This window comes from Chanodichthys erythropterus, chromosome 19 (assembly GCF_024489055.1).
Source record: "Chanodichthys erythropterus isolate Z2021 chromosome 19, ASM2448905v1, whole genome shotgun sequence".
Taxonomy (NCBI): domain Eukaryota; kingdom Metazoa; phylum Chordata; class Actinopteri; order Cypriniformes; family Xenocyprididae; genus Chanodichthys; species Chanodichthys erythropterus.
This window is the reverse complement of record NC_090239.1, coordinates 16,935,426-17,071,962: the sequence shown is the minus strand read 5'-3', so window position 1 is coordinate 17,071,962 and position 136,537 is coordinate 16,935,426. Positions and strand designations below refer to the sequence as shown.

At 37.9% G+C, this 136,537-nt stretch overlaps 2 protein-coding genes across 2 annotated transcripts; both read right to left on the bottom strand.

Annotated features, from left to right (window-relative positions):
• Positions 1-11,725: 11,725 nt before the first annotated feature.
• mkxa (mohawk homeobox a) lies at positions 11,726-49,229 on the bottom strand. Its single transcript, XM_067368968.1, has 7 exons — positions 49,139-49,229; positions 48,224-48,500; positions 45,719-45,878; positions 44,399-44,552; positions 38,286-38,615; positions 15,008-15,041; positions 11,726-13,827 (listed from the first exon to the last, which is right to left on the bottom strand). Exons 2-7 carry the CDS (start codon positions 48,397-48,399, stop codon positions 13,635-13,637), a joined length of 1,047 nt encoding a protein of 348 aa, XP_067225069.1. The 5' UTR covers positions 48,400-48,500; positions 49,139-49,229; the 3' UTR covers positions 11,726-13,634.
• Positions 49,230-64,017: 14,788 nt separating this feature from the next.
• On the bottom strand, positions 64,018-131,778 carry odad2 (outer dynein arm docking complex subunit 2). The gene is made up of 19 exons (XM_067369807.1): positions 131,561-131,778; positions 131,148-131,305; positions 129,790-129,916; positions 129,412-129,518; positions 126,749-126,888; positions 125,491-125,607; positions 113,102-113,322; positions 107,019-107,159; positions 105,496-105,640; positions 92,790-92,936; positions 91,126-91,335; positions 90,037-90,270; positions 88,089-88,199; positions 87,759-87,913; positions 81,991-82,233; positions 79,004-79,118; positions 74,373-74,561; positions 73,861-74,082; positions 64,018-64,153 (listed from the first exon to the last, which is right to left on the bottom strand). The coding sequence occupies exons 1-19, from the start codon at positions 131,776-131,778 to the stop codon at positions 64,040-64,042; spliced, it is 3,114 nt and encodes a 1,037-aa protein (XP_067225908.1). The 3' UTR covers positions 64,018-64,039.
• Positions 131,779-136,537: the final 4,759 nt, after the last annotated feature.

Genomic DNA, 136,537 nt, shown 5'->3' with positions numbered 1-136,537 from the left:
ACATGCACCCTTATTGCACATTGTTTCCTACAATGTTGCTGCTGCTGACCAAACAGCTGATTAGCTGCAACTATGCCAGTTAAGGCTAAATTTCATTAACACACAGTTGAGAGACTTAAGCAGATATATAATGATAAGAATGAACATTTAGAGAGCTATTTTAAACTGGCATGTACTGTATATGAAGCAGCTCACGATCTGTTCCCTGACTTCAATCTTTAAAACAAACTTTTGAATTCCAATTTTCTGTTCTGGACAGATGACGTTCCTGGCTGTAAAACCTGTTGCACACAATTTAGACTTGGCTGGGCTGTCCACGCTCTCAGATCTGTCCAGTTTCCAATCTCTATATTTGACAGAGCTCTGACATCCAGAAACCCAATTCTGCTTTCTTCTCTTTCTTCACCTTTTGTTTTCCAGACAAATGGGCAGCAGTGCTTTCCTCATCAATAAAAAGGAAATTAATAACGCTGTCTAAATTCCATAATGCAAATGTCTACCACATGAATTCTGACGTGACCATGACCATCCGTCTTCTGCCCCTCACGTATTGACTTAGTGGTGATGGAAAATAAAAGACCCTATGTTGAAAGGAAAAAAGGTCCTTTTCTCTCAAAGTCAGTTTTTAGCACAAAGCTAAGTGGGCACATGGGAGGCCAGAGTATGAATTAGTGGCTTCATTCATCTTTAGCAGATCTGCGGTTTTCAGTGTGCTCCCATATGACATCCCATTGGCCTTATGTCCGCTTAGTGGGATTCCTGTAGCATTCTGTCATTCACTCCACACGTACATGCACACATAAAGACTACCAGATTGACTACTACAGTATAGAACGCTGTAGCCACAGGCTTCTATAATAAACTAATCACATTGTATCAACACATGGAGGGTGTAAGCTTTCCTCAAGCAGAAGAGGCAATGCCATGGAAAAACCGCATGTTTCACTGAGACAGTCCCTTTTCTGTGTTCCTGAGGAATGAGGATGAAAACAGTCTGGTGGTCCTACGGGTCATATGATTGGCACACACGGTAACAGACTCTTTATTTTGTGTAAATAATCTTGCCTTGTGAAATAATTGTAGTATTTATTTCTCTTTGACTGTCTGATCTGGTGCAGTTGGACACGTCGGTGAGTTGAAGGCTCAAAATTGCCTGAAATTTCATGGATGGATGTTACAATAGCCAGTCTCTGTTCCTCTGCTGGAATATAATGTGGAACCAGTCATATTGTGTAATACTGGTGGGCTTAAAAGTAGCAGTAAATCACTACTATGTTTTTACTTGTCTGTCCCAGGTTGTAGATAACCTGTCTGTTTTTACAGAACAGGCCAGTCTGATTTAACTGCATCAGATTTAAACACGTTCACTTTAGTGCACTTGTTAATACGCAAACTATGATTTGTTGGCTCGTTTTAATTTTTTACCCTGTACGGTACAAAAAAACACAGCTAATGATTAATGCTTTTCTGAGCGTGTTGTGAGTGCCAGTAATTCTTTCTTACACTTCTGGCTTTAAAAGTGCAAAAGCAGCCCTACTTTGAGGTGCTTTTGACTACACTGCTGGAGGTCTCAAGTCTGATTTCACCTTTGGCAAAGTTCAGTGCTAAAATGTTTACATTTGGCCAATCAAGCTCCAGACAGTAGCGCCTACACTAGAGTGAGGTCATGCGTACTCTGAGCTCACAGTCCTGCCACCAGCGGCATTATTATAAGGCTACAGCACATAACAGACCAGGTGGGCCATCATATCCCGCCTTCACATCCCTGCAAAGTTACTCAGCAGCCCTTTCAACACCTGATATTAACATTTCAAGTGTCTCCTGTGAGCAGAAAGTCTCTAACTACATCATTATATGTATGTAGCCTTATTATGTAAGTGTAATGCTGCATTTTGATAAAGGATAAAAAGTCACATTTAAAAAATCAGCGCACTATTGCTCTCAGATATACTCAATTTTAGTTATATTAACTACGTTTAAAAACTGTTTTAGGTCAAGGCTTGATTGACAGGTGAGTAGGCAGTTCAGTTATCTGAAACACATTAAAGTATTAGTCCACTTTCAAATAAAATGTTCCTGTTAATTTTCTCACCCCCATGTCATCCAAGATGTTCATGTCTTTCTCTCTTCAGTTGAAAAGAAATTAAGTTTTTGATAAAAACATTCCAGGATTATTCTCCTTATAGTGGACTTCAATGGCCTCCAGACAGTTGAAGGTCAAAATTACAGTTTCAGTGCAGCTTCAAAGGGCTTTAAACGATACCAGACGAGGAATAAGGGTCTTATCTAGCAAAACGATTGGTCATTTTCGAAAAAAATACAACTGTATATGCTTTATATAAACAGATGATCGCCTTGCATGTGCTTCTGTATTCTTCAAAAAGCTTACGCTGTATGTCCTACGCCTTCCCTATTCTACCCAAGGAAAAAAATGAAACTGGCACCGCGTTCGTTCCAGTATTAAGCACCCGGTATTAAGATGCGTTTTGGTCGATTGGATCACAAGTGGATGAGGGAGACACATACCCGTTTACACCTGGTATTTTAATCCGTCTCTTTTGTCCACTTCTGTCCTGATTTCTTCAAGGGAAGGGTCTATGGGTGGGATTTTTTTTTTTTTTTCAGATCTTTCGATCTAATGGAGAAAATAAGTTTGTGCAATGTACATATGAATACGCATAGAGATGATGGAAAAACATACGGAGAGCAACAGCTCTGACAGCCGCAAAACCATTCCGAACACTGTGAGTGTGTGTTAGAAATCATGCATGGTAAGAAAACATTGTGCTTAGTAAGTTTTTCGTCTTCAAACCTGGGTCTTGAGTCTTCAGCCAACAAAGTTTAAATCCTGTCTGACTAGTGCGCTTCCCATAATGGTTACTCAATAGGTCAGCAGGCGGAGTGTAGGCAGTCTTTTGTGTCTGTTCAGAGACATTCGACCACATGAGCGTTTACACTACGAAAGCAATTCGGTCTAATGCGTTTTCTCTGAAAGTGGTTGAAAGTGGACAAGCTCAAAACGTTTTACACCCCAATTACACTTTAATTAAGCATCACCCACTTGTGATCGGATCGACCAATACGCATCTTAAACGGGTCCCTAATGTTCACACTACAAATGTGATGTGGCCATATGTTTCACTAATTGTTTTGTAGACTTTTTACACCTACATTTAGCACTGACCACTTGCGATTGGATCACTCAAGATGGATGTTGATACCAGGAGTAAACTGGGTCAAAGAAGTGGTTCTCAGCCTTTTTGACTCAAAAGCCCCTACCCCCCAATTGTCCAACACAATATTCAAAGCCCCATATATATAGATGGGGGGGATTAAAATATGGTTTCAGTTTACGTCTTGATTTAATGTTTAAAGTTTTTAGATTAATAATAATTTATTAATAGAAATACTATCCTGCGGTGGCCTTAAAAGTTGGTTGAGGCCCCCTAGTTGGTCCCAGCCCCCTGGTTAAGAACCAATTTTTTGCTCATGCTGACTTGTTTAATTTCATATACCCTGGTAAATGTAAGCCCAATACTTTAATCAAAAGTCTGTACCTCTCAAATTCTACAATCTCAAATGTCAAAATCAAAGTATCTAGAATATTAGTAAAAGAGCTCCTAGACGTGTGCTCCAAAAAGGAAAAACTCACGTTACGCTGTCAGTTTTTATAAATCCAGTAGTTTGTCTAATCTTCAGACCTGGATTAAGCGTCTGTTACGGTGGAGACCTCATAGGACCTTTGATGGTTAGCAATTGTTTGACTGGAAAGTGGAGTGTTTCAGTGAACTACAGTAGACGTCAGAGGATCTAGAGAGACATATATTACCATCATAGAGCGATTCCCAGGCACATCTCTCTGTTTTATTGTCTTTTTATTGCTTTGGATAGACGACAGAGAGCAAGAGCCCTATTTGTAATGTGATGTGCATGTGCACAAAGATTCAATGTTGATTCAATTATGTTGGCCAATCAATCATTTTCCAGGAGCAAAACAATGAAGGAAGCGGAAAAGTTGCAGTCTGGCCCAACTTTCCTTTTTTCCCTGGAGAACTAACCTCTTTTGTTTGATGACTGAATGTGTAATTGAAAAAATTGTTTTGCTGTCAGAAAGATAAGGGATAAGGCCTCTTTTAAACTCTAGCTCTCGTCTTTGGACCTGTTATGCTGCTGACACCCTGTGTGTTCAATTTCTCCTTGCTTAATGAGTACTTCACTCTCTTAATGTGTTGTAAAGTGACTCCTGCTCACCACAAGTCTCCCGCCATGGAGTTTAAATCCAGACATCAGGGTTATATCAAAACTACAAACACACAAAGACATGTTTAGAAATGAGTGAGTTAGGGAGCAAATCGGCATATGAAGGGCCCGGGGCCTGCCTGTGGAAAGTGTCTGTCAGCGTTCGGATTTATGAAGCCGTCATAGTGCTCTTGTATGAGTGCTGTCCCAAAATACCCATTGGCAAAGTGATGCCACATTGCCTGCCAAGTTTACATGTGTAATTGTGGATTCCCTAAGAGAAAATATGTCACGTTAAGGGTAAGAATGTTTGTGAGTACAACAATTATTAAACCTGTCATTTGGCTGTAGGCACGAGGCCGCAGGTAATCACAGCCATATGCTGATATTCAGACCAACAGCACAATTGCAAGTGTATTGCTTTTATACAACAAACAATAAGTTAATATTGAGTAACTTACTTTTAAACACTTGTTGATTGATTTTTGCGCTGCCCACAAAAACATTTCTAAATGAAGACCAAGCAGAATTAAGCACTACCAGTCTCAGGCAATACAGAGTACTGGTGTTTTGTTCCTGAATTATTTTTTTTGAATGAATCGTTTGAGTGAATAATTCAATGACTCACTTATAAAAGCACTAAGGCTGCGTCCAAAATCACATTCTGTCTGAATAAGTAGTTATTTTATGACTCTGAAAGCATGTATGTTCTAAATAGTATGTATAATATGATTCCAGACATACCACATTGTCATTGTCATGTGACTCACCAGTGTGAGTTGCATCACTGTACTGCTATACACAAATACCATTACCATAACCTCATTAGATAATAAATTGGATGCACACTTCAGAATCTAACTATGTAATAAGTCATCTGTTTTTTGACTATTGTGTAGTAGGGAAGTTTGCATATTCAGATTCAATCATCTTCTTGGTTCTTTCCAGGATGAATCTGCATTTTTTGAACACTTTTTTTTTTTAATGATTCAATGAGTGAGTGATTCAATGACTCACTCATCAAGGCAGGAAACTGTTTCAGAATCTTGCTGTCCAAATACCCACACTTGCGGTCTTTGCACTTGACTACTTACATGTCGTATTTCCTGTATTTGGCCCAAGTGTTCAAGTGGGTGACTGCAAGTGTCTATAGAACTTTTTACTAACCGATGGGATGCACTTATAGTCTTGCAAAAATGCTTTTTTTATTTTCAGTACTTTGCATTTTACAATAAACTTCTAAATGTCTGTTTTAATAGTTGCTTTGTAACTAACAGAAGACACAATTTTCAAAAAAGCAGTTACAAATGTTGTACAAAATACACATAGCCTACTTTTCACCACTTTTTATCTTTCCACTAATAAAAAGTGCAACACTTTTTGTTTTACTACCAAATTATATGTAATATCTGATTAATTTAACTTACAGTGGAATGTTTTCATCCTCATCTCACTATTTCGAGACACAGGAATTCCGGAAACGTAAGGCATCTGCTCTGAAGCAGTATTCGAGATAGTGTGGGTTTAGTGTGCATTAAGGGAACTACACTTTGGCATTTTTAAGACATGGACAATCTTGCGCACTTACTTCCTGTCGCATACACACGCTCTCAAGTGGCCAAGATTGCAATAATGGGTATTTGGACAGGGCATTTGTGTTTTTGAACAAATCAGTTGAGTAAATGATTCAATGAATCACTCATAAAGACAGTAAACTGTATTGTTCCTGATTGAATCCTTGTTTTGAACAAAGTTTCAGTGACTCACTCATTGTCACCACCATTGCCACTAACTACTGTTGTAACTATGTAACCAGCAGAGAGAGTAATTAAAAAATCCTGAGTGATACAATCAGTGAAAATGCCAGTGCTGTTGCACTGTTACATCAGCATACTTTTAGCCGGTATCGAAATCTGACTCCCGTTTTACCCTACTGTGGTTACGATTCGGATTAGGTGTGAGAGGAACTGAGATTGAAGCATTCGCTAGTGATATATCACAGACACGGAGATGTTGAACTAACAGCAGCCCAGGAAAGAAAAAGGGAGACACTGAGCAAAGTGAGTTGAGGTTTTGTGTTACAGATGGTAATTTGTAAATCATAAGCCCCATTCAGAGGTCAATTTTAAAACACTGTGACACTAGGCGGATGGAAACTTTTGTCTATAATTTTTCATCATGATATGATGCACTAATATGCGTTACTGTCAGTTTAGTTGTAAATATTGTCTGCCTGAAAACATTTGGCAAGCGGACATAGGCATCTAATATGATTTCTGTGTATTTATCATTGTATAGTCTAGAATACATCAGAAAACGTACCCAGAGACCAATATTTTGAGATGGAGTCTAGACGGTTTGTTTATTGACAACAGTAGGTTTATCCAAAGTGGAGTCCTCGCTGTTACCTTAAAATTTTTAAGTGCTTTCTTTTGACTCCAAGCCACACACACACACAAATGCCGAACACTTCATCAGCAGCAGTGTATCGGAGAATATGAACGGTTCGAGCGCGTGAGGACGTTGCTTTCTTTCTCTCACTGTCCCTCTCAGCCAAACCGCATTCCAGCTGCAGCTGCCATCCCTTCCATCTGCTCTACTGACGCGGTTCCACTTCGCTGTACTGAGGAATTTATTTAACTTTCGGTTTAGAAATATTAGACAGAGAAACATGGGCCCTGAGGTTTCGCCCCCTCCCCTTCTGTGTCTTTTATGTTTGATCTTGTCATTATGTGCTGTGTGGTTCAAGCTCCTTTGTAATATATTTCTGCTGTCATAACCATTCGTGGCATGGCACTTCTGACCTGGCAACAACTGATCCGGTTTAGACATGAAAGTCAGTTATTCTAAACAAAACACAGGGCAGCGAATACACTTGATTTAAGAAAAGAGAAGTTTAGACAGAAGAGGACACTAGGTGAAAGTCAGATTGTTTCTCTTTGTTGCTTCACAGCAAACAGGGGAACAGAATGTAAAGTCAAAACTGGAGTAAAATAATCATCTGAAGTAATGTTTCTCAAATGTTTATGTCTCATTTACCACCACAACTTAATCAATAAGGCTAAATTTCTGACAGCCAGAAATGTACCTTTAACTACTGGATTACATTTAGCATTATCATTATTATCATTATTAAATACTACTACTACTACTACTAAATAATAATAATAATAATAATAATAATTTTTAATTAATTTAGTTAAATTATATATATATATATATATATATATATATATATATATATATATTTTGAATTATATATATATTTTTTTAAAAATCTAAGATTTAATTCTTTTTTTTTTTTAAATTTTGTTGCTATTTTCCAACATTAGGACAATTTAAACATTGTAAACAGGTCATTTTCCTATATATATTTCTAAGAAATTAATCACTCAATCAAAAAATAAACATTTTTAGGAACTGAATTTTTTTGTTTTGTTTTTCTGTTAATTGGTTTAAAGTGAAATCTTTTCTTATGACGTGGCTCAGTTTTAAAGTGATGTTCTTTTCCTTTTTTTGGGGCATAACACATTCAGTCCGAGTGGAAATTCCAGCAATGTCTCTGATTAATCCCTTTTCCGTAAACACCTCAAACACAAAGCAGCATATTGTGCATTTGTGATTTAATAACACCTTTAAAACCACTGATTTTCTCTGTTGATGTTTCTGGTGGTTTCTTGGAGGTTCACTGAATTAAAGACAGGAAATGTTTTTGAGCACCTCAGGCTAGCGCACTGAAGTACGGCTACAGAAACACGCTTGCCTCCGTTCTGCTCTGAAGAGGGAAGTGTAACCTAGAATAAAGGAAGGAGTGAGATTCCTTGAAACATCTGTGAATCTGGAAGAAAAAAAAAAATTACAGGAAAACAATGCCAACTACCACCTTCTGCTCTGAAATGAAAAAAAAAAAGAGAAAGATTTAAATCCATTAGGAAACAATGCAATAGATTAAACTTATTATCTGTGACTCAGACTATATGCACCATTTATAAGATATTAAAGAAAACTTATTAAATGTCTAAACTCTATCAAGCTCTGGTTAAGGGGAAAAAAATCTATTCTGCATTTGAAAAATTATCCTAGAAATCCTATTAATTGCTGTTGGTAAGTTTTTTTTTATGTTTTGGAAAGAAGTCTCTTCTGCTCACCAAGGCTGCATTTATTTGATCAAAAATACAGTAAAACAGTAATATTGTGAAACACTGTTCTCCTCATTTGTAAGTCGTCTGCTGTAAAAATTATTACAATTTAAAATAACTGTTTTCTATTTTAATATATTTTAAAATAATTTATTCCTTTGATGTCAAAGCTGAATTTTCAGCGTCATTACTGCAGTCTTCAGTGTCACATGATCCTTCAGAAATCATTCTGATATGCTGATTTGGTGCTCAAGAAACATTTTTTATTATTATCAATGTTGAAAACGGTTAATATTTTTGCGGAAACTGTGATTTTCAGTATTCTTTGATTAATAGAACATTCAAAAGAACAGCATTTAATGAAATAGAAATCATAATTTGCAACATTATAATGGCACAATCAATTTAATGCATCCTTGGTGAATAAATACATTGATTTCTTTCAAAAATAAATCCTACTGAGTACAGACTTTTGAATATTTAGCAATAGCATTTTAACAATCTATTTTCATTATATGTAATAAATATGACAATAAATGTAATGTCACATAAACATAATACATTTATAATCATTATGGGCTTCAAATAGTATCTGACCCAGTGGCTAATCAGTGCTCAGATTCTGGACTGTGTGTCCAGCATATGTCCATACAGGCAAATGATAATTAATGGACCAACAGACCATATAGGCAAGGTAACTAATTATTCCAATATGGGGCATGGGTCAGATTTCTTCTTCTGACTGAAGCGCTTTTCCCTGTTCAAATGATTTTGGAAATTCTTTGTGCTCAGTTTGTGTGTGTGTAGTTTTTTGACAGTATCTTGGACCCTGTGTCTGATGAGAAGGGTGGAGGGACGTCTGGAGTGTGTCACACGGCTGGCCAGCCCAGCATCCCAACCTGTTCGGCTAGATAATGGGTGAGATCCACAAAACCTGCTCAAACATTTCAACAAATGGCCTCGATGGAAATTTCTGCTCAGAGCGCGATCTTTGCCAGTCTGCTTCGAGAGAAACAGGAGAAGAGAGGAGAGACAATAGTAGGACAGAGAGAGCTGAAGAGAGACAAGGGGACTTGATTTATGCTAGTGCCCTTTTGGAGCTCTGAATAAGATGATGATATGATCTGAAAGCACAGAACCAAATTTCTCTCTCATAATACTGCATGACTGGCATGTTTAACCATGGATTCCACATTATTTTTAAACCAGGCCAAGCAGCATGCTACCAATAAATGTGAAAGAGGGATGCTGGAGAAAGATGAGGCGTAGATGAGTGAGATAAGATTAGAGTCTAAACAGTTAGGAAATTCATGTTTCATTCATTGTTTTGATATTCTTTCTCTTCTGTTGATGTTGTTTTGTAAGTCTTTTCAAACTGCTCATTGGCAGCCGAGTTACTTTTTGTGGCCACATACAATCCCTGCACACAAATACTATTTCGACACTAAATTCCCACTTTGTATTAAGATGTATGAATGTCTGTGCGTTGTATATATGTCCTCTATAGAACAAAATATTAAGCTAAATGACGTTTTCTTTTAGAAATTACACTTTTAATGCAAAATATCCTGCAAAAGATTATTAGGTTTTGGATTATAAAACTATATAGACTACAGATATAATTCAAGCAATGACATTTTTGGTGACTTCAGTGTCCAAATAAGTTTTGGGGCCACTGTATATGTGTTTGAGAGAGTATATTTTGATAGATGCAGAGAAAATGCAGAAAAGAGGCTTTCATATTTTCTGCCTGATGCTGTTGTCAGGGTTCATGGAAATGCACATTAAGCTTCAGTTTGGTGTCTTAGATTAATATGGCAGAGGTCTTAAAGGTGCCCTAGAACTTTTTTTTTAAAAGATGTAATATAAGTCTAAGGTGTTCCCTGAATGTGTCTGTGAAGTTTCAGCTCAAAATACCCCATAGATTTTTTTTTTAATTCATTTTTTTAACTGCCTATTTTGGGGCATCATTAGAAATGAGCCGATTCAGGGTGTGTGGCCCCTTTAAATCTCGTGCTCCACGCCCCAAGAGCTCACGCTTGCCTTAAACAACATAAAAAAAAGTTCACACAGCTAATATAACCCTCAAAATGGATCTTTACAAAGTGTTCGTCATGCAGCATGTCTAATCGCGTAAGTACAGTGTTTATTTTGATGTTTACATTTGATTCTGAATGAGTTTGAGGCTGTGCTCCGTGGCTAAAGCTAATGCTACACTGTTGGAGAGATTAATGAAGAATGAAGTTGTGTTTATGAATTATACAGACTGCAAGTGTTTAATAATGAAAATAACAACAGTCTTGTCTCAGTGAATACAGTAAGAAACAATGGTAACTTTAACCACATTTAACAGTACATTAGCAACATGCTAACAAAACATTTAGAAATAGAATTTACAAATATCACTAAAATATCATGTTATCATGAATCATGACAGTTATTATTGCTCCATCTGCCATTTTTCTCTATTGTCCTTGCTTGCTTACCTAGTCTGATGATTCAGCTGTGCACAGATCCAGACGTTAATACTGGCTGCCCTCGTCTAATGCTTTGAACATGAGCTGGCATATGCAAATATTGGGGGCGTACACCCCGACTGTTACGTAACAGTCTGTGTTATGTTGAGATTCCCCTGTTCTTCGGAGGTCTTTTAAACAAATGAGATTTATATAAGAAGGAGGAAACAATGGAGTTTGAGACTCACTGTATGTCTTTTCCATGTACTGAACTCTTGTTATTTATTGAATTTTTGAATCTAGGGCACCTTTAACTTACGATTTGTTTAGCTAAATGCGCAACTCTTTGTGCTGTACACAGTCAATACCACAGTGAGCACCAATGTGTCCGTTCCCAGCATTTGTTCAGGATTAAACCCTTAAGGAAAGACAAGATCACAGAGAACTCCATTCTCATCATCCATTTCCAGCTCTGTTTGTGCGGTGCGGTGTCTTTGTATTTACTGGGCTGAAACCAGCGTGAAGGCAAACAAGGTCTCTGCCTCTGGCAAAGTTAACATGACCGCATTCAAAAAGACGCTAAGGCTAAAAAAGAAAAGAGGAGCTTGTCATCTGAACTCAGGTCAAACCGCAGAGACAAATTAGTGAAATTTCATTTGTCTGTCTCAATGCTGTGTGAATTATTCATAGTAAGTTGGCCCTAAAACATTTCTGTTTGGAATTTAATTTTAAACTCAAGAAAAACTCATGTTTATTCATAAAGTAACTGAAGTTAAAATGCAAATGGATACCCTGTATCAAAATGTTAGCAATTAAATCTCTGATCGGTTTTATCTAAAGAAAGGTTTGTGCAGAACTTTAATGATGAAACGCCAAGCAACAGCATATCGTCAAAAAATGTTTTATTTAATGTTCCTTTGAAGTAAACAAGGTTCCTGGTGTAAAACTGAACATTAAAAGAAAATCAGAGAATAAATGAGATATTATGCATTCCTTCATTGGACAAACATCCAGTCTCTATAAAATAAAAAAAGAATATAACTTAACAATAAAAAATCAGACTATTATTACAAGTTTTTTACAGTCTTTAATCATTTCAAATGTTCTAAAGTGTGCACAAAATAACTGTTTGTCTGTCAGCATCCTTTTGAGCAGAGTGTGCAAGGGAAAAAAAACACAAAAACAGGTTGATACTTTCTCTTCTCTTTGTTCACTGCAAAAGCCAAAAGAGATTCACATGAGATTTGAATGGATTAGAGAAAAAAAAATGAAGGGAATGAGATTTCAAAAGCAGATCAGATCATACATTTTTCCCAGTTTTGTTAGAAAATTTACTAAAAATGTGCTACTCTGTAGAGCAGGAAAACAGGACATAGTACCTATGAATTATAGTCTCAGTGGGTGTTTGTGAATATTATTTTTAATAATATTAACAATAAAAAAGGAGGAGGGGGGGAGGGGTAGTCAGATAAGTGCATGCAGCCTTTTGAATAAGTTTCTTTGGCCTGTCTCACCACAAGCAGGTGGAGACTTTCCTCAAAAAACAACACATAGAAAATCAACACAAGTATTACTGCGCTCACTTTAAAAGTGGCGTTTTAATTTTCTAAATTGTGTACTTGGCATCCATAACTCTAATGTAAATAACATTTGCATTGAACATAGTTTCTTTCCATTCAGTCAATATAAGACTAACACAACTTAGTTTCACCAAAGGCAAAAACACTAACAAAGAGTAAAAACCGCAGGACAAACATGGAGAATGCAAAAAAGTTTGAACGTTCACTGAATCAGAGATGTGGTAATACTGCAATGGTTTGTGGGCTTTTTTTTTTTTAATGGAAGTGTCTCTCGGACTTCTTGTAAACAGTGATTTGAGAGTAATTCTAACCAGCTGAGAGAGAAAAGGGGGTAAAAAACGACTGGCCAAATCATTTTCTGCTTGTTCTGAGCAGAAACGTGAGAGGGCAACCCGTGTGCGGTTTAGCTCTGATAATGGATATCCCTTTGGGTCACAGTCCTCATCTCAAACAGATACAGATGAAACCTTGAAGTCTGTCTCTCTCTCTTTCTCATTGTGTATCTGAGAAATGTGCATAACTGTGAGTTTATGAGAGGAAGCAGAGACTGCAAGAAAGAGTTCGAGTTTGATGACTGAACTTATCTCTCGGCTCACGGCTATTGTTGGCAGGTGACAGTTTAAGTTTTTAAATGTAGAGACAAAACAATGTTGTAGTCACAGCCACATGAGATATTAAGACAAAACATGCAGAAATGGCCTTAGGTGCATGTGCATGACTTTGTGACTTGTGCTGATTTCATTTTAAGGTCAGCAGCTCTCGTCGGCTGTGAGAAGCAGAGAGAAGAGTGCGCTACACACTCCTCCTGTCATTTCAACCGTTTATTTCATTCAGAGAGGACACGAACTGTACATTCTCACTAATCTCTCCTTTGAGATGCTTGAAGGCACTTTGGTGCGATACAATACAAATTTCTGATTAATATCAAAATAAGTTAACATTGCAAAAGTGTCTCGTTCAGAAATTCTGTCGCACTGACAGTTCATCAACACTTATCAAAAAAGTCTGTGCGAGCCAAAGGAAATGCACAAATCGGTGAACTAAACAAGTGCTGCATTTCAGGGCACTTCATCGCACTCATAATAACAATAAAAACAGACGTACCAAAAAAAAAAAAAAAGTCATTCTTTATCAGTACAACAAAGTAATAAACAATATTCAAAACAACAAGTGAATTCCAAAGGTAGAAGAGCGGGATCTTCTGCGTATGTGTGTGTGCATTAGTATTTGTGCAGGATAGGCACTTTAACAGTCTTGATTTCAGCTATGTGTGAGGATTTCTGGATGATGCAGCTGGTGGTGGCGGCGGTGGCCGCGTCCTTGGGCTGAGCCAGGTTAGTTAGGGCCATGGCCGCGTTGATCTCCCTCCAGTATGTCTCGTCTTTCCTCTGTCCCTTCTCCTTTTGCATGCTTCTGTTAACATGTAAAAAACTGTTATTGAAAGATGCTCACTGGCTGTATATGAATCATTCGTACATACTAAAGTTGAAAAGTTTCGACACGCTAGACTAATGCTGCGTTCACAGCACGTTGTAATTACCGTAATTTTGAGATGATAACACGTGACTTTCTACTTGGAGCTGTTCACATCCTCGGATTGGGAATTAAAGGATTAGTTCACCCAAAAATGAATATTCTGTCATCAATTACTCGCCTTAATTTGTGTTCCGAAGGTTGGAACGACATGAAGATATTTTTGATGAAATCCGAGAGATATATGACTTGTCCAGAGATAGCAATTTAACCACCACTTTCAAGGTCCAGAAATGTACTAAAGACATTGTTAAAACTGTCGAAGTGACTGCAGTGCTTCAACCTTAATTTTATGAAGCGACAAGACATTTTGTGTGCAAAAACAAAAACAAAAGACTTTATTTAACAATTATTTCTCTTCTACGTCATTCTCATGTTTTTTTTACATCCAGCGCTTTCAGGTTCTGCATCAGAACGCCAGTTCATTACTGGCCAGTTCCTGTGTCAGCATCACACACACGTCGTGCTGCTCACATGATCAGCTTTGGCCAATAATGAGCTGTTATTCTGACGTAAACTGTCAACTGCGTAAGGATAATGACAGGGAAGAGATTGTTGAATAAAGTCTTTATTTTTGTTTTGTTTTTGCGCACAAAAAGTATTCTCGTCGCTTCATAAAATTAAGGTTGAACCACTGCAGTCACGTCGACGGTTTTAACGATGTCTTTAGTACCTTTCTGGAACTTGAAAGTGGTGGTTAAATTGCTGTCTGTGGACAAGTCATATACCTCTCGGATTTCATCAAAAATATCTTAAGTTGTGTTCCGAAGATGAACGAAGGTCTTACGGGTGTGGAACGTCATGAGGTTGAGTAATTGATGACAGAATTTTAATTTTCACCCTTTAAGCATTTCTATGGCAACACCATCAACACCTAAATTAATCTGCAGCAGTCAGGTGGTACAGCGGACACGTGGTACAAGTAGGAGCTTGGAGCTCTACGAGCAGGTGAACGCTTTTTACAAATTGAAATCTCATAATTACGGTAATTACCACATGGCGTGAATGATTGGCTCTTGTTGATTTTTTTTCATGTGATGTCAGTTCCAGTCATACGCACCTGTCACATTTATTTGATCCATGCTCCACAGTCTCTGTAAATACAAGCACAGGACAAAGCCAGCGTCAATAACAAAACCATAACTTACTAACCAAAGGCATAGTAAGATGGCAAGTAAACATTCAGAGGACTTGTTTATGTGTAGATCTGTGCTGCTTGTGTTAATGGAGAGAGATGCTTCACTAACTGAGACCGTAGAGGCTTGTTTCCATTTACTCTGTGAATGGTGGAATCTTCCATATCCAGATGCTTGGCACAATAATAATGTGTTATTTGTTAAATGCAGAGGTCAGCAACACACTTAAGGCTAATTACTTAATGGTAATCTCCAGTTCCTCTACCATAAACACACACACACACGTGTTTATACTGACAAATTACACATTTATGTATCTAACCAAAAACATATTGAACTGATTTATTTTAAAATTTTATGTTTGTGAATATAAAAATTAAATAATTGGCTTTTATGTTATCATTATACGAAAACCACAATATTATATGGAAAATATTTATTATATACGTATATTTTGCTGCCTGTTTTTTATGCTTTTCTCTATAATTTTCAATATATGTATGGAAGCCCTTTTGTGCCACGTAATAGAAAAATAAAAAAGTGGAATTGCAACATTTATCTTGAAATTCTGACTTTATTTCTCACAATTGTGACCATTTTTTTCTCTCAGAATTGTAAGTTTATATCTCGCAATTTGGACTTTCTCAAAATTGCGAGTTTATAGCACACAAATTTGACTTTGTCTTGCACTTCCGAATTTTGCAATTTATAAATTTCTCTAAATTGCAAGTTTATATCATTTTAAGGGGTGTCTCATTTTGTGTGTCACAAATGCATATTTCATACAAGAACATTTTATATTAATAGTTTTATATTAATACATTTTAATAGTTGCATTCCATTATATACAACTTGGTTTATTACATTCATATTAATTCACAGAATAAATATTTAATTTACTAAATGGATTTTGTGATCCATTCTGATCCTTTCGTCCACAAAATTAGGCAGGTCATCGGGCCTGAATTGGCCATCGAAGGCACGTTTTATTGAAAATTCAATTCAATAAAATAATCAATTCAACATTCAATATTAAATCAATAATACATCATAAGGCTGTTAGTCTTGCAAGTAGAAACTGCTGAAAATAATAAGTATAGGGACCCACTTTATATTAAGTGGCCTTAACTACTATGTACTTACATTTAAATTAATCATTTGATACAATGCACTTATTGTGTACATACATTGTTTTTACATTGTACTTATATTTTAAAAACACATGCATGTAATTACATTTATAATTACACTGTTGACCCATCCCTTAACCCTTACCCCTACCCTTAAACCTACCCATACCACCAAAGCTTTCCCTAACCTTACCCGTATCCACCTCAATAGCTGCAAAAGTGTTTTGCAATTCAATATAAACCCAATAAGTACATTGTACTTACTTTTTGATGTAAGTACATAGTAGTTAAGGCCACTTAATATAAAGTGGGACCAAGTATAGTAATGAAGTTCTTTACACCTCTACACTCTTGCATGTCCCTCTTAATGCGCTTACCTAACCCTGCAATCTTGTAAAGAGATTGCAAAGAGATGTATGATATTATGCCAGGCTGATCTGTTACTGCACATGACAGTTATGGTTTAACATGTCTCACACGTTCATCTAGGATGACTTTTACAGGCACTGAATCATTCTCTAAATCCAGATTCATGCTGTCGTTTGTCCAGTGAATTAAACCTCATGGCTTTAGTCCGGATGTCTCGGTTCTCTCCCCTGAGGCAGCGCTTCTTATGCGTTCACCTCATCCCATCACAAACCTTGTGCTCACACACACCCCTTGGATCCGGAACGGACATTGGAGCGCTGCCCGGACACCTGCAGGGCCAAACAGCACCTAATCATCCCCAACGGCTCGTCTGAGCCTGTGTTAAACTTGTTTTTCCTTAAAAACCATTCACATGTGCGCTGAATGGCAACTGGGTGTTGAGGAATGGCCAGCAGTGGGCCAGTACTGCCTGAGGCTGGTGTGAGGCTGATTGAGAAATATCCTGTTGTGCTCAGCGTGTTCAGTAATAGTTTTACACGGCTGAGAATGAGCGTGTTAGTCACAATAACAGTGAGCCTCCCTTCTCGATACTCACAGATGTGTTTGGGGTTCAATTAACCGAACCGGAGTGTGTGATTGCGAAACAAGTAGTTCATGCGAAGATGGAAAGATTAGAGATCCTCCGCTGGGAAATCTTGCCTAATTCGTCCAGTCTGAGTTAGATTTCTGGTAATATTTTTCTGGATATTCCCATAATGTTCCTGTCACAATATTTAATGTCCTAGTGTCATCAGGTTTACTCAGCTGATGTCTTGTCAGGCACATGTGGCACATGCTGTCCTCGTATCAGTTTTCTCTTTCTGTATCTCTTTGTATTTACAGGATATGGTTGTTGTGGTTGTCTGTTCTCTGTTCTAGATAAGCTCTTGCTCTCAGAGGGTTTGTGATTTGCTGTTCTCAGCGCACTTGATACAAACAACAAATCTAGATCTGTTTTTTGTCAGATGCAGGTATTCAGTTCTTAGCTACACATGCCATTAAACCTTGAAAGTATTACACTGTTTTTCCCTCCAGTATTCAGCTCTTCCAACTTTGCTCTTTCCTCAGTCTCGTAACTGTCATTTCTGTCTTGGACAAGTTCATTTATCTACGCTATAATAATAAATACAAACAATACAGACTGCTTAGAAACTGCTACTGTGAAAATTTGGGTTTGGTTTCCTAAAAATACCAGCTTCAGGACTGAATATGAATTTGATTTGGACACCATTCAGATAGTGAGATATAAAGCTGCTGCTTTTGTCTGACATTATTACCGCAGTGATAGTAGCTCAGTTTACTCTCTTGGCAGTTGGCGAATGGTTTCTACTGACAACCACTAGCCTAACAAATAAAGACAACAACGTTCTCCCATTCCTCACTCCTAAATCATGGCTGGTAATGGCATCTAATCTTCTAAATAACATGAATCTCCTGATGGCCAGGAATAGAGAAAATGAAAGAGAGAGAGGGAGGGAGGGAACGATACAAAGCCACTAGAATATAAGAGATAGAATCAGAAGAAAAAAATAAATATGAGAGTGAAGAAAAAAGGCAATTATATCATTATAGAAATGCATTATGTATGCTATGTTAAAACAGTCGACATGACTGCAGTGGTTCAACCTTAAGTAAATGAAGCAAGGAAACTTTTTGTGCACAAATACAAAACAAAAATGACGACTTTATTCCGCAATTTTTCCTCTTCCCTGACAGTCTGTTATGCAGTTGCCGCAGTGAATGCATTGCAGAGCTTCCGTGTTTACGTCCGAACGCATGCTCAGTATTCTCATCACTTCATAACATTAAGGTTGAACCACTGCAGTCACGTCGGCTTTTTTAACAATGTCTTTAGTATGTTTCTGGACCTTGAAAGCGTTGGTTAAATTGCTGTCTATGGAAGAGTCATATACAGTGCTCAGCGTAAATGAGTACACCCCCTTTGAAAATAAACATTTTAAACAATATCTCAATGAACACAAAAACAATTTCCAAAATGCTGACAAGATTAAGTTTTATATAGCATCTGTTGAACTTATAACATGAAAGGAAGGTTAATAATATAACTTAGAGAACGAATTTTCAGTTTTACTCAAATTAGGGTGATGCAAAAATGAGTACACCCCAATGAAAGTCTCTGGAGCAAAGCTAAATTTTAGACTGAAAAAATCTAATTTAACAAGAATTCAACCACAGGTGATTTATTATTCATTACACAGGTGTCCAGCAAGCAGTTGACTATAAAAGGGTGTTAAAACCCCTTCCCATTTCATGCTGTCAGCAAGGGCACCTCATGGAAGAGAAATGTCACAAGACCTGAGAAAGAAAATAATTTCTTTACACCAGGAAGGTGAAGGCTACAAGATCAGCAAAGCTTTACTTATCAGTCAGAATACTGTAGCAAAAGTGGTACAAAATTTTTAAAAAAGATGGAACTGCAACCATCTCACAGAGACATCCAGGTCATCCAGGTAAGTTAACACCACGACAGGAGCGTCTTCTGATGAGAAGGGCTGAAGAAAATCGGCATGCAAGTTCACGGCAGTTATCTAAAGAAGTACAAAGCCAAACTGGGGTGACTATTTCCCGTGACACAATACGGCGTACACTGCAGAGGAATGGCATGCATGGGTGCCGTCCACGAAAGAAGCCTCTCCTAAAGCCCAGGCACAAAAAAGCCCACCTAGAGTTTGCCAGGGCCCAGGCTGACAAAGATGAAGACTACTGGGACTCTATACTCTGTCTCTCATGAGACCAAGATAAATGTTTTTGGAACTGATGGCTTCAAAACTATATGGCGTTGGAAAGGTGAGGAATACAATGAAAAATGTATGGTGCCTACAGTGAAACATGGTGTTGGCAGTGTCTTTATGTGGGGCTGCATGAGTGCTGCTGGTGTCGGGGAGCTGCATTTCATTGATGGCATCATGAATTCACAGATGTACTGCTCTATACTGAAAGAGAAGATGCTACCATCACTCTTTGCCCTTGGTCGTCGTGCACTTTTCCAACATGACAATGATCCTAAACACACATCTAAGGCCACTGTTGGATTTCTAAAGAAGAACAGGGTAAAATGATTCAGTGGCTCCTGATCTGAACCCAATCGAACATCTATAGGGAATTCTGAAGAGACAAGTTGAGCATCACTCTCCATCCAGCATCCAGTCTCTAAAAGAGGTTATTCTTGAAGAATGGAAAAAGACAGTTGTTGCAAAATGTCGCTAACTTGTTCATTTCATACCTAGAAGACTTGGTGCTGTCATTAAAAATCAAGGAGGCCACACAAAGTACTAGATGTAGTAGTTTTTGTAGTGGGGTGTACACACTTTTGCATCACCCTAATTTGAGTAAAACTGAAAAATATGTAATCTATGTTATATTATTAACCTTACTTTCATGTTATAAGTTAAACAGATGTTATATTAAACTTAGTCTTGTCAACATTTTGTTCATTGAGATTTTGTTTAAAATGTTACTTTTCAAAGGGGGTGTACTCATTTTCACTGAGCACTGTACCTCTCAAATTTCATCAGAAGTATCTTAATTTGTGTTCCGGAGAAAGGTCAGGTGAGTAATTACTGACAAAATTTTCTTTTTTTGTTTGAACTAATCCTTTAATAAGGAAATAACTTGTGAAACTAACCCCTTACCCTACCAATTGTAAAGACCTTTCGACTATTACTTTGATCACAGCAACAGCAAACCACAATGATCCAACGATCAATTCCCGATGGACAAAATCAAGTCCTGCCATATATTTTTTCTTGTTTGAGAGGCCGAATTACTCAGATATATGTCACAATAGGTAAGAAAAGGTTTTCACAACTTTTTTTTCTTTTTTTATGTTGACTAAAGCCCGGGATACACGGCACGATTTTTGGCTGTCCTAGACGAAAGATTCGTGCCGATTTCTGTGATCGTGGCTCTTAATCGGTGGTCCATACAGTGAGAGAGGTTCAAAGACGGCCGTTTTCCCGGTCTTGCGATCAAAGATAGCCTACGATAATTTTCTGACAGTGTCAGAAATTCAGCATGATCATCGCACAGTGTGTTTGCTGCTAGGCCTACTGACCAGCCAATAAAAATGCGACATGAAATCAAAGCGACGTGGCGCTAAAACTTAAAACTGCTTACCAAGCTCTTTTCCTTTCTTTCGCCGCTTCCTTTTTATTTTCAGCACACATAAAAACTACGACTGTAAAAGTGTGATTCAACATGGTGTTTTGTTTACCACTAGCACATGTTGATGACGTTTTATTCTTCTATAGAAACTTGCATCGTAGCCTACGATTCAATAGGTGTCATCATCGTACAGTCTACATGCATGTCGTACCCAAGTTTAGTAGATCCATCTGATATGATCTTATAGGATTGCTAAAATCCTGCAGTGTATCCAGGGCTTAAAGCTGAAACCCTTAAAAAAAAATACCTTGAAAAAATTTGCCTGGTCAACATTCAAAATAGTCTGGATCAGTGTTCACTGTAAGCACATTATCAGAGTTCCTCTGAAACCCTCCACCTCCCCCAGCTCCACCTGTCTAAATCTGCTACAGGATTTATGTATGTCTGCTTATGCAGCAGCAATATATCTTACATTCACCCTGCAGCATGTCTGTGTATCTGTTGGCTGTCACAGGTCCATACTTCGTCTGCATCAGCAGCAGCATGTGTAGCAGATCTATCCCACTATGACCAATGCAACTACAACCTAACTCTCATGGTTAGATTTTTTCTTCAGACATCCTTATTTGTCATTGACCTAAACAGAGAGAATGCTCACTGCTTTCTGCTGTCTGTCACTCATGCTGATATGATGTCTCCAGCAGTGCTAAGGGGGCTTGTCTGCACGCAGCATTAAGTCACCCTCTTTAGAAAGCAGACTGTGACTCCACTCTCTCTCCCCCAGGAAAACACTGCTGAAAATTGGATGCAGACCTGCTGCAATTTCCAAATACTGCTGCCTAAAACATCTAAAACTTAGATTTTTAAAAACAATGTCTTTGCCAAAAAAATTATAAATCCTCTATAAATCAAACTGTGCTAGTTGTTACTATTTTTCTGGTGTTTTTTTTTTTTTATCCTTTTTTGCAGCATCTGCTACTGAACGAAATTTTGACATGGCTCTGTTAGCTGTGAGTTGGGGGACTTATGATGCTCAATAAAACTGCGGCTAAAGAGGCCTGATGGGTTGAAAATACCCCAGTATACTTACTATCACCAAAGGAAACAGGAAGAGAAAGAAAGAAGTGCTAAAAAGAAGACTTCTATATCTCTGTCAGGTACAGATAGATCAGACCAGCAACACCTGCCACAGATGCATGGTCTCTGTCATTACCCACTGCTGCACAAACCAACAATTGCTATTAATTAGCCAGACAGATAAATACACACATAGTACTGCATAATATACATATTACACACAGCTAAATCAATGATGAATAACTGATGAAAAAGAAATATAAAACTGCTTAAAGGGATAGTTCACCCAAAAATAAAAATTCAGTTCAGTCATGGCAACTCTCTCTGAATAGTTTTAGAATGTTAATGAATAACTCAAGGCTGTAACCATTTCTTGAACATTGGGGGTGACCATGATTTTTTTGTTTTATTATGTAATTTATTATTATTTTTTTCATTAAAAGGACTTAAATAATGAAAACATTAGAAGAGAATAAGGGATTTTTAAGGGACCATTTAAGGGAATAACGAAAAAGAAATAAGAATGGTAAACGTTCCAGGTTATAAAGTAATGAGTTTAAACCATTTGCAAATAATTATTTTTTTTAAAATATATTCACTCTTATGTGTATGTCTAATATGTCAAAAACGATTCTCGTCTCGTCACATTCAAATTACATTAATCATTTAATATTAATCAAATAATAGCATGCATCAATTCAAAATTTCAGAAAAATTTTGAGTAGTTTGCATTACTGGGTATTACTGTCGGTCGCTGAATATTTCAATCATAAAACATTCATCAAATATTAAATGTTTAGCTCTTTACTCACCACATACTCTTGCTAAATCGAAAGCATTGCTTGTCTTGGCAGACTAATGATCTGCTGGGCACACTACTGCCAATACACAGACATGCTACAGTGAGCATGTAAGATATGCTGCTGCTGCATGAATAGCCATAAATAAACCAAACACTGAACCAGACAGTTGAAATATTGAACAAGTAAGCTATTGGCTGCAGAATCAGCAGAGGCAATCAGCATGTGCCATGTAGTCATGATATGATTCCTTGCTGTTTGCATGTAATCAGCCTGTGCCCTCTAGAGTTTCATGACTGATCTATATATTTATTTACTCACCCTCACCCACAAAAGAAGTGTGTTTCTATTGTTTTTATCCATATAATGAAAGTCATTGTGGTCCAAAACAACATTGGTCCCATTTGACTCTCAATGTACAGACAAAAAAAAAAATATATATATATTTTTTCAAAATGTCTACTCTTGTGTTCCACAGAGGAAATAAAGTCATACATATTTAAAACAGATTGAACAACACACACAAAACTCCCAAAAAATTATCTCAAAATCTGCTCATTCTTCATGCAGAAATAATACTAGACCTTGCAGCCATCATATTAAAGCGTTATCAGAACAGTGCTCTCACCCTGACCTGGGGTCAGTACCAAAATCAAGAGAATCTGGTAGATATTACTCAGAGAGAGGAAACGGCCTTCTCATTGTCTAACACAGACAACACATTGATCTTTCTGTCCCTGGATTGCAAAGGTTTGCCAGAAAAACAACACTTTAAATCAAGGGTAGCTTTTGAATCGTATATTATAGAATATGCTATGAAAACTCTATAGGCAGGTTTGAATGGACATTGGCTGCATGGACGATTGGGTAAACTATTGCAGACAGGTCTGTTTCTGTGCAAACTCTCAATGAGTGATCACAACTGAGACAGAATGGCATCATGGTTGGCATGTCAAAGTAGACTGGGGCTGGAAATATACCTCCATCCATCCGTTCATTTGTTCTTTTGATCATCCATCTATCAGCTGCGTGAAGAGAAGTGACAAATGGAATCTGGGCAAGATGTCATGGCTTTTTGGCTCTGGAGCCACGCAGACGAGAATGGAAAAGACGTCAATGTCACTCTGTGGTGACTGAGTGTGGCACGTACTGCTTTAAAGCCATTGAGAAACATCCTGGCATGTAAAACAAAGAAAAGCGGTTACGAATTCAATAAGATAACTTGCTAAAATTAGTGAACATCAGAATATGGCAGGCGTTGAATTTCTCACATTTATGCCGCAACAACCGGATAAATCAGAAAAGTCTGCTCTGTCTTCTCAACTATAATCTTTGCCTGTTTTTACTGGTTTATAAAATAGCAGTCACATCTTTCACAGCCTTTCAAATAAGAGAGAGGAAAATTGGTTTTGCCCAAAGCAGACAGACATCATCAGTTCTTGGTGTCTCATTTTTACTACAGGCGTCCAATGTGTGCTTGAGAAAAATGAACGTTGTTCTTTAATAATGTCATAGAAGGCCTGTGAATGATGTTAAGATGAAGCTGGCGTGTGTCGTCTCAAGCTCTGCCAGCTCTACCCTCACTAGCCATCCAGGATGGCAACAATCAACATCCACACCATCTCTCCGTCTCGCTCTCTCTCTTTTGAGCGAGTCTCTTCTGGTCACTCTCTAGATAAATCCATCTCAAACTGTCTGAGTTTGTCTTTTGGTTTGCTTCCATTTTTCTGAATGTATCCTGTGATCATCATTTCTGTTCTGTTTCTCTCTTCAACTCGTCTCTGACGTTCACAGTTTTTTCTTTTTTAAACCTAATGTCTTGCTTCTTGTTTTCCCATTGCCTTCCCAGATCATACTTTTGGTTGAGGTTTCATTCACTGTAATGACCGTCTTTAAACAGCAGCCCCATTACTGACTCCGTTCTTCCATTCTCTCCATTCCATTCACGTTTATCAGTAATCGCTGCACTATAAATATCCATGATTTCTGGGTCAGGGTGGTTGGAAGAGGCATGAGGCCCAAAAGAAGAGTGAAGAATGATAGTGATTCTTTGCACATGACATGTTCTCGTATTATTAAAAAACTCTCCCTGGTGAAAAACACAACAGTCTGGACGCTGTTGGACTTCCTTTTCTCTGAGCCTTTGAATCACAGCACATTAATCTGTGATGGATCAAACTGAGTTGAGGGTGCTGACATGTTCTGGGCTGTGAATTTGACTGGTGGGCAGAAAGAACGACCAAACAGTGGCAATACTGTATGGGGGTAAACAGGGTGAGAGAGAGACCAAAAAAAGCCTAATTCAGCATCATAGACACATGGCCACTCATAAACAGTTAAAGCTCATCTCAAGACAGACTTTATTTCATAATTTTAGGATTTCTTTGGGTCTGCACAGCAGATGACAAACAATGACAGTCCAACCACAGCCAAAATAAAGCATCTGCCACCAATGGCACTTGCAGCTTCAGCATCGGTGTGTGAAATGTGTTAAATCTCCCCCTCATGTTCTATTTACCAGTCAGAATAAACACAGATCACTACAACAAACACTCTACTAGCCAAATAACAGAACAGTCTGTACCAGGGTCACAAATTAACTAGGGCATCGTGCAAAAATGCAATAGAAACTGACAAATGTTTGGTGTAATGTTCCCATAGTCAACTAATCTGTTGTTTTATTGTATTATGTAACATTATATTTAATAATATGCCCGTATAGTGATGGTTTATAGGTTTAATGCTTTCACAGACACTGCGGCTGTCTGATTATTTTTATATTCATGATCTCAAACATATGTGCTGTTGCATGTGTAGCTATTTTGAGATGTTTTTTTTTTTACATTAAAATAATTAGAGTCAGCTTTGAAAATATGTAACTTATAGAAAATCACATCACTGCTCTGACAGGAAACAGTAGAGAGTTGAATATTATCAACTGTCCACATTAAAAATTGATTAATTTTAGTATTTAACATAATTGAATGGCATCCTGTGCGTTTTTTAATGGTTAGAAATAAACTAACCTTTAAAATCAATTCCAGGGGCAAGTATTAAAGCCCTTAAATGGATATGTTAACCAAAAATAAAAATTTGTCATCATTCATTCACCCTCAAGTCATTCCAAACCTGTATGACTTTCATAAAAGAAGGTATTTTGAGAAATGTCTCAGGCTACGTCCACACAAAGCTTACTCTATCCGATCTTTTTTTTTCCTTGTCTCAAGAAATATCTGCGTACACACAAAACCACTGAAACGACTCAATGTAGTATACATGCCAGACCAGTATGTGGCGCTGTAATTCTGCAATAGAGATACACTAAAGGCAGGAACACACCAAACCGACGGTCAGCCATCAGGCAGTTTTTAGGCGTTTCTCAGTGTCAAGGAAGGATCCTCGGAAGCCAGAATTTCGAGGATGCTACGTCATCGACATCCGTCAAAGGACTGTTCCAAAGTCGAGGATCCTCAGAATTTCAAACAAGGACAGAGTCCTTCGTTCGAAAAATATCCCATACACAGGAAAGGATGCATATGTGTATCCTCTGCGCTCTTCGCGCTCTCAAATCACCCACAATCCTATGCGTGCAGCTTTGCAATCTTGTTCAAAAATGTTTTAAAAAAATGTTGGACGTTAGCGGGCAATATGCTTTCAAATGTAAGTATATTTACGTTACCAAACATTTGTTATAACAGTAGTAAATATGTAAGATAAATAAAGTTTAACGTTTAAATGCCAGTACAAATTACTACCGTATTGATATTATAAATTATACAAATACAAATTAGCCTACGTTATTGATGGCTAACTGAACCGGACCGTTGTTAGTTTGCCATCACCGGCATCCTTTATAAATAACTAGTTAAGTTGTCTAAAGTAATTTAACGTTAATATTATATCATTATACCATTCACAGCGTTATTCATAGCTTTCTCGCATTTTTTAACAGAGACCAAGGAACAAACGGAGGCGTTCATACGTCTCCGTGTAGAAAACAAGCAGCTGTTTACCGGGGGTAATGACGCAATGACGTGCACTTGCTAGTCTGTTCCATTTACGTGTTCTCTGAATGCTAAAGAGGAGCCTCTCCTAGACTCTGAAGGAAGTGACTTGGAAGGACCAGTCCTGCCAAGGAAGTATCCTTGACATTGAGAAACGCCTTTTGTTTGTCGGCCGACTAAGTTTTCTCAGTGTGTTCCGCACCGTCGGCTGAAGTTGGTCCTCGTCTGCTTTTTTCGTCCGATTCGACATGATGGGCGTTGTAGCTCGTCGGGTCCGTCGGGCCATTGGATCATTCTGATTGGCTGTTCAGCTACTGCCGCCTGCTGGTTCGGAAAGGCATTTCATTTCACGCAGGCACAGAACTGACGTGCTACTTGGACGCCGGCTGTTTAGCGTTGGTTTGGTGTGTCAGGGCAACTTTGGACACAGACGCTGCCGACGTGAGCAAACCCCACAGTCTGCTTTCGTCGCCACTAGTTCGTCGGCGTCGGCTTGGTGTGTTCTGGCCTTAAAAACAAAGAATAAGACTTGGAGCATGCGCATAAACCTTGCGCGCTGTATATAAACTTTAGTAAAGCTTAGAAAAAAAGCTTTATATTAGTAAAGCTTTAGGCTCGGTAGCTTCTGCAGCACGAACTCAAGCATGTAGTACGCTATTGTTGTCTTTGCTGTTTTGTGCTGTTAGCGGTGTCTGACTAGGGTCGACACGTGGGGTGATGACATCATCGTTTCACAAAATATACAGATTGACTGTACACACAAAAACGCGAAGGCGGCGTTTTCAGATTTATCCACTCTGGGACCCGGTTTCAAAAAATAGTGGTTTCACCTTCCCGAAAATGCCGGATCCGCGTGGACGAAACGCTTATCCGATACAAAATTTGTGCGTATACACAGAAACCGGTGTGTTTTTCAAAAATATCTTCTTTTGTGTTCATAAAAAAAAAAAAAGTATTTTTGGGAACCATCCTTTAACAAAAAAGTTAATTCCTGACACTGGTCTAAACATGATCAAGGAAACGCTCTAGAAAAGACTTGGCATGTATATGTCATCATCTCTCAGAGGAATCCAGTCTTGACCATTAACAAGAGGTCATCCATTGGCTTCCTGTTCTGGACACGGACGTGTGGATCTGCTATTTGCAAATGGCTGGACGAATGATTCCGATCTCTCACCCTATCAGTACTTATAAAAGTCCCACAAACAGACTTCAAACACACCAGCTAGAGCACATAGCACACCACTGAGGTATTACAGACGGTATCTGCATCCTGACGTATATCAGGAAGAGAGACAGAGGGACAAAGAGAGGGAGAGAGAGACGGGCTCATGCTGAAAGCATTTGCCTAAAGTGTTATCAGACGCAGATAAGGCTCCATCTAGAACGCATCACAAACCTTTTTCAGCTCCAATAAAATTCAGTTTTGCTTCAGCTTTAGTGTCATTCCAAAATGGAAAAACAATTAAAAGCGAGCAAGTTTGGAATCATTGCAAATGATTTTGCCAAATGGAAAATCTTGTTTTGATCTCATATTACAAGTTTGTATGTTTCTTTGCAAGTTAATTCTGCCCAGAGATGACTACAGAATTGCTTTCGACCGCAACCTCAGGGAAAAAACAGTGAGTTGAGTGTAATATAACAATGTTTGAAAGTGTTTTCTGAACTAAATAATGATTGCCGGCCTCATCCAAATACATACATAACAAAATGAATTGCTACGATGTTCCTTCAAGGTTTGCTCACACGCACATTCTCTCTCTTTATCGTGTGCGCTTTGATTCTCCAATTTCTATTTTCATCTGTTAATCTATTCTCGTTTTCCCCCTTCACACAAAACATTACTTTCCGAGTTAGACAAAAACACACAGGCCCTGCTGTACTCTTTCTGATGCTCTGAGTGTCAGAGTCTTTCATTTTATAGCCATTAGGTTCTCCACACTCATCTAATAGTCTCCCATTCATTCACTGTTTCTTTCCCCTGTCTGCTATCTATTCTCACACGAAAGCTGCCAGAGCAATGCGTGTCTGTTTACACCTCTTCTCCACACAGTCATCACAATTCACACACACGCACTTTTCAAGTGTGGACTATTTGCAATTCATCACAATATATTGCTCTTGAGCTTCAGCAGCAGTTTATACACAGAAATGTGCCGAGAGACTAAGAATTCAGTTTTTGGAAAAAGTTTTGAACTTAATTTAAGTTACAGTTGGCTCCAAAAACTAAATTATAAAAGATGGACGAAAACTATCTAACAGTGTTTGGATAAATGCAGAATGTTGTAATAAAATAAGACATTTATTAATGCTACAAAGAGAATGCTTACTTGCTCATCAAGACTCATATTATAAATCTATTTAGAATATAAATAATTACTAATAAAAAAAAAATACTAATTAAACATTTTTTAAATTGTATTTTTATAAAGATTATTTATTATAATTATTTATTATACTGTATAATAAATTTTATATTAAATTTGAAGCCATGAAAATACTATTGCAAAAAGCTAGAGGTTCTCTTAGTATTGTGAGTAGTTTCTCTGTTTGTCTGTATCCATTTGAGTTGTATATTTTCTCATCCCAATTTTTATGTGGCTTTTATTGGGCATTATTCACTTTTTCCCCTCTCTTTCACAATACTTCACCTTTCATCCCTCATTTCCAGCACATCTCTCATCGCTCCTTTCTTCTTCTCCTCCTCCCCTTCTTCCTTCATCTTTCTATTCTCCACCTTTCACTTATCTCAACATTCTCTCCTCTCTCTCTCGCTCTGATGATGGATGATGAGACCCAATCATTCAACTGCAACCCAGAGTCTAAAGCAAATCTTGGCCTCAGCCTCCTCTTTCTCTAGGATTGCTCAGTCGCCCCTCCCTACTTTGTGAGGGATAGAGTGGGAGAAACTTCTCAAAGAGAAGGAAATCCTAGTGTTTCCATGAGTGTGTATGGGTAATTGACATGACATATACTTTTGGGAAGTTGACATGTCCTGTGGTGTGACAAACTATAGTCCAGGAGTGTCCAAACTCGGTCCTGGAGGGCCACTGTCCGGCAGAGTTTAGTTCCAACTTGCCTCAACACACTGGTCTGGAAGTTTCTACATTGTAAAACCTAAAAGTGAAATCGCTAAATGAAATAAGTTCATTTTACTTAAAATCTTCAAAAAGGTAATTTAACTTAATATAATTAGTTTTTGATTTCACGTCACTAATATTTGTTAAGCAGAACTCAATCTGAATAGGTTACTAGAAATAATATGCTATTTTAACTCTAAAGATTTAAGTTACAGAAATGTATTTAAACTCGTAGGTATGGCTGACCACAACATATTTAAAAGGAATTTGAACTAATTGCATGGTTTTTTTTATAATGTTTTCTGAGAAATTATGTTTTTCATAGTTTTCATAATAATTAACTAAAAGCTATTTAAATAAATAATTAAACAATAATAAATACATGAATCTATTTCATATAAGACTACAAGCCTACGTTAAGCTTTTTTTAAATGAATAAAACTGTTTTCAACACCATTTGGCAATTATTTTATAATTATCATTAATGAAGCTCATGATCACATATTAATTATTATATTATATTATATTATATTATATTATATTATATTATATTATATTATATTATATTATATTATATTATATTATATTATATTATATTATATTATCCTTCAAACTGCTTGTACTTTGTAGGGTTGTGGGGATGCTGGAGCCTTATATTATATTATTGTTTTTTGTTTTTATTTGAAATTTTGACCAGATACAGGATACTTTCCATAAGTGTTTCCTGCCATTTGAGATGTGCACAGTAGAGCTGAATCAGTCATTGTCCTGCTGCTCTGTGGTCAGTGAGCAGTCAGCTACCGTAAATCACAGTTCAGCATGTACTCTTTAAATGACATATCCCTGCCAGGCTGTTTCTCTAAATTACACATCCCTCCCCCAGCACTGTATGTCACTGTCAAACATGTCAAACACTTTCAAATATGTTAGCCAAAGCCTGTCGAGCTTTGAGAGTAAGAGAGACTTACAAACTTTCAATGGTATCAGACTCTCAGTGTTTTTATGTACTGTATGTGGTTGGATGCGTAGTACAACTGCAAAAACAGCAATAAAAGTGTGCCGTGTTTCCAGCTGTACACACACAGGGCTGTCAATCATCAGATGAAAAGCAGGCCCTGCACATTAATAATGCCTGAATTTACATGCTCCCACTCTGTTGCATGTTTAGGCTTGGATGAACTGCCCACCTCAAAATGCAGTGAGGCTGGCCTGAAATGTGCTCTGATGAGTTGGAGGGATTGTACTTTTCTTGGACAATGACTTTTAAAGTATTTTCTTTTGGTGGCTTCAGTCCAATGAGTCTGCAGGACTCTTATATGTGACTGGCATCTATGAGCCCCGGTGGCCTTGTCAAGCCTTTCTGTTTTCATTTAACATATTTCTGCCTCCTGCCTCTGTTTAATGTCCACTGACCTTGAAAAAGAAGGTCTTTTCATGTCGTAAAACACAGGTGACATTTTTGGTTCTGTGAAGAAATATTTCCCACAGCGCATGGCTGACACACTAAAGCACAGCAAAAAGACTGATTGGAAAAAGAGAGCCATACTAAAAACATTATTTTTTCTTTGGCAAAATATCCGGGCTATTTTTTTTTTTTTTTACTCTTATTACAGATTTCAAACATACAAAGAATTTCTTCTTCTGGGCAATGGAGGAGAATTCTTAACAATTGAAAAATAAACTTTTAAACTAAAAAAGAGTGAGATAACAGCCGGTGTCATATCACCACCATAGCGTTGTCGCCCATAGCCTGAGCTTTGACTAAAATGCAAAAGGACTGGTCCACACTGCAGTTTATTCTGGACAAAACCCCATACTAGTATAGGAAGGAACCATTTGACTGACATGTAAATCAATCAATCACTTTTTTTTTTTTTTTTTTGTGACGTTTAGGGGCTTAGGGGGCATTTAGCGTAACATAGAGTTCTGCTTTAAATTTATAGAAGGATATTTAGTTAAATTGCTCAAAAACAACTCTAATCATCTCATTTAGAAAAAAACACATTAATAACATACCATTCAAAAGTTTGGGGTCTGCAAGTTGTTTGAATATTTTTTGAAAAAAAGTTTGTTATGCTCACCAGGGCTTCATTCAAAAAATAAGTAAATTAAAAAAAAAAAAAAAAAAAAAGTAAAAATGGTATTATTACAATGTAATAAATTAACTACTTTCTATTGCAATATATTTTTAAATGTAATTTATTCCTGTGATGGCAAAGCTGAATTTTCAGCATCATTACTCCAGTTTTCAGTGTCACATGATCCTTCAGAAATCATTCTAATATGCTGATTTGCTGCTTTTATAAAAACCGTGTACATTTTTTTTCTGTTCTTTGCTGAACAGAAGGTTTGAAAGAACAGCCTTCATTCACTTTACTATCACTTTTAATCAACTTAATGCATCCTTGCTGAATAAAAGTATTAATTTCTTTAAAAGTCAGCTTTAAATTTTAAAATATGTATCACTTTCATCTAATTCATTTCAGTTAACTGAAGCAAATCATAATATATTCATAAACCCCTCAACTGACACATAAGTTACAATAACTGGATCACAAGGACCCTGTTGAAAGCAATATGAGGACAAACAACACATCGCTCTCGAGTAAACGGTGCAGCAGCCAGTTTATGTCCCATGTGATGCTCTTTCTATGTGGCTGATGAGAATTCTGCACAACCAGCCCCTGATGCAACCTGTGAAAGTACATCTAAAGTGTTAGAAATATTTTCCTGCATGCTCTCACTTTACTGCGAGCTCTCATCCACTCTGAGAGTGCAGCATACTGATCTATATCAAACAGGACGGCCCTAAACCCAACACACGCATGCAGGGAAAACATTGAGCGAGATTCCTGCCATTAAATATCCCATTAAAGAGCAATTTGACATAAAATCCCTGGCATGTACCCTGGAATTCTCTCGCTTCTTGTTTTCAATGAAACTCCCATCAGGGTTCCTGTTGCGTTTTATTTCATATTTTTCTTACACAATGGCCTCTTTAGTTTTCCATCAGAGGGTTTGAGGCTTAGCTGGCCCGACGGCTCCTTTGCCACGTCTGATCTGTGAAACTTCAAGTGAGGAGTGATAGAAAGGAGGCAAGAGCTCCTTTAGATCCAATTTGTTCCATTAAGTTACATTTAACTGGTGGATTCCGAGATGCCACTTTGGTTTAAAGACGTCTGAGCTAAAACATTACTTGGCTAACTTGGCTAACACAGCTCAGAGACAGACAAACATCTGTTTCAAAAAAGAAAACAGAGCGTAGATCTAAAATTTCAACCTCATGCCATATTAGTCTGAAACTTAAGGAATGTTTGTATGAAAATATTCTGGAATGCAGAAAGAAAATGAAAGGAAAGCGAATAGCAGAGCATAAAAGAGAGAGAAACACTAGGAGGAAATGATGCAAACCCCCTTTCTCCAGTAACAAGATTGAATTAAATTGATAATGAATTTGTCATTGAGTTTATTGCTGTATTTTGTTCTGATTGAACCCTTATTCGGAGTTGCACAATTGTTGCTGTGTGTGATCCTGTGCTTCTAAACCTTTCGTCTAGCATGTACTCGTGTGCAAAATGACAAACAGACACTTCATCTACCTGAAGAAGCCATTAGAGTTCTTAGCCAGGAAATTGTATTTACCATGAAAGGTGGGAAAAACCACATAAATCATAAAGATTCATTAAACATTAACTGTGTTTAAAGGATTAGTTCACTTTAAAATGAAAATTACCACAAGATTTACCCTCAAGCCATCCTAGGTGTATATGACTTTCTTCTTTGTGATGAACACAATTGGAGATATATTAAAAGTGCCCTAGATTCAGAAATTGAATTTACCTCGGCATAGTTGAATAACAAGAGTTCAGTACATGGAAATGACATACAGTGAGTCTCAAACTCCACTGTTTCCTCCTTCTTATATAAATCTCATTTGTTTAAAAGACCTCCGAAGAACAGGCGAATCTCAACATAACACAGACTGTTACGTAACAGTCGGGGTGTACGCCCCCAATATTTGCATATGCCAGCCCATGTTCCCAACATTATGAAAGGCATTAGACAAGGGCAGAACGTCTGGATCTGTGCACAGCTGAATCAACAGACTAGGTAAGCAAGCAAGGACAATAGCAAAAAGCCTGACATGAAATGATCCATGATAACATGATATTTTTAGTGATATTTGTAAATTGTCTTTCTAAATGTTTCGTTAGCATGTTGCTAATGTACTGTTAAATGTGGTTAAAGTTACCATCGTTTCTTACTGTATACACGGAGACAAGACTGTCGTTATTTTCATTATTAAACACTTGCAGTCTGTATAATTCATAAACACAACTTCATTCTTTATAAATCTCTCCAACAGTTTAGCATTAGCCGTTAGCCACGGAGCATAGCCTCAAACTCATTCATAACCAAATGTAAACATCCAAATAAATACTATACTTACGCGATTAGACATGTTGCATGACGAACACTTTTGTAAAGATCCATTTTGAGGGTTATATTAGCTGTGTGAACTTTGTTTATAGCTGTTTAAGGCAAGCACGAGCTCCGTGGGCAGAGAGCATGAGATTTAAAGGGGCCGCGCTGCATAAATCGGCGCGTTTATAATGATGCCCCAAAATAGGCAGTTAAAAAAATTAATTAAAAAAAAACAACTATGGGGTATTTTGAGCTGAAACTTCACAGACACATTCAAGGGACAACTAAGACTTATATTACATCTTTTGAAAACATGTTCTTGGGCACCTTTAATAAATATCCTGATATGTCCAAGCTCTATAATGGCATTGAACGGGATAAATGAGTAGAAGCTCAAGAATGTGCATCCATCCATCATAAACGTACTCCAAATGGCTCCGGGGGGTTAATAAAGGCCTTCTGAAGTGAAGCAATGCGTTTGTGTCAGGGGCGTTTCCTCCGAGGAAGCAAGGGAGGCAGTGCTTCCTCAAAAAAAATAAAAAAATAAAAAATAGGATGAGAAAATAATCCATATTACATATAAAACAACACAAATATTACAAATTATGACATTAAAAAGAATGTAAGTCACTCGTATTTCTTAAGGAACACTGCCCAACAGCGACATCCGCAGGTGAAGTTACAGGAGTCATGCCTCCCTTTGCTCTCGTAGGAAACCACAGATTAGAAAACCATCAGACCCCTGGCGTGTGGTGGGTTTTGTGGGGGGAAATTGAGAATGAATGGGGGAAAGTCACGTGAGAGGAGGCATTGTCTCCATCGCGCTATGATTGGATGTAATTGGTTATGAATGGATATGATTGGTTTGTGCGATAAATCCCGCCTCTTGTTGACCTGCGCGTTCCGCGTGTCAGTTTGAATGAATGATGGCGTCAATGGGAAGACTAATTGAAAAGTAATTAAACAGATCACCCAGTTAGATATCATCACTTTATGTCACATCAAAATCAAACTTTAAATGGACTGAAAACATGAAGACTGCTGGGTTTTTTTTAGGGTTTTTTTTTTTTTTTGTGAAATCAGCTTGGTGAAATTAAAAATACAATTCGTGTCTGTTTATGGAGCATGACTGATGATCCAAAATAGCCTAAGTTGACAATTAAAAAGAAAAACATTAATATACAAATAAAATATATTGTTTAATTATTATTGCCTTTAGTTATTATTTTGGAATGAATGTAGAAATGCTTAAAACATTTTATTTTGATAAATAGAACATTTATTACAATACATTGTTAATGAAAAATTACAAAATAGAATTGTTTTTGGTTTCTTTTTTTCTTTTTTCATGTATTGTAAAGTAATGTTTATTTAACATGGATGTGTCAACGTTAATTTGCCTCCTCATTTCAGAACACCACTGCATGCCACTGGTTTGTGTATATATCCATATTTAACAAAGTTATAAAGTAAAATATCTATCTTCCGCCAGACCGCCTTCTGTATCAACTTACAAAAAAAGCTTTTTTTCGTAAGCTGAATATGGAAAGCAGAAATATTTTACTTTATAACTTGTTAAATGTAGATATTTTTCTTACACAAACACATCGATTCGCTTCAGAAGGCCTTTATTAACCCCCTGGAGGCGTGTGGAGTACGTTTATGATGGATGGATGTGGATGGATGCAATTTCTTGAGCTTCAATCTCATTGCCCCTGTTCACTGCCATTATAAAGCTTGGATGCGTCAGGATATGTATTAATATAACTCTGACTGTGTTCATCAGAAAGAAGAAACGTATGCATCTAGGATGGCTTGACGATGAGTAAAGCTTGGGGTAATTTTCATTTTAAAGTGAAGATCCTGTAGGAAGAACTGATTCAAACTGAAATAAACAAGAAAACACACTTAAGCTCTTTCTCTCTGTCTCTCTCAGCAGGTGTCTACACAAGCAACCTCGACTTCACATAGCAGGGAGTTTAAACGTTGGTCCAGAAGGTAGTTAGCAACAGATTTTGAGTTTGAAGAGAATTTCAGCATTCTGTTCTTAAGCCCCAAGATAATGCAAACCATGTAAGACATGGCGAATTGAAATGAGAAACAAAGTAAAAAAAAAGACTGCACGGCGAGATCCCCGAGGCTTGATGTGAACAGCAATATGTAAGCGAAGAAGTGAGGAGCAAACAATGTTATCAGTTATGAATCCTGTCAGGACAAAGACGCAGTGTTCTGACCTGAAGAAACCCGTTCTTTCTCGAGGAGAAGAGAGCGAACACATGCGCTTGAAGGCCTTAGTCGCCGACACAGTATCTCACATAAATTCCTACGAATGATCAATAGGGGCTGACATTCTTCCAGATGATGATGAACAGGGCTTAAATAATTGCCAGAACTCTCCTGAAACATATTTGTCATTTTGGACTGTCTAAAAGATTTGTGATAACATCACAAACACCTGGAGGGCTTAAACAGCACATGGGAGCAAACACAGCCGACTGTGAGGACTGCAGAGGCTCCCTGTCGTGATACTCCGAACCAACATTGACCTTAAACAGACGAGTTAGAGAGTCCTAAACTTTGGCAGAGCTTGACTTTTTTTGCTGAATGAGAAAGCCTGGGATAGGTGAAAGCTCTAGAAAGCGATTAAAGCCATTATCAAGCAGCTGCAACGAGGAAATTGACAGAAAATTACTCTTTATTTACTTATTATAAGCTGTTTATTTTCCAAATACTATCACTAAATAATACAAGTACACTACCATTCAAAAATGTGGGGTCGGTAAGATTGTTTAATGTTTTGGAAATAATCTCTTATGCTCACCAAGGCTGCATTTATTTGATTAAAAATACAGTAAACAGTTTAAAATCATGGTTTCTCTTTTAAAAGTCTATATTTTAAAATGTTATTCATTTCTGTGATGGCAAAGCTGTATATCAGCAGTCATTACTCCAGTCTTCACCGTCACATGATCCTTCAGAAATCATTCTAATATTCTGATTTGGTGCTCAACAAGTACTATTTCTTATTATTATCAATGCTGAAAACAGTTGTGCTGCTTCATATTTTTGGGGAAATCATGATGCATTTCTTTCAGGATTCTTTAATGAATAGAAAGTTCAAAAGAACAGCATATATTTGAAATAGAAACTTTTGATCAATTAAATCCTTGCTGAATAATATAACATAATAATATAAAAAAAATCTTACTGACCCCAAACTTTTGAATGGTAGTTTATAACTTGTCTGTGCACATCACCCTCTTAATCTCATTTAAAATGAAAATATCAAATATCAAAAAATTTTTTTGTTTTTTTAAGAACCTCAGAAATGTCCTATGGAATTTAAAAGCTGAAACCACTGAATAAACATTTTAACTTTCTTTAGTGTCCTATGATGATATGAAACATTTCGTGTTTGAGATATGCAACGAGAAAGACCTCAGGAGGAAGGAAAAGAGTTATATTTACACACACACAAATGCCACAGTACTGCTATACACTGTTATGCAAAGTTGATACACACTTCCACACTTCTAAAAACAGATTCTCTTTCCCTCACAAACACTGTTTTGAATAAAGACTTCTTGTTTCTTTGCAGTTGGTGTTAAGACTTGAACTATGTTGAATACTGTGCTTTTAATACTGAAAAAAAGGAGATAAAGAGAGAATGAAGATGGATGAGAGAGAATAATTGTCACAATGACTAAAGAAGTAATGATAGTTAATGGGCAGAAGACTAAACCAGTATGAACTACAGTACGTTCTACTTCATTGCAAGTTCAAATGTAAACTTGCATGACCTAAAACGTTTTATCAAAAGTACAAAGCTTGATATAAAAGCACAAATTCTTTGAACTATTGAACTGCAATATTTTTAACATACTAGTATTTTCATACTATTAAAAACATATTTCAGAATATTTACAAATGTCAAGTTTAAATGAAATGATTTATAGATCTATGTGTGAGAGAGAGAATAGAGAAACATATGACCCCTCTGTGACTCTACTTGTAGAACAAGAAGCCAAAATCATACATGGATTGAAACATAGCTGATACTGGGCTAATGAAACAGCTTCAAGATGCCCTTCTTCCTCACAAAGAGCAAGAGACACACAGAGAAGGAAAGAATATAAGACTGGCAGCAGCTCACCGGTCCTGTAGATAAAGTTGGCTTCTGCTTCTGAAGAAGATGGTGACAGCAGGTCTTCATCATACTCGTTAGAGCTGAAAGAGCCTGAGTGATTCCTCCTCCGCGCGTCCATTACGCCGTTGGCCACCATTACGTGACGGAGCGAGTCGTTAAGGTAACGGTGCAACAGGCTGCTCTTGTATTTGGGTGGCGACACATAGTCATCAGACAATGAGGCGTCCGCAGCTGCCCGAAGACCCGCCCCCACAGCACCACCTTCCTTCTTGATGACGCTCTGGTACATTGGCTTATTAAACTCCCCGACCTGGGCCCGTGCTGCTGGGTCACCATCTGGATGTGATGCAGGATACATGCAAATATGTCAATACAAATTTGGGGGGAAAAAAAAGAACTGAACTATAAAACATCAATATTTTGATCTCCTGCCCTTTACACCTTCTCAGCAGGGAGAGACTCGGTCACATTTTCATTTAATCACCCTTCTCTTCTGCATGACCCCTCCAGCACATTGAAAACAGTTGACTGGATTACACTTCTTGAAAACACGGGCCTCCCAACTGCAAATGAGTGTGTCAGATCTAATTTGGTGCTGAGAGACTGATTACTGCTACAGAGGAAACAGAGAAGGTTTGGATCTTTGAGCCTTGAGAAAATATCACACGCAAAAAAATAAAAATAAAATGTAATAAAAAAGTTCAAGATCTATTCCTAGATTTAGATTTACAGAAGATAAAATACAAAAATGTATGCAAAATATGAAATATAAATATTTGAAATATACATGTGATAAACTAAAAGGTGCAAAAAAAAAGTTGAAAGTCCCAAAAAAGAAAATATTTTCAGTAATGACACCAAAGCTACTGTTCAAAAGCTTGGTGTAAGATTTAAAAAAAAGTAGTAGTTTTATTCCGCAAAGTGACAATAAAGATAAATAACTTTGGTAGAACTGCAAGTGATAAAGTTTCATTCTGCTTTTTGGTAACAAAACTAATAAAAGTATTAACTTTCTCATCAACGGGGGGAAAGAAAAACCCTTTGGACATTCCAATGTCATATCTCAGCCTTGGAGAGAGTGTGTTCAGTTGATCTTTCCGTTCCGTTGATCATTTTTTAAAAAACACCCAATCATTCGTCTCTTATTATTTTCTCAGCCACCTGTAGTCCCGACAGTGATTCATGAAAGAACATAAATAAGAGACACTGACATGTTTTATTACTGGATGATATATAAGACATGCCTTTGATTTATTTATTTTTATTAAAATGAACTATTATAGGGGCATTACACTGCTGATTGTAATACAACAGCAGTTGGACGATCCAAACTGTTTTTTCTCTCAGTTGACATTGTCACTCGTGTAACAATTACAAAGAAGTTAATACTTTTGTTACTAAAAGGCAGAATAAAATCAGTTCCACTGTTTATTTATCTTTTGTCTCGTCCTTGTGGTTTTCAGCATACCTTAAAGGGATAGTTCACCAAAAAAAGAAAAAGCTGTCATCATTTACTCACCCTCAAGTTGTGTATGAATTTACAACTTGAGGGTGAGTAAATAATGACAGAATTTTTCTTTTTTTGGTGAACTATCCCTTTGACGTCTTCAGTAAAATCTATATAAACATGGACTCTCAAATTCTTTTGAATTCTGTAACTATGTGTGTGGATTCTTTTTTGGTTTTGACATTTGAGAAGGTCCATGAGCCAAATTGCAATGTTTTTTCCAGCACATATACCATCGCTCACTCCACATCCTAAAAGTCAACATTTTTTAAAGATTGTTTTAGTGCACCCCTTATTGTATACTACCTTGACAACCATTCCATAATGCAGGAAACAAAGGTAAACACACTGGAGTTCACACAAACGCAATATTTCCTAGGATACAGGGTTAGGATTGCGTGAGTGAATGCCTCCTAAGTGAGCTAGGATTTCACTGCAAGGCTCTATCTTGACTCAAATGTGTGAAGAGTGTGTCTGAAGCTTAGATCTTCTGTGTAGCACATAATTACTGAGCTCAGACATGGGAACGACAGACCTGATGAAACATCTGTGCAACAAAACTCTCCCTCTAAACAACTGAGGCATTTCATATGCATACTAAACAACTTGTATGATGTTACATGATGTGCTTGTATAATCACAGCTCATAATATTTGGGTGAATCTCTCAGAAAACATGTCAGAAGATAAGAAGAAAAAATAGGGACATTTTTATCACATCTCCTTTCATTTTTATTTACTTTAGATTTTTGGGTTTTGTTATGTTTTAATTATTGTCAATGGTGAATCTAGAGACATTTTGTTGAGGATTTTGGGGTCAACGAGCTTCATTGTCATTAAAAACGTCACTTTTTTCATGAGATCCAATGAGATTATGGATTAACATTGTTTTTACATACTTCATCATGACAATATAAACATTCTGTGCTTTTTTCCACGAGTTGTGTTGTGACCAAGAGATAATTCAAATCCGTAGAGCAAGACATATTTTCCTCTAGAAACATTTCAATAGCCAAGTTTCCATCCAATGGATTTTTTGAGAAATAATATTTAGCGTATCAAAATGTTTACCAAAATTCCTGATGGAAATGCTAATTATTGATAAAATCCCACAAGTGTCAACACAGTCATTTTCCGTTTAAGTTGAGCACATAAAGGTAGAGGTCAAAGGTTAAGCCAGGCTGCTGACACAGATTGTGTGCTATTCTACAGTGTAAGAACAGCGGGAAGTTATTTGTAGGATGAGACAGATGTGAGAGGCAAAGACTGGGCATTCCTCTTCTAACCACAGAGTGTGTGTCCTTCTCCAAGACATCTAATCAAGGCACCAAATACAGAGTGTGTGTGTTTGGAGGTCACTGTTAAGCACAGGGAGATGATAAGTGTTCTGACTGAATGTCTCATTGTGTGCGGATGCTTATGTTAAGCGATGAGGCCAACAAACATGCAATCTTGTCAGAAAGCCAAAAACAATTGCTGCATTTGTAACGCCTTAGTGTGTGAATTAGAGAGAAAAGGAGAAGGAAAAGAGAGAACTTTAGATATAGTTAGCTAGGATGTTTTTGTGTTTATGCATGTAAGTGTAAGATTGTGTGCGAGTGTTTGTGGTTGAGTCCTGACGCCTCATTGTGGTGTGTTAATCACAGTGTGCATGACTGTCTGTAAGCCTACGCGTCTGTCCGGTTAACTTAAACACAGAGGAGGATGCACACACGAACACTGCGCTCGACATACCCCGACCCTGATTTATGGCTCGGCTGCTATACGATGCTATAAAAATGTTTGGAGTGTTGCACTGACTGTGTTGTAATAAAACATCTGCGTTTAAGTATCCTGTCTGGTCTGTTACATGCTACATGCTGAACGAAACCCCAAAAGAGTTTCTTATAAATACCACAACACTTCATTCCAATCAAATGTAGCACCAGGATAGGTGAATTTGTTTTTGCTTGTTTGTTTTAAAGAGCAGTTTTGCTTGCACAGGGTTAAAAGGGATTAAAGGGAATAAAGAAAAAGAAATAAAAAAGGTAAAAAGATAGGTCTAATTGTAGCCTAGTTGTGAATGTGAACTAATCCAATTTAAACTCTTTGCAAATAATGTTTTATTTAAAAATATGCTCACATTCACTCTTATTTGTATGTCTAATAAGTCAAAAATGTTAATGTTTCTTGTCTTGTCACATTCAGTTATGAATGACACGGATCATGTAAATTATAACTTCTTTTCAATTCAAAATGGCAAAATTCCATAAAAAAGTTGAGTAGTTTGCGTCACTGTGGGTCGATGAATATTTTTATCGTAAAACAGTTGTCAAATAATAAATGTTTAGCTATGTACATCTTACCACACACTCTTTTACTGTAAAAACTAAAGCATTGCGTTTTCGTGGGAATTCACACTCGTCTTCTGTAAACAGTAAGCCCTGCCTTCTTTGATCTGATTGGCCATCATTTTGACAATGATGTGCACTGTTAGATCACTGGCCATTTCTAATTATTATGGGGGACAATGCCTATAGTGGTTGCACCCCTAGTTTATAATCAAGCAGTGATTACCAGTGTTTATTGCAATACATGTTGTATATGTATGACTAAATATGACCCCTTAAAGGGTCAGTTCCTCACAAAAAAAAAACTCCGGTCATCATTTACTCACCCTCAATGACAACAATGGATCCCAACACTGGACAAAACAACATTGGACCCTACTGACTTTCATTATATTTACCAAAATCAGAGAAATTTATGTAAATATCTTCTTTTATCTTTGACAGAAGAAAGAAAGTCATAAAGGGGTGCATTTCCCAAAGCAAACTATGGTTGCAAGTTTCGTCGTTACCAATAGAGTTCAATGGGACTTACGACCATAGTTGACTAATGATGCTTTCGGGAAATGCACCCCAGGTCTGGAACAACATGAGGGTGAGTAAATTATAACAGAATTTTCTTTTTTGGGTGAACTATCCCTTTAAGTGTATGTTTGTGTGTTTCATCGTGGGCTATAACCACCACAAAAATATTGATGATGACACATTCCAACCAATTTTCTTATTTGTGGTCTATCAATATATATTGCAACCATAAATAAATAAAAAAAACTGGCAAAATGGCTAAACACTAAGCTTTTAACAGTCTTAAAGGTGCTAAAGAGGATGTTTTGTTGTATACATTTTTGCAATATTACTTGAAACTGTCTTTACTAACTGATAAAAGACTATTTATTATGTGCACTGAAAGGAATAATAGTAATATACATCATCTGTGCATGAGGTAGGGCCTTAAAAACATCAGCCAATCGTTTACGCGATCATTGCGTAAACGATTGGCCCTCTGGCTTGTCAATCACTGCCGTGACGTTCCTTGTGAGAGACAAGTGCAGCTGCGTGCTCCAGTAACTTTCCACACTCCACAGGCGCCGCATGCAATGTTTTTGTCAGGAGACAGGAATAACAACTGCAGATTATGAGTTACCTGCGGTGAGTCCGACATAATGAATCCACTAACATGACACAGCGAATGCTGGTGGTAAACACTCGTGTTCCAATACACGTGCATGAGTTTTGGGAGGCGTTCCCTCGAAATGAGCTGTGAAGGAGGGGGGTTGTTCTTACGCATGCGCTCATTTCAAAAACTCACTAACAGTCTTTGGTTTCTCAGTCGACGAAAAGATCCTCTTTAGCACCTTTAAACCACAAATTATTGGTCAGGAAATTAGCTAAATTTAAGCAAATGCAATGTCTCAGAAAAACATCAAAGACAGAATGAGAGTATTTGACAGAATATGGGATGAGCGGAGTGATGAATCACAATGAAACATAAGTTGCATGGTGATGCTCCAGAGCGATGTGTTTGAACATCTGATGAGAAATATAATAAATGCATCTCTACCACAGTGAAGCATGGAGGAAGAGGTGTCATTGTGTGTGCAGCTTTTTTAGCTGCTGGTATTGGTGAGCTGCTTCACCTTGAAAAGTCATTTAATGCTTTGAAGTACAGTAGAATATTGCAGAATGGCTTGCTTCCTACAAATGAAAAGTTGTCATCTGAAGAGGAACGATCAGATGTTATGTTTCAACAAGACAAAGCTCCTGCCCAAATTACAAAAACAACCCAGAAATGGCTTGAGAACAAGTCCATCAGGCTCATGTTTTGGCCTGATCAGAGTCCAGATTTAAACCCTATAGTAAATATTTGGTCTCACATTAAACTCAAAAGAACTGGGAGACATTTTTCAACTACTCATGAACTGTTTGAAGCCATTAACATTGAGTAGAACAACAATGAATCTTCTTCCTGTAAAAAAACTGTCTGGAAGTTGTGGAATGCTCTTCCATGCCAAGTTATTTTATCTACAGTATTTGTGCAATTCTTGCTATTTTCCTGATCAGTTCTTTGTGATTAAATTGGTTAAGACCATTAATGGAGCACTAAATATTTTGCAATTTTTGGCTTGTTAATCTTTACATTTGGTCCCCCACACTGTTTAATATTAAATATCCTTGGTTTCAACATCACATTGACACCTCTATGTGAGTGTGTGTTTTTGTTAACTCTCCATAAATATCAGCTGTTTTATGTGTGATTGTGTGAATGAGAGTGTCCGTATTTCGTACCATCAGAGCAGGAGTCATCACTGCTGACGCTCAGTCTTTCCGCGTTGCCTTGGACGTATTTGTTGTAGAGTTTGATCCTAAGGGCCCAACTCAAATCAGGCTGCCTAACTGTGTTCTTCAGTCGCCGTCGAGCGTTTGCAAACCAGTTAGACACCTGAGAAAAGAGGGAGGGTGTTGGGATGGTACTGAGTAAATTTTGACCAATAAACAAAAAGAATTATGAATGCTCAAAAAAGACACACACAAAAAACCTTTTTAACCTTTACCTTTTTAACTGTTTATTGGAACACTATGAAAACTATTAAAAATAGTAGGCTGATGCCACACGCAAATATCCCAGAAGCAGTGAACGTAACATTACTAATGTTACGTTGATGAAAACCTGGGTGCTTATTCTGGCTTCTGCCACTCTCACCTAATAATATTCCTTTTTCTCTGCCCGACGTCTGTCTTTTTGAAATAAAAACAATAATTCGCCCCAGCCTTCTCCATTTCACAGAGACCAGAGACCATTAGATGATATACTAGGAAAACTTTTCATGCCCGATACACTTCAAGCCACTTATGACAGGTATTGTGCTGGGGCACTTCTTTAAAAATGTTATTCTAGCCCTGAGTTTCCTGACCTCTGCTTTATATAAAGTTCTCAAAGGCCAACAGCCATATTTTTCCTTTTAAACAGGTCAACGGAGGCCAGTCGTTTTTGGAGGAAGCACTGAGGTATCATACAATGCAGTAGCAGAAATGCACTAGCAATGAGAAAAGTTCAGGTGTATCTTTGGTGCTAAAGTCTGGAGATGTTCAAGATTTGTTCAGTCACAAAAGAATTATTTATTCATTGAAATTGAGCATCAGTTTTGTGTTTAAGTCTTTTTTTTCATATTGCAGTGCAGTCTGCTCACATTTTTTTTTTTTAAACAAATGGCTCCTTTTTATGATTATTAGAACCAGATACAATTTTTTCGGGTCATCCAGAATAGCATCTACAGGCTGAGCCAATTCTTAACAAATTTAGAGAACATGTTTATGTCTTCATGTGTATATACAGAGACACAGACTGAGACAGATATGTACACAGAAACCAACACAGACTGGAAAACACATATGTGAATGGTTAAACACAAGCCATGTGTCTCTGAATTTAAATATATATTGGCTAAACAATAAAAAAAAAGCCTGAATTTGCTTGTGTATGGAATGAACACCTGCACCGTCATCTTAATGAAAAAGAAAACTGTCATTTTAATAATCCTTCTGTCAAGAACCAGTAGCTCTTGGTAGCACGCTTATGGAAAAGTTGTGGAAAATGAACTTACTCACCTGCACAAGTGTCATTTGTGAGCCAAGCGCGAGAAGGATTTTCTCTGTTTTAGTGGGGTAAGGATTGTCCCGGTGTTTGTAGAGCCACTGTTTCAAAGGCCGGGCCATGTCCTGCAGAGCTTGCCGTTTATGCCGTACCTTTCCTGGGTTTTGACGAGACCTGCGAAGAAATACAAGCCGACAAATGCTACATAAGTCTCATGACAATTATACAAGACTTAAGAATGGGCACTCATGTGAAGAAATTTCATAAGATTGATTTATTACATCATAACATATTTTCCACATAGAGAACGGTATTTTTAAATTTTTTTGGGGTGTTCTTACTGCCATCTGTTTTATTGCCAGGAAATTACAGGAAAGGAACAAAAATTAAATTAAACTCTTATTTTTATTATTATTTTAATTATAAATATGAAATCTATATCTAAAGGTAGCATGCCGTGAGCAGACCAATGAGCTTGACTACAACCTTTTTTAATGTTACAGGCTTTAAATAGGAGATGAAATCAGTCAAATTGAAAACATGCATAAAAATGTGTTGAATTTTCAGAGATATTGTAAGGGTTAAAAATTCTTACGAGGGCCTAATTAACGGTCATGCGCTGTGAAACGAGTATCATGCTATAATTATCTCTCCCAGTGAGTGATTTTCATTCAGAATCAGTTTACAGTCTGTCTGCAAAACACAAAGACGGTGCACTTAAATAAATGCATGTAATCCAACATCCACATTACGACATGTGCTACATGTATGTACTCCGATAGTGACTGGAAAAGTTTGAAAAAGAAAAATCTGTAGACTTTATAGGGACTGAGAGGCAAGATGGTTTGCAGAAACCGAATCTTGATAGTCACTTTTATTCTCAATACACGTTCAATATCACAATCTTAAATGGTTCAGTGTAAAAAGATGTTAAGCAAAAGTTTTTGATACAATACAATACAGGTTCTTCAGATCAGTGGGTTCTTGTAAGCACTAGGCATTTCTTCAAAGAACTAAAGAATAAAATATTCCTTGTGAAAGTTTAAAATGTTCAGATTTTCCTTCTAATTGAAACATTTATTTTCGAGCGTGAACAGAAGCTGGTTATTTAAACCTGTAGATGTCAGTATGGCGCTGTTATATCACCTTGTTATCTTCCAAAAACCTGACTGCACATTTAACATATTTTCCCCCAACGCACCGAGGTTCATGTTCAGCAAATATTTTCCTTGTAACCCAGATCTGTATTAACAACCTAAAGAAGGTTTTTTTCCCACCCTGTTCTCGATATCTGCAACACACACCTCTGTATTTATATTAATAATTTTCATTAGCAGTGATATTCCCCTTGAGGCGAGCAGAGCGGCTGTAGTGTTTTCCTATTGGCTCCTCTTACTCGCGCAAACGGACCTTCAATAAGCGCGAGCCAGACGCGCACCCGCAGCGGAGGATGTTTGCACAAGTTTTTCACAAGACATCACATTTAGCTTCGGTGTTGCTGTGTATCGCAGTCGTATAATGAAGCACTGTGTTGTCTGCAAATAAAAAACAGGTTGGGGTAAACAGCTTGGGGCGGTGAGGCTGAACGCGCTGAGTTCGGAGGGCAAATAAGGGATGACATGGTTTCTTCTTGCGCCCTCGCTACAAAAATATTCGTGATTGACTGGACCACACATACAGTTGAAGGAAATGTTTATTTATTAGAAACAGACCTGGACGTGTTTTAAATTTGCTACCGAACACGAATGACCTCATGTACCCGAACAACAAGCCCCTGCTAATTCAGCACCATCGACAGCGACTTAATTGAATTGTGAATATTAATTTCCTGCAATTCTCTTTTTGAAACCTCAACGTATCCAAGATAAGAAGGCGGCGAACGGGCTGTCAATTCGAACCAGATGCTCTCTAACCACAACTTAAAGCAAAATCAATGGAAAGAAAACAAAAAGACTATGAAAAGTCAAACAGTTGGACGTGCCACTGCCTTTCACCGCTGGCCTTAAAATTGAACAACTTGATGTTTATCTTTAATACGGTTCTCTGTGCTGTCACGCGTAAAAGCATTAACAGCGTTAAAATAACCACAGATGACTTAAACAGGCTATCATTTATGTGCGGATTTAGTTTTTTTTTCCCCTGCTAATGCATAGCCAGAATAATTAGGCTAATTATTCCGTCATGAAATTTAAATGATGTGCAAAGCACATCTACTGCAAAAAAAGCAACATCCTAAACTTGAAAACGTTTCAAGCGGTGCTAATGTGAACCTGTTGTGATAAATTCATCCTTTTTTTTTTTAATACAATTTCGAATGACTTAAAAATCCTAAAGTTAAATTGAGGAAAACAAATGTGTTACTTGATGAAACATGATGAAAATATTTTACAGTGTATCTGTGAAACCATTCATTTGGACTAAGTAGAATAGGCTAAGTTGAATTTTTAGTAGGAAGCATGTTCATGAACCTGCAGTAGCTACATTTATTTTTGCAAACATTACTGAAGTTTCTGACATACCCGGATCTCCTGTGCCGGATAGCTGAGCTGTCTTTGATGACTGGGCTGCTGGAGAGCAGGTCCGGATGCTGTCCATCTATCACCTCTAAATAATTTCGACTGCTTCTTTCCACCTCATTCGCCTTCTCCTCGAATAAAACCTGGCTACTTAACTTATTAAACACAATTGTGTTCATCTTTGGTATATTAGTCCTTCTTTCCCCCTGTGTCCGCTGAAAGCGCCTTGGCCGCCGTGGGGATGTCCTACTCGACGGAGCCGCTGCGCCTTGTCAAAATCCTGTGAAACAGAATAAAAGGACACTTTTGTTCAATATCATCAGTGAGTTGACCGAAACATACATTTGGAAATATCATTTTCAGTAAATAAAGACTAGGATATATTACATTTAATGTAAAATAGCCTACGTTAAGCTCCCCTCAGCCAAAACAAAACACGTAAAACTCATTAAGCGCGTGAGTCTGAGACAGGCTCGAGTGAGAAATATTGACTGATATTTTTGAAACTTCTGTACAGTTTGCATAACATTAAAAGTGTTTAATATAATGTTTCACTATAATGCTGTGTTGACCGGTCATTAGCCTTCATATGACTAGACACGAATAACAATGTGTCTGTAAGAAAGGTAGATTTTAACTTACATGTAAAAAATGTTAGTTTTTATCATTGATGTGATAAAAACTTTGTTACAGCACTTATCAATTACATTTATTTAGACTGCATCCCTATGGAAAGATCTGGGAGGAAAAATGTCAACATTTGTGGTCCTTGCAATCCATAGCGATGGAAATGAACCAAAGATTAAAACTTCACGAATCATCCCTGTCACATTGGTTAGGTGACGCGATAGTGAAAACATTTACATTAGTCTTAACTGAAAACAGTTGTAAAATGTAGGCTGAATGAACGTAACGTACCTGAACGTTCCCCCTTCTGCGTCTTTCTGTAAAGTGTAATCCAGTTTCCAGTTTCCCATTCCCCTCTCACATGTTCTCCGCTCTAAGATCCTGTGAGCAAACCACACGAACCGCTTTCGCCTCTGTGCTTTATTCAAGCGCGCCCGGGAACATGAATAAAGGACTCATCTCGTGTTTCCCAGCTAAGCGGCTCAGACGGCGAACATACAGTGATTGTTTTATGCCGGTTTCGCCGCTCTGCAGGGGGAGGCTACCGGGAGACAGCCAGTGCAACAGTGTATTCCCTTGTGTGGGTTCACGTCTGGAACGCGTCCATCACCCGACTGCATGACAGTTGCAGGGCCGGATTAACATAAGGGCTAGGTGGGGCTGAAGCCCCAGGGCCCGCGGGTAGAGGGGGCCCGTGATTGGCTGGAGGAAATGAGATTGACAAGTCATAGGTGGTTGATCTTTGTCTAATAAAATAACAAGAAAAAATGATTGGAAAATGTGCCTGACTGATAAATCCCCGTCCAATCAAAATCACTTTACAATTCGCGCCATATGACATCGCGGGAAACGCCTCTTTGCGTTATGCATGTAGATTAGACAAGCAAGCATTAGACGTTATGCAAGCCTTTATTGCTTGTTCAGCCTCGCTGGTGTTCAAAATGATAAAAAAAGTGATAGTGGTGCGCAAAAAAGGAAAAATAAGCTTGAAAGGGAGAAAAGGGATGCTAACCTTACATCAAAAATTCCAAAACTAACTACTTCGGTTCACATAAAACATCCGAGCCAGTGGAAGACCCCGCGTGCAGCGGCAGCTCACAATTATCTTCACCCACTGCACGTTGAAAAAGGTGAGATAGCAGCTGCATCAAAGTTATTATTTTTATTATGAGTTAAGCCCTATTCGGATGGTAATTGTTTCTCATGAAAACGTAAGGTGTTTTCAACATTTACAGGGACGAGTCGATTGATTTTATTGCCGTGGATTCAGAATGTCAGTGTTTTTTCTCTCATCATCATCACCCGTGTAAAAATCCCAAATTAACTTTCCTACTGTTTTTTGATGAACACCAATGTCGAGTGACTTGTCTCCAATATCTGCCTTTGAAGCACATTTTATCAGTTGCAGTTCTGGTGGCTCCATCCGTACAACTCGACCTCGACACATTCACAACACACGTTAACACAGCGGTAGAGTTACTCACGGAACACTGCAATAATTTGCAATCACAAAAGTTCTTTATTTGCATGTGCTTTAAAGCCCTGCCAGTTAAACATGTCATTCGTGTGCTGTTCTGAGATGCGCCTTTTCTGACCCCATACACCCGAAGCGTGCACACACATTTAAGCCTGTCAAACAGTACCTGACTACTGGACTTCATCTTTCGCGTCTGATTGCGCTACAATACTGTCAATTACACAAAAGGTTTACATAAACACAGTTGGTTATGTCTGAAGTTGAGAAAATCGGACGCGTGTAGGTCTTAAAGTGACAGCATCCTTATAGTTAGCATGCGGACCCTTGTCCTTAAAGGGATAGTTCACCCAAAAATTAAAATCCGTAATCACATACTCACTTTCAAGTTGTTTTAAACCTGAATGAGTTTCTTTCTTCTGTTGAGCACACACACACACACACACACACACACACACATGTTTGTTTTTGTGAATTGTGGGGACTTTCCATAGACTTCAATGCATTTTACACTGAACAAACTGTACATTCTATCCCCCTACCCTGCCCCTACCCCTAAACCTAACCCTCACAGGAAACTGTGCAAACTTTTACTTTTTCACAAAAACTCATTCTATATGATTTATAAACCCATTTACATTGTGGGGACCGCTGGCTGGTCCCCACGATGTAGGTGAACTCAGGTTTATATTACATCATGGGGACATTTGGTCCCCACAATGTAATATAAACAAAAGCACACACACACACACACACACACACACACACACACACACACACACACACACAAAAATATTTTGAAGAATGTGGGTAACCTAACCGTTGCTGGTCCCCATTAATTTCCATAGTAGGAAAATAATAATAATGTGAAATCACTGGGGACCATCAACTGTTTGATTCATATTCTTCAAAATAGTTTATTTTGTGTTAATCAGAAGGAAAGAATTATTGTCTACTTTACTTCGTGTAAATAAGAGGCTGCAGTAACTTATTTCTGCTAATTTCTATATTTTTAAAAATAACATTATCATTTTGAGATAAAATGCAAGATAGAAAACCAGATGGACAAATCTCCATCTGAATGCATGAGTTGCACTGAGGTGCAATGCAAATTTATTTTTACTGACGTCCACATGAGAAACAATTACCATTTTAATATGAAAGCAAGGGTTTTTATGAATGCTTTCTTTGCCCCTTTAGATAACGACCGAAATAGTCCAGTGCACAATGAAATATTGGTGCCATCACACTGTGGAATGGCAATCAGATGAAAGGGGGCCCTCGGTGTTGCTATAGCCCCAGGGCCCAATGTGTTCTTAATCCGGGCCTGGACAGTTGTATAGAGTTACTAATTTCAGCCAGAGCTGGTGTGATTGGATGCAGTTTATCAGAAGCAGCTTCACCTGAGTATGATGTGCAAAACAGATTTTGACATGAGACGGATGAATGGATAAATATTAGCATTGTAGTCAAATGGAGAAATAAGTCATCGAGACATTGGCTTGGGAAGAGGACTCAGAAGGCTACCATGAATTTATTAATAAGGTGAAATCGTGGAATGTTCTAACACATTTTGTTTAATTGTCTGTAACTCGGTGTTATTTAGGCATATATTATGTGTTATAGCGATATTATATTTCCATATTAATCAACAAATTAGTTTAGAAATCAACTAAATATTCTATAAAATGTTTAAATTAATGCCAAATACATCCTGAACCACTAAAATAAAAGGTGATTTTGTTAAATGGGCCTATATGTGCATCTCTTTTAAAAAGTCTTGCTTAAATACTAGATATCGTGATTCGTTCGCAACGAAAGTGCTCAAGTGAAAATAGGCTACGTTTTTCTGACTAACTTTTTTATAGGCTAGTATCTATTGAAACGCTTGAAAACTTATTAATGTAAGCCAATTTCGATGTCATGTCATACATCATTTAAAATCACTTGATATCGTTTAATAATAGATTTGGTTTTATTCCCTGTAATAACGAAAGACCTTGCGGAAGTCTGGGTTCCTTTCGTTCACCAAAAACGCTTACCGCTCGAGGACACAAAATCCCTCGAGACCTCATTTTTATTGTCTTAACATTTTGAGAGCGGAATCACTTCATTGAACAACCTAATTCTTTTCCAAACATGGTTACCAAGGTCTACAATTACTTCTATTCCAGTTCGCTTAAGAACCGCTATAAAGCAATATATAAACAAATTAATTATATCAACGCCATGTGCGATGCTTTATCGGGAGACTTAGCGTGCTGAGGAAACGCTGCTCGCGTGAGATCCCTCGCGAGCATCGATGTGATTCTGGTACCCTCTCATTTTCTCCAAATTACACGACTTACACGTCGCATTGAATGCCATTGACTGTGTCTTTCGGGTTTATCCAGGGTAGTGTTTGGAGGTGAAGTGACTAAACTCGGAGGCACATATGCGCTCCTTACGCCCCGTATAATTGGCGTGTTCCTTTTATTTGGGTGTATTTTTACCTATTTAATGAACAAAACTCTCCCGAACATCAGCAGGGTGACTCACTCCCCTCGTAAATGCAAGTCATTGAGAGAAAAAGACAGTGCTGCTCGACCACTAAGGCCATTGAAATGATGTCCTTTCTTTTACTCTCTTGTCTATGTGGGGCTTGACACATGTGGGTGCCCACAGGTTTACTCTAACAGTGGCATCTCCAGGGTAACCACATGCCCTTGGGCAGGTAGTCACAACACTTTGCGGTGTACTTCATTCCATGGGATGCCCACTGCTTAAAGGTGTGGTCAGAGGGAGAGATAATGTGCTCCGTGAAGCCTTGCTGAAAGTGTAATGACCCTTAAGTGCACTTCACCAGTAAATTGCCCTGGGGCTTTGGGTGTCTGCCAGACCAAGTGTCTTATTTAAGATCTAGGTTTATTTGTACAGTGTTTCTACCAATGGATGTTATTGCTAAACAGCTTGACATGTCTACATTTTCAGTGGGTTAGGGTTGTACTATGTACCAACATTTAAAAAATACCTCCATGTAAATACATTACACTGTTGACCCCTTTCCCTATACCCAGTGCCGTCCCAAGCATGGGGCGGGGCATCACCTTTGTTGGATTGTGTGCGGGGGTGTGGATGTGGAAGGGTAGAGGGTACTTTGAAAGTGGTCTGTTTAAGGAGGGAGGTTGTAGTGGTTGGTTGGATTACTTCGCCGTCAGTCCATTCGCAACCGCATTCCAGAGGGTCCCCGTCGGTCCATTTGGCCCCCTAAAGCGCGGTTGCACCAGTTACATCACCCTAAGGACGGCCCTGCTTACACCTTAACCCACTCTTAAGCCTAACCATACCACCAAACCTGTTCCTAACCTTACCCATATCTCACCTCAATAGAGGCAACACTAATTTGCAATACAACATGAGCACGATAAGTTCATTATACTTAACATTTTTTATGTACTGTAAATATATAGTATAATTAAAGACACTTAATATAAAGTGGGACTGATTATTTAATGTGAATATACTTTGACAGTAAGATGCAGGTTGGCTTGCAAACAGAAATTCTGACAGAAAACATTTTACTCAAACTATGGGCAAAGCAAGTGTTCTTCATTACTATTTTATTTCCTTTTCTGCTGGAACAGCATACTTGTGTTTTATTTGCTGAGTTGCCGCAACAGCATCTGCATAAAACAATTAAGTGTTTATGAAGAGCTAACCCAAAAATCCACTTACAGGATAGACAGAAGTTTGATGACAAACCAAGATGTTTTATTTAACTTAATGGTGAAATTCCACACCGCTGAAGCTTTCAGCATGCGACCTTGTAGTGCTATGCAAACAAGATGCATTCATGTTTCTCACTGTTTCCAACATGGCAAATCGGAGAGTAATGGAACTGGCCTAAAGTAAATCCAGGTAGTTCTTTTGCCGTAGTTGTAATTTCCTGACATTACCTCGGTGTCAACATGTCTTCTCATTAAAATCTCAAAATCCCTTTTCTGGTGTCATTAATACAGTCTGTCCCTCATTTAAGCCAATATTTTCACACCGGCCACAAGCCTTAAATAGGAGTTGAGCAGCCACTGAATGTTGAGGCCACTTAAAGAAAGCCACAGACAAGATTTGTTAAAATCATTGGGCCTTGTGGAAAATATAAACTGTTGAACAATTACACCCATTAGAGATTGTTAAAAGTGATTCAATCAGTGTTTTTCAAATTACCTTCGCACAAGTCAGGGTATGTATACTCTCAGCAGCTTTTTCACACATACTTAAGGCCATTACTGTGTCCAATCTGAATGGCATTAGTGTCTTTCATGCTGGCAAACACAATGTCTTGTAGAATAATTGCATGTTGAGCTGTTGGTTCGTTTTTTCCCACCTTTCCTTTCTTTCTCAAGCAGTATTTTTCTTTTAAAGACGGTTTCCTAAAATACATCAATGCCTGTGAAGTATGCGTGTCGTGTTTTGTTTAGTAATCTACTGGGTCGCCTGGCTCTGTGTTTTGGCACGCTGTTATCTTTTCAGGTTGCACTGTTTTCAGAGGTAATACCGTTCCTTTTTTGAAGTGGCTGCTTATTCGTGTGGTTGGTGTATTGAGGTTGGACGCTTCGTGACCTCATATTAAGAAGCTTGTGTGCATGCTGACAGCGCAGGGTTTATTTTAGATTTCAGGAGAACAAAGAAACTTCAATGTAACATTACATAGAGCACATTTAGACATGCTGCCATTATGTGATTTACCGATAGCATTATGAGCAACTAGCAGCAGTACATCAAATATGTAAAAACCATAAAAGATTGTGGCACATAAGGATGATTGGCAGCAGTTTGATATATCTGGTCCGATCAGTTACCACCACCTTCTCCTGCTGTGTAAAAATCCAAAGCAAAAAGCTCCCATTACACCATCTCGAACACACTATATGAGCAGAAAAAAAATCTGATAATCATCAGCAGTTGGCCTGCTGCTGTACTCCCTCTGTCTGTCTTTTTCTGTCTCGGTCTCGACCTCCTCTCTCTTTCTCTCACCCGTGTTGAGTGCTGAGAGCTTGATGAACACATCCTGATGAAAAATCAAGGATAATATCATTCTTGGTCCAGAGCCACGAGCCTCCCAGGTAGGTTTAGAACCCAGAAAGGAGAAGGTCTGTGCTGCTCTAGATCTTATATACAGTATGTCCAAGTGCTTAATGTGTATGTGGGAGGTAGGTAAGGTATACTTATACATTTATAACTGGTTTCTATCATATATCAGACTCATTTATTGGCATTTTTTCCTATAATATAACTAACATGTATATTGTGCTTTTGGTTCTGTCATGTTTGCTTGTGTGCCTGTTCTTTTGACCCAGTTTCCCAGTGTGTTTGATTGTTGTATTCAGTTCACCTGTTGTCTAATTAATTAGTTCCTTGTTTAGTCTAGTATTTATGCTCCTTCCTGCAGTCTTTGTCCTGCAATGTTAAGATGTTGTGTGATCTGTTTCCCAGAGTGTTCCTGAGTGAGTTTTGTATTTAAAGGCTGTTTCCTGATTTATTCAACATTGTGCGCTTTATATACAACAACCCCTGACAATTTCATTATAATATAATATAACCCAGTAGAATACAATCTCTTAATTACTGCAGTTATGGCATAAACGCAGCATAAGCTTATTGTTTTGATTCTGAAGGAACTGTAAAAGGTGTTCAGTTTTCTTGGAAAGAGACTCTTTTCTGTGTCTGTGCAAGACTTCAATTCATTAGCAGCAGGGCAGCGACTGATGCGTGACACACTTAAAGTGCAGTGAACGGTTAAGCAATTGTGCTACAAACTAGTGTGTTTATTGGTATGTTAATAAATTAAAATAATCCAGCAACACAATGAACTGTTTTTGCACAGCTAAATAATTAATAACAGGAGACTGCTGACATCGAAAGCCTTGCACAAGTTTAAAATGGCCGTGCCCACTCTTATGTTAAAAATAAGGTTGAAAGATAAATTTAATAATTTTCCGTGGGTCTAGTCTTTGCTTTGTTTGAAGTTTTAATCAGGTCTCCTCTGTTGGAGTAGAATTGGCTAGGTGGCACTGTCACAAAAAACTAGGGTCCTAGAAATGTAGTCCTTGAACTGGTCCTAGAACCACTTTTATCCAAAGCGACTTACAAATGAAGAAAACAATAGAAGCAATCAAACCAACAATAGGGCAACAATATGTAAGTGTTGTGACTAGTCCCAGTTAGTCTAGCACAGTACACATAGAAAAGTTTTTTTTTTTAGATAAATAAAAAGATATACAGAATAGAATAGTAAGTGCTAGTATTAATGGGTCAAGTATTGATGAAAAAGATGCATCTTTAGCCGTTTCTTGAAAATGGCTAAAGACTCAGCTGCTCGGGTTGAGTTAGGCAGATCATTCCACCAGCATGGAACAGTCAAGGTAAAAGTCAGTGAAAGTGATTTTGTGCCTCTTTGGGATGGCACCACAAGGTGCCATCCAGTTGCAGAGCGCAAGCTTCTGGAGGGCACAGGTCTGAAGTAGTGAGTTTAGGTATAGGAGTGCAGAGCCAGTGGTTGTCCTGTAGGCAAACATCAGTGCCTTGAATTTGATTTGAGTGACAAACCCACACTTGCTGCAGCATTCTGGTTGCAGAAGTTTGACAGTGCATGCTGGAAGGCCTGCCAAGAGAGCATTACAATAGAACAAGAGCTTGAACAAGGACTTGTGTAGCATGCTCCGATAGGAAGGGCCTGATCTTCCTAATGTTGTGTATGAGGCAAATCTGCAAGACCAGGCAGTTCTAGCAATGTGGTCTGTGAAATTTAATGGATCATCAATCATAACTCCCTGGCTGTCCTGGATGGAGTTATGGTTGACAAACCTACCTGAATAGAGAAGTTGTAATGAAGAGACCACAAGTAGTTCTGTCTTTGCAAGGTTGAGTTGAAGGAGGTGGTCTTTCGTCCATCAAGAAATGTCTGTCAGGCAGGCTGAGATGTGAGCTGCTACTGTCGGGTCATCTGGCTGGAATGAGAGGTAGAGCTGTGTCTCATCAGCATAGCAGTTATAAGAAAAAACATGTTTTTGAATGACAGATCCTAGTGATGACATGTACATGGAGAAGAGAAGTGGTCCATGCACCGAGCCCTGGGGTACCCCAGAAGCTAGATGTTGTGACTTAGACACCTCACCACTCCACAACACTAAAAAGGACCTAAATGAGAGGTAAGACTTCAACCACTGGAGTGCGGTTCCCTTCGTCATGATGGTTGACAGGAGGATCTGGTGGTTAAATGTCAAAAGCAGCAGACAGGCTATGAGGTAGGAGTCTGTGGCCCGTCTTCCGAGAATGCACACAGGAGAGTAAAGGGGCCAGTTTGTTGTTTCTAAGGCTACCACGTACTCCAGCAATGTCTCAGGCCTGCTATGGGGTGGATTGTGAAAAAACTCTGTGTGTGTGTGTGTGTGGGCCCACAGCATTTAATATTCATTCCATATTGGGTTATTCAGTCTTCAGTGCACTCAAGAACTGTGAATATACAGAGTGACATTTTGATTCTCCTTGCGAGTTATTTTGTCAAATCATTCTAAGGAGTATTTGATACAGAGACCAATTCTGTATTTTGGTCACCCAAAATATAACCTTATTGGTGTGATATTGCGTCACTTTGTGATTCAAAGCTAATGTGATTGTGTGATTATCTCACATTCAGAACATTTGTTCGTTTGAGGTATTTTGACTTTTGACTATTCTGATTTTATTTTAATTGAATCCTTTAAATTTTGTTATCCAAGAGTTTTATTCTTCACAAGTTAATCTTGTTTGAGTATAACTTTAACATTTCTTTAGGCACATATTTATCAAACCTTGTGCGCTGTCCTTCATAATTCTAAGAAAGACAGGAAGAGGGCACTACAAATATATAATATAATATAATATAATATAATATAATATAATATAATATATAATATAATATAATATAATATATAATATAATATAATATAATATAATATAATATAATATAATATAATTGTGCTTTGACTCTTTCTGCAGGTTATATTGTTAAGCCAGTAGGTGGCATAGATAACTGTTTTTATGAGTGAGTCATTGAATCATTTACTCAAACGATTTGTTCAAATCACTGATTCAGGAACAAATCAAGTGAATGTCATTTTTCATGTGAATGTCATTTGCATCACTTCACTGATATTCACAAATCCTCTCTCGTGGACTGATAAAGTGTTTGTTTTCTGTGCACTTCAGAATCTCGCCAAAAGTATTTTTTTCGGGCAGTTTTTTGCTTGCTGTTTTACTGGGAATTTGGATATATTACTCTTTTCACATACTGTTTTTTGCTTCCTATATAGTATAGAAGTATGCATTTTTGCAGTCACTGTCTTTATGTATAAGCCACTGAATTGTTCGCTCAACTGTTTTGTTAAAAAAACAAACAAAAAAACGAATTAATTCAGAAAAGATAATAAACAAAGCCTTTAATCCTCTGCCGGCTTGGTTGCTTTGGCAATGGGCAGATATAATGCAAAAGTGGTAATCCCATTAGCTAGCAGTCACCACCCCCATTCTGATTTAGCAAATCAATTCAGGCAAATACAGAAAATGTGATTAATATTCATAAGCCCAACAGTCTTCCTGGCATGTGCAACACAGACAAGCAATTAACAATGCAATCTAGTAAAAAGATTATACATTTTTTTGCTTATTATAAGTTAATGCTGTTAAACAGATAAAAACAAAATTTTACATTTTGGTAAGATATAATTTTAAAAAGTTTAAGTTGTTTTGCTTTCAATTAACTAATTAAAAAGCACATATTCTTAAATGTTCTTATTGTGAAGAAAGGCTGAATTTTCAGATAATTCCTATGCCAGTGGTACCGTACTACAGGTGATTTTTCCTATTATAATAAATTTGTGTACTCTATAAAGTACTACAAGCATGGCCTGTCAGTACCAATGCAGTCTTTATTAAAGTCATTGAAATCTTTATAGGGGACAGGTCTGAAAGCAGACCCAGACACTGCGGTATTTGCACACTCATTTTTCTGTTTATTTATTGTTAAGCCAGCTAGTTATTTACACTTTATGGATGGGAATGTCAGAATTCATTTGAGGCAGTTAAACCATTTAAGAGAAAAAGAGACAGAGGGAGGGAACTGGAGCAATAAGGAGAGAGTGAGTGAGCAAACCAAAACCATCTAGTTATGCAAAGGCATTACAAGACATATTTAACCTTTGAGAGCGTATTACATTTTGAGGGTTTGTGACCACAAAAGAACAGAAACTTAACAGTTTGTTGCAACATACTGAGCGAACTAGTGCATGTATGCGTGTAAAAAAAAAGCTAGTCCAGATCTTTGGATTGAGTACTAAGTGAGCACGCACTTTGAGTGTATTTTCACAGCCGTGATGCTCTGCTACCCATTTGGCTTTATATTAAAACACAGCCTTCTTGTCCTCTTGAAGGGAAAACAAAGCCACTTCTGATATTTGGAAGAACATTTTACTAGTCATTAGTTTCTTTATGAAATATTCGAACCCACTGCCTAGGGAGCTGCGGGAACCTTCCACTTCAAACAGACGCGTTTCATTTTGACAAAAAATAGCACATGCGCACGCACTTGCATTACACCGCTCCATCCCAGCACGACCTTAAGTAAACACACTGAATTATGATTTTATACAAATGAGACTATTCAACGTAATTCAATCAAAATCTAATAAGGAAAAGGTTTCTGGTTGTTTTGATGAGGTCATATTTCTTGGTGAGGGCAGAGATGGAGGTTTAGGTGAAGCATGACCACAACATTTCTCAGCGTATTTCCCTCTCCACTGATTTCCAAATATTAAGGCCTCAACTAGTAATTGTGTGTGTGTGGTGACAAAACCTCTTATTAGCTTTGAATAATTTCCGTGATCAAATAACAGATCCACAAGAAGTTTGCACAAGTAAAGCGCTTTCAGGATACTTTGAGATTCATGTTTTTTCCTCTTGCTCAAAGTGACAAAAAACCTTCAGATCTCAGGTAGCTATCAGCAATTTTAAAAACAAAAGTATGGCTGGATAAGAAGTGAACTGAGTCTTGAACATGCTTAGGCAGTGTGGTTGAGAACAGTCTGCACTTTTGAGCTGACAGGGCAGAAAGACAGACGCTAGAGCACTAATTCTCATCCCAATGACTTAAACGTCCTCTGTCCTCAACTCACCATCCCATAAATTCCTGTCCTTCAGTCAAACATGCAACATTTGTTTAATGATGTTAGTTAGGCATGTCCTACTAGTCATCAACCTCAGAGAGAGAAACAGAGAGAGACAGAGATGGATGAAGGGGGGGGAAGTAAAAAAGAAGGGTAGCGGTTGTAACATCTGCACTGCTTGGGTTTAAAAAGGCCTTATTTATTTTTGGTGATCAGAGTCGTATACTCAGAAGACAATGATTCTCATTTAGAGTCTCTTAGTTTATAGTCAGTTGAAGTAAACTGCACTTAGCCATACATGATAGACTCAACACAGGAGAATCAAGTATGACAAATGCGGAGCCACAGGAAATCAGTTGTAATCAAGCTCGATATTGATTTCAAAAATTCAAATATTCAGTTCCGTTTGTCTCCTACTTTGTCTTTAAATGACATTTACTGTAGAAAGACCGCAATGTGATTTCTTGGTAGTTGGTTATAGTCACAAATGTGGGTCTGATTTCACTTAAAAGTGATGTGACAGTTGTGGTCAACTACAATGCTGAATAAAGTCGTAGTTTTTGTTATTTTTGGACCAAAATGTATTTTCGATGCTTCAGAAACTTCTAACTAACCCACTGATGTCACATGGACTACTTTGATGATGTTTTTATTACCTTTCTGGACATGGACAGTCTACCGTACAAACACTTTCAATGGAGGGACAGAAAGCTCTCGGACTAAATCTAAAATATCTTAATTTGTGTTCTGAAGATGAACGGAGGTCTTACGGGTTTGGAACGACATGAGGGTGAGTCATTAATTTTGGGTGAACTAACCCTTTAATAAATGCTTCAGAGATGTTTTTCATTGTTGGCTCATGTTAACTAATAAATTTACTTGAACTCCATCACCCTCCTGGACCAGTTTATAGAGCTTTCAGCATCCTTAATGTGGGGGTGGGGTGGGGGTGTTCTGTCATCAATCCCCTGTTTATGTTTCATCACTTTATTTTGAAATTCTTTTGTCTTGTTGTGCCTGTGTTCTCTTCCTGTTGTTTGTTCCTGTTTGCTTTTGTCTCCACAGTTTCCCTTATTAGTTACCATGATGACTAATCACCTTCACCTATTTCTTGTTAGCCTTGTTACCTAGTGTATTTATACCCCTGTGTTTCAGGGAATGTTTACACGACAACAATGTAATAGAAGCGCTGTATTACGCATACCAGACAAGTAGTTGGCGATGTCACTTTGTAAAGAAAGACTACGCGCATGCGTACATACGTATTTTACAGAGCACTCGCCTTACTCATGCCTCTCCAGCTTATTTTTACAGTTTACCGCACTTTGATATTCTTCTTGTTATTTCCCTATAGTGACTACTTCAACTTTGAAACCCGTTTTCAAAAGTTTGCATTTTCAGGCCACCAAAATGCCATTGTCATGTAAATGAATGGCCAAAACGCATAAAAAGTTTTCCGTTTTTAGTTGAAAACGGTGTCGTGTTAACAGCCCCTCAGTCCTTGCTTGTTGGTCATTGTGTTTACATCTCAATGTAAAACTGTTGAATCTCCTGTGTTTCCTATTCCTTCATGTTTGGATTATTGCCATCGGCTTCCTGTTTGGATTATCTTTGTGTTTGTGTGTCTATGGAATAAAAACTGCTTGCTAATAGATCATCAACTCTCCTTGTCCATGCATACCCATGACACCTGTGCTTGTGAACCATTTTTGTTGCTCAGTAGACAAATAACATTATGTACCTTAAAAACATAAAATACATTTGAAAACCTTGTATTTTATCTTTAGATATTTATATTTCAAGCCATTCCATGCATGCTCTGCGAAAGGTAAACACTGTAATATATAATGAAAAAGATGGATGCATAGATGTGTACCCTCTAAATGAGGAATCTGCTTCACAAATCAGTTTGAGAGGCAAAATATGTATCTTCACATATTTATAATAACAGAACTATTGACAAACCATGTTACTTAATGTGGTAATAACTAAATTAATAATCGGTAATATTACTGATTTGACTGCACTGACACTATTGAATGAGAACTGAGCTGGGTGATGAAATCACCCACTGTAGAGCTGCTTAATAGCTGAATTAAACTCATTTCATAATTGATGAACTTTACACAGTTATTGAACTGAACTGAATCAACACTGAGCTGACTTGATCTGAATAATGTCACTACATTGTCTTTTTTAGAGCTGCTTTACGCTAGAATCGGATTATGTTTGCACCATAGATCATTATTTTGCTGTTTATCACTTTAAAGCTGCTTGAAAAAATCTGAAGGTAACTTGACTTTATTTTAGTAATAAATATTAATATAGTTGAATCAACCTATCTACTGTAGGTTACACCAACTAAAGTCAAGAATCGGGTTCAGATCAGGTAAAAAGTTTTTACAGTTGAAGCACTGACATTTAAGTCAAATATAATGTTATATGACAAATTTCCACTGCTTGTTCCACTAGTTTGCGTAATTGTATATTTGCTTATTTTGTTGTTTTGCATTCATTATATCTGGTAGACAAAGTACTGGACATTGGGTTTATGCCGATAATATAAAACATGATTATTTTTAAGGATTACATTTTATGGGTCTGTCTGAGCAAAAGGCACGCTGCTGCTGTACTGTTGAGGTGGTCTCATTTTCCTCATACACGCTCCTACTTTTAACAGGCAAAATTAATGAGGACATTGAGAGAAGCCATCACCATATTTTTTCAATAACAAATAATAACGCAAAATACTCCATCTCATCAGGGAACTGCTGCATGTCAATTATGCACAAAATCATATTTACTCAGAAGGGACCTGCTACTGCACTGTTCCAAGTTCTCCAAGCACTGTGCCCATTCACGTCACCATTGATTACATTTATGAGCAATCTTTCACATTAATGGGACTGTCTTTGTCTGCTTGAAACTATCACCAAATCATGTGTGTAAGTGTGTTTTGTTGGTTATATTTTGTCTAAATGATTGTGTGCAGTCTTCATAACTGTTGTGTTTGTGAGCATGTGAGAGTGGAAGAAAGTATGGTGAGTGCTTCTGCTTTAATCAGTAAGCATTCTTTAATTACAGGGTTGCATGAACTTTTTAAACAGCAGATGTGCCTTTTATTCAGACATGTGGACATCAGTACCTGCTGCATTTGTGAATTTGTTGTATTTATGCTCTAAACCATTTCAGAGAATGCAAACTGTGGAACATTTGGTGTGTACACACAAAGAAGAAGAAAGCATTTATTGTTATTGTTAAATTAGATCCTGTGATGAGGAAATTGAGGGAAAAAGCTGAGACAAGGGTGAGCCAGGTTTGTGTGGACTCCAAAGAATTAATTAAAGACATGCTTAGCTTTGGCTAAATGCTTCCTATTATTACAGAGCTGAAGTAAAATATAAATAAACACACTGGTCATCACAGCTGATCCTTTTATACTCACGGAGTCGATACCAGGGGGTAAAAAGTACCAAAGTGGGCAACAAATTTGTTTGAGATCGGGAGGAAGATTATATCTGTGTTGCTTGCGGTCACTTTTTACCCATATTTAGCCTTGTCATTGGCCAGCGCCAGGCGTCGAATGTTAGCCACACAGCTGGCTGCTGCCTCCTGTAGAATCTCGTCCGTGGATCCGATCATGACGAGCAGGAGCTGCGACGGAGAGAGGAACATGTCAGAAACAGCCATCATAACAATCCAATAATGAAAACGCTGGCCAACATTCTCCTTTCATTAGACAGAACGAAAACCACATAGCTACAATAACAGTCATTCACGAAGGCCTCTTACAAGCAGTTCTTTCCTGGGGCTTGAAGGAGACATCTAATCTGTTATTAAGCTATAAATGCAACTGTTTGCACACTGCAGACTTTTGCCAGAGGAGTTTACAGCTCCTGCGGCTGCCAAGGCTCGCTGCCTACTGGATGGCAGAGCCCTGCGCCGGCTCATTAACTCACATATCAGTGTGTTTGTGTGTTTAGTTATGTTGAGAGAGGTAAGAGGTAGAAAGTGAGACTATGGCACAGAACGTTTTTGTGAGTGAGTATATTAGCGGAATTGTGTTCGTTACAGTAATGAACAGGTTTAGTAGTTGTTTATAAACTCTCCTCTGAACATTTGGCCATGTACTAAACCACGCAGTTTGGCCGAACCCTCTCTCAGATCAAAGGTCATATCAGATCCCTCCACTTCAGCCTTGTGTAACGTGCCTCTTTTGAGCCGTGTTCTCAAAAATGGGTTCCCTGACTCTAAAAAAGACCAGGACATTCTGGCTATATATTAAAATGTTTCCTTCTATTGTACAATGAGAGTTACTTATTATACTGTCACACAAAGTGAACCCAAGGGGTAGAGTTTGTGCCAATGCCACACTGTGGTTAAGTTATACAACATGGTACAATGCAGTTGTCTTTCTGTCAAGGGAGGGAGAGAAACAGACACAAAGATTAGTGGCGAGTTGTGTTCATAAATCTAAATAAACACAAACTGTGGGAAAACACACTGGAACAACAAGTATTCGGTATATGCATGTCCCTCACTGCAGTACCAATAGGAGGTCATTAATTGAGCCTCATCCAGTACATCCCAGCACAATTAGGCTAGACGTTTTACTTTACCAAGCAGGCCTTTGTCAAATCAGACTCCCAAGACTCCCGGATTTTTTTGATTTGATGCAAATATACTGGCAATAAATTAATTAATAATTATATTAAATACAGTCTGTTCACTTATTCAGCATTTCAGAATTTTAAAATTCTTGCTGACAGAAATACTGTGAGTCAATGATTATTTTCATGTTATGGCCAATAACCAATAAAAGGCCAATATGAAAATTTGATAGTAAACTAGAATAAAAAAAAAAACAAAAAAAAAAACTAAATATAGGTGCTGTATGCTATCTCTCAAATTCGTTGTTGAACACTGTTGATATTTGAAATCAGCCCAAACAAACCCTCCCCTCTCTTCATTACTCTGCCTCCAAAACTCACACTCCAATCCTACCCCGCTCCGAGTCAATCTCGAACCCAGACCCGATTGCTGCTGGCATGCGAGGCGAGTGCACTACCAATGACGCTAAACACAGCATTCTCTATTGGTCGTCAGTGTGCAGTAGTTTAACTGCAAAACTCTCACTATCTGCCCACTGTTACACACGCAATGCGTGTGGGTGTCTGTTTATCACAGCTGACACTCAACAAAATGCTTCACGAAAAATAAAACGCTGATGATGAACAAACAACAAGGAAGCACAAATAATGAACATACAGTACACAAGAGTAAATACAAACAAGAGTTTGTTGTTAATCGCCAACAGCACAGCAGCTTCAGACAATCAGAACTCCGTGTTATTTACATAAGGAATCAAAGAAGCCTCTGCGTCTGTTTTCAGGCCTTCCCACTTGGCTCTCTCCAGTGCTGGAAAGCTTTTCTAATATTAATGCGGGTCCTAAAGATCTTGCCCAGTCGTTACCCTTCATTCCAGTGATATTCTTTTGAGCTGTTTTGTATTGTGTCCCATCTCTCATTCTGCAGTTTTTTTTCCTTTTTCCTTATTTTCAAATCTTCTTCTTGCTCGTTCTCTCTCCTCGACCGTCATATGTCCACTAATGCTGATTTGTTGTTGGTATCAGCCCAACTAACTTCCAAACAGTGTATTTGAAGTAATACTGAGTCCACCTTTAAATAAATTTTAAGTGAATTTAGGAATCCCATCATTATAATGTACAGTATAATGGTGGATGCTGCACATTGGTAGTGGTTGAGCAGATTCCCCCTTCCGTATGTAAAGGGCTTTTAGTACCCAGAAAATGTAACAAATTATTATTATTATATTATTATAAAAATGGATATTCATCTTGAAATTTGCTAAAGAGTTAACATTAAACAGTATTGTTAAATTATTAGTTTTAACTTTAAGTGAGCATTAAATGACAGTGTAAGGGGCCGTTTACCCAGAACGTGTTTTTTCAATCCAATGCGCTATACTTCCTTTGTTTTTCTATGTAAACACGGACGTGTATGACAATTGTGCTCGCGTCCTGTGCAGGGTTTCACGCCTGACACGACGTTCTTAAAATGCGGCGCTCAACTTAAAATCAGTTCAACTTTTAAAAAATGCATCTCGAGACCTTTTTTTCCCATTCCACTGCCTGCGTCTCGCATTTTTCAAAGCAAAAAACGCGTTCTGTGTGAATGAGCCCTAAGGGGATGTAAGGGGATATGAACATTAAATATTAAATATCCAATATCGACTGAAAACAAAAACAAAAAAACACGGTAGAACTTTATTTTACATAACTGTTTCGCATGTACATACTATGTACTGGGTTAGAACTAGGTACTAACCCTGAACCTACCCCTGAACCTATCCTTAATCTATGTAATTGCCTTACATTACCCAGTATTTTCTTAGGTAAGTACACTGCAAGTACATATGGGCATGTACTGTAAAATAAAGTGCAACAAAAAACTCTAATAATGACCAATAACCAACCAGACACCAATATAAAGTACAGTACATTCCTAGAATTTAGTCTAAAACAGTATTAGTGCTTTTGGATTAGGCTGTCAGTATCAGTATAAATTGTGTTAGGGTAAAGTTCAAACTCTTTACATGTTACACACACACACACGCACCAAGTTTATATAGACAACACTGAGCCAAGGCACAGACAAGCAGGACATTCCCAGAATTCCCTGCTTAAAGTTCAATAGTGAAGAATAAACGGATGGAAAGACTAATATTCTATGTGTGAGCTCCACCAGATTGCTGAACTGACATACACATAAAACTAGGAAAACAACAGCTTCGATAGCATCTCTCCTCCTGTAGAGTCTTTATTTGTTAAAACCGCTTCCAAGTTCTTCACATAATTTCAGCATTATGAATGTATCAGTTATCATGTTCAGCTGGATTTGCTGTTTTTAAAATAGATCCTAAAACACCTCGAAGAGACGAACGGATGCAAGCGCGAGGCCGCAGCAACATGCCAGCACGTTCAGACAAGCTGCTTTTGTGAGCAGTCAGAGGATGCCCGCGACAGGGTCAGCTACCGTTTGCCAGAACTCATAGAGTGTTATTCAGCCGTGGCCAGACAGGGGCTCCTAGGGCCTGGAGCGGAGCCTCAGATAAGCACTGCTCTCTGTCTACCCCTGCCCCTCTCTGCTCTCCCAGCTGGTTTCTGAACAGACTATAATAGTCCACTTGTTAAATACTCCCAAACCTCAGTAACATGATAACTTGCCTCATGTTTGAAAAATGAATGAAAGCCTCTAAGACTTTCTTCTGTCTTATACGCCGCAAGGGCGGGAGGATCCTGACCTCCAGGAAGGTAGAGCGAAAACATGTTTTCCCAGGCTTCTCTTTCAGCTCAAGCACATGTACATAAGTTCTCACACATGTACGCATGCTTGCACACACATACTATGTCACGCATGTAGGTGTTGCGGTGTTAAGTGCAGCAGCAGTAAGCTGCCGTTTCCTGAGGAGAAAAGCCCCCCGTCCACCCGCCTCTCCTTGTTCTCGTCCTCTACCCTCACTGTTTACTACATATTGCACTTTCCTTCTCCATTTACACCATTGATGGACTACAGGACGCAGTTTTAAATGGCTCGTGTCCTAAATGGCCTGAGGAACTGTTCTTGTGATCTGCACACAAAATAAACACACAAACACAAAAATACAGTAGTTCATTGTTTGTTCATGTTAGTTCACAGTGTATTAACTAATGTTAACAAATACAACTCTTGATTTTAATCATGTAAATGTTGAAATTAACATTAACAAAGATTAATAAATGCTGTAGAAGTGCAGTTATTAGTTCATGTTAACTAATGTAGTTAATGTTAACTAATGAACCTTAGTGTAAAGTGTTACCAACTTATTTATTTCAGTTAGTGAACAAAGGCAACATTTCTAATCGTTTAATTTCTTTCTCTGTTTTTCATCTAATATTTATATTTTATTTTAAGCTAATTCAATTTAAATGACTGAAATTTCAATTATTAGTTTTAGTTTTTAGTTTTAGTTAATGATAACAACACTGGCCTGAAACTGTATTATTTACACATTAGTAGAGATACCATTTATTCCAAGCAAAATGGACATTACAACTGAAGTATAGTGAAATGAATTGAAATCTAATCAAAAATTAATCCAAATTGGAATTGAATTGGGACATCTGTATTGATACCAAGCCCTACTTTATATAAGAGGAAATTTACTGATGTAAATAGCAACAGAAGATGCATCTCTTTTTTCCTTTCTTTTACTATTTTCCATTTACTCTTTTGGGTTGCATTTCTCCCCAGTCCTACCCTTTGCAACCTTTTCCCTTCTTTTTTATTCTTATGACTTGCTAAGAAACAAGAAAATGGCTTTTCACAAAAGAAAATGAAACAAGAAAAGGCATTTTTTGCTCTTAACTTTGAGTTATTATTGTTCAAAACCCTGCTTTTATCTCTGGGTAATGGAATGTTTCACACATGTAATTTAGAAATGGGGTTAGCGCTGCTTTTTACCAAGGGTTATGAAACCCTGCTACAGAGCAGGTGTTAACCCCACATTGCAATGCCAAACTTGTAGAGTGTGAAACAATGCAGTATTAGAATGTTACGGCTAGATGCTTAGCAACAGACACTCACTTGTGTGCCTCATATTCACGTGGCTTGTACAGTCATATAAACACCACATGCTGTACAGTAGGGGAAAAATGTCAAATGGTGACAGAAAATGCAACTATTGGAGTTAAGAAAAGACCATTTCATTTTTACCTTTATAGTCCGAAAAGTCCATCCAGTATAACTTAATAGATACTGCAAATATGCAAATAAGAACATTAACTCCAGGGTTTAGAAATGTATGTGTGAAATGGTAGCTTATGAATACCCAGGGTTTAGAATGACCCAGGGTTAACTATTTCAAGTGTGAAAAGCCCTAAAGTCTTTTAAGGCTGTTCATGTCATCTGAACACATCTCTTAAACCTTTTTCTACTCTCACACCTGAGATATCCTGCATTCCTCACCTCAGACGAAACAGAGGATCGAGTCATGCTGTTTCAAGACATAAAACACTGCAAACTTCAGACACATGCTACAGTAGCCAGATCAGAGCACCCAGCGAGAGAGAGAGAGAGAGAGAGAGAGAGAGAGAGAGAGAGAAAGAGAGAGTGAAGGGAGACTGAATAGCCTGAGTGTGTATAAGGACGTCATCTGCTTGCCATATTCACAGCAGCTTTAACCTGCTACACACAGACCATGACTAAAAGGAAACGTATGGAATATTTCTACAGGTCGAGGTTGAATCATGATCTTTTTATTTTGCACATTTATGCTCATTTGCACGCACACTTTTTTTTTTCTTTTTCAAAAACATAAACAGGACAGGAGGGAAAACACACAGGCTCAGGACAGTAGCAACATCAGAGGACTTCCACACATGGCAAGCGCAGGTTCCCAGTCCAAAAAAATTACAGTCTAAGCCGCACAAAACATACCAGGATCTGGCAACTCACTCCAGTTGGAATCCTCTCTGATGAAAATGGCTGATAATTACAGTTTGAATTTTGTAATTTGTCTCGCAAAGGTATTTTTGCCCATGAAAGGGGTTCTTTAATAGAAAAATCTAGCTAAAGCTGTCTGCGGGGATTTATGGTTTCAACAAACAATCTGCAAAGCTGTGGCGGTGTGCTGGAGGGAAAGAGAGACCGGATGAAAAGAGTTTTCTGAGCATCAGCCACAACGAGGCACATCCGAATGAAAGCTGTGAGATACTGAGCGTACGTGTCAAATCAAACGGAGCATGATTAATTGACACATGCTACAGGACGCTCATAGACACAACATGTTGAACAGTGTTCAAAGAGAATGTGTGTATATGTCCTAGCCATATTAGTTCCCAAGTGGGCTGAACTTTCATACGTCTGTTTTTCGAGGTGTAACAGACTTGTAAAATCACAAAAGGCTTTTGTTTCAGAACCAATTTAAAATGTTCTTTCATATTTTATGAAATATTCAAATGGAATATTAAAAGTTGTTTTTTTGAGTTTAAATAATTTGTGTAAAAAGTGTAAAGGCAGAATTTGGAGAAGCTGGAGGGTGCTGAGACCATCTCTAATGTATTTTCCAGTGTGAAATATTTTCTTCTCAATGCTTAATTTCCTTTGCTAAAGCTTAGGGGACTGAGTTCTACACCATTAAGAACGTCAAGCAGCAAAGTTACAGACAGAACATAAGTCTAAGAGGGCACAGCATGCAAAGCGAGAAAGAGCGAAGGAAATCATTACAGCTCTAAGCTGTTGGGTGTACAAGAGCTTCTGACTCTGAAATACGATTGCAATAATAGCAAGAGACAGTCTTGAGTTTTACACCCCTTCATAAATTAGACTGCAGTGCAGACACCGTTCCCCGATAAACTCTCTCTCGAAACCCATTTACAATGGCAGGAAATATTGTTTTAACACATCTTCTGTCACATTAGCCTATATATCATATTTTTAATGTACGGTTGTGCTCAGGTGGAAGTATGAAATGCATCAGTCAGAACAAGTTAAAAAGGTAATGAGGGCACAATTAACGGCTGGTTGGTGCAATACATGCAGACAACATGCATTCACACAGACACAAACACTGTGCTGTCCAGTTTTTGTCATTGCTTGAACCGGGCAAAAAAACATTCGCCTTAACGACTTTTGCAAATTGGACATTACTCTTTTGGAACACCCAAAGTTCAGTCCAGCCTCCAATTATGGGCTGAGCTGAACCACATTCACTGCACCAGCACATCAGACTACAGAACACCATTAAAGGAACATGGGAAAAAATATTTGGCTGCAACACGACAACCACTCTCATAATTTATATCCAGTTGTTATTGGGGGTGTGGGGGAGGCTTTTTAACTGTATGTATGAGCTCTCAAACTGTTTTCTCATGTGAAAATCTCATTGGGAAAGCAAAATGTGGTTAAATTTGAATATTGGCAAAACATGTTTTTTTTTCTTTCTCCTAAACTGAATTACAGTGTACATGGCAAAAATAAAATGTCATACATCTTTTATTGAAGAATACATAGTTCACTAGTGTTAACTGCAAGCACATTCATCAGATAGAGAGTATCTTGGGTCTAGGTTTAGCCCAGTCTGAGTAAATGTAGGTTATTGGTTTAGGCTATAAAAGACCTCTTAGTCTTGTACTGTCAGAAAAAAAAAATGTGCAAAAATAGTACCTCTAGAGAGCAGGAGTGTCCAAACTCGGCCCTTGAGGGCCACTGTCTTGCAGAGTTTAGCTCCAACTTGCTTCAACACACCTGCCTGGAAGTTTCTAGTATGCCAAGTAAGACCTTGAGTAGCTGGTTCAGATGTGTTCAATTGGGATTGGAGCTAAACTCTGCAGAACAGTGGCCCTCCAGGAGCAGGACAGGACACCCCTCTAGAGGTACAGCAAATTGTCACTGGAAGGACATCCTTATCTACCTGTAAAAGATGCATTGTTGTTTATTTGAGTAGTAATCTGTAAAAGATGTTCCTTTAAGGCTACTGCACCAGTGACAAGCTATTGTACCCCTAAAGGTACACTTTATATATTTACACATTATATAAGTATACTTTATGTAGTAGGTATACTAATATCAATGTACTAGTAGTATACTTGTAAGTGTACTATTTCAATACTACCTGGGACTAAATTGGCCCACTTTTTAGTGTATAAAAGTACACTTTTAAGTATACTTTAAGTGTAACAAATCACCTCATTTCTCAAAGAGTCTGAAAACAACTTGTTCGAAGATTCAGTATCTCTAAGCCCTGCCTTTACAAGAGCTGCTCTGCTCTGATTGGTCAGATGCGATTAGTCAACCACTTACTTCGGAAACAAAATACCAATTACCATAACTGAATTTCAGCTCCAGAGGCTTCCTAAATCCACAGCGATTCACTGTAAAGACAGTAACGTTGGCGTTGATTTTACCATATCAATTTGAGTGCAAGTCGCATGAAACAATGGACCTCCAACCTGAACCTCCATCGCAAGGACAACTTGAGCAGGACATTTCTCAGTGGTAAGTTTTTGTTGACATTATGAGATAATGCAACTGTAATTCCTCTACAGCATTAACAAGCATATGTCCATCAACAATCCTATGTGTATATTTCTAATTTATTGAGGTGCACTCAATAAAAGGTCAATGAAGACCATAGGCTGGCATTATGCAAATGTGTTACATTGTTTTGTATGAATGTTACGGAAATAAGACTGGTATTACTGATGACTCATTTTGGCAGTTCAGAATCTGTTTCTTTTGGGAGACAATAGCTTTGTTGTTCACTTTGATCTTCTAAACTATTCGGACCTTTTGCATTCACAAACAGCTATATTACACACTGCATGAAAGGTAATATCTGAAAAAGCATAATAGGGGCACTTTTAATAATAATAAAGATAAAGCACTAACTAATAATAAAGATTAATAGTGTAACAAATGTATTGCTCATTGTTAGTTAATGTTAGTTAATGCAATAATTGTAAAGTGTCACTGAAGCATTAGGTTTAGCTGTTGCAGTCTAGACCTGTCACTCTAACAGCCACATCTTGAAATGCTTGATTTTTGGCATTAGCGGAGAGCATTTTTCCCTAAATAACCCTGTAAGCACTACAATAAAACCTACATCACACCTAACGCATAAATCTGTTTAGTTACTTGTAAATTGAGCAATTATTACCGAAAGTTTTAAAGACCATGTAAGGCATTGTTGTCTAACATAGTGTGTCTTTTGATTTGAGTGCCATATTGAGTGGATTCCAGAAACTGCCACTCAAAAAGTATCCCAGCAGTGTTCTGTCACTTCAGACCAGTCTGCACTGGCCAAAGTCATGCCACAGTCACATTCTGCTCCTTCTTCCCAGCAGCTTGCTGAGCAACCGTTCCCCGCGCAACAGCCTTTCAATGCTCAGCAGCCCTGGCATGCTAGGGCACAGGGGATAACTGGGGGGTGGCGGAGCGAAGCTCAGTATACACACTGCTGTTTGCTCTACTGAATTCCCATGACGGTTAGAAAACATTCTCATTTCCGCCAACCCTCCCCCCCCCCCAAAAAAAACCCATCACCCCCGCCCCACTTCGAAAAATAAGAAAACATGCCTTGTTCTCTTACCCTCATTGCTTGAAAATATTTTGAAATACATCATTTCAAAGCAGTGATGTTTTTACATGTCATAAGCTGCAGTGTGCCAACTCTGCTTGTGCTATGGAGAGAGCTCTCAACCAAGAGGATTTAGCAGCTAGCAATGCATAAAAGGAGATGTATAAGCAGGTTATTGGTTTTGGTTACAGGTTATATTATTAACATGAAGTATGATTAGTACCTTGACCACTCCGTTTTCATGCATGGTGATGCAGTTGTTAGGGTCTTTAGACAGCTCAAACAGAGCCCGGGCTGTCGCTTGGTGCACTGAAGGGTCATTTGAGCGAAGGTAGCGTACCAGTGGAGCTACGGCTCCAGCCTCCCTAAACGACACACAATTACTTCCCCACATACAGCAGCAGGCGATGGCCTCCGCTAGGTACCGCCGTAACTTATCGTCCCCCTGCACATCCACGCAAAGAGAGAGACAAAGAGAAAACCTAAATAAATAGAGTTACTCATTTTCAATATGTTTAAAATTGTACAAATGCTTACTATTTATTTTCAGTAACAGAAAAAGTACATTAATATCCCAAGGTGTCTATACAAGTTCTCCAAAAGTGGCTTTATTAGAATAATCAAAATGCCTTTAAGACACCTATTGTGAAATGACTGTATGAACTTCAAGGGCCTTATAGGACAATTCCAGAGATGTGAATTTGTGATGTGAAACATGGCTAGAGCGGCACTCACAGTGTTGGTGAGATTGGCCAACATGGGAACCACACCATGGTCTGTAATAACAGCCAGGTTCTCCACATCTTTGGCAATTTTGGCAATGGCTGCGCACACACTGGCCAACACATCTTTATTCTGTGATTTTAGCAAGTTGACAATGAGCTCCAAACCACCCACAAAGGAACGCACCATTTCCCCAGCATCCTGAAACACAGAGAAAAAAAAAAAACAAGAAATTGTCAAAAAATGTATTTATACACAAAAAATTGCTGACTGAGAAGGCTATTTTGCGCTTTATCATGTGAAATCATTCACTGAACTATTGAGAATAGCTACATTTTTCTTATGATACTAGGAGACACTCCAGCATGCTTTGGGATGTGGCACAGACTGCAAGATTCAGCAAGTCTGTACTTATTCTGTCACACAGGAAACCTGGGGCAGGTTGAATAAACCGCTAAGACCAGTCTTAAAAGTTGGACATAACATTTTTTTCAAGACTGGTCCTAACTTTTTAAAGTCAGTTACATGAAAAGATAGATCGGACTAATTTGGAATTAGAAAAGTAAGACTGATTATATCTTGACTAATTGCTAGACAGTTGGTCAAATTAGTTCTTAAGACACAGCCTTAACATAGTGGCAAAGTTTATGCAACTGGCCACTGTACATGTCAAACTTAATCAGTCCACACTACCTATAGAATATACTCACCCTAGAAAGGTGAGTGTGTCTGAGTAAAACAGAGCTGGTTTTAAGCTTGATGGCACCCTGATAGAGTGCACGCAAAGGTCTCCAGCCACATGGAAGCTCATGCCAAAGTCATGACAGGCAGCACAGGGCCAACCACAGTAGAAGAGTGGACATTAAAAATACACATGCCCGCACATATCACACAGAAATGGCAACTTTAGCTTCTCTTTTAGTTCTAGTCCAGTCATTTCAGTGGTACCAGAGGGTATGTAGCATGCCAGCATGGCACCAGGCTGTTTAGAACAATTATAAAATAGTACAGTGATATCTTTATTAATGTACAGAAGCATATCATTATGGTTTTGGAATCAGATAAAGCCAAAGATTCGATAAGGAAGCCTTTCTTGTATAGTGGAATGATTATGGAGTACCACAGGTTGCTGCTTCTGTTCTAGATACAACCATGTCTTGAGTTCACCTCCATGTGAATTGGATCCTCCTAACCCAGAGAACAAAGTCTAAAGTCCCCAAACCTCTTGTAACTGCAACCCTCTGGGGTTCTCCTGAGAACAATAAAATCTGTTCCTCTATAACCCTGTATTTCATAACACAGCTTAACCCTAATAAACCCTTGTACACAGCACAGTAAAAAGCAGCCTTCCACCCTGCAGACTCAGAAAGAGAAGCTGAGACCCAGCGCAGGTCAAGTGTGCAGAGTGCAGTGAAGACAGCAGCATCAGAGGGGAGTCTCTAAAGTCATGCCAAAGGATGAGCTTTGTGTTTAGTGTGTCTGGGCAAAGATCAGGGAGGAGAGGGGAGGAATCTGCAGCGTGTCTCACACAGGAAATGGCAGTACAGGAATACTGATGAACACTGGGAAATAGAGAGGGAGAGAGAAAAGCGGGAGCAGAAGAGGAAGTATAGCAGAGCCACCAGCTGCGGAGGGTCACTGAGGAACCCTTTCAACCCAGGGCCCACAAAAACATCCCCAACTAAGTTCCACATCAGCAAACACAGCACGAAGTAAGACATGCAGAGAGGGAGGAAGAGTGAGGGAGAAAGAGAGAGAACGGATGAAACACAAACAGTCTACAAAAACCAATGTAAGCCAAGCTGAAAGAGGGAGAGGAAAAGGCCTGAGGGATAAAAAGGGAAGAACAAGATGCTGAGAGTGTGAATACGACAGATAAAATTGAGGGTACTGCTCTCAACAAATATTATAGCATTAAGGGAAGTGAATGAGAGGTATAACATTTTAAAATGTATCCATTTTACAGATGTTTTTATCTAAAGCAACAAAAAAGATCTGGTGTTGCCGAAAGCCGATCATGGTGTTGCCTCACATCTTGTTGTCTTGTTGTGCTTGAACATACCGTAAATACTACAGTCAACGGCCAATTCTCACGTACATTCTGCACCTGCTTGCGTGGAAATAACTGTCCATACCAGCATGTGGCAGTAGTCTGTATTCATTATTCAAAGCAGCGTTTGACAATTTTCAATGACAAAACACAGTCATTTCAGTAGGAGCCCACAGGAACTGTAATTTGGTATGAGAGTGAAAGGTTTCCCGACACAGATTTCGCAATGGGCTCAAGTTGGTCACATGGATTTACTGTGTTGACCAACATAAATGTGCTTGGTTTGAAAGTGATGCTTGAGCTGTGCACTACACTACTGACAATAAACAATGAACCTTTTTTGCTGCAAAATTTCGCCAAAATTGCTAAAATAACCACACTTTGATCCTTTGGGATAATTAAGCACAGTCCTCATTAAAGCAGACAGCACTACATGCTACATGCCGAACATCCTCTGTTAGTAAAGAAACAAAGCACAATCATACAGTAGCTCATAATCACTAGAGGATTCATAGTAAGTACCAGCTGTGAGTGCTGGTAGGGATTTTGAAGCCCCCAGATGTGGTTCCTCAAGCATGATTCTCATAAATCTGGTCCTGGAGCTGCTAACTCAATCCACATGGGGCTTTATCTAAATAACTGCTGCTGTGAGGCTGATCAGGTTCCCAGCATGGATGGGTACATAATTTCACATAGTCCTTGCCACTAACCCTCACTCTCTCTAAAGCCCTAAACCCTTCTCTCTCTAAATGTGCACGACAAGGGCTATTGAACCATTGCAATACATGAAGTGAACCTGCATTGTTTTTAGCCGCACATCACAGCCAGGGGGCTACATAGAGGAATAAAAAATAAGAAAATCTTGCAGAGAGAAGCAGAAAACTGTTTAGACAAAAAATAAACATACATTATATAATGTTCTTTTATTTGTAACTGTGCTGATAATCTACAAGAACAATGATGCATTTGTGTTAATGCGTTACACAAGAGGCTCAGGAAAGCAGACTTCTTCTGTGCCAGCTATGAGATTTAATCTATATATAGATGCTTTGTTAGCATCTCTTGTTCTTCGTGTTCCTGAAGTATCGATACCACAATGGAAATAAATGTTGTACTGCCATCTATCGATGTTGTCTCTAAGTTTTATGCAAAATACATTGCTTCTAGTTCGAGTTTTAGAGAGTGGTCTATACACTAATGAATTCTCTTAAAGGTGCAATATGTAATATTTTTGCAGTAAAATATCCAAAAACCACTAGGCCAGTGTTATATATTTTGTTCACTTGAGTACTTAAAATATCCCAAATGTTTCCAACTATTTGTAAATTGTGAGAAAACTGCAATTTTAACCAAGGAGGAGTCGGCTGTCAATTGCGTCATACCCGCATTACCCTCAGTTTCCGGTTTTATTTTGTAGAAACCATGGAAACACCAAAGACGCTTTAATATATTACACGTTTTAATAGACAAGGGAACAACTGTTTTGATATATTTATAGACAGAAAACTAATTATTGTCATATAGATCAACACGTTTAGTCTTATTGTTTAAATACATTATCTTGATTTTTTTCAAGTGCCATGCTTTACCATGCTTTAGAGAAAAACACTATTTTGTCAAATAGCTAACATAGCATAATCAGATTCAGCTTTATTTTTTATGAACAGTAATACATAATTTTCTCCATCATACAATACGTTTTGCATGCCATTTATCAACACAAGCCATCCAGTATTTAATATGATATTCTAAAATCGATCTAGTTTACTGCAGTGTGCAACAAGTGTCTCACAGCAGCCGCCGAGCGAACGCACAGAGTAACGTTATAACATTTTCAACACTCTCTAATGTATCTAATATGATAAACAGAAGCATGACTGGAATAGCAAAAGCAGTGCCGGCGACTGTGACATAATAAAAGTTCCGCTGCTCCTGAGGCGTGTGTTGCCCAATCGCTCCAGCGGCCTCGTTCAGCTCCCACAACACTCAGTCCTGCTCTGCTTCATACTACAGTAACTTTAATGATCGCATCCATGAACATGGTTTCTTCTTGACTCCAAGTCATATTCTTTTGCACCGTCCGTTGAGGTGGAGACCACATGTCCCATGATTCCGCTCTAAAACGTCATCAAGCTACGCATTTGTTTTGAATAGGCTTCTAGCGACCTCTAGTGGACAAAATTATTACATATTGTACCTTTAACTATCCAACAAAAAAAAAAAAAAACGAGCAACTTGGGCATCGCTACTCAAGATTTTTTCCGTCATCAATTCTTTCCACCTTGTGTATGTAGTAGAGACTTTTATGCTTGTTTTTTGTCATTATTAGTCTTTCTGTCTTCTGGTTTCTGACCTTTTTCGGCCATACAGGTACTAATTCTCCCATTGCCTCCACTGGTATAGCATGATACTAAGAGTGTTCTAATGTTTACTTTTCACATTTGGCATCACAACTACACTATGCTACTAGCGTATCAACAACGGCGGCAGCCAACAATATGAGGTTTCTCTCCTGCAGTATGTTAAGTGAAACACTGCGGGTATGAACAGAGGAAAATTAACCTGTTTTGAAACTGGGAATAATTAAATGTACCTTTGCATTTTCAATGCAGGGGCAGATGGCCCAGGCAGCACTGGCCTGAACTTCTGGACTGGGGTTCTTCAGCAAAGACCAAAGAAGACGTACGCCATCAAGTTGATCGATGATCCTGAGAGAGAAGAATAACAACTTGTCACTTCTGGATACTGAGATGTCACACCAAGCATACAACAAACTAGTTTACAACGCAGTGTACAGTGTAAGCTCATGTATTTACTCCAACATATGTCTGTTTTTCCCAGGGTTCAGTTTGGCTCTTGCAGCAGACTATCCCTCCTGGTGTGATGATGAAAACATTCCAGTAGCAGATCACAAAGCTGCTCAGCATGGCTTTCCCATCACATCCCACCTGCTCAGTCCCTTACGCTGGTACCCCCTGCTCACCTTCCAAACCTTCCAACAACTCCATTCAAACATGTTCACATCAGCCTGCCCGAAAGCTGACCTGTACAATTCTTTTAGGAGGTCCGTGCAGATATTTATAGTGAACTGTGGACAAACACACACATACACACACACTTGCACAGAACGCAACGTTTAACTCTGTTCCTGACGGTGACTCGGAGGAGGAAAAAACCCCAGAGAAAGTCAGTTTTCCAAGTCAAACATTCTCAGAGACAAGTCTTTCTATATTTCACTGCTTCTGAGTGAGGTTTACTTAAGAACAGGCTGTATTTCATGCTGCGGATATGATTCTACTAAAGGATGTAGTCAGGCTCTGGGAAGCATGGGAAAATGACTCTTCAGTGCGGTCCGTTTGTCAGGTATAAATAACATGTAACCTGTTTCCCATGTGTGCATCCAGCGACAAGGCCGACATTCAATGCTGTCATAATTGCTAAACCACGCTGCAAAGGGAGGTGCTAGTGAACGGAGGTTGGGCCAAGCACTGGTCAGAACCATCTCAACACAAAGCGTACCCCATCCTCATAATAAATCAGTTTGAGAAGCATGATAACAGGGAGAGGCCCACACAATCCTGAGAGGCCACTAAATCCTTCAAGAGTAGGACATAATCCTGCACTTGAACAGGTAAGATGCACTCAACACTACAGCAGTAGGATGTACTTAGAAATCAGTCCGTAGGCTGGTGAAGCAGTGGAAGTTCATAGTTTGGGATCTGTGCACCAAATCCAACAATGGAATATTGATTTGGAATGAATTTGATGAATAAAGATCAAACATTTCAATAAATGATTTTGAAAAGGCAATTAGTGTGTTTTCAAACTGACCAATAATTTTGAGATTTTCAGATAATTTTATACCATGTGGAGGGCATACATTGTACTGGTCTTGATTTGAGAAACAGGCCTGAACATGCTGTTCTACAAAAGAAAACAATTATCAAATACAAGCTATACTAATTGCTTTGCAGACTACTCTGCTTAATTCTCAAAATAAACCATCAACATGGAACACAAAGGAATGAAAACACATCCAAAAAAGACTCTCTTTACAACTACAAGGAAATTAAAACAAAAAGACGAATCTTAAATATAGATGCCATGAGAAAACATGTTCTTCAAGAGCACAGATCTTCAGCACTGAAGTTCTTGGTCACTCAAATAGTTAAATGAAATGAATGACCTTATTTCTTCAAAAACAGGCTTTGTGGGCTTTTACTACACCACTGTGGTTGCTCACATCCATAAACGTATTAATCTTTCAGACAAAGGCTGTGTGAGTTTGGGTGCCGAAGAGAAGGGGAACAAAACGCTCTTCATTTGTGTCCAGCCTTAATTAAGAAGGGGACTGCAGTCTATAACAGTCTTGTAAAAGCAATGAGAGTCAGATGTGCTAAATATACAAAAAGACCAATACTCAAATCTCTGTGAATGTGTGAATTACACTGCAGTTTTGTGCTTTGCACATATTTAAGACAATAATACTTGTTTTTTCTGTTTGTTAACTATATGCCACCTCTAGGGCTGAGTACTGATACAGATTTCCTGATTTGAATACCATTCACAAGCTTTCAATTCGTTTTCGAGTTTGATCGATTTGAATAAATTGGATTTTATTAGATACTGATTCAATTCCAATTGAATTAAGATTCCTTTGGGTGCGTTTAATTTATAATGTTTGCTTATATATGCAAGGAATTCTACAAGTAAATTATACAATTAGTCAATTAGTCATTTTTTTCAGGAAATAAACTATACATACTGTACTATTCATACACGGATTGTTTTTCATTCACAAAAAAGAGCTGCTTCATAACCCTTATTTGTTAGCCAACTGGAATACATTTGTTGCATTGTATGTTTGTTTTTGTTGGATGCAGCCTGAGAGAGAAACTCAACAGAAAGAATTTTCTTGCTATTATTTCACAGTACACAGTCTTTTTATTGCATGTCACTCAATACAGTCTAGTCAAGTGCACAGAGTGAAAAGTTGAAAATGACATTCTGTATACTCATCTGTGCTTATGCTCTCCTGCCTGTTTCTGTTTAGCAAGTCCAAATGGCCGTTGTCAGAAGTGCTTTTCAGCTTATACAAACTGACCGCATTGAGACAATAAAAGGCCTCCACCCCGGCCACAGCTATGAGTCTCACAGCAGGTAGAGTAAACACAGAGCTTTGGGCCCTGTAATTACGGCACCAGGGCTAAGGGCTCTCGCCCTGCATGTGTGGAGCATGGAGCCTGTTCAAACTGCGCAACCCTGGGCCTGTTGGATCTGCTGCAGAAGCGGTGAACATGAAATCTTTTACAGAGAACAAGAACAATGCCTTGTCATTCTTAACCAAGCCAATGGCAACAGTGAGAGGGATTACAGGGCCAAGGTTGGAGACTGTGAGCATTGTCAGCTGTTGGATTGTTTCAGGACAACTGTTTTGGATCCAGGTTAATTAGGTAATAGAAAATCTGTGAAAACTGTCTGAAAATCTGTCATAATTATACAGTACCGAGCGTTCTTATTTGACTTGCAAAGGACATGTTTAAGAGTGCTGTAAATTTACAAATCAAAGGAAGGACTTACGCCATGTTCTCAGGGTCAGTAGCACAGGCTCCCACGGCCCTTGTGACGTTGACTAGAAGGGCCTGGTTGGTACCAGTGAGTAGGTTGACCAAAGGCTTGATACCACCGCTCTTGCGGATGATGGCAAGGTTCTCCGATTTTTGGGCACATTCTCCCAGAGCCCCCACTACATTAACAAGTACCTCTTCAGGTTGGTCTGTGAGCAGACGTACCAGAATCTCCAGTGCCTTATACTCCTGAAACCTGGGAGAAAGAAAGAGAAAGAGAGAGTGAGCAAGAAACAATTACTTGTATGCAAGAGCCCAAGCCCAAGAAAATGGTGCATACATAATTTCCAGAGTGTTTCCAATCAAAAAACAAATACAAGGACTCAATATAACCAAGGCATCTATTGGTTATTTGCAAGAAAAATACCTTTTCGTGTTGCTTCCACAAAATGACCATTTTGGGTGCGCTCATTTTTTTCTTTCAAACTTTTCTTTTGTGAACACACTTGCTTGTAATCTCAAATCTTACATTTGCAGCTGTTGAATAAAGTTTAGTAATGAATAGTGAGTTTTACCCCTGTGTGTTTCAATTGTTGGGTTTAAAATGTAGTATCTGATAATGCTAAATCCAAGTCCATGAAAAAGAACAAGTTGTGTCTATATATTGCTCTCAAGGACCTTTCTTCATTGGACACAAAAACATGAAATAGTTTGTTTATAATTAGATGAAACATTTTTTTTCCATCATGCAATGGACTGTAAAAACACGAAGACTCAAAACCATAAATAGCAACAGGAAGTATTTGTAAGGGCTGTGGATATCTGGGAGAAGAATAAATCCGGTGATGTTATATTGCCACAACATTTCCCACGCTGCTCGCAATATGCATTTATGCTCAACGACCACATTTTCTGGTTTGGAGCAAGACAACATGAGCTTTTGGTGCGATTTTGGCCTTGTTTGCCAAGTAGTGGTAAACTACAGTAAACATTTAAAAGGCATATAATGTGGTTACAGGGAGCCTCAACTAATCTCTGATGTACGGTTAAGCTATATGGCTGTTTTTATTCACAGTTACGGTTTCTGGCTAAGCAGCCCTGATGGCCATTAGAAAGAGTGTCCAAGGTCACTTGGCTCTGGTCAAAGTCAACCAACATTTTCTCGAGAGTAAATTTAAAGAACAGCGGCCAAAATTAGCTCAGCCTTTATTAAAAAAAAAGAAAAAAAAATAAAAAAAAAAAAATAAGGCCAAGTCTATGTGAAAAACATAGCATGTAAAACAGAGATGCCATCAGAGAAATGTTATCAGTATGCTACATTAAAGTTGTGGAGTAATTACATGTTACCTCTGATAAATGGACTGTGGGTGTTGTCTATTTTTGTAAAGCCAACACCGACCTGCCAAATAACCATGCCAAGAGAAACAACATGAAACAGCACAGATCAGTCGCTACCGCAAAACGAAGGTTAAAGAGTGAGCATGCACTGTTTTAGAGCTCCTAATGGCATCCCAAATGCTCCCATTGACTCTTTGATTAATAGTTTAGAATTTTCTTTGTGAAGCACATTGTTATAGTTGTAAGAAAGGATATTTTATGTGGGTTGCTAAGGAAAGACTAGACAGAAAATGTTTAGATCTGTAGGTGAAGAGTAAAACTCAAAACAATTGACCCTTTGCTAAGCCCCACCTTAAAAACATTCCAGCATTAGCAACTGTTGCCATCTCCCATTTTCTCAGACAAGCATTTATTCTTTTCTAATTTAAATTTATGGAGATAAACTGTGTTTAGATATAGTTTTAAATGCAACTTTGTATTGTTATCAGTTCTAATCCCTTTCAAACAAGGTTTTTCTCATTAGGAAATTAGTGGCGATGCACCAAAATGAATTTTTTTAATGAAACACCAAAACCAAAATTAAAGTTTTCATTTAGCCAAAAATTGAAACCAAAATTAAATTTGGATATTTGAATATGGTATGCCGTTTAGAGTATCATGTTGTATTATCGTAGTGAAGTTCTTCAGCAATGAGCCGCCTCTCGATATTTCAGTCGAACAAATGTTGTTGTTTTTTTTTTTTTTGCAATTTCAGATGAATATTCATCACTAGAAATAAATGCATAATTAAGCATTTAGTGCATTCTTAGCAGAAAAATAATAGATTACTGTGATCTTGCAATAAAAACTCTATATGAGTAAAAACTCCAGTGAATATCCCCCTTTGTGTATAATTATATTAAGGTTATGATTATAATCATTCTAAAATTTTTCTTGTTATAATATAACCATTTTAATTTTATGCATCATTAATCAGCTAAATGGTTAACATGTGCCTTTTCCCAGCATATTTGTGGAGGTCTCACATACTGTTCAGGCACGGCCACCTTCTAAAAGCCCCTTCAACCCAGCCCTGAACCCCTCTCTCTGCTGGACTCGCATGGCCAGCCCTCTCATCAGCCACACAAAGACATGCTGTCGGCTGCTGGCAACACCAGGACTCTCAGCTTGTGTGCTTTCAATGGAGAAAAATAAGGACGAAAAGCACCTCAAAATTATGACCACTGTAAAATACATTCTAAAATGATTTTTGCCTTAAAATGCCAGGCTGGGATTGTTTCTGAAATGGCACATTGCACTTACACCAAGACCAGATGGATCGAGAAAACATTCCCTGGTAAATGCTCACTGACCTGGAGCTCCCCTACTTCGACAGATTTAATTTTCATAAATGGTTGGTTGTTTTATTCCAAATGTTGTGTTTGACCTTGATGTTGTACAAAAAAAAACAAAAAAAACACATAGCAATAAAACCAGTTCTTTCTTCATGTCCAAGTGTGCATTAAATATTCTGCCAGAAACACAGTGATTTTCTATACAGCTGACATCTAAAACGTTCAACCAGCCACCTGTGCAAGTGAACACAGCACAATACAGACTATAATAAATAGGTGTAATTTGCGGGTGGGACGGGTGGTTTCATGTCCCCACCACTTTTAGCCAAAGTTGATTTTGTCCTCACCACAGAAAGGTTTACAGGGCAAAGAAAAAGCACCTCCAATCCATCGTTCTTCATAACTGAATTCAAACATAAAACACATATATTTGTGCTGACCAGACAGACCTGATACTTATACCTTGTCACACATATTGGGATTTATAAACAATAAACAGCACAAGTATGTGCGCAGCGCCACTCAAGGTCCCCGCCGCTTTTTAAGACAAAATAATACCAATGCTATAATATGAAAATAGCTGTCGAAAAGGAGTTGTGTAACTATTTAGTTTGGCACATCCAGCACAAAATGAATATTTATTATGTTCGGGATAAAGATAAAGAGTTGATATGATAACTAACATAATGATACAAAGGAACAGATTCTGCATAAAATATAATGAAAAAAGTTATGATAAAAATAGGATAAAAAAGATGAAAAATAAAAGAGGAAGATATTTTGTTTTGTGGGGAAAAAAAGACTAATTTTTGAAAGAATCATAAGTATTAAGACCCAAGAACAATAACTACAATGATACTATAATGATAAATATATTAATGTCAGATGGGTTCTGATTGGCTGTCATTGTTTTTATTGTTCATCACCTGGGGGGAAAAACACTGAAAGTGATTCCAACAATATTGTTTCTTTTCTTTCTCTAGAACGATTTTTATCATTTTTATGGCTATAGTTATCATTTTTGCTGCGTTAACGGGCCTTTATACATCATTAGTGCAAACAAACTTTGTTTACTGGCTTGTTTAATCTCTCTTTTTAGCACAAGTTTCATTGAGGCTTCTTCAGAGGTAGTACCATGGCCCTAATCTTAACAACTAAATGTTTTCACGGAGCATTACTTTTCATGGAGGACACTTATTTGGCTAATGGGACATTAAAGGAATTGAATATGGCATGGGGCACCTGCCTCTAGTTTCAGCAAACTAAGCCTGATGTAAACGCAGGATGAGCTTTTGTCAGTTTTGACTTATGAGGTGGAGAGAGAGTGGCCTTACTGCTACTGGGCCATTTCAGACACAAGCCTCCCTCTGAATTCCTCTTTCAATACTATTCTATTTGCGACTGGTGTGGGGCCAGACAGTAGATCCTTCTACAGATCCTAGTCTATAACAATCCCATAATATAAAAAAAAGCTCTTATCATAAACTAAAAATGTAAATTCATCAGCTCCTTGGCCTCAAACTTGTGAAAATAACACCTGATAATTTATAGAAAGGTAATGGTGGAATTAAATAATGCATTTTTGAGTCCCCAAAACGCATACTGCGAAGCAAAGTAATATGTGTAAATCACTTTTATATGAGAGTGCTTGTGTGACAGAACGGGCAAGCCAGATGAAGATTCCAAGGTTTTTCGTATTTATAGGGGAAAATGACTGGCTTAAAAGACATCAGCCGCCAGAAAAATTACACCAGGAAAGCCTCCAGGACGGTCATCATCTTCGCTGAGCTAAGTGACGTTGGAATAAGGCCAGCATGCTTTACATGACAAACGATTTAAGAGTCTTTCAGCTTACACTCCTGATTATTACAGCACGACTGTTTCAGAGACGCATTCCACATCTCCCATAGCCCACTTGCTGCACTAATGGAGCAACGGCCTCGACTAACACATCACGGACGTCTATAAAATCAACACTTTACTTCATCTTTTGTTAGCGGTATGGGTGAAAGAACAATTTGCATTCCTTCAGCAAAAAGTCATCATAAAAGATCAGAGCTCATTGACAGAGTTTATAAAAACTTTTGCTCTCTCTTCAAATAATCACTTCTGTAGCTGCACTCAGCGCAGACTCAGATGGACAATGGTTGACAGCTCTGAGCAATGGAAAATCTGAGTGTTAGAAGTGAACAAATGAGACATCTCTTAAAAATGAAGGCTGTATTTGATTGCACATCCTCAGTCCTTCTCCCTACCAGACCCCTTTGTGGTACACGATTTGGCCAAATCTGGAGCCAATTACGCATTTCACATTGACTTGACTCCTCATAGTCTAAAGATTCATATGCCACATTGAGATCAGGAGGTCTAGTTGACCACGCGATGACATTTTGATTTTTAGGAATGGAATATTATTTTAAAATGAACAAAATCTTGGTCATTTTTTTTTTTTTCAAAACAACCTTTCTTTTAAATCTGCTATCTGCAAGATAAAACTCATGAGAAACTAATAAGAAATGCTAAACAAAAAATGTATTCTTATCTGTGATAAACTTATTAAAGGGGATCTATAATGCACCTTTCACAAGATGTAATATACGTTTCTGATGTCCCCAGAATGTGTCTGTGAAGTTTCAGCTCAAAATACCCCACAGATCATTTATTATAGCTTTTCAAATTTGCCCCTATTTGGGTGTGAGCAAAAACACGCCATTTTTGTGTATGTCCCTTTAAAGGCAAATGAGCTGCTGCTCCTCTGCCCCCTTTCCAAAAGAGGGTGGAACTTTAACAGCTCACGCTTTGGCAGCCCAACAACAACAAAGCTGGAGAATCTCACGCAGCCAAAATGACGACTGTCAGTAACTGTGTTCAGCCTTACATTGTCCAAACCGGAGTGAGACACTGATGGAGAGACTCAGGAGGAAGTTAGAACTTTTAGAATGAAACAGGACGTTTCTGAATGGTTAGTGGATAAATGTATGTAGTTGCTGTGGAGTTGATTCAACTCATCGACTAGCATGTGCTGTTTTCAGAGGAAAACTGTCACAATTTTTCTGAAAAATTAAAGAAATGTTTTTGCTGAAGCTCTGTAGTTACATGATGCACATACTTAGCAACATTTTCCATGCTGATGGAACATTTCCAGATGGCTCCAGTTGTGGCGGCTAGTAACTGCTTGTTTTCAGCTTGGTTGAGCAACACGACCAGTGGCTTCAGTCCGCCGTACTGCCGCACCAGATCACGGGTATGTTTATCTTCTGCACACTAAAACAGGAATGAAGCCAGACACACATAGAAAGATTTAAGCAGTATTGAGATGTACATTGTGTTGTGACACTCAAAGCCAGGACTAAATTAGTATGCCATTTCATTTTTACCTCAACCTCACCCCTTTTATACATTGCCAAAGAAAAGTGTAGTTGAGAGTGTACGGCCATACCTTAAAGATAGCGCTGGCACAGTGCATTTGGAGCTCCTGGTTGTCACAGCTGAGGTTCTTCACCAGATCCTCAATCATGCCCTCAGTCTGTATAGCAATTCTGTAGCTCTTCTGCCAACACAAACATGCAGAATGACTTTCTACGCTGAACACCTACTGTAAAAACCACTCTGCCTTGCCAAACAACACTGCGTACAGCAACATAGCGCTTATTTCATCCTAGGGTTTCTTGCGTCTGGCATCATACAGTCATTCACATCTTCAAACTGGTCCTTTAATAGAAACAATCTGCCAGTCAAAAGTAAGGTTTCATGAACAGCATGCTATTTTCAGCCATACTTTGCACTAAGTGTCCTTTTATAGAGTGGCTTTACATGTTGCATTTGTAGCTTGCATTATGTTTCACAATACTTTGTAAATATTCTTTATTGTATTTAGTAGTATTTACATTTCCATGGCATATAAATAATTATTATAAAAATACATTTGAAATTAAAATTACACCACTGTTTAAAGGTTTAGGGTCTGTAAGACTTTTTAACCACATCAGGGCTGCATTTATTTGACCAAAAATACAGTAAAAACAGTAATATTGTGAAATATTATTAGAATTTAAAATAACTGTTTTCTATTTTAATACATTTTAAAATGTAATTTATTCCTGTGATGGCAAAGGTGAATTTTCAGTCTTCTGTGTCACATAAGCTTTCAGAAATCAATCTAATATGCTGATTTGATGCTCGTTTCTTATTATTCCATTTTATTATTAATAATTTCTTATTATCAATGTTGAAAACCGTTGTGCTGCTTAATATTTTTGTGGAAACCATGACATTTTAATAGCAGCATTTATCTGCCTTAGAATTATTTTTGTAATATTATAAATGTCTTTACTGTCTCTTTTGATCGATTTAATGCATTTTTCATTAAAATCCAAGAAAAAAGTATAAATTTCTTTCAAAATGACTTTTGAATAGTAGTGTACTTTTTTTAAAAAGTAACTTTTTTAATGAAACAGTTAGTGAAACATAAATACTTTAAAAAGTACATATTTTAAGAATAAAATAATTTTTCTAAATTATATAAGAATGTTTTTAATTCCCAAAAACCTTTCTTAGGATTGTTCTTAAAGGGATAGTTCACCCAAAAATTTGATGTTTATCTGCTTACCCCCAGCGCATCCAAGATGTAGTTGACTTTGTTTCCTCAGTTGAACACAAATGCTGATTTTTAACTCCAACCGCTGCCGTCTGTCGGTCTTATAATAAGAGTGGACGGGAACTCGAACGATAAGAGTCTAAAACGCTTCCATAGACAAGTCCAAATTAAACCCTGCGACTGGTGACGACACATTGATGTCTTAAGACACAAAACGATCGGTTTGTGTGAGAAACAGTATTTATATAATTTTTTACCTCTAATACACCACTATGTCCAACTACATTCTGCACTCGATTCGTAAGGTCTGATCGCGCTCTGACAGTGGCAGTGATGTCTAGCACTCATTGAAGTATATGCGTGAGACATAACTTCCGTCATCAGAACGCGTTTTCTGTCCTCACTAACCGGATGCGCAGGGCAGTTGGACATAGTGGTGTTTTAGAGGTAAAAAATTATATAAATACTGTTTGGTTTCTCACACAAACCGATCGTTTCGTGTCTTAAACATCAATGTGTCGTCACGAGCCGCAGCGTTTAATTTGGACTTGTCTATGGAAGCGTTTTTGACTCTTATCGTTCGAGTTCCCGTCCACTCTTATTATAAGACTGTTCTTAAGAAAATATATTTTCTATAAAGAATTTTGCACTTAGGAACATTCTTACGAACTTCCTATAATTTTCTTAACTTCTTTCCTGAGAAGATTTTCGTGAATCCAGCATGGATTTTTGCAATAGGGTATTCAAAACTCATATTCTAAAATTACTAATTTTGACAGTTTGAGCAAACCTCAGAAGCGCACTCCTGCAATGTTCCCACCACAGGGATGAGCATGTTCTTCTGTGGTGATTTGAGCAGCCGAGCGAGCAGAGGGATTCCCCCAGCCCGGCGGATGGCTTCCTTGTTCCAGGTGCTCTTGCTGCAGCTCCAGAGAGCCAGCGCCCCACAGCGCGCCACCTCCACGTCCCTCTCCTGCTCCTTACTCAGAGACACACCATCAGGAACACAGTCCAGCAACTCCACCTGCCAGAAACAACTTCAGCTTCTTGCCTCATCATAAAACACTTTCCTGTGCTTGAACTTTGTAATAATGTAATAGATTTGTCACTTTGCTTCACATGATATCATGATAACATTACATTTCTATTCCTTGTGATCATTTATACGGTTTCATTTCACTCTGCATTAAGGCAGAAGAGTCGTGTCATAGAAAACGAGTATGAATGTTATTAGTGGGGTCATGGTGTATTTTATGACATCTTCAATGCAGGATGTGGAATACAATATCCTGCCCTGAAGCTGCCAACATTCATCTAAACATTCATCATCAGCCAAAGATTGGCTGTTACTTAAGAGGGCTTGAAAATTCAGACTATGTCACACCAAAATCTACAAATGACCACATCCTTCAAAGAGTAAATTTCATGTTTCCCTGCTGTCAAGTCAGAAAGGCCACTTTAACACAGCATTACATGCGAGTGCTGTTCAGAGGTGGTCTGGGACTTTAAATGTAACTAATCTATGATAGCTACATTGAGAACGTCCGAGTCTGGCCCCGAGTAAATATACAGAGCAGAGTAACACGCGAGCCCTAATCATACCGAGCGTCACTCTGTCAATAAACACACATGCCAGGATGAGGGGGAGAACGACATTCAATCTGTTTTTACCTGCAATGTGCTCCCTTTGATGCTGGCATAGAAAATGATTGGGAGAAACAGACTTAAAGAGAGAGAGAGAGGAGAAATAGAGGCTGGTATATGTATGTTCAATTGCTTGTCCCTCAACATTCTCCATCCTTTTCTCTCTTTTCCTTCTGCAAGTTTTTAATCAAGGCCAACCTGTTTTGACAAACGCAGAAGACTTCATGTTTCTCACCAGTCTCTTGATGCCACCATGCTGTCGGACTGTCCTGCGGGCCCGTCTGAACTTAGCCACGTTGGCGATGGTCTCTGCAGCAAGGCACTTCAGCTCTTTGTCAGGTGAGTCCAAGATAGATACCATAGTCTGCAAACCGCCCAAATCAGCGATGGTCCGCCGAATCTGGGAGTTACAACTGATCTCCTTCAAGATCTTCAAAGAACCGATCTAACAACAAGGCAGAGTAAAGTATCCATTATAAGAATAACTGCTTCATATACCTAATGCTACATCATGTAGAAATGATTGAAATTGTTGAGTTTACAACTTGCTGGAGTTTTATGAAAGCTTCAACTTCTTTTTTACACTCAAGAGAACAAAAATGGCAGTGGCTTTAATACATTTATGTTTGATATGCTTTTTTATAATAGTTAGTGTTACCCTGATGCGTGTTTCAATGAACAAATCAATATTTTGGTAATTTCGACACAATATAAATGTAGAAATCAGCCACAGTGTCTCAGTATATTGTATTATCATGTGTTTATATTAGGAAATGGCAGTGTACAGCAACCAATAGTGCTTTTCCACTGCATGGTACGGTTTAGTATGGCTCACTTTTTGGTGCTTTTCCACTGCATGGGACGGCTTGGCATTGAACGGTACAGCTCACTTAAATAGTACCACCTCCGTGGAGGTTCCAACCATGCCATACCAATACTAAATGTGACATGTAAACACTGCAGATCACTGATTGGTCAGAGAGAATTGTCACTACCAGTGTCATTGGATTTGAAACACGAGACACTAAACCCGCTTGATTTAAATAGTCAGTAACAGCCACCACAGCATCATTTGTTCGCAAAACGACTTGCTTTAAACAACCGTCACATGCAACTTAAAAAAAAAAATGGCTGTATCGTGGTCAGTAGACGAGGTGCAGACTTGTTGGTAGACGAGGAGTAGAGGTGGCGCAACTATAACAATCAGTCTATAATCCTACCCACTTTGAAGCGGTACTAAACAGCAGTGGAAAAGCAAACCGAAAGTAAAGTGAGCCGAGCTGTGCCGTACCAAGCTGAGCCAAGTAGTATCACGCAGTGGAAAAGCGCCATAATTATTGTCATACTAATATTAATGTCTTAATATAAAAGTAAAAGAAAAATAGTATTTAAATACACTATCGTTAAAAACATTGGGATTTGTATGTTTAAAAAAAAGAGGAAAGTAAAGCAGTAAAGACATTAATAACACTAAAAAAGATTCATATTTCAAATAAATGCTGTTCTTTTGAACTTTCCATTCATCAAAGAATCCTGAAAAAAAAAAATAATTCCACAGAAATATTAGGCAATACCGTTATATACTGTTTCAACATTGATAATAAGAAATGTTGTCCAATCAATAAATTTCTAAACAATCATGCGAGGCTGCTAAAAATTCAGCTTTGCCATCACAGGAATGAATTACATTTTTAAAAAAAGTTTTTTTAAATTGTAGTAATATTTCACAATACTACTGTTTACTATATTTTTGATTTTTTTGAATAATGAACCATCCCCAAACTTTTGAACGGTAGTGTACATATGTAAAAATTTAAATGAAATAAAACAGATAAATAAACATTTCTCAGAGTCAAATGGTGACTTCTGACCTAATTAACTGAATCTGGATGCACTTACTTTACATCTGATCTCATCTGTGTCAAGCAGGTTGATGAGAACCTCCAGCCCCCCCACATCTCTGATAGCCAGCTGACACATCTCCTGGACCAGGTTAAAGTCTCTCAAAGAGCACAAAACAATCACTGTGGCTGTCTGATTAGCCCCCTGTTCACACACAAAAACACATGTGCAGCAATTAAGGTGCTCAATCATAACCCGCAGACAGATGGACAGATGATTAGAAACAGTTGCTCTTTAATACATTTCATTCATCTGAAGCATGTACAACAGAACTCCGACTGACATTAAACAGAAGATGCCCATGGTATTTGTCTGTATATGTATCTGTATAAAGGCTGTTGTGCACTCCTACTGCTATTTGCATCAAATAATTCTTGTATTTTTTGTATCAATGGCTTAATTTCTCCATGAACCCCTTTTTTCGACCCATTTCACCCACACCCCAAAATCATCATCCCTTCAAGTCTTATTTTGTTGAGCACATGTTGTGTATAAGTGTCTGGTATTGTGACTATAAACAGGGGTGGGGAAAGATCCTTTGATACAGACTACTGCTGTGCTGCGGCCTGAAACCATAGACAATGACCTAAGTTAGCAATTAAAAGAAAACAAGCTCTGAAATGTTGGAGATGATAACGGATTGGCCTTAAAAAAAATTCTGTTTTGACAGTTGCTATATACACACACAGTGTTTTAGGCTGGTTGTTCCTTAGAAGTTGCCTACGCAGTGAGTACAACAAACTAAACATGTGGCAATTGTTGGGCCAAGCTCCTGATACATCTTGCGGAGATGACTGTGGTTTTAATATCATTCACGGCATGTCCTTTATCGCTGGAATGAAATAACAGAAGGGTGAGTGACAGATAAATAAAGCAGGAGATCCAGTAAAAATACTACACTATTAATCATCTTTAATCAACAAATTATGGCTTCTTTAGTGATTACTGTTTGTTTAGGTCAAAACCACAGATCTAAGATCAGCTTTCCCCTAGAGAAAACACCAGAAACTCCACTTCCACGTGTGTTTTTAATGTGATGCCTTGTTTTTCTCCTCCTTTTTTTTTTATGGAGAAGCTCTTATGAATGCAGACAAAGAGAGGCTTTTCTCTCCATGGCTGGCCTTGTGCTCAATGCAGTAGGTCCCAAAGAGGCATGTAAGCTGCTGTAATGCTGCTCGTGCAACAGACCTTTGAAATGAGACACTCAAGTCCAATCTCCTGGAAATTGAACAAACACTTCTGTTTCTTTTTCATAACTGAATGCAATGTTTTCGGACACTTAAAGGGATAGTTCACCCAAAAATGAAAATTCTATCATCATTTACTCACCCTCAAGTTGTTCCAAACCTGTATAAATTTCTTGGTTCTGCTCATAGACTGTAAAAAAATATGGACGTAGTGTCCATGACGTCACCCGTAGATTTCTGAAGCAAAAATGAGGCCACTGCCATCTTATCAGCGCGTCACCGCACGTCACGCCCGGATAACTGAAAATGGGCAAAGAGGCGGGGCGTGGTTGGAACTGAGGTGCCTGGTTGCTGAAACCACTCCTGCCTAGTGTGACGTGATTATGTTAGCAGGCTAAAGAAGCTATCTATCGAGTTTAGACACTATCTAAAATATAAATAAAGATAACAAGTTATATAATTTGAAAGTTCTAAGGTTTACTATCTATGGTGTCTTTTTTATGATATAGATGCTCCAGCACCAGTCATTTTAATTTGTGTCGGGTGTGCAAATGATAACATGCAAAATCAAAACAGGACTCCATACCTTTGTAATGAAATAGCAATTGCAAGATCAATCCAATCTGTTGCACTTGGGTAAAATGTCTATGAGCATCCATTGAAAAACAGACAACAGCACTTTTTGTTCACAAAAGTGTTAAATCCACAAAATATTGATATATTGTCAATTGTTTGTGTCATATTTCTTCTGAATGATCTGCTCTCCATCACCGTTCTTCAAGAAATTATGCAACCTCAGCAGCGTTTATGTTGTAAAACTGTATATGATCATATACATTAGACTCTCACAAACAAATGAGCCTGCATCCAAAGTATAATTTTTTTAAATAGTGCAGCAGTTTTAGTTATAATATCCAAGCAGTGCTGTCAGAATTTGTGGAGTCTTGAGAGGCATATTCTCCAGCCATTGTCATAGTAAATCTCACAAACAAAACTTTTAGCCAATGCCAAGACGATCCAACAACATGTGTTCTGTTTATCTTCCGCATGTGTGCACATGTACACAGACGCACATCTGTCTCAACCATATAACCGCACATATTGTTTGATAATTGTATAAAATAATCCTGAAAAAAGCACAAACATGGCAGAGATGCCAAATTCAGTGGCTGGAATTAGATGAGGTAACGTGAGGGCTCACAGACAGCAGCGGCAAACCTGTCAAAGTGACCACGCCCTTAATTATGCATAACTTTAAGACTTAATATAATTTAAACAGATGAGTTATAAAAAAAAAAAAATTCACCCCCTCAGAGTTGTCATGAAGGGCAAAATTAGCTGTATGGACCAAAACCACAATTTGATCCAGGCTGTGTTTTTTTTGTTTTTTTCTGCTGTAAAGGCATTTTAACATGGGACTTACTGGCTATGTTTACATGCACCAATTTTTGCCAATCCGAATGAACTGAATCCGATTGCAGATCTGTTTACATGTACTCTAAACATTGTAATCTGATTCAAATATCCGTTTATATGTGTTTTATATACATTCCAATTAAAACGTTTGCGCACAATCTCTTTGTGTGACGTCATATCAATCACACTTGCGCAGACAACTGTGGATGTGACATCAACAGAGCTCATCATTACTGTTGCCCTGTTGTCATGCACATTCATAAATCAGCAACGGTTTTACAACTAAAGACATGAACGTGAACTTGTGCACTGCTTAATGCGTGTCAACATTGCACTGTGCATGTGCCCCAGAGACTTCTGGATACGATTGAGAAAATAGTCGGATTCAAGCGTTTACATGGTAATTTTTTGCTGATGAATCAGATAAACCACCCCTTCCAATTTGATCGAAATTTCATGGATGTGAGGACAGGTGAACCTCAGATGAAAGAGAGAAACACATATAGTAGGACTAATAATGATAAATGAAGGTAGACTTGAAAGAAAGGGGCAGATATGAAGAAACTAATGAAAGTAATGAAGGAGACAGACAAAGAGAGTGCTAAGAAGTGAGAAAAATAGTCATAGAGAGGTGGAGACAGAAAGACAGAAGAAGAAAGTAGCACATGTGTTGTCCATATTAAATGGCTGGACTAAATGTGAACCAAAACTAGCAGTGAATCCACTGCACTCTCTTGTCTTGCCACTCTCTCCATCTTCAAAGCATTTGATGGGTTAGCACTGAACCTTGTAAAAACACAAAGCTATATTTAGTACTGATACCAGGGAAAAAGAAATCCAATGTTCATATGCTTTCATTTGCTAGCAGCTTTGGGCTCAACGTGCTGTAGACATTCTTTACAAATCAGAAAACATCTGAAGGTCTTTTATTATGTCTCTGTCTCGATTCTAACGGGCCCTCAGTCTGTGGTGTGAAGAGAGATGTTCAGGACAGATGCACACACAGATAAAAGCTGTGAACATGGATGACTGACAAGTTTATCATTTGATATCACTATACACCTTACTGACATTAATATATGTCAGTATTAATATATGCCATCTTACCTCTCATATGTTACTGGACGGATATACAAAATAACCAAATATTTCTATACTCTACAGCAAATCTCTGCTCTTAGATTGTATCATCACAAGCTGTAAACTATATTATATCGCACAGCTCTATATATAAAGTGCATATTGCAGGTTAAAAAATTTTTTCGAGATGAATATATAACCTTGTAAAAAAATACCATATAAAAAGGTACTGCAGGGTTTAAAAATGTTTTGCAGGACAGTAGATAAAGTGACGGTCTCTGTAAAAAACGCTTTTTTTTCAGTGTCGCGTCATTTTACGTCACTAAAGGGAGTCGTTCGCCGAGCTCTGTGTTGACTCAGTGCAGCGCAGGTTGGTATTCAGTAACAGCGGTCATGAATCAGTGTGTTTTCGGTAGTTTTTGTATTCTATTTATCATCGTCATGGTAAATTATTGTGTTTGTGGAGGTTGCACAAACTCCAGCCTGTCAGGACATGTCCAGGACATGTCCAGAGGTTTACTAACAAGAAAAACTATGCTGCTATCTTCTGTGCCTGGGTTTGTTTTGGGCAGGTGAAGAGACGGGACTTCACTTCTGCATCTGCTGTGAAAAACACGTTCATTATAGACCGGAGGATTATCATCCTGGCGATATGATGGAGTTCAACATTGTTATACTACTGTAAATGATTATATTAAATGAATAAACGTACACACACACGATGCTTCTTCACCGTTTTTACTTGAATCAATTTCAACACTGATGAATACAAATTATGTACACAAATGCATACAGTCTCAAACTCACACAAAACAGTTTTGAATTATGTGCTGGTAATGTAAATAGAGATGCCAAATTTCTAGTCTAGATGCCTGAGTCTCTGAGTACTCCAGTTTCATTCATGTCATGTATATATAAACTTGACTTGCATTCAAGTTCACACAACTACATAATCATGGCGTCATATACATCCCCACACTATCAGTGATCGGCACGGAATAAATTCATAACACAGAATTTATGAATAAAGGATAACATTACAAGAAACACATACAGTAACACTATCTATGTTCGGCCGCCGACGGGAGACAAGGTCACGGATCCGTCATAGAGATGAAATGTGAATGGTGCACCGTAAGACTTTTTTTTTTTTTTTTACATTTGCTAACTAACGTTACCAAATCAGTTGTGATGAGAAACCGCTATATCATGTAACGTTAGTGTGGACGAATATTAATGAAGTTTATTAGTTTCTGTTATTAGTAATCAATAACGTTTTTCCTAGATGACCATTAGGTTTGCTATTAGCTGATTCATTATAATAATCTGTACAATATTATGATCTATTATTATCTGAGCACAGTGTTGCCGTTATTAGCTAACGTGTATATATCTATAAGCTAACACTGGTCTCTTATCCTGTTCTCCACTGGTTCTCCTCACACAACAGCTCAATTTGTCTCTTTTGACCATTGTTCTGTCTAATCCTGGCCTGTCCCTGCTCTCTTGACCACATAGCAGGCTAATTGTATGGCTGTGGTTTGTTATACGAGTATGAATAAACATTTACAATTTCCTCAGCGTCCAAACTGTCATTGCGATCCATTGTTTTCCTATTGTTTATATTGATCCTTCAGTTACGTCACTTCCGTTTTGGCATTTTTCAGATGCGGAAGTAAAATTTTCTCACAAAAAATGACTCCAGAAGCCTAAGTAGTGTATTTATATGTGTTTTTTCAAGAAAATCTATTTCATACATTATTTTTCTATACTTTGAATCACTGAAGTTCTGACCTGCAATATGCCCTTTAAATGTAAATATCATCACAGTGAGACTTGATAACCACAGGTAAAACCATAAATGGCTACTAACTACCACTGTCAAATTATATTATATTATGATATATTATATAGGTCTATAAAAACACCTAAACACAGGTAAAAACTATACACACCTTCACAAAGAAATAAATTATATATTCCCCTACCCACCTAATAAATATATTGCAATATAAATGTCATAGTTTTCAATATAAATATTCCACATTTCCACAAACCATGGTAATTTACTACAGTTTATTCATGGTAAAAGTTTGTGTGTTAGTGTGGTGATTTTGGGATTTAAAAGTCTTATCTTCATTCATGGCACGTTTCTCCTGTTTTCCTCATCAGTCTTGTTGGGAATGTTGAGGCTGTTTCATCCGATTTAAAACTAGTTTAATCACCGAGGGATTTGTAGTTTGTAAGCGAGAAGTGTGTGTCGAATTGAAACACTAGATGTCTCACTAGATGTCGTAATGCTGTTTAATAATGGTGACCGGGAATAAACGCAACTCATTTAAGCTTTCCTTCCGTTATCCACTGGGCTGTGCTGCGAAGTTCAAAGTAAACTAGTGAAACGCCTGAAAACAGAGCTATTTGTTCTGTATTTGTCGTTACTGACCTAGAAATCACCCTAAGATGATTCAGTGAAAGAGCGGTCCGAATGAATCAAATCTTTTCAGATCATTATGCAAGCGCGCTTGGCCAATTCACAGAAAATAATCGAGACAAAATAATTATTTATTCACGTATGACTGATATCGCTGGTTTGGTCGACAGAAATATGGAACACACATAATAACTGAAAACGTTTCTCAGGTCAGTCGGAGGAGCGTGCATGGTACAAGCAGTGTGTATATAGCCGTACATCTGCATGTGCCACTGCGGCCACGATATTTAACCAAATTAAGCCGCACCACCAAGAAAAGAGTAGGAGGGAGATTGGGGTGCTGCGGGCCAGATGAATATGATTGGCGGGCCAGATTTGGTGCGTGGGTCACCAGTTGAAGAGCCGTGGTGTAGTGAAAACTCTTGGCTAAAGGATCAAGGCTACAAGAATGTTTTAAGTAACTGAAATAAGCACAAATTTCAGGGCATGTCAAAACATCTCCAGGGCCCAGAAAACACCTTAGACCCCAGAAGGTTAAAACATCTTCAGACAAAAGTTGGAGAGCAAGCCTCACATTCATCTGTGATCAAAGCTAAAAAGGCTAAAAAGCTTGCTTGTAAACATTTTCCTTCAATAAACAGCCATGCCTAGTGGCATTTGAAGTAATTTAACTGTCACAAAAATACAGAAAGAGCTGATAAATTGTAGTTCTGTTTCAGAGCAGGAAAGCAGGTCCCAATGACAGCACAAGCTGTATGTCACCATAAAAACCTATCCTGAGGAAAGAATACTTGAACTATACAGCTCAAAACAGTGCGGAATGAGCCAGCATTCATAAATCCTGCCCATTTCTCAGAAAATTAACAAATTCTCCTGAAGAGCAAAACACAGAAGCACGGTGATACAGAGAATAAAAGCAGAAAGGAAAAAGGAGGAAAAGTCAAACAGAGAGAAAAGATATATAAATAAAACTTAAGAAGTAAACAAAGCTATACTGATGCTCTGGAGAAAATTGAGAGCGCAGAAAGAAAAAAGAAATAAATTATCAGAGTGAATGAGAACAAAGAAGTATTACGAAAAGAGAAGGTGAATATTCATTCTGGCACAAGTGTTGTGTATGATATACATATTAGAGTTAATTTATAGAGAAGCTGACTGATGTCTGATCATATTTATTCCCAATTAAGCAACCTGCTCTCCAGAGCAAGATAAAGACAGCTGTATAAATGATTTACACAGAGAGAAGCCATAGAACCACAAAGCAGAGCCGCCTCGTCTAGATTTAAGAGCAAAGAGATATCACATTTAATGGACAGTATAAACTTGAAGCAAAACAGCATATCCACAGAGTATTTACGAGCACCTTCACTTGCACGCACACACACACACACACACACACACACACACACACACACACACAAACCATTTGTGTAAAAGCAGACTAACTCTTATGGTTAATGATACCACTTTACTAATAAACTGATGTTACACTAATCACACTACTGTTTTAAAGTCTGGGGTCAGTAAGATTAAAAAAAAAGAAAAAAAGAATACTTTTATTCAGCAAGGATGCATTAATTTGATCAAAAGTGACAGTAAAGACATTCACAAAAAAATTCAAATAAATGCTGTTCTTCTGAACTTTCAATTCATCAAAGAATCCTGAATCACAGTTTCAGCACAAAATCAGAAAGCAGCACAGCTGTTTTCAACACTGATAATAATACGAAATGTTTCTTGAGCACCAACTCAGCATATTAGAATGAATCCTGAAAGATCATGTGACACTGAAGACTGGAGTAAAGATGCTGAGAATTTAGCTTTGCCATCACAGGAATAGATTACATTTCAAAATATTAAAATTGAAAACATAACGTTATTTTAAATTGTAATAATATTTCACAATATTGCTGTTTTTTTTGTATCAAATAAATGCAGCCTTGGTAAGCATAAGAAACTTCTTTCAAAAACATCCTTACCAATCTTAAGCCTTTGAAAGGTAGTGTATGTTACATTGGCCGAAATAGAGGTAAAGAGAGTAGAATTCAGCTGGTCATGTAATCTCATTATGCTGACCCTAATGAGCCAAACCACTCTATGAAAAATAAAAGCATTTATTAGAATACTGATAATACTATCTTCATCACATGTGGGTGTGCACTTTTTAAAACATTTTTTAAAAGTAATATGAATTTCTGTAGGGTTAAAGAAATTCAGAAAATCGGACTGAGGTGCATCAGAAGCTTGATCTGACTTCAATTTAGTACTCAATTTGTCCAGTAGATGGAGCAATACCTCATAATGGCCATTTGAGATAAGATGTGGACATTACTCTGGTTACAAATAACAACTGTTCTATTATTCTGACAGGAATTTCAATTTCTGCCACTATGCAAATTAAAAACTGTAGCTGCTTAAATTTATTCCATGCTGAGGATCATTTTAAAACATCTAACGTCTTTTATTTGTGCACATTATTACTCTGAAAGTCTTGTATTCTGTGAGAAACACTATGTAAGTGAGGCATGAGCCGTTGCAGTGAGAGAGATCCAGATTTAGGCTTCATTTCCTGAGCAGACACAGACACTGTGCAAACTAAGTCAAAATGACTCAGTAATAAAAAAATTTAGATAATCACATTGGCAAAAATAGCACACTTTTTCAACATATAAAGGCATTAGGGAACTAGCAATTCACTTCCTTGCAAGCGATTAGCGAGGAGCAATTGGAAGAAGGGACAGAGTGAGAATGTTTCTATGCAACTTTGTTTGGCTGCCATGTTTCTCTAATTCAAGCTAATGAGGCAGTTGGGCAGAATCTAGTGAGACAAACAGCCTGTGGCCACCTCCTCTACACACTGACGCAGTTACAAAGTGTGTCTGTGAATGTGTGAACGTGCAATTATACTCAACGCTCGTTTTCGGACCCATCCAGGCAACAACTGAATAGAGTTTGGTGTGTGTAATGTTTTGCGGTCTAAAGGCATGCACGATTTATTAATATAACACTAACACATCATGAAAGGATGTAGTCACTGGTGCAAACTGCCCTCCGTACATGTGTACAGAAAGGCAAACATGAAGACATGTAAATGTACAGTTCAGGTAATGCAGACTGCAAAAATATCCCTAGATAAACAGCCATTAAAGCACAAGTCCGATCATTCATGCATCACCTTATAGAAGTGTAATCTCCCAGAAATACAAACGCATGTCTATACCCTGGAAAAGAGTAGAAGAAAAGACAGAGGGGAGGAGAAAAACTGAACCTTCACTCCAAAAATAAAACAGATATTTAGTTTGGCACAGACTGTGTTTCGGCTTCTGATGGTAATGACATTATAAGAGCGCTACTGGACAAACCCTCATAAATAAGAACTGTGGTTTCCAGACAGATAGAATGCTGGGAAGGGCACGTTATAAACACATCCTGTCTAGAGTTGAAAACAGCAATGTAACAAACGCATCCCCAAACACCTCACACAAATCAGAAATGAAAAAAAAAACAACCTAACTTTTCAAATCCACTTTCCAAACGCTTTCCAAAATCAAACAGGATTTTGTTATCAAGTGCTTTTTTCCTGACGTTTGGTAGAGGATGAGCACCTCCCGTTGGGAAAATCACATTCATTATCCTGTTTTACTGGGCTAAAAATATCTACCTGCGGTTGAACTTTTCTTGGATGTTTTTCTTTACATGATTTATTGCTCACTACACTTAGCCTCCTTCATCCCTGTGTCCTCGTACAAGGACATTATATTTAAGTGAATTTCTCTGACACCATACATGTCACAGTTTTAAGTCTGGATGTCCTGTAAAGAGCATTCAGGGCTTTTCAGAGATACCAAATGTTTGAAGGTTTCACCAGGACAACAACTTCTCCTTGGTTTTTAAAAATGACTGAAGGATCAAATTTAGCACTCTTATAGAGATAATATTTTGTAATTATCATTTAAATCGGACTAATTTTCAAATAGTTTGTTATAAATCAACATCTCAGGAAAATGTTATGGGGTTTATAATCAAAATATGACTTTCTGTTACAAAACAGGGCATTGATTTCATGCATGTCCTCTGTAGAGGACACCAGGACTTAAATCATGTTTATTAGGCATTTAGGAGACAAAACAAACACGTGAATAGGGAAAGAAATTATACATCAATATTCCTATGAAATATTAGATATTACTATGTAATTGTTGCCAACTATTACACTTTTTTTTCCATTACATGCTGCTCTAAGATCACATTAATATAATAATTAGATACAGTGTATAGATACATTGCATTGAATGGGAAAACTCATGTATGGTATATCAGTTAATTCCATTACACCTTTCATAACTAAGTTGAAAAATAATCTTTAAACAAAGTTTGGTTTAAAAAAAAATCCTGAAACCTAAAAATTGATTGGTGAATGAAAAAAATCCCATTGTTTTCACCTATATATGTCATGTCATTTCATGTCATTTTATTTTTTTAAACAATTGAGTCCTGGTGCCCACTTACGAGGACATAGCATAATATAAGAATAAAATATAATTTTTCAAAAAATGATACGATAAACGATGTAAGGACATCTTTTCCCAGGTCTTAGGAGGTTAAGAAGATCTTTTTAAAAAAGTGTACAAACTATGTCCTCTGGTGTTTAACATCAGTGCCCTTTTAATCTACAAAAGGCCTATTGCCCTCTTATACCATTTACTACAGGCTATTGTAAAAGGAGATGATGTGTCTTTTAATTACCTTATTTTATTCTCACGTTAATGTGAAAGATCAATTTTGCAAATTTAGTTTATTGTAAACCCCTTTTTAATGTACTGACAAGAGGTGTCGCAATATACTATATGTATTGACAATAACAGTGATGTTTAAAAAATGAAATATTTAAATTGTTTTAATACTACACATATGATAATATTGTAAATAATCCAGCACCAGTAACCGGTTGACATTCCAGTATAGTAGGTTGCTGCCACCTGTCATAAAACGGAAAAAGAAAATGACAATGCAGTGTGTAGCTACTACTACAGAACAAAATCTTGTCGTCAGAGATGACAGATGAAAACAAGACATTCTACCCACACCAGAGAAAAGAAAAAAGTTAGCTTAACAGACAATGTGTCCAAATATGCCTACTTCTGTACTATATAGTATGCAAAAAAAAAAACAGTACAGCAAAAGAGTAGTATATCCAAATTCATTGTATTCGAAAAAAAAAACAGTAGGTGAAAAGTACCCAGATAACCTACTACTTCTGGACTGCGCATTTGATTGACACTTTACTATTCCATGTAGCCACGGGAAAAGTTGTGAATGGCAGTGAGGTGATGCAACTGATGCTGGTAGGTCATGTGACAGTGACAACATGTAGGATGTAGAATGTCTGATTCATTCATACTACCCATATTCATGCTATATACAACATACTTTTTTAACGGTCGCAAGACAAACCAAATATGCCAACTAGACAGTAGGGGTGGGACAAAATACTGATAGGGAAATATATCGTTGTCCTTCTCCATGTGATACGAGAATCGATATGTTGGCCCAAATATCGATATTTTAATTAATAAAATAAGGTGCTCTAAATAGATTTCCCTGCTCCCAGCGTCGTTACTTCATGGCTTATCGAGGTGGTGCTCAACACATGAATGAGGGAAATATGAACAAGTTAACTAGTCTAAGAAAAAGTTAACAGTTTTAAAGTTTTTATCCCATTTTTAACGGGATGGCGGACAGTAAATAATAGATGCCCCAGCCAAGTTTAAGTCCAAAGTGTGGAAAACCTGCACTTAACCTTTTCATGGGCATTTTGTTTTCATAGTTAGACAGATATCGTGATGTATCATTATAGGATTGTATCGTGATATTATCGATATCATGAGTATCGTATCTTGAGGTACTCTGTGATTCCCACCCCTACAAGACAGTATGTGATTTTGGACAGAGCATTTTGCAGTACTTTAAGTTCTTTTTCTATGAATTTGTACAGTTATGATTACAAACTCTTTTTCCGTCTCCCTACACTGATATATTCAGTGATTCATTTCAGTAATTTTTTTTTTATTTTTTTTTGTGAAAACATAAATTAAAGATGAATTTGACTGATAGCAATATTTGTTAGCACTTTACAATAAGGTTCATTAGTTAATATGAACTAATAATGAACTGCACTTCTACAGCATTTATTAATCTTTGTTAATGTTAATTTCAGCATTTACAAATACATTATTAAAATCTTGTTAACATTAGTTAATGCACTGTGAACTAACATGAACAAACAATGAACAATTGTATTTTCATTAACAACTGCATTTTCATAATGTAACAAATGTATTGCTCATGGTTAGTTTGTGTTAGTTAATACATTAACTAATGTTTAACTAATGAACCTTATTGTAAAGTTTTACCCATTATTTTTTAGATAATATTGTGATAAATTAACATTTCCAAAGATATCGCAATAGTATTTTTATAGTGAATTATTTTGCACATGATAATCGTGTAGCAAAAATCTGAGATCATGACAGCTCTAGTATTGATGCATGTTGGTGTGAGCATTTATACAAGTGAATGTGTTTTTTACCTTTAAATATTTGACTAGCTTCTGGATCTGCCAGTATTCGGAGGGCAGGTCGGTGGCGGCCTCCGCACGTCTTTCGGGCTGTTCCTCATCTTCCTCATCGTCTGATGAACTCTCGCTGAAGTCATCAGCTCCTCCTGGGGTTTTACTGTGCACACACACACACACACACACACACACACACACACACACACACACACACACACACACATATGCGCCTATTAGACGTATTAATATTCAACCTGGCCAACAATTTTATGTCTCTCAGACACACACTGTGAGAAGTGCTCTCCCACAGAATTTTCTCAGGATAGAAATGAGACCTATCCATACATAACAGGACATTATAGAAAAAGCCTTTTCTCTAATAAATAGAGCTTAATACATCAAATCGAAGGAGAGTCGGAGCAGGTGCAAGCCAAACCACACAGCCCATTCTCTCAAAAGCTCTGGTAAAATCTCTCTGAATCCAATGTGGAATGAATTATTGCTCTCTGAAAGGCCTCATGCTCAAACCCTTGGGCAAAACGGCCATCAAACTCAGGGGTGTATTTGAAGTGTCATCTTAAGCCATGGCATCAAATTAAACGGCAGGGGATTGAGAGACCAGAGACGGAGCAACAGAGAGAGAGGAAGACTGGAGTGGTCATCAGTGCATTTCTGAACTCTTTTATCGCGAGCTTATACACGCACGCACAAACGCAGATGGCCGTTAAAGCGGATCAGGCTACTGAAATGAATGTATCGGGAAACGAGTCATGAAACTCGGTACACAAGGAGAAGAGGCCAGAGGGACTCAGATATGTTTTCCAGGGGATAACTGTATTGCCGGACAGCAGCGTACTCATCTCTTTCGGTGCTAGTCACTTACTGGAAGTGAGGAATGTGTTTTTGCAATGCAAGATTGTAAGTGTGCTGGCTAAGTGTGATATACATTACATTACTGATGTGTTTGTGTACCATGAACACATCCAAATGATCTACAGAATGCTACACTGTTTTTGTGTGCATCATTGATTTAAAACGGCAGGAAAAAGAGAAACTGCGGCTGCACCCGGAGCTCCTTACAGGCAGGACTGTGTACTCTGGCAGTGGATGTTATAGGGACAGCTGGAGTTTTCACTCACCATCGCCAAACAGACAGAGAGGAGTCAGGAGAAGGAACAGGGTTATCAGTGGCTCAGGCACAGGCCGGTTATTACAGACCGCTACTCCCAGTAGCACCAGAGGACCGTTCTGTGTGCACACCGACCTGAACGGCTGCTTCATCCGTGTCTTATTAAAGGCTATAAAATGAATACTTATCCACAGCTGAAATAATTTGCCCTGAAAGTGAGTCTTTATTTCCAATTCAGTGATTGGATACGTTTTTTATATTTGGCCAGGAGAATAAAGAGTTATTCAATTATGCGTGTTCCTGGGAGAGGGTTTTTCAGATCCTATTGCAATGGTTAGGTTTTTACCTCAGAGGAAATACCACATGTACAATGAAAAAGCTATTTCTGTGGACTGAGATTGTGGCATACATTTTTTGAGAAGAGTGGCAGCCTGGCAGAGACGATCCAGAAAAATTAGACTTTTTTTTGTTCTCTGATGCGGGTGACTTTGTGCCGTATTCCAAAATCCTCTTGCTTTCTCTGCTTTTTCTGACCTTCTCCTCTGCCTCACTGGAAAAACAAAAACAACAACAATCAGACACTTATTAACACATGTATATAACTACTGTAACTAACATGAACTAACCATAAGTAATACATTTGTTACTGTATTTACTAATCTTCGTTAACGTTAGTGTTAATGAAAATACAGTTGTTCATTGTTCATTAAGTTCACAGTGCATTAACTAATGTTAACAAGATTTTAATAATGTATTAGTAAATTTAAAATAAAAAGATTAATAAATTCTGTATAAGTGTAGTTCATGTTATCTAATGTAGTTAACTAATGTTAACTAATGAACTTTATTATAAAGTGTTACCCAAAATTCTTATACACTATATTGCCAAACGTTTTGGGACGCCTGCCTTCAAGTGCACATGAACTTTAATGACATCCCATTCTTAATCCGTAGGGTTTAATATGGAGTTTGCCCACCCTTTGCAGCTATAACAGCTTCAACTCTTCTGGGAAGGCTTTCCACAAAGTTTAGGCTTTCCAGTGTGTTTATGGGAATTTTTGACCATTCTTCTAGACGCACATTTGTAAGATTAAGCAGTGATGTTGGACGAGAAGGCCTGGCTCACAGTCTCCGCTCTAATTCATCCCAAAGGTGTTCTATGGGGTTGAGGTCAGGACTCTGCAGGCCAGTCAAGTTCCTCCACACCAAACTCACTCATCCATGTCTTTATGGACCTTGCTTTGCGCACTGGTGCGCAGTCATGTTGGAACAGGAAGGGGCAATCCCCAAACTGTTCCCATAAAGTTGGGAGCATGAAATTGTCCAAAATGTCTTGGTATGCTGAAGCATTAAGAGTTCCTGGTAACACTTTATTTTACAGTGCCGTAGTTACACGTTACTACATGTACTTACTATAGTAATAACAGTAAAGTATGCATAATTACAAGTAACTAACCCTAAACAAAACCCTAACCCTAACTGTAACTCTATAGTAATTACATGTAGTTAATTAATAGTACCCAGTATTTATTTGAGTAATTACAATGTAACTATGGCAATGTAAAATAAAGTGTATCCAAGTTCCTTTCACTGGAACTAAGGTGCCAAGCCCAACCCCTGAAAAACAACCCCACACCATAATTCTCCCTCCACCAAACTTTACACTTGGCACAATGCAGTCAGGCAAGTACTGTTCTCCTGGCAACCACCAAACCCAGACTCGTCCATCGGATTGCCAGACAGAGAAGCGTGATTCGTCACTCCAGAGAACACATCTCAATTGCTCTAGAGTCCAGTGGCGGCATGCTTTACACCACTGCATCCAGCGCTTTGCATTGCACTTGGTGATTTAAGGCTTGAATGCAGCTGCTCGGCTATGGAAACCCATTCCATGAAGCTCTCTATGCACTGTTGAGCTAAACTGAAGGCCACACGAAGTCTGGAGGTCTGTAGCTACTGACTCTGCAGAAACTTGGCGACTTCTGCGCACTGTGCGCTTCAGCATGCGCTGACCACGCTTTTTGATTTTATGTGGCCTACCACTTCTTGGCTGAGTTGCTGTTGTTCCCAATTGCTTCCACTTTGTTATGATACCACTAACAGTTGACCGTGGAATATTTAGTAGTGAGAAAATTTCATAGACTTATTGCACAGGTGACAATGGTACCACGCTTGAATTCACTGAGCTCCTGAGAGCGACCCATTTTTTCACAAATGTTTGTAGAAGCAGTCTGCATGCCTAGGTGCTTGATTTTATACACCTGTGGCCATGGAAGTGATTGGAACACCTGAATTCAATGATTTAGAAGGGTGTCCCAATACTTTTGGCAATATAGTGTATTTGTATGGAATATTGCAGTGTTTAATATTAATTATTAATGATCCAATCAATCCAACCAATTCTAGATGGACAAAATCAAGTCCCACCCTACATTCTTTTCTCATTTGAGAAGTTGATATACATGACATTAGAAAAAAAAGAATCACAATCTCCGTTTCATGTCGACTTTGTTTCAGATCTATTTTTTTCTATTCTTTTTTCTTTCTTCTTGTTTGTTTTTTTGCCCTCAATTATTTTAATTGTTTTTGAGGCACAAAACTGCACAAAGTCCAAAAGTTCAGGTTACTTTTGTAATTTTAAATTCACATTATGAGGTTGCCTTGTATGTCTAGTCTGATGTTTTATTTTTACTACATACACTACCGCTCCAAAGTTTGGGATCGGTAAGATTTTTAATGTTTTTAAAATAAATTTTGTCTGCTCACCAAGGCTTAATTTATTTAATTAAAAATACAGTAAAAACAGTAATATTGTGAAAAATTATTACAATTTAAAATAACTGTTTTCTATTTGAATATATTTTACAAAGTAATTTATTCTCATGTTGGCAAAGCTGAATTTTCAGTATCATTACTCCAGTTGTTACGGCTGGTGGTGTAGAGATGAGGCAGATAACAGATTTCCACAAACATATAAGACTTTAATATAAACAAAGGCAGCGTACACCAAACTAGCGTCTAACATACAACGAGAACGGACAAGGAGTGAATGGGAACACAGGGTATAAATACAGATGACTAACAAAGGGAGCTAAACAAGGTGATGGGATGATAAACAAGACACAGGTGAATCAAATGAACTAATCAACAGAACAGGGAAACTAGGTCACAGGGGAAGACAAACATGGGGCTCTGTAACAGTTCGCCCCCTCCCGAATAGGCGCGTCCTCGCGCCGTAAGAGTCCAGAGGAAGGAGGGAGGGGGTTCTGGAGGAGTACCAACAAAACAAAAGAAAAGAGTCCATAGAACATAACAATGACAGTCCAAGGGGGAGTGGAGGGTGGGAGGAGCCAGGGGGTAGCCAGGAGCAGCAGGAGCCAGATGTTACCCCAGAAGCCAGCCAGGACGAGGCCCCAGGGTAGAGTCGCAGGTGGGAGCCATGGTGGAGTCGGCTTGGGGGCAGACGACACCCTGGGGACGACCAACGGAGATGCAGCTGGAGACCTGGGTGTAACTGTAGAGCCGACGAGCCCATGCGCAGCCGATGGTCCTGGAGACCGAGGAGGAGCCATGGCGACGAGCGTCCGAGGAGGAGGTGGACATCCAGAGGGCAGAGGCTGAGCCGGTGGGACCGAGGATGTAGGCGGAGCTGGAGGGAAGGAGGAGCCAGACGGAGCCGTAGATGCAGGCAGGTGGACGACTGACCAAGGCGGAGCCGGAAAGACGAGGGAGCCCGGAGAAGCCGTATGGCCGATGGTATCCGGTGGAGCCGAGGGAGGGAGGAGCCAGGGTGACGCCGAAGTGTCGACAGGCCGAGGTGGAGCAGGGGGCGTGGAGGCTGGAAGTGGAGGCAGGGGATCTTCTTGAATGGATGGAGTGGAGGGCCTGAAGATGCTTGACATCCCCACCTGGCATGTGGGAGATGTCAAGTGGCTGAAGGGCAGAAATGATGGTGGGGCTGAGGAACTGGCTGTGAGACTGGGTGACGGAGGAGGCGGGAGAGGGAGGCTGGGTGGGCAGACAGGGAACTCAGGAGACGGAGATCTGGAGAACACTGGAGATTGGTCCTCTGGAGGCTCAGGAGAATCATTAAAAACAGGAGAATCAGGGGAATGGGAAGTCACCTCTCCGAAACAATCAATTAAATCAGCTGTAAAAATGTCTTTCAGTTCCTCAGCATATTTGCCAGTGTTAGTCATAGTTTTTGTCGTGGTGGTGTTGTGGGTGGAGCTTATCTCCCAGCCCTCGAGCTCCACAAGCACTCCCACGACGTCAGATGATGTTACCGGCTCACGCACCTGGTCAGAACCTTGCTGTGAGGTTGGCTCCGGGGCGATGGTACGGTCCGATCCTTTCCTCGGTCCTGGCTCATCCATCGCGGTGGGCTGGCCTCCTCGGTCTGCGGTGGGCTCGTGAAACATCTCCGTTGTGACGTTCGTCGATGGTGACTGACTGGCTTCTGGCAGTGGAGTGGGGCTGGCGGTGAAGTCATCCTCCGCGGGGCAGATGGTAAACGGAGAGTTGTTGTTTACCAGCACCCACTCCACGAGTGCGGCGAAGTCCTTCTGAGGACCGCTCCCTGGGAGGCGTGCCCGGGACCGCTCACTAAGGCTGGAGATGTAGAACACGCAGAGCGAGCGGTCTGGATAGTGTGTGAGGCACGCCAACTCCAAAAAATCCAGGGTGTGTGATTCCAGGGAGCGGTCCCTCTGCTCCAGGCACAAAAGGGCAACGGCAGGGTCCATGGTGACGGAGAAAGGGGAAAAAACAAACAAAAAGAAAATCGCCGCAAAAACTGTATAGTTTATAGTTAACTGTTCTTCTGTTACGGCTGGTGGTGTAGAGATGAGGCAGATAACAGATTTCCACAAACATATAAGACTTTAATATAAACAAAGGCAGCGTACACCAAACTAGCGTCTAACATACAACGAGAACGGACAAGGAGTGAATGGGAACACAGGGTATAAATACAGATGACTAACAAAGGGAGCTAAACAAGGTGATGGGATGATAAACAAGACACAGGTGAATCAAATGAACTAATCAACAGAACAGGGAAACTAGGTCACAGGGGAAGACAAACATGGGGCTCTGTAACACCAGTCTTCAGTGTCACATGATCCAGAAATCATTCTAATATGATGATTAGTTCCTCAAGAAATATTTGTTATTATTATATATTGTATATATTGTACTTTTTTTCAGGATTCCTTGATGAATAGAAAGTTCAAAAGAACAGCATTTATCTAAAATACAAAGCTTTTGTAACATTTTACACTACCGTTCAAAAGTTTGGGGTCAGTAAGAATTTTTATTTTAATGTTTTTTAAAAGAAATTGAAGAAATTAATACTTTTATTCTGCAAGGATGCATTAAATCAATCAAAAGTGACAGTAAAGACATTTATAATGTTACAAAAGATTAGATTTCAGATTCCATGATTCCACACTGTTCTTTTGAACTTTCTATTCATCAAAGAATCCTGAAAAAAAATATTGTACACAAATATTTTGTACAATTATAAACAATAAATGTTTCTTGAGCAGCAAATTGACATATTAGAATGATTTCTGAAGGATCATGTGACACTGAAGACTGGAGTAATGATGCTGAAAATTCAGCTTTGGAATAAATTACATTTTAAAATATTTTCAAATAGAAAACAGTCATTTTAAATTGTAATAATATTTCACAATATTACTGTTTTTACTGTATTTTTAATTAAGTAAATGCACCCTTGGTGAGCAGACGAAAGTTCTTTTAAAAACATTAAAAATCTTACCGATCCCAAACTTTTGAGCGGTAGTGTAAGTATTGCAATAGGACTATGTGAATGTCCCAAATATGTTTTTAAAAAAGCCACTTCGACTTTCCGATTAACTGGCATCTTTGTTGCATTTTCTTGGCCCTTAATTGTTTTCTATACATTTTCTCTCCCATCATGTAATATGTTAGTTTCAGTCTTCTGTAGCTCTCTAGTGGGTATCTAGCACTGTGACAGAGAAACCTTAGATCATCTGAATGCAAATTTGGTTCTTTCACTGCTAAAGGCAGAACACTGAAGTAAATTTTCACATCTGGGAAACTCTTATTTCTCCAAAACAAAAGATTATTGTTTTGGAAATCTTAGATGTCTGTTCAGAGGACGCTTACCAGTAACAAGTGTTGAAACAGCCAAAAAAAGCTGATTTGTCTGCTAGATCAATCAAAGGAGGATAATGTCTGAGTGATCAACTCTATCAGCTGACTGTGACTAATAATTCAACTTCTCAAATTAAAACTCACAGTAGAAGAGCGACTAATATATAAGACATACAGTATAACCATCTCTTAAAGTCTGAATGACTGCTGAACTTTGTATCTGTAGAGTACATAGACAAGCCACATGCACTCCAGCAAACATCAGCCAGCCCAGAGTCAGTGGCCTCTGATGTTCATGCTGTGATGGCTTTTTTGGGTCACTACAGAAGGTTTGGAATTATCACTTACTCATAAGGGGACACGAGTCCAAGGTTCTTCCATTTCAAAGATGGTTCTAATTTCTTCTTCCTACCGCCCGGCTTGTTCCGCGCAAGCTGTTGTCTCGCCTTCTCAAGCACATTCTTTTCCTCATGGTCGTAAGACTTCAGGGTTTGGCCTGTTTCCTCTGCATCAACCGTTTCCACATGTAGGGTCTTTTCAGTGGATGGCACATCTTGAATGGCGGAGTCCTGTAGAAGAGAATGAATAAAAATAAAACTAGATAGTAAGAAAAAGGACCTCTGCACCAAAAATACAGACTTGGGGAGTTAAAAGAGTTCTTCTCAAGCATTTTTTGTTCTTCATGAATGTACTCTTAGCTTAGCAAAACATATTTTCCATTCTACATCTGACATAAGAAAGAGACGTATAAAAACTAAATCCCACTTATGAATTTGTATCCCTGAACATTTATATAATACAGCCTTTTCTCCACAGTCCACTGCCAGAAAAACAATCCTGCCTTTGAGTTATGAGAATAAATGAAAAAATAGAAACATATTTCCAAAGTTTCTTATGCATGTTAATTGCCTATACAATATGAGAAGTTTATTGTTTCTGTACATTCCTGAACTGCAGGCTGGCAGTTTGGCACACACTGAGTGAAGTCTTTGTGGCAAAGTAACGCAACAATGATTTTCTGAAATTGTGAAGGACTCTATCTTTCTCTCTCACTTCGTTATTACTTCTGTGAGAAGCTCAACAAGAGACATATGAATAGTTAATAGGCAGGGAAAAACCCACAGGCACCTGCTATGCCCCACCATCAGCCCTTCATTGGTTCCATCTTTTAGAGAGATGCACAGAGCAGGAGTGAGAAACAGAAATAGCGAGAGGAACAGAAGAGTATGGGAGACGAAGAGTTCATAAAGAGTACACAAGGGAAAAAGCTTTTAATATGGCACAAGGGATTCACTGTGGATCCAGCTGGGCAAAGCACACGTTTTGCCTTTCATGAGCTTGTTTGGCCAAAATAAGGGCAAAGTTAAGAACAGCCAAAGTTATATCCATTTCCTCACACCACTCCAACCCACCTTTAATATTATAATTGAAGTAATAAACTTGCAAAAACCCTGTCCAAGAGCAAGTAGGGAGAGCTAAAGGATTAGTTCACTTTGAAATGAAAATTAACCCAATAATTACTCACCCTCAAGCCATCCTAGGTGTATTTAACCTTCTTTCTGATGAACACTATCGGAGTTATATTAATAAATATCCGGACGCATCCAAGTTTTACAATGGCAGTGAATTGGACCAATGAGTATGAAACTCAAGAAAGTGCATCTATCCACCATAAACGTACTTCACACAGCTCTGGGGGGTAAATAAAGGCCCTTTGAAGCAAATATATTTTACTTTATAACTTGTTAAATATGGATATTTTTCTTACACAAACACATCACTTCGCTTCAGAAGGCCTTTATTAACCCCCTCGAGCCGTGTGGAGTATGTTTATGATGGATGGATGTGGATGGATGCACTTTCTTGAGCTTCATACTCGTTGGTCCCGTTCACTGCCATTATAAAGCTTGGACGCGTCAGGATATTTATTAATATAACTGATTGTGTTCCTCAGAAAGAAGAAAGTCAAATACACCTTGGATGGCGTGAGGGTGAGTAAAGCTTTGGGTGATTTTCATTTCAAAGTGAACTAATCCTTAAAATCTCCAGTATGGCATCCTAAACAGATGCCTGAATGGAGAAAACATCCAACTATGAAGATAGATGAAAAGGAAAGAAATTTGCCAGACAAAAGAGGTCTATTCTAAAACTTATAGTGTGCTGACTACTATTGATGGGACTCGCAATTTATTTCAATACAGGCAACATGAGGGGAATGATGCAATATTCTAAAAAAACATATACACAAGTTTAGGGGAAATATTTTCTAAAATTATTATGTTATACATATTATATTATATAGAATGTATAATATTTTAATATAATATTTACATATACATTACCATTCGAAAGTTTGGGATAAGTAAGATTTTAAATGTTTTTGAAAGAAGTCTCTTATTGTAACGTAAAGATCCACTGGAGGCGAGTGTAGTTAGAACCCAAGTGCAGTTTATGAGAATAATCCATAACATGAGCAAAAACATGAACAAAAACAAAGACGTGGCTTGACTTGATTTGACTTGACTATAGACACTGACACTCACCAAAAGCAGGTTACATGTAAACAAAGCTAGAAAAGGTAACAATGGAACATGAGGGCTATATATACAAGGAGACTAATGACAAAACAAGGAACACCTGTGAACAATCAAGACAAAAGGACCAATGACATGACAGAACGGAAACCACATGACAATGACAACCAATCAGAACATGACACATGAGACAGGGGAAGCACATGACATGATTACATGAGGGCAAAGGAATCACATGACACAAAAGAACATGGCAAAACAAGGAAAAAAACAAAGCAAGAAACAAAGCATAACTATAAAATAAACCATGAAAAGTGAACATGAAACAAAACCAAAACAAGACATGACACTCAGACCATGGCTGCATTTATTCAATCAAAAATATGAACAGTACTATAGTGAAATATTATTGCAATTTAAAATAACCGTTTTCAATTTTAATACATTTAAATAAATTAAAAAATGTATTCATGCAAAGCTGAGTTTTTTTATCAGTCATATAACGTTTTAGAAATCATTCAAATATGCTGATTTCGTGCTCAAGAAACATTTATTATTATCATCAATGTTGAAAATTATTATCAATGTTGAAATTTTTTTTTATATATATATATATATATATATATATATATATATATATATATATATATATATTTATTAGTGGTGGGCATAGATTGAGATTAATCTAGATTAAAAAAATTACTGTAATCTTGAAATGAATCTAGATTAATCTAGATTAAAATGGCTCATTAGAATTCTGCCGAAGACATTCAGAATATGTGTGCTACCCAAATAATGACTAAAAGTAATCCGCCATTTTGTCCGACAAAGCAGTCAGGAGTTAGAAGATTAACCTCGGTTAAAAATTGTGTATATTGACATCTTTCTGCGTTTGAAACAACATTGATTCTCATGTTCATTGATGTTTATTTGATGCTATAAATGGACTCGTAGTAAGAGATGATCGGTTTACAAGCCTCTTGAGCTGAGGCGCTACAGCAATCTGTCACGACCATGGTCATAACACATTAAAGAGCAACAAAACGTTTTTTATTGTTTGAATTTCTTAAAAAACTACACAGTTTTAAACCTGGGACTTTGTTTAATATCATAAATAACCTGCTCTGTGTTGTCTGTCGACGTGTTGTCAGTGTCCTCTTTGCTCCGCGACGCATTTATCACTGCGTGTGGCGTGATAGGCTTGTCGGACAAAGCAACAGTAACTAAGGGGGGGCGGGTCTTTGCGAAGGGTCAATTCGGCTAGGTATACATCCGTGCTAAAATATCAAGGTGAAAGTCATCATAGCTTGCGTAGTATAGACCCAGCTCCCAACCCAACTTTGAGAATAGATTAACGGCGATAGTTTTTTCTTTTATCGCCCGATAAGAGTGCATTAGAATTTGCGACGTTGTTGTTCAAGGCAGAATAAATAAGTTGCCTTTTGAAACAACCTTTACACTAAGAATGCATTTATGATGCATTAAAATACTACTGAGGCAGCTTACTAGGTTTTGGAACAGAGTGACCATCTTCCTGTCCCTGAAAAAGCAGCAGAGTGCGATATCTTTTCCCTGATCAACATCACCTTCTGCTCAGCCCTGGCTGCGCATGTTTGATTAAAAGTGTCTGATCTAATAAAAGTATGAAAATGCATTGGTTCCTCATGCAGCTGATATGTTAGGAGATTCAGCCTGTTGTCTTTGGCTAAGAGTTGGTGTGCGCTGAGGATTTCTGGGCTGAAAAATCACGGTCCGGTGGTTGACTGATGGCTGAAGGACCAGAGCGTGTCTGAGACTTATTACAGCAAACTCAGGCAGCAATCCAGAGCCTATTCTCTGCTGAACTTTTCACGCTACAAGAGTCCCATAGTGCAGCTAAAAGCATTATCTGTTCTCAAATCAGCATGCATCTTAACGTAACAGGTTCGTTTCAGGTGGATAAACGTCTATTTGTAGAAGGTGATGAGAGTCTTGAGTAAAATGGAGAACTCTCATATATAACTTTGTAAAAATATGTTTGGAAGACATGAGAAAGACATGGAAAGAAAGACAGAAATGCAAACTGATGAAATCTAGAAAACAAGGAACTAATGTAAAATATGGAGAACAAAGAGGGGTTTGATTTGTGTCTAAGCAGACTACTTTTATGACTCTCTCTTTACGGCCTCTGTCCATCACCCGTCAGCTGCTAGCGCTCATGGTTGAGCTCCCGCCTGCTGGCATAATAAAACATGAAAGTCTGGTGGGCATTTTTACACACAAACGCTTGCACGCTGAACCGCTTGCCTGGCATCATCGCTTCAAAGAATAATAAAGTCTTTCTCCTCACTGCCACCAATAATCGAACTCAACCTGCTAGCACATATCCAGCCTTGTTCAAAAACCAAACACTAAAACCGCACTGAGAATATTCACCTCATTCCTTTTCTTTAGTAATACATATTGTTTCAAAGCAGCTTTGCAGAAAATAGTGCCTTAATACCCACATTGAACAAGCCAAAGGCAACATGGCAAGGAAAAATCATTGTAGAAAAATCACAGCAGAAGTGCAACATCTGTTCAGCAGGTTAATCGTAGGCACTTTCAATCAGATCTTGAATTTGAAGTGGCATTTCCTGTCTCGATAAGAATTGTATTATACAAAAAAATGTTGGCAACGATATTCTAACACTTTTCAGCAATATCATTTATGACCATGACTATAATGTACCAAATAAACAGCCTGATGTGATTTACACAACCAGGACGTGTTCCTATATCAACATCCTTTGTTGTTCCTGAAACAACATTCCCATTAATCAATCACTGCCTTATGATTTTAGAGTGTTAGGGCTTTGATTGGTTGATATGGATGTTGTTCTAGGATCTACAAAGGATGTTGATCCAGGGTCATGTGTAAATGTCACTGTGTCAAATAAACAAGCACAGAATATAGCTCTACTTCAGCTCATCCAGTTTTTCTCATAAAGCTTTAGAATGATAGCACACTTAGAACCGAACATTCATCAGAGACAAGAGTTATGGAAGGTGAGCAGTGCTACTGAGCACAGACTCATGGGAACTGTTCCTCAAGCAAGGAAGATGAAGCCTGTCCTGGACACGACAGAGTTTAACTTGGACATCTCTGCTGAGAGTAAAGGTAAAATTCAGCAGCAGGCTTAATTTGTGTCTGAAAATTGGCTCTGAATGCACAATGAATAGATGAAAAGAACATTTTATACTTTCTGTCCTCAAGGTAACTGACGGGAGCACCAGACAGAGGTTTTTACACCGACAGAGTAGCACTAGACAATAACCATTACTATATGGTACAGCAGTAATCTTTCTGTCTGCCTTCATTTTCCATCTGCAAACTATATCGGCGAGAGATAACATCACCATCATTTAGCAACGAACATAAAGAGAAATCTGTCTCGATGATGGAGTTTCCGTTTATATTGCTCAAGGACAGAATTATGTCGGTTATAAAACCGCCAACGGTCGGCATAAAACATTAGCGTGGATCTGAGGACTTTGTTTAAAGAAAAGAAAAGTACAAGTTGGAGGAAACCTTTTGTCTGGATCAACAAAAAGGCATTTACTGTGCTCTGCTACCGATGAAGCTGAAGACAAATCTTGACCAAGCCAAAATCGAAAAAAAAAAAGAAGAAAAATGGTAATTTCTTAAAGATGTTGTATATTTAAAAATTACGTTTTATATAATTCTTGTCTGTAAAATCTCATGTAAAAAGGACTAAATATTTGGTGCTGTAAAACAAAACATTTTTCCAACAAATACATGTCACTGATGAGAAATAGGATATAATTTCTCAAACAATAAACACTTTTCACCACATCTTGAGGCCATTATCAGAGACCCAATTTGTTAATTTATCTTTTACTTTATTCAGAGGGGTCTGACTAACTGGCCTGTTCTCACATTCTTTCACACTGTGGTGATGTGAAAAATAGCACAGTGACAGAGGAGAGAACTCCCTCTCTCTCTCGTTCAGTCTCTTAATCTGTCTCTCTCTTGGTTATTGTGACAAGAAGACATTCTACGCACAGAGAGAAGTGTAGACATTAGCTTGTCCCCTCTTTCCCTTTGCTCTCTTCTCCTCAGCTGTGATTAATCTTAGGCTGCATACCTCACACCACAGGCTGAGGAGCGAGCAGGAACACACTGCTGCCAGTTGAAGGACAGCTGTGCTGTTTTTGTGTCTATGTTTCTAAGTATTGGCCTCTTTCCTTGAGTCTGTTTAGCAAATATTTGGAATTCAAAATGAATAACTCAATCAGTAGTCTACATTGTTACTATGCGTTCTTTTTTTTCTTTTTGAAAATCACTTGATAAAGTTTTCTTTAAGTTATTATTATTTAGCATTTTTGGATTTCAAATGGAGGAGAGACAGGAAGCAATGAGAAAGGAGATAGCGGAACAGGATCAGACTCAAACTTGGTTGCCCGAGGATCTAGTGCTCCATGCATGTGTCGGAACACTGCACACGTTTGCGGCTTCGACAAGTTTTCTTAAATTAATATGTGCAATTATCTAAATGTACACTAATTAGGGGTTTGATGAGATCTTGTGCCACAAGATCTCACAATATTAAAAAATGCTGTCTTGTGATATCAGCATTATGGAGTTGAGTTTATGGCAAAATCTTTATACTGCGTGAATTATATTGTTCTGTCTTTTACTGCATATGATAATTAAATAAACATATGCACGGTTATCATTAATATCCATGGAGCGCATCTCAGCAGCTGACAAACTCCTTACCCTTTGAGTTTGGATTGCTTATAACATGTTTAGAAAATTCCCCATATTTGTAAATTATTTGTAAACCTATGCCAACACAGTAGTATACATCAGTATGTTTCAAAATATGCAAATTGTTGTTCATCGCGAAAATAAAAGTTAAAAACCCTCGCTCTGAATTTGCATGTTTTGATGCCCACATGATCTTGTTCAAGGAATTACAGTGGCTGTAGCATTTAGAAGTGGACAAATTTTAAAGATTCAGTGAATATTTGAATTAAATGTTGTTTGGCCAATTTTAAACAAGGATTTGATCATGCTGTAAAGTGTAACAACAATCACCAGGCCATTGGCACCCTCTGCAAGCATTTGTTATAAAAGATAATGTAAATAAGTTGTTTATATTATGTATATTACATAATGTAATTTAACAGGGTTGTTCAATAATAACATTTTACTTGCTTTTGATACTTCACTTGCACCAACTGTTATTGCCTCATTGTTATTATATATATATATATTTATACAACAGTTCTGTCTGGTTCTCGAATCTGATTGGCTGATAGCCATGCGATATTTCAGTGATAACAGCACTCCTACTGCCTTTTCACCGTTTGTATCACTCCGCTTGAAGTGACCGTCATGGCGGCCGATCAAATCAACTGTAATTTTTACAAATACTATTTCTTGTACCACGAACTGTAGTTATAATACTTTTTTTAGGCTAGAATGTAGTTGTTTACACCTGAAATATGTGACTCATATTTAATAACAGCGCCTATTTTACAATTCAAGTGCGTCAGCGGCCGTTCAGTGCTTCTGTAACCGCCGAGAACAGCTTCATCTCGGCCAGTGCCTCGGGGATTTGCCGCTGGCTCTTATAGTGGTTAAACACGAGACATATTTCAATTTGAGTACATAGAACGGGCAATCTTTGGTCTTATTGATCTATTATTTGTTCCAGTGCAAGTCGAATTGTGCTATATTAAATTTGATAATAATAAACGTTACGTTACATCCTTATATAGCATATTGGCTACAACTAGACGGGACATATCAGACTCTTCTCCGCTCTTTGAATACGTAAAACATTAAACTTTATAAACATATGGTTTTTTGAGTAAAGAAAACGCTTTACAATTTTTTTTTTTTAAACATCAGATCTTTATTTACCTTTGTATTAGACAGAGATGTCCAAACTGCGTGCGCACTTCATTCAGGAGGCGAGGCAGATTAATGAGATTTGATTGACAGTTTGAGGATCCAATGGAGTTAGGAGGTTGTCACAAGCTCTTTAAAATCCTTTTCATTCGTTAAATATTTGTAAAACCCACATACAAGCGTAAATGGTGACCTAATTTTTATTTTTTAAATAACTAGTGCTTTAAGTTTGACTGAACTGTACAATTGTGCTTATTTGTGGTTCAGTAAAAAAATTATTTTATATAAATATGTCCATTAAGTAATATGGATTGAGTGAACATTACATTAATACGCCAATAGATGGCTGCAACACTTTACATGAGAATGAGTCAGTGAAGCACAAGAGACTTTTAAATTGAAAGGAACTTTTGCAAAAGGAAGTTGTTTTAGCGCTGTGGCGTAATCTAATGGATGCTATGGAAAATTCCCAAAGCTGTAAAAAAGACAAAGATCGCTTTCCTCAGCGGACATTCAAACGGACTTGTATAAAGGATATACTATTATGGACATCGACTTGAAGAATGAATGTAATGCAATATACCAGACACAGGTAATAGCTATAGACTGTAAAAAAATATGGACGTAGCGTCCGTGACGTCACCCATAGAGTTCTGAACAGCAGTTTTGAAGCGAAAATGAGGCCGCGGCCATCTTAGCTGCGCGTCACCGCACGTCACTCCCGGATAACTGAAAATGGGCAAAGAGGCGGGGAGGTGGTTTGAGCTGATGTGATTGGTTGCTGAAACCACGCCCATCTAGCTCGACGTGACCACGTTAGCAAGCAAAGGAGCTATCTATCTAGATACTATCTAAATTATTAATAAAGATAAGTTTTAACATCAGAAAGTTATAAATGTTTACTGTCAATTTACGGTGTTTTTTTAAGATATAGATGCTCCAACACCAGTAATTTGTGTTGCGTGTGCAAATAACAACATGGAACATCAAATGGGACTTCATACCTTTATAATGAAATAGAGATCGCGAGATGAATCCAATCTGTGACACTTGGGTAAAATATAAATGTCCATTGCAAAAAAAAAAAAAAAAACATTTCACATTTCTTCTGAATGATCTGCTCTCTGTCATCGTTCTTCAAGAAAGGATGCAATCTGAGCAGCGATCGTATCTAACAAACAAATGAGCCTGTGTCCAAAGTATATTTTTTTTCAAAATAGTGCAGCAGTTTTAGTTATAATATCCAAGCAGTGCTGTCAGAGTTGTATATCCTCCTGGTATTGTCATTGTAGTAAATCTCGCAATCAAAACTTTCAGCCAATGCCACGATCCAACAACGTGTGTTCTGTCTCTCTTCCCCATGCATGCACACAGACACATATCAGTCTCGAATATTATGCAGCAAGCCATATTTTATAATTGTATAAAATAATCGAGAAAAAAAGCACAAAAACGGCTGAGATGCCAAATTCAGCGGCAGCTGAGGTAACACGACGGCTCACAGACAGCAGCGCAATCTACCTGTCACTCAAGTGACCACGCCCCTAATTATGCAGAACTTTAAGGCTTAATATAATTTAAACGGATAAGTTATAAAAAAATTTAACTGTTGTATAAACGCAATATCACACTCGTAGCCGTGCGATATGGCTGTATATATAACTACGGCTCTGTCTATTAAATGCCGCTCCATTTGAAAGCAGGTGATGGCGATTTAGCGGCTAATATATATATATATATATATTATATATTTGAATTCATTTTAAAGGCTATTGTTCACTTACAGGTCCATTTTTATTTCCACCAGGGGAAAAAATATAAATCCGATTAATCATCAAATTAATTGACTGATTACTCAATTACCAAAATAATTTTGTCACTGCCCTGGATTAGTTAAAACATTTCAAAATGCACTTGCAATGTTTTGCATTTTGTGACTTTCAGATGAATAAAAGTCTATTTTTCAAATAATATATTTCATCATTTCTAAAAATAATATAATATCGTAATAAAGTAATATTGTCTTGTCTTTTCTCATGAACACAATATTGTGTATCATCTCGTCTTGTAAGCCAAGTGTATCGTCACACCCCTAACACTTTTGTTAAAAATTCAAAAGACTCATTCACACCAAGAATGATAACTATAACGATAACTATATTAGTGTCCACACCAACGGCCGATATCATTTTGTTTATTCTAAACACACGCTGCAGTTTTATTGTCTGCTGCTTTAAAAGCTCAAGCAGGATGGATTCTGATTGGCTGTCATCAGCTGGAAAAAAATAGTTCTAAAAGTGATTTCAACGATATTGTTTCTCTGTGCAGTTATCGTTATAGCTGCAGTGTGAACTCTACTATTCTTTTATATTTAGAAATTTTTTTAGAACATATCTTTATCAATATCATCCTTGGTGTGAACAGGACTTTATGCTTACCAAAGCTGCATTTATTTGATCAAAAATAGAGTAAAAACAGTAATATTGTGAAATATTACTAATATTTAAAATAAATGTTTTCAATTTTAATATATTTTATTTTAATATATTTATTCCTGAGATGGCAAAGGTGACTTTTCACTACAGACTTCAGGGTCACATGATTCTTCAGAAATCATTTTAAATGTGCTGATTTGGGGCTTAGGAAACATTTCTTATTATCATCAATGTCGAAAACAGTTGTGCTGTTAACATTTTTGTGGAAACATTGATACATTTTTTTATGAATAGAAAGTTCAAAACAACAGCATTTATTTGAAATAAAAATCTTTTGTAACATTATAAATGTCTTCATTATTTTGATCAATTTAATGCATATTCATTTCTTTTAAAATCTTACTGACCCAAAACTTTTGATCGGTAGTGTACTTTATGACAATAACTAAATCTAAGCAACGCTACTGGTGCACTTGGCGTCTTCAAGTACCTTGCACCCATCCAAATCATATAAGGAAATGTCATCATCAAGGATGACCAATTTATTAACATAACATACTATGCTTAACGTTCTACTAACTGCTATAGGGGCAATGTACTGTCAATAACATCCACTCAATTTCACTAATAGCAGACTTCTCTTTGTGGTGACATCTTTGGCTCTGATGGCTGCACGTATGGTATACTCACATGATGATGTCATCTGTCTCTGATGCCTTAACACTCAGGCTCTCCAGACCACCACCACTGAGCTTCAAGCATTTAACATACTCACAAAAACCCATATACTATATGAGATGCGAAATTAATAAGCAGGGCCAGCCCAGGCTCTGTTAGTGCCCTAGCCAAGATTTTAGATAGCCCTCCTCCCCCCTAAAAAAATAACGAAAACACACTGCCCTTTACTTGTTTAAAACAAGCAAAAACATCCCACAGTGTTAGTATTGCCAGTAAAGAGGTTCAGAATAGTACACAAACATCAATATCTGCCATGAAGAGTTATTAACTTGTGATTTCACTCATTTTTAATAAAGCATAGTTTAGGTGGAGAATGCTAATGGTAAAACTAATACCTATAGTATTCGCGAGCCTGCAAAACTCTAAAGCTTGTGGTGAACAAAACTCCAGCGTTTTGAGAGGTGAGTAGATTCTGACTAACTTAAACACCTCTGATTGTCCATTGATTTCAAGAGATTAACAGACATGTTTGTGATTGGCTTCACTGCTCAACGCTGCAAAAATATGTTGTAAATAGAAACCCTTTAACGCTCTCCAGAGCGCAAACACAAATACACACTACAGAGTTTGTCAAATCAGTTTCACCAATGTGATATTATTACAGTATCAACTGAAGGTGCTCTTGCTAAGCACCCTCTAGCACTCCTGTAGAACTGGGCCTGCCTCTCACGTGGCGCCCCTTTGTCATTTTGCACCCTAGGCAAATGCCTATGTTGCCTATGCCACAGGCCGGCCATGTTAATAAGCACTAAAGTCAGGGGAAAACATCAGGGGATGGATTATATAAGTATGCCACAGTTGCGCTGTCAAATTTTGGATGATTAGTCCATAAAGTGAATAACTGTGAATTATGTAATTCACATGTTAGGATTGCCCAGAGCATGGTTAGGATATCTAAAGTCATGTGGTGTGGAGCAGACACTATAATGAAACCACTGTCATTTGTTCAGAAATCACCATCTGGCGCATTTTATGGCCAAGTGCAGTGGAAGAGAATAACTAAAAATGATCATAGAAACCCAACAATGGCAAACATTGGTATTAAACCAACAATAGAGGATATAAGGCACAACTCATACATGCTAAAAAGGGGTGAAACTGCTGTATTCATGTGGTGTTAAGCAATACCTTTTCATCAGAAGCCTTAGCAAAATGGGTAGACATGTTTTTCAACAGTGTGACAAGGTCTTTGTAGACTTCACTTTTTCTCCTATTGGAGTTTTCACCTCCTTCTCCATTGATTTCCTGGAAAACCAAATCATAATGTAAGTGTAAACGGAGAGATTAACGACATTCCCAGTGGTGTATTCGTATTTTTGGCTGAGATGTACGTTGGGTTCCAATACATATCTTAAACATAGAGTCATATTTGAAAAAGACAATTGAAAGAGCAAGAGAAAAGGTTCAACACACTAAACACCCACACACAAAGACCATCAGCTTCAAACACATGCACAGACATAACTGTACTTTAAATTTTGAATCTCTCTCTGAGGTTTATAGGTGAATTGTTCTGATTAAATGTCTAATCTTTACAATTAACTTCACTGTCATTTGCAGTAAATTCAAGCTGACCTCAAATGTACAATGAACAGGTGACTGTCAGAAAGCATTGAACAAAACACAGACGAGAACAAGAGAGTCCAAAATGAATAGACATTTAGAGAGAAAGAGAGAGAGGTGGAGGAGGGAGAGAAATTAGATTTAAGAAAGAAACACAAAGATAAAAATAGACAGATATGTACATGATTAAGTGGCGCTCTGAATCAGAATGAAAAATATTGTGGTGTGTAAAATGTTGCTTTTGATTAATTGCACACATATTTAGTTCTGTGAGGCAGCTTTAAAACACTGAACACAGTTAGAGAAGCAGATCTGGAACAGAATCACATAACTGTCATGTCATAACTTTTCAGTTTCGCTTACCTCATATTTTGGAAAAGTGTCTGTATACCATACCTTTCAAACACATTAAGAGCACACTGTATGTTCAAATTGTCTACCAAAATTGGCTCCCTTGACAGCTTGACACATTTCAGATTCAGAAAACTCATATCGCATCACTCAGCATTCCGATGAGATGCATTAATTTCCATCTGCTATGTACTCAGGTCAAGCTTGTTGGGATATGCCCTGTTTAGATTATCAAACTCCTCTGTAATTGATTTCATGATAAAAACACAATATAATTAACTAGGGGAATGTCCACATTTCTGAATCTGATTACTAATGTCAGATGATAGGTTATGTAGCTGAATGTCATCGTTCTTGACTTCGATGTAGCAGAATTGTGTTTTGCTTTGACATACAAGAGAATTGTGTTCCCAGAGCAATCCAAAACTGACATACCAAATGACTGTTATTACTTTCTTGACAGTTTTCTCACCTCATCGAGGAAAACTCCGCTAGTATTGCAAGTGATGAACAGCGTGGGCTCTGTGTCACAGGTCTCAATTATGAGGGAGCAAATCTCTCCATCCATCTGCCTCCAGGGAGGAGAGCGACAACCATTGGAGAACACATAATCTGTGGAGGCAGGATTTATGCTTTAGAGATATGTATATTTTGTTATATGCATAATGTGTCAAATGTTAAATTAGTGCACTGTTGTCACTTCTCAACAGCAAAAGTTTGCAATAAAACTTCCAGTTTTGGAAAGTTCATACAGTGCAGGCTCCCACAGGGGCAGATGGACACTCTTTCCCTGTAGCCCAGCCAGTGAAGATGACTGATTGTTCTTCAGGACTGAGCTGCTGCAGACATAACCCTGAGATAAATCACCCTCGCCAAACACCCCCGTCGATACTCCACATGCTCCAAACCGCCCTGCGCATCCTCACGGCGTCCCCCATTTATTTGCATAGAACCTTCCAATTTTACTCGGCACACGGGGAGACATTTTTCAAAAGAAGCCACATCCATCATTCAAAATGTGCAGGCCGCAATCCTTTTTCCTAAAACAGTTGATTGTTATGGCACAGCAAATCTGCCCGTTCTCCTCAGGGAAAGAGGAAGAATTGAAGAATCTCTTAAACTGAAATCTGACATATGTAATGGTTTCCATGTTGCGGGGCTTGAATGCAGACATGTTATATTTAAAGGATATCCAGCATTGCCACTAATGGTGTTGGCTTGAAGAGTGAGTGTAAAGAAGAGAGACAGATTTTTTTAGTTTTGAGTTTATCATAAGGTATTAACCACAATCACAACTGCTAAATTTACTGAGCTTCTTGAAGAAAAACTTGCCTAAAAAGATTCAATTTTAAAGTTCAGTCACATTCACCTTTGTTCGCCGAATTTAGTTGTATGGTCAAATTGCGTCATTTCAATAGCAATCAACACAATTAGTAACTTTCCCCATGCATAATTCATATTGTGATCTAGTTGGTCATGCAAATTCGAAAAGAAAGCTGCTTGACTTTATAGATTGCTAATGACATTGGAATTTTTTTCCTCGCAACATTTTTCTAATGTGACCACAACTGGCACTGTCTGTTTTGCTAAATATAGTTTGATCCCACCTCCGTAGGTCTGTTTTGCCTGCTTGTTTGTGTACCTCTCGTGATTTTCAAGTACCTCTCATGATTTTCAACTAGAACACTCTCAATGTATTCATAATCATTACCTGAATCCTCTAAAGCCTTAAGAAGCACTGTTTGCTGAGCTCTGATATCAGTTGGTTTTGATTTCATTTATGGCAGACAGTTTGTTTTACATCAGCAGGGAAGTGGGCCTCACGCACCTGCACGAGTTTCGACTCTGAAAGTGGGACTATGAGCATTTCACTGGGGCCGGCTGTCACCTCAGCTGTCTCTACAGATCCATCTTTTGAGTTATCTGACACCAGCCTCTCTTGATTCAATTTCTTGTTGGCCTGCGGGATCTGTGATGGTTCAGTGGCCACATTTAACTCAGCACCACTCTTTCTGTCGCAGCTCTGCACATCATCAGTAACAGCCACATTAGTGGCGTTCATCTAATTTTTGTTAGAGTGGGTCTGTCTAATGTAATTCCTAATTGCCACAAACAAAAAATCTTACTGACTTTGAACTAATACAAGCAATACTGGTTCACTGTATCTTTAATTGGAAAGAAATCTTGTTTTCTGAAGTTAGTTTATGCTTAAAACAATAAACATATCGTCCAATTGGGTAAGAAAAATAAACTTAAAATTCAAAAGGAAAACAAGTTTATTTTCTTTACCCCATTGGAAGATATTTTTTATTGTTTTAAGCATAAACTCACACCGTGTCTGCACCGGACATGACCATTGAAGTACTTCAGAAATAGAATGTTGCACCATGCTGCATCCAGCGTAGACAGCATCACTGATTATAATAGGTTCTATCTGCTTTTGTTGCGTCGCGCCGCTTGTGTCTGGTGTAAACATGATGTCACTCAATTTTCAGAAAACAATTCTGTCATTTAACTTCTCAAGTATATGTATTTTGATTTGAGAATGTTTACTAGATATGCAAGAAAACAAGAGAAAAATACTAAGTAAGAAATGTACTTTCTTCAGTGCAGAGGCGTCAGTCAGCATTTGTTTCCATGCCTGAAAGTCACATGTGAGAACTGAGAAGTTTTCCCCAAAATCCGAATTACTGTACAACTTCAGTTCAGTTGAACAATGTAAAAAAAGAAAAGAAAAAAGAAAAGAAAAGAAAAGAAAAGAAAAGAAAAGAAAAGAAAAGAAAAGAAAAGAAAAGAAAAGAAGACCAAAGTCTCACACAGATTCTCACTGACACCGGAAAACTACAATCACTCGCTTTAAGCATCGAGTGAGAAAGAAGGAGTGTGATAAATATATATATATATATATATATATATATATATATATATATATATATATATATATATATATAGATATATATTTTTTAATAGTGTTTGACTGAGAGAGAGAGAGAGAGAGAGAGAGAGAGAGAGAGAGAGAGAGAAACAAGATTAATCAGATTGAGGGTGAAAATAAGTCTGGAAGTGAGTGAGTGACAGAACGAGATAAAGTGAGCAGGAGTGATGGAGAGGGGGAAGAGTGAGGATAATGCAAACCTGATGTGTAGCGCACAGACTTCAGCACCCGGTTTTCTCCTGTTCCACAGAATCTCTTCAACAGATCTACCTCCATATCAACAGCTGCTGGGCTTAGCCTGCCCTCTCTGGGCAAAAACACACACACAACATGGAACAAAAACACAGCTCATTAACCAGTAACGGTAATATAGCTAGTGAAAAATGAAGTGAAAACACAGCTATCTATTTATGATGCTGCACTATAAATGGACAAACCCAGGTTCATTTTAAGCAAGAAATACAATAAAGTAAAAAAAAAAAAAAAAAAAAAAAAAATTATATTATAATTTCAGGCTTTTCAATATATGGCAATAAATAAAGACAATAAGTCTTAGGCAGTATACAGAAAGTGTTTACCTGGCGATCGGTCTGACAGCAATGCTTAGCAGCTTCTCGTCCAGCTGCTGCAGGACATTAAATAGTTCGTCTTCATGTATTGAAGGAGATCTGGGCCCAAAGATCTTTTTCATCGGCTCCGTGTTAGCTGTTGGCCATAAACACACCTTATTCACACCTGCTCATTATACAAAAACACTTTCACTATTCTTTGTTTTTTTCCCCTCAGCCCCATGCTTCATTGCAAGTTTTACCCCAAGAGTCTTCATGCAACCAGGGCAATAGGTGTCAGTATAGAGTCCAAATTAAGTGGTACCACTGGGACAAATAAGAAACCGCTAAATGTTAGCAAAAACTTACAGACCGCACCTTTAAATGTTAGCCAAAAGCTGCTGAAAGCATGTCTGAAACTAATCTTCAGAACAAAAATTTGCTCTAAAAAACAGTGTGGTCCAAAAGACTGAGACCACTAGTGAAAATGTGTCTATTTCATACATACACTCTAAAAAAAATACTGGGTTTAAAAACAACCCAAATTGGGTTGAAAATGGATTGTTTGGGTTGTTTTAACCCCGTGGTTGGGTTAAATGTTTGCCTAACATGCTGGGCAGTTTTATTTAACCCAACTATTGTTTAAAAATGACTATATGGCTGGCTTAAAATGAACCCAAAATAAGTTGGAAATTAAATATCAAACACATAATTACTAGAGGCAACAATAATAATCAGAAGGTGAACATTTATTAATAAGCATTTTAATAAATGTTTATTGTTTACTTATTAAACTTAATAAATGTTCATTTTCAACCCAACTTGGGTTGTTTTTAACCTTGCACTTTTTAGAGTGTATAATACATATTATATAGCCATACATAAAAAAAAGTCAATTTAAAAGTGAATTGAAAAAAATAACATGAATTTCTGATTTTCAGATTCAGTATTTGTATTCTTTTTCTTGCTGTAATAGCAGCAGCACTTTAGCTGCACAAACTCCACAAGTTTGAGTCAAACATGATGATCATATTATCCAGCATGATCTGAGAATGATAAATCATCCTGTGCATCAATGGAAAAACATTTGTCCAACTGTAAAAAGGAGTATACGTGATTTGATAGGGGCCCTAGAAATAGTGCAGCATCTTAAATAGTTCTGACTTATTTTATGTTTTTAGAACAAAAAAATCAACTGTATATTTCCAGGTTTAAATAATTACAGATATTCAATTTGGTCTCAGATTTTGGGATCTGCATCATAAATGAATATAGGCACTGGACTGTTGAAGACTTCAAAATTGATATTGGAAATAACAGAATATAGCATTTCAGACAAAGGAAAATAAGTGCTTAAAGTAATATTCTATGTTCTCCATGCAGCTCACCCTCCAAACAGCTCTGGACCTCCTTCATCTTTTTATCTTTGCTTAGTTGCAGAAGGTTAGAGAGGTAGTAAAATGAGTACACCGTGATGTCAGGTGGACTCAGTTGGAGAAGGGAACATCCTTTATCATCATATCCCAGAGACATAACTGATTCTTCCCTGAAAAAGAGAAAAAGCAAAAGGGTGTCACAGGTGTTTTAAACATTCACCTGACTAAGTAGCTCCAAACATAAACCTTTATTGATTCAGCACAGGAATTTAACTGAAAACCTACAGTATAAAGTGAACCAAATGGAGTTTTACATATATTTAGACATGAAAATTAAATTAGGTCTAATCTTTCTGATTTCTCTAAAGGGAATGTTATGCTAAATCAATTGAACGTCTCTTATAATCTCCGGTTTTTGGTATTACCTGATGTCATATAAATCTGATATGAAATCAGACGCTTCTAGAGTTGTTTTCCATTGTAAAGGCTCGCTGAATTTAAGCCTGGCCTCTTGTGGGTGTCTGTCGCCGAACTCCTCCGTGAAGAGCAGGATTTCAGTCAGCAAGTCATTATTCAGAGGGCTATCCTCTAGTTTATCAGCATCAGAGCTCCACTGAATTGCCCTAGAGAGTGCCACCCCCATGACGGACACTAGATGAGTGTAACCAAACAAATATAGCAGAGTTAACGCAATATAGTTAACAGTATTACTACAACACGAGAGGGCTAAAGCTGTCAGCGCGAGGACTTCAAGTTTAACTTAAAACTATTTGTTTCCCTCTTGAAAGTATATCAATATATAAGACGGTTTATTACTCACCAAACGTAACTAAACAAGTAACTTTATAACCGTTTTCCTCTAAAAATGTTAAATATCTTGCTAACTTTGTGGCTGGTCGGCGCTTCCTTCAGTTACTGAGTAACCATAGAAACGAAGCACGCGCTGGCTCTGGTTGCTAATAAACAGTCAAACAACGTAGAGCGGAGAGGGTCAAAAAAGTTAGCGTTTTCTTTTCTTTTCTTTTCTCTTTTCTTTTCGTCTGTGTGTGAAGGAAACACTGTATTGGTATGAATGAACAACATTCCATTAAGATGTCTTTGCTATGCAAACAAAAGTGAGGTTCAAAACGAACCTACCTGACCGAATTAAAGGCTTTCACATTATGTCAACTGTTTGTTTTCTCTCTGGGGTTGCGTGCCCACAGAACCACACTTTTGAGAGGCTCTTTATAAACTTCCGTGCTGTGCTGTATGGTTTGGCAGAAAATTACGCACAGGCATTTGGGCCACAGAAAAGATTTAATTTCCCCATTGATCCTGCCCGTACAACCTCTCAAAATAAGTGAATTCAGCACAACATTATTCACGCTGGGTTTAAGTCTGATAGGTCTCACTCATAAGCTTTCAAGTGAACCAAAACCGAACAGAAGCTCCCTCTTTTCAAATCATGCAGATGGAAGGCCTAGTGCCAGGTGTATTAGCCTCTCTCGACCATTGCCAAACCACAATGATGACCTAGAGATTAACATTCACTTAAATAGTGCTCTTTAGATTTTACTCTCTTACTGAATTAATGATTCTACTTCTTGCTGCAGATCAAGAGATCATTTACTAAGAATTGTCCTCAGGCATTTAATATTACATGGGAATTTACACAAGACTTCAACCTCACAAAGTTAATTAGGAGCAGAGACCTTTTCATTCATTTAATCATCTCTGTCTAGTGGTATGAAATACACATATTACTAGTAGTAAACATCACTGAATGGGTTCAATTTAAAGGATTTGGCCACTTTTAAATAAAATTTCCCTGATAATTTACTCACTCCCATGTCATCCAAGATGTTAATGTCTTTCTTTCTTCAGTTGACAAGAAATTAAGGTTTTTGATGAAAACATTCCAGGATTATTCTCCTTATAATGGACTTCAATGGCCTACAAACGGTTGAAGGTCAAAATTACAGTTTCAGTGCAGCTTCAAAGGGCTTTAAATGAAAGCAGACGAGGAGTAAGAGTCTTATCTAGCAAAATGATCGACCATTTTAGAAAAAAATATAACTGTATATGCTTTATAAACACAAATTATCGCCTTGCACATGCTTTGCTTTCCGTATTCTTCAAAAATGCCCTACGCCTTCCCTAATCTACTTACGGAAAAAAACAAAACTGGTGCCACGTTCGTTTCTTAAGTAGAATAGGGAAGGCGTAGGACATACAGCGTAAGCTTTATGAAGAATACGGAAATGCGGTTTTGGCGGAAGCACTTAGAAGGCGAACATTTGTTTATATAAAGCATATACATTTAAATTTTTTATACATTACGATTGTTTCACTAGATAAGACCGTTATTCCTCGTCTGGTATCATTTAAAGCCCTTTGAAGCTGAACTGAAACTGTAATTTTGACCTTCAACTGTTTGAAGAATAATGAGAATAATCCTGGAATGTTTTCATCAAAAACCTTAATTTCTTTTCGACTGAAGAAAGAAAGACATGAACATGGATGATGGATGACATGGGGGTGAGTAAATTATCAGGAAAATTTTATTTAAAAGTGGACTAATCTTTTAAGTACTATTGTATATTTTCTTTGTGTGTAGGAAATAAGCATAGGCCTTTGATTTTTAAATGTGGAAAAATATCTGTTCTTGTTCCGCTTTGCAACAGACCAGTCACGAACAGCGATGATGAACAGAAGCAGAAAAGAAATGCAAATGCTCACTTAACATTATGTGTGTGTGTGTGTGTCAACATTTTGATTTATACCTACAGTCCAGACATGCTTTTATTCTACATGTATTTGCAAAAGCCCAGTCTTTCATCCTTGGTTGAATAAATGGGTGCAAATCAGTGTCGTAGATCTTAATGTGTGACATTTTGTCTGGCATAGCCACTTCTTGGAAATCCAGCAGACTAAAGTGGAGAGCCCATAAGAGGTAACACTGAGACTCTGTGGGCAATAAAAAACAGACCCTCTCCATCGTTAGAGTTTTCTATCCCTCACTCTCATGTCTGCAATCATTCAATGATAAATTGTAAATGGATTCAAGACGATGGCCTTGGTATAGCACAGGAGTTTTCAAACCGGGTCCATGGAGCCCCTGCTGGAAAAATTAAGAGAACTTAAAAATAAATAAAATAAAGGTAAATAATTAAACTTATATTTAATATATACATATATGTATGTATGTATGTATGTATGTAACAGTGATGTTTACATAAAAACATTGTGATATTAAATTGTGCTTCATTTTTTGTTATGCTTTATAAAGACAGAAATCGTGTTCAGAAAGTTTACCTTATTCATAATTATTTTATTCCACTGACAATATCATTTTTAAAGGAACACTCTACTTTTTTGAAAATAGGCTAATTTTCCAACTCCCCTAGTGTTAAACAGTTGAGTTTTACCAATTTCGAATCCATTCAGCCGATCACTGGGTCTGGCGGTACTAGTGATGGGAAGTTCGGATCATTTTACTGACTCGGACTTTTGAGTCTCGTTCGGGTGTGTCTCATACGTTCTGAAAAGTGAAGCCACGGGCTCTTTGATCGCCCCCTGGAGGCTGGATGCAGTACAGGTCATAAACCCCGCCCTCTCAATGCAGTCGAATGAGACTTCAGTGAAAACTTAAAAATAAATTCTGCTTCAAATAAAACTTTATGAAAAATGGTTTTGGTCATTTAAGGTAGTTGTTATCACACTGATATATATTCAATTGTTCGTTTTTGTGATGATTTAGATTTTAGCTAGCAATTTGATGCTATAAAAACGGGGCGTGTCGTCATGATTCGAACTTGATTGACAGCTCAGCTTGTCTGAGGACTGTCGGAGCTTCGAGGGGAGATTGAAGATGTATTAACTAACTGTTAATTTTCGATTTCTTTGTTATTTAACACCAACAAAATGAGTTGTTCAGCAGTAAACTGTACTAACCGACCTACAGGATCTGACGGATCACTGAACCTTTTTCTGTAACATTAAATATGGGTGTTATAAGCTAATTAATAAATGTTATTAGTTAAGATAACACACCTAATGTTAACAATGTCGGGAAAAAGCAGGTGATCGTTAGCTGGCAGTTACTTATTATTTTTATGGGTATAAAATAATAATTAGCAGGACAAAACTAATGATAGCTTACTCTAATTACAGCAATCGATCTCCTGTAACATTAGTTGAACTTGATTTAAAATGGCAGGACCGTTTCTGACGATTTAGAGTTGTTTCTAGTGGCATATTATATTGATTTTATCTACTGAATTTGCTGTTTTAAAAGTATTATTGCTCTAGAAATAGAATAGCCTATTATTTTATAGGTAGAATTTTAAATTGTATATAATTTTTATAGTCTATTTAAAATACATGAATGATGACGCAGTCGTCTGGGCGGAAGTTTGATATCGCGACTCCGCCTCCGGCTCCACTGACGGTTCCTTCTGCGCATGCCCAGGCTCCAATCTTACGTATTGCGTAACATGTCAGCGCCCATTCGGTCGGCCATTTTGGCTTCAGTTCATTACAATGGAAGGAAGCGACGTCGCGTCGTCCATCTTTTTTTACAGTCTATGGTCTCGTTCAACAAAATGAACGAATCTTTTTTCGAGTCATTTCGTTCATTTTAGCAAAATGTAATTAAAATGTTACGTGTTACTTCCCCAACACATCTACTACTTATGCAAACGTTGATCCCACTACAAACAATACAAAACTACAATGCTATAAGATTCAGAAATGATTAATTCATTCTTTACCTGGGTCTTCAGTTTATGACAAGCTGATTAAGCTCACCTCACCTCTTGTCTGACAAGTCTTCGGGTTTAAGTCATTCCTTAATGACGTGACAGGCAGTCCCATGCATTCTGAGCCGGTAAGAGAATTGATTAGTTCATCTCATGAGTCTTTCGGGTTTTTGAGTCGTTCCTTAATCACGTGACAGACTCATACACCAAGCCAATGCATTCTGAGCCGGAAAGAGAATTGATTAGTTCTTTTTATGAGTCTTTCGGGTTTTGAGTCGTTCCTTAATCACGTGACAGACACACGCTATTTCTGATATTTCTGTCACTGTTTTTGTTACTGTTTCTTGGGGATCTGTGGTGTGTTATTATAAATAAATAAAGTCCTGTTATAAATAAAATATTGATTAATTTATCTTTTTGACTGTCTATCTGTAAATAAACACTAGGCTATATAATAATATAATAATCCAAGCCTACGATATAAAGTATTTATAGTTTGTTCCTTTTTACTCCAATTTTGATTTTGCTGTTATAATAATTGCTTTTCCTATTCAGACTTGACATATTAGTCTAATATATGTATAAGAAGATTGCTCAAAAAGGACATAATGACATAAATTAAAAGCAAATAACATTTTGAATTTGAATTATTAGTTTAAG

What these genes read in the sequence shown, in the direction of transcription:
- odad2 (XM_067369807.1), bottom strand. Translation starts at nt 131,778, where the DNA reads ATGGGGGTGGCACTCTCTAGGGCAATTCAGTGGAGCTCTGATGCTGAT. An exon ending in TGCCACTCTTCTCAAAAAAT is followed by an intron (nt 105,641 to 107,018) that starts GTATGCCACAAT and finishes GTGTGTGCACAG; the next exon opens with TAAAACCCCAGGAGGAGCTG. An exon ending in GTGCCAGCGCTATCTTTAAG is followed by an intron (nt 87,914 to 88,088) that starts GTATGGCCGTAC and finishes TTCCTGTTTTAG; the next exon opens with TGTGCAGAAGATAAACATAC.
- mkxa (XM_067368968.1), bottom strand. Translation starts at nt 48,399, where the DNA reads ATGAACACAATTGTGTTTAATAAGTTAAGTAGCCAGGTTTTATTCGAG. An exon ending in ATCCGGCACAGGAGATCCGG is followed by an intron (nt 45,879 to 48,223) that starts GTATGTCAGAAA and finishes ATTTCTTCGCAG; the next exon opens with GTCTCGTCAAAACCCAGGAA. An exon ending in CAACTTTATCTACAGGACCG is followed by an intron (nt 15,042 to 38,285) that starts GTGAGCTGCTGC and finishes TTGTATTTACAG; the next exon opens with AGACTGTGGAGCATGGATCA.